General features: G+C 42.7%; 3 protein-coding genes across 3 annotated transcripts; 1 reads left to right on the top strand and 2 right to left on the bottom strand.

The window, feature by feature from the left end:
• Nucleotides 1–72,627: 72,627 nt before the first annotated feature.
• Nucleotides 72,628–113,979, bottom strand: dhx38 (DEAH (Asp-Glu-Ala-His) box polypeptide 38). Its single transcript, XM_079497344.1, is given in 28 exon segments — nt 72,628–73,802; nt 81,857–81,902; nt 81,905–81,977; nt 85,662–85,757; nt 86,220–86,345; nt 87,450–87,584; nt 87,927–88,082; nt 90,054–90,208; nt 92,086–92,294; nt 96,819–96,931; nt 97,411–97,518; nt 97,663–97,779; nt 99,009–99,119; nt 100,068–100,208; nt 101,124–101,309; nt 101,855–102,041; nt 104,681–104,818; nt 105,029–105,144; nt 105,691–105,798; nt 105,961–106,122; nt 106,541–106,696; nt 107,755–107,831; nt 108,046–108,164; nt 109,039–109,204; nt 109,322–109,498; nt 110,520–110,719; nt 110,836–111,206; nt 113,755–113,979. Coding segments are annotated over 27 exon segments (3,828 nt in total). The 5' UTR covers nt 111,204–111,206; nt 113,755–113,979; the 3' UTR covers nt 72,628–73,720.
• Nucleotides 113,980–116,662: 2,683 nt separating this feature from the next.
• On the top strand, nt 116,663–122,528 carry cyb5b (cytochrome b5 type B). The gene is made up of 5 exons (XM_079496745.1): nt 116,663–117,171; nt 118,939–119,067; nt 120,829–120,855; nt 121,073–121,098; nt 121,517–122,528. The coding sequence occupies exons 1-5, from the start codon at nt 116,959–116,961 to the stop codon at nt 121,611–121,613; spliced, it is 492 nt and encodes a 163-aa protein (XP_079352871.1). The 5' UTR covers nt 116,663–116,958; the 3' UTR covers nt 121,614–122,528.
• Nucleotides 122,529–126,525: 3,997 nt separating this feature from the next.
• On the bottom strand, nt 126,526–130,222 carry LOC306920251 (putative G-protein coupled receptor 21). Its single transcript, XM_079496944.1, has 2 exons — nt 129,224–130,222; nt 126,526–128,055 (listed from the first exon to the last, which is right to left on the bottom strand). The coding sequence occupies exons 1-2, from the start codon at nt 130,020–130,022 to the stop codon at nt 127,760–127,762; spliced, it is 1,095 nt and encodes a 364-aa protein (XP_079353070.1). The 5' UTR covers nt 130,023–130,222; the 3' UTR covers nt 126,526–127,759.
• Between the last annotated feature and the right edge of the window lie 13,957 nt (nt 130,223–144,179).

The raw sequence follows: 144,179 nt of genomic DNA, 5'->3' as shown, positions 1-144,179 counted from the left end.
ACGATGCGCTTTTTTCATCGCTAGAAAGGTCAAAACGCCACGATGCACTTTTTCACCTTTTGACCTTTGGCATTTTGACCTTTCACCTTTTGACCTTTGACCTTTCATCGCTAGAAAGGTCAAAACGCCACGATGCACTTTTTCACCTTTTAACCTTTGACATTTTGACCTTTCACCTTTTGACCTTTGACCTTTCATGTCTAGAAAGGTCAAAAGTTTTTTCATCATTTTTCGCTAGAAAGGTCAAAACGCCACGATGCGCTTTTTTCATCGCTAGAAAGGTCAAAACGCCACGATGCGCTTTTTTCACCTTTGACCTTTTGACCTTTCACCTTTTGACCTTTGACCTTTCATCGCTAGAAAGGTCAAAACTTTTTTCATCATTTTTCGCTAGAAAGGTCAAAACGCCACGATGCGCTTTTTTCATCATTTTCGCTAGAAAGGTCAAAACGCCACGATGCGCTTTTTTCATCGCTAGAAAGGTCAAAACGCCACGATGCGCTTTTTTCATCGCTAGAAAGGTCAAAACGCCACGATGCGCTTTTTTCATCGCTAGAAAGGTCAAAACGCCACGATGCGCTTTTTTCACCTTTTGACATTTGACCTTTTGACCTTTCACCTTTTGACCTTTGACCTTTCATTGCTAGAAAGGTCAAAACCTTTTTCATAATTTTTCGCTAGAAAGGTCAAAACGCCACGATGCGCTTTTTTCATCGCTAGAAAGGTCAAAACGCCACGATGCGCTTTTTCACCTTTTGACCTTTCACCTTTTGACCTTTCACCTTTTGACCTTTGACCTTTCATCGCTAGAAAGGTCAACACTTTTTTCATCATTTTTCGCTAGAAAGGTCAAAACGCCACGATGCGCTTTTTTCATCATTTTTCGCTAGAAAGGTCAAAACGCCACGATGCGCTTTTTTCATCGCTAGAAAGGTCAAAACGCCACGATGCACTTTTTCACCTTTTGACCGTTGACCTTTGACCTTTTGACCTTTGACCTTTCATCGCTAGAAAGGTCAAAACGCCACAATGCGCTTTTTCCACCTTTTGACCTTTGACATTTTGATCTTTCACCTTTTGACCTTTCACCTTTCATCGCTGGAAAGGTCAAAACGACACGATGCGCTTTTTTCATCGCTAGAAAGGTCAAAACGCCACGATGCGCTTTTTTCATCGCTAGAAAGGTCAAAACGCCACAATGCGCTTTTTTTATCGCTAGAAAGGTCAAAACGCCACGATGCGCTTTTTTCACCTTTTGACCTTTGACCTTTTGACCTTTCACCTTTTGACCTTTGACCTTTCATCGCTAGAAAGGTCAACTTTTTTCATCATTTTTCGCTAGAAAGGTCAAAACGCCACGATGCGCTTTTTTCATCGCTAGAAAGGTCAAAACGCCACGATGCACTTTTTCACCTTTTGACCTTTGGCATTTTGACCTTTCACCTTTTGACCTTTGACCTTTCATCGCTAGAAAGGTCAAAACGCCACGATGCACTTTTTCACCTTTTAACCTTTGACATTTTGACCTTTCACCTTTTGACCTTTGACCTTTCATGTCTAGAAAGGTCAAAAGTTTTTTCATCATTTTTCGCTAGAAAGGTCAAAACGCCACGATGCGCTTTTTTCATCGCTAGAAAGGTCAAAACGCCACGATGCGCTTTTTTCACCTTTGACCTTTTGACCTTTCACCTTTTGACCTTTGACCTTTCATCGCTAGAAAGGTCAAAACGCCACAATGCGCTTTTTCCACCTTTTGACCTTTGACATTTTGATCTTTCACCTTTTGACCTTTCACCTTTCATCGCTGGAAAGGTCAAAACGACACGATGCGCTTTTTTCATCATTTTCGCTAGAAAGGTCAAAACGCCACGATGCGCTTTTTTCATCGCTAGAAAGGTCAAAACGCCACGATGCGCTTTTTTCATCGCTAGAAAGGTCAAAACGCCACGATGCGCTTTTTTCACCTTTTGACCTTTCACCTTTTGACATTTGACCTTTCATTGCTAGAAAGGTCAACTTTTTTCATAATTTTTCGCTAGAAAGGTCAAAACGCCACGATGCGCTTTTTCCACCTTTTGACCTTTGACCTTTTGACCTTTCACATTTTGACCTTTGACCTTTCATCGCTAGAAAGGTCAAAAAAAAAATCATTTTTCGCTAGAAAGGTCAAAACGCCACGATGCACTTTTTTCATAATTTTTCGCTAGAAAGGTCAAAACGCCACGTTGCGCTTTTTCACCTTTTGACCTTTGACCTTTTGACCTTTTGACCTTTGACCTTTTGACATTTGACCTTTCATCGCTAGAAAGGTCAACTTTTTTCATAATTTTTCGCTAGAAAGGTCAAAACGCCAGGATGCGCTTTTTCCACCTTTTGACCTTTGACCTTTTGACCTTTCACATTTTGACCTTTGACCTTTCATCGCTAGAAAGGTCAAAAGAAAATTCATCATTTTTCGCTAGAAAGGTCAAAACGCCACGATGCGCTTTTTTCATCGCTAGAAAGGTCAAAACGCCACGATGCGCTTTTTCACCTTTTGACTTTTGACCTTTTGACCTTTCACCTCTTGACATTTGACCTTTCATCGCTAGAAAGGTCAACACTTTTTTCATCATTTTTCGCTAGAAAGGTCAAAACGCCACGATGCGCTTTTTTCATAATTTTTCGCTAGTAAGGTCAAAACGCCACGATGCGCTTTTTTCATCGCTAGAAAGGTCAAAACGCCACGATGCGCTTTTTCACCTTTTGACTTTTGACCTTTTGACCTTTCACCTTTTGACCTTTGACCTTTCATCGCTAGAAAGGTCAACACTTTTTTCATCATTTTTCGCTAGAAAGGTCAAAACGCCACGATGCGCTTTTTTCATCATTTTTCGCTAGTAAGGTCAAAACGCCACGATGCGCTTTTTTCATCGCTAGAAAGGTCAAAACGCCACGATGCACTTTTTCACCTTTTGACCTTTGACCTTTTGACCTTTGACCTTTTGACCTTTGACCTTTCATCGCTAGAAAGGTCAAAACGCCACAATGCGCTTTTTCCACCTTTTGAACTTTGACATTTTGACCTTTCACCTTTTGACCTTTCACCTTTCATCGCTAGAAAGGTCAAAACGCCACGATGCGCTTTTTTCATCGCTAGAAAGGTCAAAACGCCACGATGCGCTTTTTTCATCGCTAGAAAGGTCAAAACGCCACAATGCGCTTTTTTCACATTTTGACCTTTCACCTTTTGACCTTTGACCTTTCATCGCTGGAAAGGTCAAAACGCGCTTTTTTCATCGCTAGAAAGGTCAAAACGCCACGATGCGCTTTTTTCATCGCTAGAAAGGTCAAAACGCCACGATGCGCTTTTTTCACCTTTTGACCTTTCACCTTTTGACATTTGACCTTTCATTGCTAGAAAGGTCAACTTTTTTCATAATTTTTCGCTAGAAAGGTCAAAACGCCACGATGCGCTTTTTCCACCTTTTGACCTTTGACCTTTTGACCTTTCACATTTTGACCTTTGACCTTTCATCGCTAGAAAGGTCAAAAAAAATTCATCATTTTTCGTTAGAAAGGTCAAAACGCCACGATGCACTTTTTTCATAATTTTTCGCTAGAAAGGTCAAAACGCCACGTTGCGCTTTTTTCACCTTTTGACCTTTGACCTTTTGACCTTTCACCTTTTGACATTTGACCTTTCATCGCTAGAAAGGTCCAAAAAATTCATAATTTTTTGCTAGAAAGGTCAAAACGCCACGATGCGCTTTTTTCATCGCTAGAAAGGTCAAAACGCCACGATGCGCTTTTTTCATCGCTAGAAAGGTCAAAACGCCACAATGCGCTTTTTTCACATTTTGACCTTTTGACCTTTCACCTTTTGACCTTTGACCTTTCATCGCTGGAAAGGTCAAAACGCGCTTTTTTCATCGCTAGAAAGGTCAAAACGCCACGATGCGCTTTTTTCACCTTTTGACCTTTCACCTTTTGACATTTGACCTTTCATTGCTAGAAAGGTCAACTTTTTTCATAATTTTTCGCTAGAAAGGTCAAAACGCCACGATGCGCTTTTTCCACCTTTTGACCTTTGACCTTTTGACCTTTCACATTTTGACCTTTGACCTTTCATCGCTAGAAAGGTCAAAAAAAATTCATCATTTTTCGCTAGAAAGGTCAAAACGCCACGATGCACTTTTTTCACAATTTTTCGCCAGAAAGGTCAAAACGCCACGTTGCGCTTTTTTCACCTTTTGACCTTTGACCTTTTGACCTTTTGACCTTTGACCTTTTGACATTTGACCTTTCATCGCTAGAAAGGTCAACTTTTTTCATATTTTTTCGCTAGAAAGGTCAAAACGCCACGATGCGCTTTTTCCACCTTTTGACCTTTGACCTTTTGACCTTTCACATTTTGACCTTTGACCTTTCATCGCTAGAAAGGTAAAAAAAAAAATCATCATTTTTCGCTAGAAAGGTCAAAACGCCACGATGCACTTTTTTCATAATTTTTCGCTAGAAAGGTCAAAACGCCACGTTGCGCTTTTTTCACCTTTTGACCTTTGACCTTTTGACCTTTCACCTTTTGACCTTTGACCTTTCATCGCTAGAAAGGTCAAAAAAAATTCATCATTTTTCGCTAGAAAGGTCAAAACGCCACGATGTGCTTTTTCCACCTTTTGACCTTTGACCTTTTGACCTTTCACATTTTGACAATCCAAATTTGACGTCGGACTGTTGGTTGGAGAAGCCAACGTTAGCCGACCTAGCCAGGTGAGCCAACGCGCTGTGATCCACCTTCCTACGGATGGTTCTCCGAGGGTGACGGCGGGTGGAAGACGAGATGGAGTTGATAACAGTGGAGTCATCGATGTGGACACTTCGTCCGGCTCCGCGATGGATGAACCTCCGATGAGGAAGGCAGGCGATGTCCGGGAAGCGGTGCAGTACAGGCGGGGGATCAAGCCGGTGGAATCGAAACTGGAGGAGCTCCGCGCTCATATATTGGATCAAAGATGACGCTGGATATATCACTATGGACTTGATAGTCCACAGGAGCACAGAGCTCACAGCGAGTTTGTAGATGCACGGGCAGATGTACGTTCACCGAACAGCAGTAGCAGTGGCCAGGTAACTCAGGTAAGTAGAACGCCAACACGCTAAGCTTGAACAGTTTAGAACGCCATCCTCACAAACAGATCGTTTTGACAGTAAGCCTAGAGTAGAGACCACCAGTATCCCCTTCGCCACAGATATGTGATCTGCTGCAAGCTATGCATTAAAACTTTAAAAACAACCGGAGAGCAGCGGCAGCTAGTCGCGCCAGCGTTCACTCAACCGGAGTGAGTGCAGCTATGGCCTCCCCACAAAGCTTGTCACGATGCGCTTTTTTCATCGCTATAAAGGTCAAAACGCCACGATGCGCTTTTTTCACCTTTTGACCTTTGACCTTTTGACCTTTCACATTTTGACCTTTGACCTTTCATCGCTAGAAAGGTCAAAACATTTTTCATCATTTTTCGCTAGAAAGGTCAAAACGCCACGATGCACTTTTTTCATCATTTTTCGCTAGAAAGGTCAAAACGCCACGATGCGCTTTTTTCATCGCTAGAAAGGTCTACTTTTTTCATCATTTTCCGCTAGAAAGGTCAAAACGCCACGATGCGCTTTTTTCATCGCTAGAAAGGTCAAAACGCCACGATGCGCTTTTTTCATCGCTAGAAAGGTCAAAACGCCACGATGCGCTTTTTTCACATTTTGACCTTTTGACCTTTCACCTTTTGACCTTTGACCTGTCATCGCTGGAAAGGTCAAAACTTTTTTCATCATTTTTCGCTAGAAAAGTCAAAACGCCACAATGCGCTTTTTTCATCATTTTTCACTAGAAAGGTCAAAACGCCACGATGCGCTTTTTCACCTTATGACCTTTGACCTTTCACATTTTGACCTTTGACCTTTCATCGCTAGAAAGGTCAACTTTTTTCATAATTCTTCGCTAGAAAGGTCAAAACGCCACGATGTGCTTTTTCCACCTTTTGACCTTTGACCTTTTGACCTTTCAAATTTTGACCTTTGACCTTTCATCGCTAGAAAGGTAAAAAAAAAATCATAATTTTTCGCTAGAAAGGTCAAAACGCCACAATGCGCTTTTTTCACATTTTGACCTTTCACCTTTTGACCTTTCACCTTTTGACCTTTGACCTTTCATCGCTAGAAAGGTCAAAACTTTTTTCATCATTTTTCGCTAGAAAGGTCAAAACGCCACGATGCACTTTTTTCATAATTTTTCGCTAGAAAGGTCAAAACGCCACGTTGCGCTTTTTTCACCTTTTGACCTTTGACCTTTTGACCTTTCACCTTTTGACCTTTGACCTTTCATCGCTAGAAAGGTCAAAAAAAATTCATCATTTTTCGCTAGAAAGGTCAAAACGCCACGATGTGCTTTTTTCACATTTTGACCTTTCACCTTTTGACCTTTCACCTTTTGACCTTTGACCTTTCATCGCTAGAAAGGTCAAAACTTTTTTCATCATTTTTCGCTAGAAAGGTCAAAACGCCACGATGCGCTCTTTTCCATAATTTTTCACTAGAAAGGTCAAACGCCACGATGCGCTTTTTTCATCGCTAGAAAGGTCAAAACGCCACGATGCGCTTTTTTCACCTTTTGACCTTTGACCTTTTGACCTTTCACATTTTGACCTTTCATCGCTAAAAAGGTCAACTTTTTTCATCATTTTTCGCTAGAAAAAACGCCACGATGCGCTTTTTTCATCGCTAGAAAGGTCAAAACGCCACGATGCACTTTTTCACCTTTTGACCTTTGGCATTTTGACCTTTCACCTTTTGACCTTTGACCTTTCATCGCTAGAAAGGTCAAAACGCCACGATGCACTTTTTCACCTTTTAACCTTTGACATTTTGACCTTTCACCTTTTGACCTTTGACCTTTCATGTCTAGAAAGGTCAAAAGTTTTTTCATCATTTTTCGCTAGAAAGGTCAAAACGCCACGATGCGCTTTTTTCATCGCTAGAAAGGTCAAAACGCCACGATGCGCTTTTTTCACCTTTGACCTTTTGACCTTTCACCTTTTGACCTTTGACCTTTCATCGCTAGAAAGGTCAAAACTTTTTTCATCATTTTTCGCTAGAAAGGTCAAAACGCCACGATGCGCTTTTTTCATCATTTTCGCTAGAAAGGTCAAAACGCCACGATGCGCTTTTTTCATCGCTAGAAAGGTCAAAACGCCACGATGCGCTTTTTTCATCGCTAGAAAGGTCAAAACGCCACGATGCGCTTTTTTCATCGCTAGAAAGGTCAAAACGCCACGATGCGCTTTTTTCACCTTTTGACATTTGACCTTTTGACCTTTCACCTTTTGACCTTTGACCTTTCATTGCTAGAAAGGTCAAAACCTTTTTCATAATTTTTCGCTAGAAAGGTCAAAACGCCACGATGCGCTTTTTTCATCGCTAGAAAGGTCAAAACGCCACGATGCGCTTTTTCACCTTTTGACCTTTCACCTTTTGACCTTTCACCTTTTGACCTTTGACCTTTCATCGCTAGAAAGGTCAACACTTTTTTCATCATTTTTCGCTAGAAAGGTCAAAACGCCACGATGCGCTTTTTTCATCATTTTTCGCTAGAAAGGTCAAAACGCCACGATGCGCTTTTTTCATCGCTAGAAAGGTCAAAACGCCACGATGCACTTTTTCACCTTTTGACCGTTGACCTTTGACCTTTTGACCTTTGACCTTTCATCGCTAGAAAGGTCAAAACGCCACAATGCGCTTTTTCCACCTTTTGACCTTTGACATTTTGATCTTTCACCTTTTGACCTTTCACCTTTCATCGCTGGAAAGGTCAAAACGACACGATGCGCTTTTTTCATCGCTAGAAAGGTCAAAACGCCACGATGCGCTTTTTTCATCGCTAGAAAGGTCAAAACGCCACAATGCGCTTTTTTTATCGCTAGAAAGGTCAAAACGCCACGATGCGCTTTTTTCACCTTTTGACCTTTGACCTTTTGACCTTTCACCTTTTGACCTTTGACCTTTCATCGCTAGAAAGGTCAACTTTTTTCATCATTTTTCGCTAGAAAGGTCAAAACGCCACGATGCGCTTTTTTCATCGCTAGAAAGGTCAAAACGCCACGATGCACTTTTTCACCTTTTGACCTTTGGCATTTTGACCTTTCACCTTTTGACCTTTGACCTTTCATCGCTAGAAAGGTCAAAACGCCACGATGCACTTTTTCACCTTTTAACCTTTGACATTTTGACCTTTCACCTTTTGACCTTTGACCTTTCATGTCTAGAAAGGTCAAAAGTTTTTTCATCATTTTTCGCTAGAAAGGTCAAAACGCCACGATGCGCTTTTTTCATCGCTAGAAAGGTCAAAACGCCACGATGCGCTTTTTTCACCTTTGACCTTTTGACCTTTCACCTTTTGACCTTTGACCTTTCATCGCTAGAAAGGTCAAAACGCCACAATGCGCTTTTTCCACCTTTTGACCTTTGACATTTTGATCTTTCACCTTTTGACCTTTCACCTTTCATCGCTGGAAAGGTCAAAACGACACGATGCGCTTTTTTCATCATTTTCGCTAGAAAGGTCAAAACGCCACGATGCGCTTTTTTCATCGCTAGAAAGGTCAAAACGCCACGATGCGCTTTTTTCATCGCTAGAAAGGTCAAAACGCCACGATGCGCTTTTTTCACCTTTTGACCTTTCACCTTTTGACATTTGACCTTTCATTGCTAGAAAGGTCAACTTTTTTCATAATTTTTCGCTAGAAAGGTCAAAACGCCACGATGCGCTTTTTCCACCTTTTGACCTTTGACCTTTTGACCTTTCACATTTTGACCTTTGACCTTTCATCGCTAGAAAGGTCAAAAAAAAAATCATTTTTCGCTAGAAAGGTCAAAACGCCACGATGCACTTTTTTCATAATTTTTCGCTAGAAAGGTCAAAACGCCACGTTGCGCTTTTTCACCTTTTGACCTTTGACCTTTTGACCTTTTGACCTTTGACCTTTTGACATTTGACCTTTCATCGCTAGAAAGGTCAACTTTTTTCATAATTTTTCGCTAGAAAGGTCAAAACGCCAGGATGCGCTTTTTCCACCTTTTGACCTTTGACCTTTTGACCTTTCACATTTTGACCTTTGACCTTTCATCGCTAGAAAGGTCAAAAGAAAATTCATCATTTTTCGCTAGAAAGGTCAAAACGCCACGATGCGCTTTTTTCATCGCTAGAAAGGTCAAAACGCCACGATGCGCTTTTTCACCTTTTGACTTTTGACCTTTTGACCTTTCACCTCTTGACATTTGACCTTTCATCGCTAGAAAGGTCAACACTTTTTTCATCATTTTTCGCTAGAAAGGTCAAAACGCCACGATGCGCTTTTTTCATAATTTTTCGCTAGTAAGGTCAAAACGCCACGATGCGCTTTTTTCATCGCTAGAAAGGTCAAAACGCCACGATGCGCTTTTTCACCTTTTGACTTTTGACCTTTTGACCTTTCACCTTTTGACCTTTGACCTTTCATCGCTAGAAAGGTCAACACTTTTTTCATCATTTTTCGCTAGAAAGGTCAAAACGCCACGATGCGCTTTTTTCATCATTTTTCGCTAGTAAGGTCAAAACGCCACGATGCGCTTTTTTCATCGCTAGAAAGGTCAAAACGCCACGATGCACTTTTTCACCTTTTGACCTTTGACCTTTTGACCTTTGACCTTTTGACCTTTGACCTTTCATCGCTAGAAAGGTCAAAACGCCACAATGCGCTTTTTCCACCTTTTGAACTTTGACATTTTGACCTTTCACCTTTTGACCTTTCACCTTTCATCGCTAGAAAGGTCAAAACGCCACGATGCGCTTTTTTCATCGCTAGAAAGGTCAAAACGCCACGATGCGCTTTTTTCATCGCTAGAAAGGTCAAAACGCCACAATGCGCTTTTTTCACATTTTGACCTTTTGACCTTTCACCTTTTGACCTTTGACCTTTCATCGCTGGAAAGGTCAAAACGCGCTTTTTTCATCGCTAGAAAGGTCAAAACGCCACGATGCGCTTTTTTCATCGCTAGAAAGGTCAAAACGCCACGATGCGCTTTTTTCACCTTTTGACCTTTCACCTTTTGACATTTGACCTTTCATTGCTAGAAAGGTCAACTTTTTTCATAATTTTTCGCTAGAAAGGTCAAAACGCCACGATGCGCTTTTTCCACCTTTTGACCTTTGACCTTTTGACCTTTCACATTTTGACCTTTGACCTTTCATCGCTAGAAAGGTCAAAAAAAATTCATCATTTTTCGTTAGAAAGGTCAAAACGCCACGATGCACTTTTTTCATAATTTTTCGCTAGAAAGGTCAAAACGCCACGTTGCGCTTTTTTCACCTTTTGACCTTTGACCTTTTGACCTTTCACCTTTTGACATTTGATCTTTCATCGCTAGAAAGGTCCAAAAAATTCATAATTTTTTGCTAGAAAGGTCAAAACGCCACGATGCGCTTTTTTCATCGCTAGAAAGGTCAAAACGCCACGATGCGCTTTTTTCATCGCTAGAAAGGTCAAAACGCCACAATGCGCTTTTTTCACATTTTGACCTTTTGACCTTTCACCTTTTGACCTTTGACCTTTCATCGCTGGAAAGGTCAAAACGCGCTTTTTTCATCGCTAGAAAGGTCAAAACGCCACGATGCGCTTTTTTCACCTTTTGACCTTTCACCTTTTGACATTTGACCTTTCATTGCTAGAAAGGTCAACTTTTTTCATAATTTTTCGCTAGAAAGGTCAAAACGCCACGATGCGCTTTTTCCACCTTTTGACCTTTGACCTTTTGACCTTTCACATTTTGACCTTTGACCTTTCATCGCTAGAAAGGTCAAAAAAAATTCATCATTTTTCGCTAGAAAGGTCAAAACGCCACGATGCACTTTTTTCACAATTTTTCGCCAGAAAGGTCAAAACGCCACGTTGCGCTTTTTTCACCTTTTGACCTTTGACCTTTTGACCTTTTGACCTTTGACCTTTTGACATTTGACCTTTCATCGCTAGAAAGGTCAACTTTTTTCATATTTTTTCGCTAGAAAGGTCAAAACGCCACGATGCGCTTTTTCCACCTTTTGACCTTTGACCTTTTGACCTTTCACATTTTGACCTTTGACCTTTCATCGCTAGAAAGGTAAAAAAAAAAATCATCATTTTTCGCTAGAAAGGTCAAAACGCCACGATGCACTTTTTTCATAATTTTTCGCTAGAAAGGTCAAAACGCCACGTTGCGCTTTTTTCACCTTTTGACCTTTGACCTTTTGACCTTTCACCTTTTGACCTTTGACCTTTCATCGCTAGAAAGGTCAAAAAAAATTCATCATTTTTCGCTAGAAAGGTCAAAACGCCACGATGTGCTTTTTCCACCTTTTGACCTTTGACCTTTTGACCTTTCACATTTTGACAATCCAAATTTGACGTCGGACTGTTGGTTGGAGAAGCCAACGTTAGCCGACCTAGCCAGGTGAGCCAACGCGCTGTGATCCACCTTCCTACGGATGGTTCTCCGAGGGTGACGGCGGGTGGAAGACGAGATGGAGTTGATAACAGTGGAGTCATCGATGTGGACACTTCGTCCGGCTCCGCGATGGATGAACCTCCGATGAGGAAGGCAGGCGATGTCCGGGAAGCGGTGCAGTACAGGCGGGGGATCAAGCCGGTGGAATCGAAACTGGAGGAGCTCCGCGCTCATATATTGGATCAAAGATGACGCTGGATATATCACTATGGACTTGATAGTCCACAGGAGCACAGAGCTCACAGCGAGTTTGTAGATGCACGGGCAGATGTACGTTCACCGAACAGCAGTAGCAGTGGCCAGGTAACTCAGGTAAGTAGAACGCCAACACGCTAAGCTTGAACAGTTTAGAACGCCATCCTGACAAACAGATCGTTTTGACAGTAAGCCTAGAGTAGAGACCACCAGTATCCCCTTCGCCACAGATATGTGATCTGCTGCAAGCTATGCATTAAAACTTTAAAAACAACCGGAGAGCAGCGGCAGCTAGTCGCGCCAGCGTTCACTCAACCGGAGTGAGTGCAGCTATGGCCTCCCCACAAAGCTTGTCACGATGCGCTTTTTTCATCGCTATAAAGGTCAAAACGCCACGATGCGCTTTTTTCACCTTTTGACCTTTGACCTTTTGACCTTTCACATTTTGACCTTTGACCTTTCATCGCTAGAAAGGTCAAAACATTTTTCATCATTTTTCGCTAGAAAGGTCAAAACGCCACGATGCACTTTTTTCATCATTTTTCGCTAGAAAGGTCAAAACGCCACGATGCGCTTTTTTCATCGCTAGAAAGGTCTACTTTTTTCATCATTTTCCGCTAGAAAGGTCAAAACGCCACGATGCGCTTTTTTCATCGCTAGAAAGGTCAAAACGCCACGATGCGCTTTTTTCATCGCTAGAAAGGTCAAAACGCCACGATGCGCTTTTTTCACATTTTGACCTTTTGACCTTTCACCTTTTGACCTTTGACCTGTCATCGCTGGAAAGGTCAAAACTTTTTTCATCATTTTTCGCTAGAAAAGTCAAAACGCCACAATGCGCTTTTTTCATCATTTTTCACTAGAAAGGTCAAAACGCCACGATGCGCTTTTTCACCTTATGACCTTTGACCTTTCACATTTTGACCTTTGACCTTTCATCGCTAGAAAGGTCAACTTTTTTCATAATTCTTCGCTAGAAAGGTCAAAACGCCACGATGTGCTTTTTCCACCTTTTGACCTTTGACCTTTTGACCTTTCAAATTTTGACCTTTGACCTTTCATCGCTAGAAAGGTAAAAAAAAAATCATAATTTTTCGCTAGAAAGGTCAAAACGCCACAATGCGCTTTTTTCACATTTTGACCTTTCACCTTTTGACCTTTCACCTTTTGACCTTTGACCTTTCATCGCTAGAAAGGTCAAAACTTTTTTCATCATTTTTCGCTAGAAAGGTCAAAACGCCACGATGCACTTTTTTCATAATTTTTCGCTAGAAAGGTCAAAACGCCACGTTGCGCTTTTTTCACCTTTTGACCTTTGACCTTTTGACCTTTCACCTTTTGACCTTTGACCTTTCATCGCTAGAAAGGTCAAAAAAAATTCATCATTTTTCGCTAGAAAGGTCAAAACGCCACGATGTGCTTTTTCCACCTTTTGACCTTTGACCTTTTGACCTTTCACATTTTGACAATCCAAATTTGACGTCGGACTGTTGGTTGGAGAAGCCAACGTTAGCCGACCTAGCCAGGTGAGCCAACGCGCTGTGATCCACCTTCCTACGGATGGTTCTCCGAGGGTGACGGCGGGTGGAAGACGAGATGGAGTTGATAACAGTGGAGTCATCGATGTGGACACTTCGTCCGGCTCCGCGATGGATGAACCTCCGATGAGGAAGGCAGGCGATGTCCGGGAAGCGGTGCAGTACAGGCGGGGGATCAAGCCGGTGGAATCGAAACTGGAGGAGCTCCGCGCTCATATATTGGATCAAAGATGACGCTGGATATATCACTATGGACTTGATAGTCCACAGGAGCACAGAGCTCACAGCGAGTTTGTAGATGCACGGGCAGATGTACGTTCACCGAACAGCAGTAGCAGTGGCCAGGTAACTCAGGTAAGTAGAACGCCAACACGCTAAGCTTGAACAGTTTAGAACGCCATCCTGACAAACAGATCGTTTTGACAGTAAGCCTAGAGTAGAGACCACCAGTATCCCCTTCGCCACAGATATGTGATCTGCTGCAAGCTATGCATTAAAACTTTAAAAACAACCGGAGAGCAGCGGCAGCTAGTCGCGCCAGCGTTCACTCAACCGGAGTGAGTGCAGCTATGGCCTCCCCACAAAGCTTGTCACGATGCGCTTTTTTCATCGCTATAAAGGTCAAAACGCCACGATGCGCTTTTTTCACCTTTTGACCTTTGACCTTTTGACCTTTCACATTTTGACCTTTGACCTTTCATCGCTAGAAAGGTCAAAACATTTTTCATCATTTTTCGCTAGAAAGGTCAAAACGCCACGATGCACTTTTTTCATCATTTTTCGCTAGAAAGGTCAAAACGCCACGATGCGCTTTTTTCATCGCTAGAAAGGTCTACTTTTTTCATCATTTTCCGCTAGAAAGGTCAAAACGCCACGATGCGCTTTTTTCATCGCTAGAAAGGTCAAAACGCCACGATGCGCTTTTTTCATCGCTAGAAAGGTCAAAACGCCACGATGCGCTTTTTTCACATTTTGACCTTTGACCTTTTGACCTTTCACCTTTTGACCTTTGACCTGTCATCGCTGGAAAGGTCAAAACTTTTTTCATCATTTTTCGCTAGAAAAGTCAAAACGCCACAATGCGCTTTTTTCATCATTTTTCACTAGAAAGGTCAAAACGCCACGATGCGCTTTTTCACCTTATGACCTTTGACCTTTCACATTTTGACCTTTGACCTTTCATCGCTAGAAAGGTCAACTTTTTTCATAATTCTTCGCTAGAAAGGTCAAAACGCCACGATGTGCTTTTTCCACCTTTTGACCTTTGACCTTTTGACCTTTCAAATTTTGACCTTTGACCTTTCATCGCTAGAAAGGTAAAAAAAAAATCATCATTTTTCGCTAGAAAGGTCAAAACGCCACAATGCGCTTTTTTCACATTTTGACCTTTCACCTTTTGACCTTTGACCTTTTGACCTTTCACATTTTGACCTTTCATCGCTAAAAAGGTCAACTTTTTTCATCATTTTTCGCTAGAAAAAACGCCACGATGCGCTTTTTTCATCGCTAGAAAGGTCAAAACGCCACGATGCACTTTTTCACCTTTTGACCTTTGGCATTTTGACCTTTCACCTTTTGACCTTTGACCTTTCATCGCTAGAAAGGTCAAAACGCCACGATGCACTTTTTCACCTTTTAACCTTTGACATTTTGACCTTTCACCTTTTGACCTTTGACCTTTCATGTCTAGAAAGGTCAAAAGTTTTTTCATCATTTTTCGCTAGAAAGGTCAAAACGCCACGATGCGCTTTTTTCATCGCTAGAAAGGTCAAAACGCCACGATGCGCTTTTTTCACCTTTGACCTTTTGACCTTTCACCTTTTGACCTTTGACCTTTCATCGCTAGAAAGGTCAAAACTTTTTTCATCATTTTTCGCTAGAAAGGTCAAAACGCCACGATGCGCTTTTTTCATCATTTTCGCTAGAAAGGTCAAAACGCCACGATGCGCTTTTTTCATCGCTAGAAAGGTCAAAACGCCACGATGCGCTTTTTTCATCGCTAGAAAGGTCAAAACGCCACGATGCGCTTTTTTCATCGCTAGAAAGGTCAAAACGCCACGATGCGCTTTTTTCACCTTTTGACCTTTGACCTTTTGACCTTTCACCTTTTGACCTTTGACCTTTCATTGCTAGAAAGGTCAAAACCTTTTTCATAATTTTTCGCTAGAAAGGTCAAAACGCCACGATGCGCTTTTTTCATCGCTAGAAAGGTCAAAACGCCACGATGCGCTTTTTCACCTTTTGACCTTTGACCTTTTGACCTTTCACCTTTTGACCTTTGACCTTTCATCGCTAGAAAGGTCAACACTTTTTTCATCATTTTTCGCTAGAAAGGTCAAAACGCCACGATGCGCTTTTTTCATCATTTTTCGCTAGAAAGGTCAAAACGCCACGATGCGCTTTTTTCATCGCTAGAAAGGTCAAAACGCCACGATGCACTTTTTCACCTTTTGACCGTTGACCTTTGACCTTTTGACCTTTGACCTTTCATCGCTAGAAAGGTCAAAACGCCACAATGCGCTTTTTCCACCTTTTGACCTTTGACATTTTGATCTTTCACCTTTTGACCTTTCACCTTTCATCGCTGGAAAGGTCAAAACGACACGATGCGCTTTTTTCATCGCTAGAAAGGTCAAAACGCCACGATGCGCTTTTTTCATCGCTAGAAAGGTCAAAACGCCACAATGCGCTTTTTTTATCGCTAGAAAGGTCAAAACGCCACGATGCGCTTTTTTCACCTTTTGACCTTTGACCTTTTGACCTTTCACCTTTTGACCTTTGACCTTTCATCGCTAGAAAGGTCAACTTTTTTCATCATTTTTCGCTAGAAAGGTCAAAACGCCACGATGCGCTTTTTTCATCGCTAGAAAGGTCAAAACGCCACGATGCACTTTTTCACCTTTTGACCTTTGGCATTTTGACCTTTCACCTTTTGACCTTTGACCTTTCATCGCTAGAAAGGTCAAAACGCCACGATGCACTTTTTCACCTTTTAACCTTTGACATTTTGACCTTTCACCTTTTGACCTTTGACCTTTCATGTCTAGAAAGGTCAAAAGTTTTTTCATCATTTTTCGCTAGAAAGGTCAAAACGCCACGATGCGCTTTTTTCACATTTTGACCTTTTGACCTTTCACCTTTTGACCTTTGACCTTTCATCGCTGGAAAGGTCAAAACGCCACGATGCGCTTTTTTCATCGCTAGAAAGGTCAAAACGCCACAATGCGCTTTTTTCATCGCTAGAAAGGTCAAAACGCCACGATGCGCTTTTTTCACCTTTTGACCTTTCACCTTTTGACATTTGACCTTTCATTGCTAGAAAGGTCAACTTTTTTCATAATTTTTCGCTAGAAAGGTCAAAACGCCACGATGCGCTTTTTCCACCTTTTGACCTTTGACCTTTTGACCTTTCACATTTTGACCTTTGACCTTTCATCGCTAGAAAGGTCAAAAAAAAATTCATCATTTTTCGCTAGAAAGGTCAAAACGCCACGATGCACTTTTTTCATAATTTTTCGCTAGAAAGGTCAAAACGCCACGTTGCGCTTTTTTCACCTTTTGACCTTTGACCTTTTGACCTTTGACCTTTTGACATTTGACCTTTCATCGCTAGAAAGGTCAACTTTTTTCATAATTTTTCGCTAGAAAGGTCAAAACGCCACGATGCGCTTTTTCCACCTTTTGACCTTTGACCTTTTGACCTTTCACATTTTGACCTTTGACCTTTCATCGCTAGAAAGGTCAAAAGAAAATTCATCATTTTTCGCTAGAAAGGTCAAAACGCCACGATGCGCTTTTTTCATCGCTAGAAAGGTCAAAACGCCACGATGCGCTTTTTCACCTTTTGACTTTTGACCTTTCACCTCTTGACATTTGACCTTTCATCGCTAGAAAGGTCAACACTTTTTTCATCATTTTTCGCTAGAAAGGTCAAAACGCCACGATGCGCTTTTTTCATAATTTTTCGCTAGTAAGGTCAAAACGCCACGATGCGCTTTTTTCATCGCTAGAAAGGTCAAAACGCCACGATGCGCTTTTTCACCTTTTGACTTTTGACCTTTTGACCTTTCACCTTTTGACCTTTGACCTTTCATCGCTAGAAAGGTCAACACTTTTTTCATCATTTTTCGCTAGAAAGGTCAAAACGCCACGATGCGCTTTTTTCATCATTTTTCGCTAGTAAGGTCAAAACGCCACGATGCGCTTTTTTCATCGCTAGAAAGGTCAAAACGCCACGATGCACTTTTTCACCTTTTGACCTTTGACCTTTTGACCTTTGACCTTTTGACCTTTGACCTTTCATCGCTAGAAAGGTCAAAACGCCACAATGCGCTTTTTCCACCTTTTGAACTTTGACATTTTGACCTTTCACCTTTTGACCTTTCACCTTTCATCGCTAGAAAGGTCAAAACGCCACGATGCGCTTTTTTCATCGCTAGAAAGGTCAAAACGCCACGATGCGTTTTTTTCATCGCTAGAAAGGTCAAAACGCCACAATGCGCTTTTTTCACATTTTGACCTTTTGACCTTTCACCTTTTGACCTTTGACCTTTCATCGCTGGAAAGGTCAAAACGCGCTTTTTTCATCGCTAGAAAGGTCAAAACGCCACGATGCGCTTTTTTCATCGCTAGAAAGGTCAAAACGCCACGATGCGCTTTTTTCACCTTTTGACCTTTCACCTTTTGACATTTGACCTTTCATTGCTAGAAAGGTCAACTTTTTTCATAATTTTTCGCTAGAAAGGTCAAAACGCCACGATGCGCTTTTCCCACCTTTTGACCTTTGACCTTTTGACCTTTCACATTTTGACCTTTGACCTTTCATCGCTAGAAAGGTCAAAAAAAATTCATAATTTTTCGTTAGAAAGGTCAAAACGCCACGATGCACTTTTTTCATAATTTTTCGCTAGAAAGGTCAAAACGCCACGTTGCGCTTTTTTCACCTTTTGACCTTTGACCTTTTGACCTTTCACCTTTTGACATTTGACCTTTCATCGCTAGAAAGGTCAAAAAAAATTCATAATTTTTTGCTAGAAAGGTCAAAACGCCACGATGCGCTTTTTTCATCGCTAGAAAGGTCAAAACGCCACGATGCGCTTTTTTCATCGCTAGAAAGGTCAAAACGCCACAATGCGCTTTTTTCACATTTTGACCTTTTGACCTTTCACCTTTTGACCTTTGACCTTTCATCGCTGGAAAGGTCAAAACGCGCTTTTTTCATCGCTAGAAAGGTCAAAACGCCACGATGCGCTTTTTTCATCGCTAGAAAGGTCAAAACGCCACGATGCGCTTTTTTCACCTTTTGACCTTTCACCTTTTGACATTTGACCTTTCATTGCTAGAAAGGTCAACTTTTTTCATAATTTTTCGCTAGAAAGGTCAAAACGCCACGATGCGCTTTTTCCACCTTTTGACCTTTGACCTTTTGACCTTTCACATTTTGACCTTTGACCTTTCATCGCTAGAAAGGTCAAAAAAAAATTCATCATTTTTCGCTAGAAAGGTCAAAACGCCACGATGCACTTTTTTCACAATTTTTCGCCAGAAAGGTCAAAACGCCACGTTGCGCTTTTTTCACCTTTTGACCTTTGACCTTTTGACCTTTTGACCTTTGACCTTTTGACATTTGACCTTTCATCGCTAGAAAGGTCAACTTTTTTCATAATTTTTCGCTAGAAAGGTCAAAACGCCACGATGCGCTTTTTCCACCTTTTGACCTTTGACCTTTTGACCTTTCACATTTTGACCTTTGACCTTTCATCGCTAGAAAGGTAAAAAAAAAAAATCATCATTTTTCGCTAGAAAGGTCAAAACGCCACGATGCACTTTTTTCATAATTTTTCGCTAGAAAGGTCAAAACGCCACGTTGCGCTTTTTTCACCTTTTGACCTTTGACCTTTTGACCTTTCACCTTTTGACCTTTGACCTTTCATCGCTAGAAAGGTCAAAACAAATTCATCATTTTTCGCTAGAAAGGTCAAAACGCCACGATGTGCTTTTTCCACCTTTTGACCTTTGACCTTTTGACCTTTCACATTTTGACCTTTGACCTTTCATCGCTAGAAAGGTCAAAAGAAAATTCATAATTTTTCGCTAGAAAGGTCAAAACGCCACGATGCACTTTTTTCATCATTTTTCGCTAGAAAGGTCAAAACGCCACGTTGCGCTTTTTTCATCGCTAGAAAGGTCAAAACGCCACGATGCGCTTTTTTCATCGCTAGAAAGGTCAAAACGCCACGATGCGCTTTTGTCACATTTTGACCTTTGACCTTTTGACCTTTCACCTTTTGACCTTTGACCTTTCATCGCTGGAAAGGTCAAAACTTTTTTCATCATTTTTCGCTAGAAAGGTCAAAACGCCACGATGCGCTTTTTTCATCATTTTTCACTAGAAAGGTCAAACGCCACGATAATAATAATAATAATACATTTTATTTATAAGGCGCCTTTCAGGGCACTCAAGGTCGCCGTACAGGTTAAAAACAGTTGATACAAAACACAGTTAAAAGCAAAACAAAACTAGGGCACAGCTTGCAGCAGAGGTCAGCCATATGCCTGCCTAAACAGGTGGGTTTTGAGGAGAGTTTGGAATATGGTGATAGAGTCCATGTTTCTGATGTCAGGGGGGAGGGAGTTCCAGAGGTGGGGGGCAGAGCGGCTGAAGGCTCTTGACCCCATGGTGGAGAGACGGGCTGGGAGAACTTTCAGGGTGATTGAGGAGGCAGACCTAAGAGACCGGGTGGGGATGTTGACATGGACAAGGTCAGACAGGTATGGGGGGGCGAGATTATGGATGGCTTTGAATGTATGGAGAAGGATCTTGAAGTCGATGCGGTATTTGATGGGGAGCCAGTGGAGTTGGTGAAGTACAGGGGTGATGTGACTGATGACAGGGGTTCTGGTGACGATACGAGCAGCAGCGTTCTGGACCAGTTGGAGTTTATGGAGAAGTTTGTGGGGGAGACCAAAAAGAAGGGAATTACAGTAGTCCAAGCGGGAGGTGACAAGAGAGTGAACCAGGATTGCGGCACTGTGGGGAGTTAGAGAGGGGCGGAGGCGGTTGATGTTTCTGAGGTGGAAGTAGGCGGACCGGATGGTGGTGTTGATGTGGGTGTGGAATGATAGGGTACTGTCGAGGACGACACCCAGACTCTTAACCTGAGGGGAGGGGGAAACTGAGGAGTTGTCAATGGTGAGAGTGAAACTGGGTTGCTTGGTGAGTGTGGATTTGGAACCAATGAGGACTACCTCGGTTTTGTCACTGTTCAGTTTGAGGAAATTAGAGGTGAACCAGGACTTGATTTCCTGCAAACAGGTACAGAGGGAGGAGGGTGGGAAGCCGGAAGAGGGTTTGGAGGAGACGTAGAGCTGGGTGTCGTCCGCGTAACAGTGGAAAAGGATGTTGTAATTGCGGAAAATCTGTCCAAGGGGGAGGAGATGATAAATAGGATAGGGCCAAGAACGGAGCCCTGGGGAACACCGGAGGAGATGGGGGAGGGATGGGAAGTGAATGATTTGAGCTGAATGAACTGAGTACGGTCAGAGAGGTATGAGTGAAACCAGTCTAGGGGTGTGTCAGATATGCCAATGGATGCTAGTCGCTCGAGGAGGGTGGAGTGGGAGATGGTGTCAAAAGCCGCGCTCAGATCCAGGAGGATGAGGATGGATACTAGTCCAGAGTCAGCAGCTATCAGGAGGTCATTTGTGATTTTGAGGAGGGCTGTTTCTGTGCTGTGACGGGGGCGAAAACCGGACTGGAACTGTTCATAGAGGTTATTGTTGGTGAGGTGAGCTTGAATCTGTGAAGCAACAGATTTTTCCAGAATTTTTGCAAGAAATGGCAGGTTGGAGATGGGGCGAAGGTTGTTGAAGATGTTGGGGTCTAGACCAGGTTTCTTCAGTAATGGTGTGACTGCAGCAGTTTTGAGAGATGGAGGGACAGAACCAGAGGTGAGGGAGGAGTGAATGATGGCAGTTATCAGGGGCAGCAGAGAGGGGAGGGAGGCTATAACCAGGGAGGATGGCAGGGGGTCAAGTTGGCAGGTGGATGGCTTGGATGTCCGGATGAGTTTAGATATATCAGCGGCAGAGGGGAGTTCGAAGCAGGAGAGAGGTAGAGAGAGCGGGGGGGGGAACAAAAGGAGGCGGACAACTGGACGTGTGAGGGGTCAGTTGCTGATGAATGGTGGATATTTTTGTATTAAAAAATGACATCAGGGAGTTGCAGTGGTCAGTGGAGTAGAAGTGTGGGGGGAGGGAATCCGGGGGGCGGAGTGAGTTATTGACCACTGAAAACAGGGCCCTGGTGTTCCCAGCACCAGCAGTGATTTTATCTGTGAAATATTGAGATTTGGCTGAGGAGAGGGCATCTTTGTAGTGAAGGATGTGGGTATGGTACATCTGTTTGTGGACAGTGAGACCAGTTTTGTTGGAAAGCCGCTCCAGCTGGCGACCTTCTGCTTTTAGCTGACGTAGGTGGGGGGAGAACCAGGGGGCAGAGTGGGGGAATGAAACAGTCCGGGTTTTGAGGGGGGCAAGTGAATTCAGCAGAGTCTGGAGACCATCATTGTACGAGGAAACCAGCTGTTCTGGGGTGCATGGGAGGGTGATGGCGGGAAAACAGTCAATACCAGTGGTGAGGTCGGTTTGATGTTTCTGATATTGCGGAAGGACATAGTGCGTGACAGTTTGGATTTGGACAGTATCAGATTTAAATTAAATGAAATGAGCATGTGGTCAGAGATGGGGAGACAGACAGCAGAACAGGTGAGAGGAGTGACACCAGAACAACAGACAATGTCCAGAATATGACCTTTAGAGTGTGTAGGGAAATCAATGTGTTGTTGAAGACCAAAACTGTCCAGGCATGAAATGAAGTCCTTAGTGAGAGCATGATTTATATTGTCCATATGAATATTTGCATCACCTACCAAAATTATATTAGATGAGAGTGAACAAATGTGAGTGAGAAATGTGGTGAATTCATCAGTGAAATCCTTGTTTGGTTTGGGTGGGCGGTATATGTTGACTAAAACAGTTGGAGTGGGTCCATTGAGTTGTATAGCCACGGACTCGAACGAACGAGACACTGGCACGGTGACAGCTGAGACCTTCCAAGTCTCGCGGTGTAATATCGCGAGACCGCCTCCTCTGCCGGTGAGACGGGGTTGACAGGTGTAAACAAACCCAGGAGGAATAGACTCATTCAACTGAGAAAAGTCGTCAGGATGTTGCCACGTCTCCGTTAGACAAAGAATGTCGTACTTGCGGTCGAGGAGGAGGTCCTGCAGTAGTTGTCCCTTGCCAGTGAGGGAGCGGATGTTAAATAATCCAAATTTGACGTCGGACTGTTGGTTGGAGAAGCCAACGTTAGCCGACCTAGCCAGGTGAGCCAACGCGCTGTGATCCACCTTCCTACGGATGGTTCTCCGAGGGTGACGGCGGGTGGAAGACGAGATGGAGTTGATAACAGTGGAGTCATCGATGTGGACACTTCGTCCGGCTCCGCGATGGATGAACCTCCGATGAGGAAGGCAGGCGATGTCCGGGAAGCGGTGCAGTACAGGCGGGGGATCAAGCCGGTGGAATCGAAACTGGAGGAGCTCCGCGCTCATATATTGGATCAAAGATGACGCTGGATATATCACTATGGACTTGATAGTCCACAGGAGCACAGAGCTCACAGCGAGTTTGTAGATGCACGGGCAGATGTACGTTCACCGAACAGCAGTAGCAGTGGCCAGGTAACTCAGGTAAGTAGAACGCCAACACGCTAAGCTTGAACAGTTTAGAACGCCATCCTGACAAACAGATCGTTTTGACAGTAAGCCTAGAGTAGAGACCACCAGTATCCCCTTCGCCACAGATATGTGATCTGCTGCAAGCTATGCATTAAAACTTTAAAAACAACCGGAGAGCAGCGGCAGCTAGTCGCGCCAGCGTTCACTCAACCGGAGTGAGTGCAGCTATGGCCTCCCCACAAAGCTTGTCACGATGCGCTTTTTTCATCGCTATAAAGGTCAAAACGCCACGATGCGCTTTTTTCACCTTTTGACCTTTGACCTTTTGACCTTTCACATTTTGACCTTTGACCTTTCATCGCTAGAAAGGTCAAAACATTTTTCATCATTTTTCGCTAGAAAGGTCAAAACGCCACGATGCACTTTTTTCATCATTTTTCGCTAGAAAGGTCAAAACGCCACGATGCGCTTTTTTCATCGCTAGAAAGGTCTACTTTTTTCATCATTTTCCGCTAGAAAGGTCAAAACGCCACGATGCGCTTTTTTCATCGCTAGAAAGGTCAAAACGCCACGATGCGCTTTTTTCATCGCTAGAAAGGTCAAAACGCCACGATGCGCTTTTTTCACATTTTGACCTTTGACCTTTTGACCTTTCACCTTTTGACCTTTGACCTGTCATCGCTGGAAAGGTCAAAACTTTTTTCATCATTTTTCGCTAGAAAAGTCAAAACGCCACAATGCGCTTTTTTCATCATTTTTCACTAGAAAGGTCAAAACGCCACGATGCGCTTTTTCACCTTATGACCTTTGACCTTTCACATTTTGACCTTTGACCTTTCATCGCTAGAAAGGTCAACTTTTTTCATAATTCTTCGCTAGAAAGGTCAAAACGCCACGATGTGCTTTTTCCACCTTTTGACCTTTGACCTTTTGACCTTTCAAATTTTGACCTTTGACCTTTCATCGCTAGAAAGGTAAAAAAAAAATCATCATTTTTCGCTAGAAAGGTCAAAACGCCACAATGCGCTTTTTTCACATTTTGACCTTTCACCTTTTGACCTTTGACCTTTTGACCTTTCACATTTTGACCTTTCATCGCTAAAAAGGTCAACTTTTTTCATCATTTTTCGCTAGAAAAAACGCCACGATGCGCTTTTTTCATCGCTAGAAAGGTCAAAACGCCACGATGCACTTTTTCACCTTTTGACCTTTGGCATTTTGACCTTTCACCTTTTGACCTTTGACCTTTCATCGCTAGAAAGGTCAAAACGCCACGATGCACTTTTTCACCTTTTAACCTTTGACATTTTGACCTTTCACCTTTTGACCTTTGACCTTTCATGTCTAGAAAGGTCAAAAGTTTTTTCATCATTTTTCGCTAGAAAGGTCAAAACGCCACGATGCGCTTTTTTCATCGCTAGAAAGGTCAAAACGCCACGATGCGCTTTTTTCACCTTTGACCTTTTGACCTTTCACCTTTTGACCTTTGACCTTTCATCGCTAGAAAGGTCAAAACTTTTTTCATCATTTTTCGCTAGAAAGGTCAAAACGCCACGATGCGCTTTTTTCATCATTTTCGCTAGAAAGGTCAAAACGCCACGATGCGCTTTTTTCATCGCTAGAAAGGTCAAAACGCCACGATGCGCTTTTTTCATCGCTAGAAAGGTCAAAACGCCACGATGCGCTTTTTTCATCGCTAGAAAGGTCAAAACGCCACGATGCGCTTTTTTCACCTTTTGACCTTTGACCTTTTGACCTTTCACCTTTTGACCTTTGACCTTTCATTGCTAGAAAGGTCAAAACCTTTTTCATAATTTTTCGCTAGAAAGGTCAAAACGCCACGATGCGCTTTTTTCATCGCTAGAAAGGTCAAAACGCCACGATGCGCTTTTTCACCTTTTGACCTTTGACCTTTTGACCTTTCACCTTTTGACCTTTGACCTTTCATCGCTAGAAAGGTCAACACTTTTTTCATCATTTTTCGCTAGAAAGGTCAAAACGCCACGATGCGCTTTTTTCATCATTTTTCGCTAGAAAGGTCAAAACGCCACGATGCGCTTTTTTCATCGCTAGAAAGGTCAAAACGCCACGATGCACTTTTTCACCTTTTGACCGTTGACCTTTGACCTTTTGACCTTTGACCTTTCATCGCTAGAAAGGTCAAAACGCCACAATGCGCTTTTTCCACCTTTTGACCTTTGACATTTTGATCTTTCACCTTTTGACCTTTCACCTTTCATCGCTGGAAAGGTCAAAACGACACGATGCGCTTTTTTCATCGCTAGAAAGGTCAAAACGCCACGATGCGCTTTTTTCATCGCTAGAAAGGTCAAAACGCCACAATGCGCTTTTTTTATCGCTAGAAAGGTCAAAACGCCACGATGCGCTTTTTTCACCTTTTGACCTTTGACCTTTTGACCTTTCACCTTTTGACCTTTGACCTTTCATCGCTAGAAAGGTCAACTTTTTTCATCATTTTTCGCTAGAAAGGTCAAAACGCCACGATGCGCTTTTTTCATCGCTAGAAAGGTCAAAACGCCACGATGCACTTTTTCACCTTTTGACCTTTGGCATTTTGACCTTTCACCTTTTGACCTTTGACCTTTCATCGCTAGAAAGGTCAAAACGCCACGATGCACTTTTTCACCTTTTAACCTTTGACATTTTGACCTTTCACCTTTTGACCTTTGACCTTTCATGTCTAGAAAGGTCAAAAGTTTTTTCATCATTTTTCGCTAGAAAGGTCAAAACGCCACGATGCGCTTTTTTCACATTTTGACCTTTTGACCTTTCACCTTTTGACCTTTGACCTTTCATCGCTGGAAAGGTCAAAACGCCACGATGCGCTTTTTTCATCGCTAGAAAGGTCAAAACGCCACAATGCGCTTTTTTCATCGCTAGAAAGGTCAAAACGCCACGATGCGCTTTTTTCACCTTTTGACCTTTCACCTTTTGACATTTGACCTTTCATTGCTAGAAAGGTCAACTTTTTTCATAATTTTTCGCTAGAAAGGTCAAAACGCCACGATGCGCTTTTTCCACCTTTTGACCTTTGACCTTTTGACCTTTCACATTTTGACCTTTGACCTTTCATCGCTAGAAAGGTCAAAAAAAAATTCATCATTTTTCGCTAGAAAGGTCAAAACGCCACGATGCACTTTTTTCATAATTTTTCGCTAGAAAGGTCAAAACGCCACGTTGCGCTTTTTTCACCTTTTGACCTTTGACCTTTTGACCTTTGACCTTTTGACATTTGACCTTTCATCGCTAGAAAGGTCAACTTTTTTCATAATTTTTCGCTAGAAAGGTCAAAACGCCACGATGCGCTTTTTCCACCTTTTGACCTTTGACCTTTTGACCTTTCACATTTTGACCTTTGACCTTTCATCGCTAGAAAGGTCAAAAGAAAATTCATCATTTTTCGCTAGAAAGGTCAAAACGCCACGATGCGCTTTTTTCATCGCTAGAAAGGTCAAAACGCCACGATGCGCTTTTTCACCTTTTGACTTTTGACCTTTCACCTCTTGACATTTGACCTTTCATCGCTAGAAAGGTCAACACTTTTTTCATCATTTTTCGCTAGAAAGGTCAAAACGCCACGATGCGCTTTTTTCATAATTTTTCGCTAGTAAGGTCAAAACGCCACGATGCGCTTTTTTCATCGCTAGAAAGGTCAAAACGCCACGATGCGCTTTTTCACCTTTTGACTTTTGACCTTTTGACCTTTCACCTTTTGACCTTTGACCTTTCATCGCTAGAAAGGTCAACACTTTTTTCATCATTTTTCGCTAGAAAGGTCAAAACGCCACGATGCGCTTTTTTCATCATTTTTCGCTAGTAAGGTCAAAACGCCACGATGCGCTTTTTTCATCGCTAGAAAGGTCAAAACGCCACGATGCACTTTTTCACCTTTTGACCTTTGACCTTTTGACCTTTGACCTTTTGACCTTTGACCTTTCATCGCTAGAAAGGTCAAAACGCCACAATGCGCTTTTTCCACCTTTTGAACTTTGACATTTTGACCTTTCACCTTTTGACCTTTCACCTTTCATCGCTAGAAAGGTCAAAACGCCACGATGCGCTTTTTTCATCGCTAGAAAGGTCAAAACGCCACGATGCGTTTTTTTCATCGCTAGAAAGGTCAAAACGCCACAATGCGCTTTTTTCACATTTTGACCTTTTGACCTTTCACCTTTTGACCTTTGACCTTTCATCGCTGGAAAGGTCAAAACGCGCTTTTTTCATCGCTAGAAAGGTCAAAACGCCACGATGCGCTTTTTTCATCGCTAGAAAGGTCAAAACGCCACGATGCGCTTTTTTCACCTTTTGACCTTTCACCTTTTGACATTTGACCTTTCATTGCTAGAAAGGTCAACTTTTTTCATAATTTTTCGCTAGAAAGGTCAAAACGCCACGATGCGCTTTTCCCACCTTTTGACCTTTGACCTTTTGACCTTTCACATTTTGACCTTTGACCTTTCATCGCTAGAAAGGTCAAAAAAAATTCATAATTTTTCGTTAGAAAGGTCAAAACGCCACGATGCACTTTTTTCATAATTTTTCGCTAGAAAGGTCAAAACGCCACGTTGCGCTTTTTTCACCTTTTGACCTTTGACCTTTTGACCTTTCACCTTTTGACATTTGACCTTTCATCGCTAGAAAGGTCAAAAAAAATTCATAATTTTTTGCTAGAAAGGTCAAAACGCCACGATGCGCTTTTTTCATCGCTAGAAAGGTCAAAACGCCACGATGCGCTTTTTTCATCGCTAGAAAGGTCAAAACGCCACAATGCGCTTTTTTCACATTTTGACCTTTTGACCTTTCACCTTTTGACCTTTGACCTTTCATCGCTGGAAAGGTCAAAACGCGCTTTTTTCATCGCTAGAAAGGTCAAAACGCCACGATGCGCTTTTTTCATCGCTAGAAAGGTCAAAACGCCACGATGCGCTTTTTTCACCTTTTGACCTTTCACCTTTTGACATTTGACCTTTCATTGCTAGAAAGGTCAACTTTTTTCATAATTTTTCGCTAGAAAGGTCAAAACGCCACGATGCGCTTTTTCCACCTTTTGACCTTTGACCTTTTGACCTTTCACATTTTGACCTTTGACCTTTCATCGCTAGAAAGGTCAAAAAAAAATTCATCATTTTTCGCTAGAAAGGTCAAAACGCCACGATGCACTTTTTTCACAATTTTTCGCCAGAAAGGTCAAAACGCCACGTTGCGCTTTTTTCACCTTTTGACCTTTGACCTTTTGACCTTTTGACCTTTGACCTTTTGACATTTGACCTTTCATCGCTAGAAAGGTCAACTTTTTTCATAATTTTTCGCTAGAAAGGTCAAAACGCCACGATGCGCTTTTTCCACCTTTTGACCTTTGACCTTTTGACCTTTCACATTTTGACCTTTGACCTTTCATCGCTAGAAAGGTAAAAAAAAAAAATCATCATTTTTCGCTAGAAAGGTCAAAACGCCACGATGCACTTTTTTCATAATTTTTCGCTAGAAAGGTCAAAACGCCACGTTGCGCTTTTTTCACCTTTTGACCTTTGACCTTTTGACCTTTCACCTTTTGACCTTTGACCTTTCATCGCTAGAAAGGTCAAAACAAATTCATCATTTTTCGCTAGAAAGGTCAAAACGCCACGATGTGCTTTTTCCACCTTTTGACCTTTGACCTTTTGACCTTTCACATTTTGACCTTTGACCTTTCATCGCTAGAAAGGTCAAAAGAAAATTCATAATTTTTCGCTAGAAAGGTCAAAACGCCACGATGCACTTTTTTCATCATTTTTCGCTAGAAAGGTCAAAACGCCACGTTGCGCTTTTTTCATCGCTAGAAAGGTCAAAACGCCACGATGCGCTTTTTTCATCGCTAGAAAGGTCAAAACGCCACGATGCGCTTTTGTCACATTTTGACCTTTGACCTTTTGACCTTTCACCTTTTGACCTTTGACCTTTCATCGCTGGAAAGGTCAAAACTTTTTTCATCATTTTTCGCTAGAAAGGTCAAAACGCCACGATGCGCTTTTTTCATCATTTTTCACTAGAAAGGTCAAACGCCACGATAATAATAATAATAATACATTTTATTTATAAGGCGCCTTTCAGGGCACTCAAGGTCGCCGTACAGGTTAAAAACAGTTGATACAAAACACAGTTAAAAGCAAAACAAAACTAGGGCACAGCTTGCAGCAGAGGTCAGCCATATGCCTGCCTAAACAGGTGGGTTTTGAGGAGAGTTTGGAATATGGTGATAGAGTCCATGTTTCTGATGTCAGGGGGGAGGGAGTTCCAGAGGTGGGGGGCAGAGCGGCTGAAGGCTCTTGACCCCATGGTGGAGAGACGGGCTGGGAGAACTTTCAGGGTGATTGAGGAGGCAGACCTAAGAGACCGGGTGGGGATGTTGACATGGACAAGGTCAGACAGGTATGGGGGGGCGAGATTATGGATGGCTTTGAATGTATGGAGAAGGATCTTGAAGTCGATGCGGTATTTGATGGGGAGCCAGTGGAGTTGGTGAAGTACAGGGGTGATGTGACTGATGACAGGGGTTCTGGTGACGATACGAGCAGCAGCGTTCTGGACCAGTTGGAGTTTATGGAGAAGTTTGTGGGGGAGACCAAAAAGAAGGGAATTACAGTAGTCCAAGCGGGAGGTGACAAGAGAGTGAACCAGGATTGCGGCACTGTGGGGAGTTAGAGAGGGGCGGAGGCGGTTGATGTTTCTGAGGTGGAAGTAGGCGGACCGGATGGTGGTGTTGATGTGGGTGTGGAATGATAGGGTACTGTCGAGGACGACACCCAGACTCTTAACCTGAGGGGAGGGGGAAACTGAGGAGTTGTCAATGGTGAGAGTGAAACTGGGTTGCTTGGTGAGTGTGGATTTGGAACCAATGAGGACTACCTCGGTTTTGTCACTGTTCAGTTTGAGGAAATTAGAGGTGAACCAGGACTTGATTTCCTGCAAACAGGTACAGAGGGAGGAGGGTGGGAAGCCGGAAGAGGGTTTGGAGGAGACGTAGAGCTGGGTGTCGTCCGCGTAACAGTGGAAAAGGATGTTGTAATTGCGGAAAATCTGTCCAAGGGGGAGGAGATGATAAATAGGATAGGGCCAAGAACGGAGCCCTGGGGAACACCGGAGGAGATGGGGGAGGGATGGGAAGTGAATGATTTGAGCTGAATGAACTGAGTACGGTCAGAGAGGTATGAGTGAAACCAGTCTAGGGGTGTGTCAGATATGCCAATGGATGCTAGTCGCTCGAGGAGGGTGGAGTGGGAGATGGTGTCAAAAGCCGCGCTCAGATCCAGGAGGATGAGGATGGATACTAGTCCAGAGTCAGCAGCTATCAGGAGGTCATTTGTGATTTTGAGGAGGGCTGTTTCTGTGCTGTGACGGGGGCGAAAACCGGACTGGAACTGTTCATAGAGGTTATTGTTGGTGAGGTGAGCTTGAATCTGTGAAGCAACAGATTTTTCCAGAATTTTTGCAAGAAATGGCAGGTTGGAGATGGGGCGAAGGTTGTTGAAGATGTTGGGGTCTAGACCAGGTTTCTTCAGTAATGGTGTGACTGCAGCAGTTTTGAGAGATGGAGGGACAGAACCAGAGGTGAGGGAGGAGTGAATGATGGCAGTTATCAGGGGCAGCAGAGAGGGGAGGGAGGCTATAACCAGGGAGGATGGCAGGGGGTCAAGTTGGCAGGTGGATGGCTTGGATGTCCGGATGAGTTTAGATATATCAGCGGCAGAGGGGAGTTCGAAGCAGGAGAGAGGTAGAGAGAGCGGGGGGGGGAACAAAAGGAGGCGGACAACTGGACGTGTGAGGGGTCAGTTGCTGATGAATGGTGGATATTTTTGTATTAAAAAATGACATCAGGGAGTTGCAGTGGTCAGTGGAGTAGAAGTGTGGGGGGAGGGAATCCGGGGGGCGGAGTGAGTTATTGACCACTGAAAACAGGGCCCTGGTGTTCCCAGCACCAGCAGTGATTTTATCTGTGAAATATTGAGATTTGGCTGAGGAGAGGGCATCTTTGTAGTGAAGGATGTGGGTATGGTACATCTGTTTGTGGACAGTGAGACCAGTTTTGTTGGAAAGCCGCTCCAGCTGGCGACCTTCTGCTTTTAGCTGACGTAGGTGGGGGGAGAACCAGGGGGCAGAGTGGGGGAATGAAACAGTCCGGGTTTTGAGGGGGGCAAGTGAATTCAGCAGAGTCTGGAGACCATCATTGTACGAGGAAACCAGCTGTTCTGGGGTGCATGGGAGGGTGATGGCGGGAAAACAGTCAATACCAGTGGTGAGGTCGGTTTGATGTTTCTGATATTGCGGAAGGACATAGTGCGTGACAGTTTGGATTTGGACAGTATCAGATTTAAATTAAATGAAATGAGCATGTGGTCAGAGATGGGGAGACAGACAGCAGAACAGGTGAGAGGAGTGACACCAGAACAACAGACAATGTCCAGAATATGACCTTTAGAGTGTGTAGGGAAATCAATGTGTTGTTGAAGACCAAAACTGTCCAGGCATGAAATGAAGTCCTTAGTGAGAGCATGATTTATATTGTCCATATGAATATTTGCATCACCTACCAAAATTATATTAGATGAGAGTGAACAAATGTGAGTGAGAAATGTGGTGAATTCATCAGTGAAATCCTTGTTTGGTTTGGGTGGGCGGTATATGTTGACTAAAACAGTTGGAGTGGGTCCATTGAGTTGTATAGCCACGGACTCGAACGAACGAGACACTGGCACGGTGACAGCTGAGACCTTCCAAGTCTCGCGGTGTAATATCGCGAGACCGCCTCCTCTGCCGGTGAGACGGGGTTGACAGGTGTAAACAAACCCAGGAGGAATAGACTCATTCAACTGAGAAAAGTCGTCAGGATGTTGCCACGTCTCCGTTAGACAAAGAATGTCGTACTTGCGGTCGAGGAGGAGGTCCTGCAGTAGTTGTCCCTTGCCAGTGAGGGAGCGGATGTTAAATAATCCAAATTTGACGTCGGACTGTTGGTTGGAGAAGCCAACGTTAGCCGACCTAGCCAGGTGAGCCAACGCGCTGTGATCCACCTTCCTACGGATGGTTCTCCGAGGGTGACGGCGGGTGGAAGACGAGATGGAGTTGATAACAGTGGAGTCATCGATGTGGACACTTCGTCCGGCTCCGCGATGGATGAACCTCCGATGAGGAAGGCAGGCGATGTCCGGGAAGCGGTGCAGTACAGGCGGGGGATCAAGCCGGTGGAATCGAAACTGGAGGAGCTCCGCGCTCATATATTGGATCAAAGATGACGCTGGATATATCACTATGGACTTGATAGTCCACAGGAGCACAGAGCTCACAGCGAGTTTGTAGATGCACGGGCAGATGTACGTTCACCGAACAGCAGTAGCAGTGGCCAGGTAACTCAGGTAAGTAGAACGCCAACACGCTAAGCTTGAACAGTTTAGAACGCCATCCTGACAAACAGATCGTTTTGACAGTAAGCCTAGAGTAGAGACCACCAGTATCCCCTTCGCCACAGATATGTGATCTGCTGCAAGCTATGCATTAAAACTTTAAAAACAACCGGAGAGCAGCGGCAGCTAGTCGCGCCAGCGTTCACTCAACCGGAGTGAGTGCAGCTATGGCCTCCCCACAAAGCTTGTCACGATGCGCTTTTTTCATCGCTATAAAGGTCAAAACGCCACGATGCGCTTTTTTCACCTTTTGACCTTTGACCTTTTGACCTTTCACATTTTGACCTTTGACCTTTCATCGCTAGAAAGGTCAAAACATTTTTCATCATTTTTCGCTAGAAAGGTCAAAACGCCACGATGCACTTTTTTCATCATTTTTCGCTAGAAAGGTCAAAACGCCACGATGCGCTTTTTTCATCGCTAGAAAGGTCTACTTTTTTCATCATTTTCCGCTAGAAAGGTCAAAACGCCACGATGCGCTTTTTTCATCGCTAGAAAGGTCAAAACGCCACGATGCGCTTTTTTCATCGCTAGAAAGGTCAAAACGCCACGATGCGCTTTTTTCACATTTTGACCTTTGACCTTTTGACCTTTCACCTTTTGACCTTTGACCTGTCATCGCTGGAAAGGTCAAAACTTTTTTCATCATTTTTCGCTAGAAAAGTCAAAACGCCACAATGCGCTTTTTTCATCATTTTTCACTAGAAAGGTCAAAACGCCACGATGCGCTTTTTCACCTTATGACCTTTGACCTTTCACATTTTGACCTTTGACCTTTCATCGCTAGAAAGGTCAACTTTTTTCATAATTCTTCGCTAGAAAGGTCAAAACGCCACGATGTGCTTTTTCCACCTTTTGACCTTTGACCTTTTGACCTTTCAAATTTTGACCTTTGACCTTTCATCGCTAGAAAGGTAAAAAAAAATCATCATTTTTCGCTAGAAAGGTCAAAACGCCACAATGCGCTTTTTTCACATTTTGACCTTTCACCTTTTGACCTTTCACCTTTTGACCTTTGACCTTTCATCGCTAGAAAGGTCAACTTTTTTCATCATTTTTCGCTAGAAAGGTCAAAACGCCACGATGCGCTCTTTTCCATAATTTTTCACTAGAAAGGTCAAACGCCACGATGCGCTTTTTTCATCGCTAGAAAGGTCAAAACGCCACGATGCGCTTTTTTCACCTTTTGACCTTTGACCTTTTGACCTTTCACATTTTGACCTTTCATCGCTAAAAAGGTCAACTTTTTTCATCATTTTTCGCTAGAAAAAACGCCACGATGCGCTTTTTTCATCGCTAGAAAGGTCAAAATGCCACGATGCACTTTTTCACCTTTTGACCTTTGGCATTTTGACCTTTCACCTTTTGACCTTTGACCTTTCATCGCTAGAAAGGTCAAAACGCCACGATGCACTTTTTCACCTTTTAACCTTTGACATTTTGACCTTTCACCTTTTGACCTTTGACCTTTCATGTCTAGAAAGGTCAAAAGTTTTTTCATCATTTTTCGCTAGAAAGGTCAAAACGCCACGATGCGCTTTTTTCATCGCTAGAAAGGTCAAAACGCCACGATGCGCTTTTTTCACCTTTGACCTTTTGACCTTTCACCTTTTGACCTTTGACCTTTCATCGCTAGAAAGGTCAAAACTTTTTTCATCATTTTTCGCTAGAAAGGTCAAAACGCCACGATGCGCTTTTTTCATCATTTTCGCTAGAAAGGTCAAAACGCCACGATGCGCTTTTTTCATCGCTAGAAAGGTCAAAACGCCACGATGCGCTTTTTTCATCGCTAGAAAGGTCAAAACGCCACGATGCGCTTTTTTCATCGCTAGAAAGGTCAAAACGCCACGATGCGCTTTTTTCACCTTTTGACCTTTGACCTTTTGACCTTTCACCTTTTGACCTTTGACCTTTCATTGCTAGAAAGGTCAAAACCTTTTTCATAATTTTTCGCTAGAAAGGTCAAAACGCCACGATGCGCTTTTTTCATCGCTAGAAAGGTCAAAACGCCACGATGCGCTTTTTCACCTTTTGACCTTTGACCTTTTGACCTTTCACCTTTTGACCTTTGACCTTTCATCGCTAGAAAGGTCAACACTTTTTTCATCATTTTTCGCTAGAAAGGTCAAAACGCCACGATGCGCTTTTTTCATCATTTTTCGCTAGAAAGGTCAAAACGCCACGATGCGCTTTTTTCATCGCTAGAAAGGTCAAAACGCCACGATGCACTTTTTCACCTTTTGACCGTTGACCTTTGACCTTTTGACCTTTGACCTTTCATCGCTAGAAAGGTCAAAACGCCACAATGCGCTTTTTCCACCTTTTGACCTTTGACATTTTGATCTTTCACCTTTTGACCTTTCACCTTTCATCGCTGGAAAGGTCAAAACGACACGATGCGCTTTTTTCATCGCTAGAAAGGTCAAAACGCCACGATGCGCTTTTTTCATCGCTAGAAAGGTCAAAACGCCACAATGCGCTTTTTTTATCGCTAGAAAGGTCAAAACGCCACGATGCGCTTTTTTCACCTTTTGACCTTTGACCTTTTGACCTTTCACCTTTTGACCTTTGACCTTTCATCGCTAGAAAGGTCAACTTTTTTCATCATTTTTCGCTAGAAAGGTCAAAACGCCACGATGCGCTTTTTTCATCGCTAGAAAGGTCAAAACGCCACGATGCACTTTTTCACCTTTTGACCTTTGGCATTTTGACCTTTCACCTTTTGACCTTTGACCTTTCATCGTTTCTGAGGTGGAAGTAGGCGGACCGGATGGTGGTGTTGATGTGGGTGTGGAATGATAGGGTACTGTCGAGGACGACACCCAGACTCTTAACCTGAGGGGAGGGGGAAACTGAGGAGTTGTCAATGGTGAGAGTGAAACTGGGTTGCTTGGTGAGTGTGGATTTGGAACCAATGAGGACTACCTCGGTTTTGTCACTGTTCAGTTTGAGGAAATTAGAGGTGAACCAGGACTTGATTTCCTGCAAACAGGTACAGAGGGAGGAGGGTGGGAAGCCGGAAGAGGGTTTGGAGGAGACGTAGAGCTGGGTGTCGTCCGCGTAACAGTGGAAAAGGATGTTGTAATTGCGGAAAATCTGTCCAAGGGGGAGGAGATGATAAATAGGATAGGGCCAAGAACGGAGCCCTGGGGAACACCGGAGGAGATGGGGGAGGGATGGGAAGTGAATGATTTGAGCTGAATGAACTGAGTACGGTCAGAGAGGTATGAGTGAAACCAGTCTAGGGGTGTGTCAGATATGCCAATGGATGCTAGTCGCTCGAGGAGGGTGGAGTGGGAGATGGTGTCAAAAGCCGCGCTCAGATCCAGGAGGATGAGGATGGATACTAGTCCAGAGTCAGCAGCTATCAGGAGGTCATTTGTGATTTTGAGGAGGGCTGTTTCTGTGCTGTGACGGGGGCGAAAACCGGACTGGAACTGTTCATAGAGGTTATTGTTGGTGAGGTGAGCTTGAATCTGTGAAGCAACAGATTTTTCCAGAATTTTTGCAAGAAATGGCAGGTTGGAGATGGGGCGAAGGTTGTTGAAGATGTTGGGGTCTAGACCAGGTTTCTTCAGTAATGGTGTGACTGCAGCAGTTTTGAGAGATGGAGGGACAGAACCAGAGGTGAGGGAGGAGTGAATGATGGCAGTTATCAGGGGCAGCAGAGAGGGGAGGGAGGCTATAACCAGGGAGGATGGCAGGGGGTCAAGTTGGCAGGTGGATGGCTTGGATGTCCGGATGAGTTTAGATATATCAGCGGCAGAGGGGAGTTCGAAGCAGGAGAGAGGTAGAGAGAGCGGGGGGGGGAACAAAAGGAGGCGGACAACTGGACGTGTGAGGGGTCAGTTGCTGATGAATGGTGGATATTTTTGTATTAAAAAATGACATCAGGGAGTTGCAGTGGTCAGTGGAGTAGAAGTGTGGGGGGAGGGAATCCGGGGGGCGGAGTGAGTTATTGACCACTGAAAACAGGGCCCTGGTGTTCCCAGCACCAGCAGTGATTTTATCTGTGAAATATTGAGATTTGGCTGAGGAGAGGGCATCTTTGTAGTGAAGGATGTGGGTATGGTACATCTGTTTGTGGACAGTGAGACCAGTTTTGTTGGAAAGCCGCTCCAGCTGGCGACCTTCTGCTTTTAGCTGACGTAGGTGGGGGGAGAACCAGGGGGCAGAGTGGGGGAATGAAACAGTCCGGGTTTTGAGGGGGGCAAGTGAATTCAGCAGAGTCTGGAGACCATCATTGTACGAGGAAACCAGCTGTTCTGGGGTGCATGGGAGGGTGATGGCGGGAAAACAGTCAATACCAGTGGTGAGGTCGGTTTGATGTTTCTGATATTGCGGAAGGACATAGTGCGTGACAGTTTGGATTTGGACAGTATCAGATTTAAATTAAATGAAATGAGCATGTGGTCAGAGATGGGGAGACAGACAGCAGAACAGGTGAGAGGAGTGACACCAGAACAACAGACAATGTCCAGAATATGACCTTTAGAGTGTGTAGGGAAATCAATGTGTTGTTGAAGACCAAAACTGTCCAGGCATGAAATGAAGTCCTTAGTGAGAGCATGATTTATATTGTCCATATGAATATTTGCATCACCTACCAAAATTATATTAGATGAGAGTGAACAAATGTGAGTGAGAAATGTGGTGAATTCATCAGTGAAATCCTTGTTTGGTTTGGGTGGGCGGTATATGTTGACTAAAACAGTTGGAGTGGGTCCATTGAGTTGTATAGCCACGGACTCGAACGAACGAGACACTGGCACGGTGACAGCTGAGACCTTCCAAGTCTCGCGGTGTAATATCGCGAGACCGCCTCCTCTGCCGGTGAGACGGGGTTGACAGGTGTAAACAAACCCAGGAGGAATAGACTCATTCAACTGAGAAAAGTCGTCAGGATGTTGCCACGTCTCCGTTAGACAAAGAATGTCGTACTTGCGGTCGAGGAGGAGGTCCTGCAGTAGTTGTCCCTTGCCAGTGAGGGAGCGGATGTTAAATAATCCAAATTTGACGTCGGACTGTTGGTTGGAGAAGCCAACGTTAGCCGACCTAGCCAGGTGAGCCAACGCGCTGTGATCCACCTTCCTACGGATGGTTCTCCGAGGGTGGCGGCGGGTGGAAGACCAGATGGAGTTGATAACAGTGGAGTCATCGATGTGGACACTTCGTCCGGCTCCGCGATGGATGTACCTCCGATGAGGAAGGCAGGCGATGTCCGGGAAGCGGTGCAGTACAGGCGGGGGATCAAGCCGGTGGAATCGAAACTGGAGGAGCTCCGCGCTCATATATTGGATCAAAGATGACGCTGGATATATCACTATGGACATGATAGTCCACAGGAGCACAGAGCTCACAGCGAGTTTGTAGATCCACATGATGCACGGGCAGATGTACGTTCACCGAACAGCAGTAGCAGTGGCCAGGTAACTCAGGTGAGTAGAACGCCAACATGCTAAGCTTGAACAGTTTAGAACGCCATCCTGACAAACAGATCGTTTTGACAGTAAGCCTAGAGTAGAGACCACCAGTATCCCCTTTGCCACAGATATGTGATCTGCTGCAAGCTATGCAGAAAATCATTAAAACTTTAAAAACAACCGGAGAGCAGCGGCAGCTAGTCGCGCCAGCGTTCACTCAACCGGAGTGAGTGCAGCTATGGCCTCCCCACAAAGCTTGTCACGATGCGCTTTTTTCATCGCTATAAAGGTCAAAACGCCACGATGCGCTTTTTTCACCTTTTGACCTTTGACCTTTTGACCTTTCACATTTTGACCTTTGACCTTTCATCGCTAGAAAGGTCAAAACATTTTTCATCATTTTTCGCTAGAAAGGTCAAAACGCCACGATGCACTTTTTTCATCATTTTTCGCTAGAAAGGTCAAAACGCCACGATGCGCTTTTTTCATCGCTAGAAAGGTCAAAAATGTTTTCATCATTTTCCGCTAGAAAGGTCAAAACGCCACGATGCGCTTTTTTCATCGCTAAAAAGGTCAAAACGCCACGATGCGCTTTTTTCATCGCTAGAAAGGTCAAAACGCCACGATGCGCTTTTTTCACATTTTGACCTTTGACCTTTTGACCTTTGACCTTTCATCGCTAGAAAGGTCAAAACGCCACGATGCGCTTTTTTCATCATTTTTCACTAGAAAGGTCAAAACGCCACGATGCGCTTTTTTCACCTTTTGACCTTTGACCTTTTGACCTTTCACATTTTGACCTTTGACCTTTCATCGCTAGAAAGGTCAAACTTTTTTCATCATTTTTCGCTAGAAAGGTCAAAACGCCACGATGCACTTTTTTCATCATTTTTCGCTAGAAAGGTCAAAACGCCACGTTGCGCTTTTTCCACCTTTTGACCTTTTGACCTTTCACCTTTTGACCTTTCATCGCTAGAAAGGTCAAAAAAAATTCATCATTTTTCGCTAGAAAGGTCAAAACGCCACGATGCACTTTTTTCATAATTTTTCGCTAGAAAGGTCAAAACGCCACGATGCGCTTTTTTCATCGCTAGAAAGGTCAAAACGCCACGATGCGCTTTTTTCATCGCTAGAAAGGTCAAAACGCCACGATGCGCTTTTGTCACATTTTGACCTTTGACCTTTTGACCTTTCACCTTTTGACCTTTGACCTTTCATCGCTGGAAAGGTCAAAACTTTTTTCATCATTTTTCGCTAGAAAGGTCAAAACGCCACGATGCACTTTTTTCATCATTTTTCGCTAGAAAGGTCAAAACGCCACGATGCGCTTTTTTCATCGCTAGAAAGGTCAAAAAAGATTTCATCATTTTCCGCTAGAAAGGTCAAAACGCCACGATGCGCTTTTTTCATCGCTAGAAAGGTCAAAACGCCACGATGCGCTTTTTTCATCGCTAGAAAGGTCAAAACGCCACGATGCGCTTTTTTCACCTTTTGACCTTTGACCTTTTGACCTTTCACCTTTTGACCTTTCATCGCTAGAAAGGTCAACTTTTTTCATAATTTTTCGCTAGAAAGGTCAAAACGCCACGATGCGCTTTTTTCATCGCTAGAAAGGTCAAAACGCCACGATGCGCTTTTTTCACCTTTTGACCTTTGACCTTTTGACCTTTCACCTTTTGACCTTTGACCTTTCATCGCTAGAAAGGTCAAAACTTTTTTCATCATTTTTCGCTAGAAAGGTCAAAACGCCACGATGCGCTTTTTTCACCTTTTGACCTTTCACCTTTTGACCTTTGACCTTTCATCGCTAGAAAGGTCAACTTTTTTCTAAATTTTTCGCTAGAAATGTCAAAACGCCACGATGCGCTTTTTTCATCGCTAGAAAGGTCAAAACGCCACGATGCGCTTTTTTCACCTTTTGACCTTTGACCTTTTGACCTTTCACCTTTTGACCTTTGACCTTTCATCGCTAGAAAGGTCAAAACTTTTTTCATCATTTTTCGCTAGAAAGGTCAAAACGCCACGATGCGCTTTTTTCATCGCTAGAAAGGTCAAAACGTGACGATGCGCTTTTTTCACCTTTTGACCTTTCACCTTTTGACCTTTGACCTTTCATCGCTAGAAAGGTCAACTTTTTTCTAAATTTTTCGCTAGAAATGTCAAAACGCCACGATGCGCTTTTTTCATCATTTTTCGCTAGAAAGGTCAAAACGCCACGATGCGCTTTTTTCATCGCTAGAAAGGTCAAAACGCCACGATGCGCTTTTTTCATCGCTAGAAAGGTCAAAACGCCACGATGCGCTTTTTTCATCGCTAGAAAGGTCAAAACGACACGATGCGCTTTTTTCATCGCTAGAAAGGTCAAAACGCCACGATGCGCTTTTTTCATCGCTAGAAAGGTCAAAACGCCACAATGCGCTTTTTTCATCGCTAGAAAGGTCAAAACGCCACAATGCGCTTTTTTCACCCTTTGACCTTTTGACCTTTCACCTTTTGACCTTTGACCTTTCATCGCTAGAAAGGTCAAAACGCCACGATGCGCTTTTTTCATCGCTAGAAAGGTCAAAACGCCACGATGCGCTTTTTTCATCGCTAGAAAGGTCAAAACGCCACGATGCGCTTTTTTCATCGCTAGAAAGGCCAAAACGCGACGATGCGCTTTTTTCATCGCTAGAAAGGCCAAAACGCGACGATGCGTGTTTTTCATCGCTAGAAAGGCCAAAACGCGACGATGCGCGTTTTTCATCGCTAGAAAGGCCAAAACGCGACGATGCGCGTTTTTCATCGCTAGAAAGCCCAAAACGCGACGATGCGCGTTTTTCATCGCTAGAAAGCCCAAAACGCGACGATGCGCGTTTTTCATCGCTAGAAAGCCCAAAACGCGACAATGCACGTTTTTCATCGCTAGAAAGCACAAAACGCGACGATGCGCGTTTTTCATCGCAAGAAAGCACAAAACGCGACGATGTGCGTTTTTCATCGCTAGAAAGCACAAAACGCGATCTGCAGAATGTAAATCATTCTAGCAGACCACCAGCAAGTATAGCAAGGAAAACACTTGAACTCATCAATTTGATAAAACCAGCTCAACCAACAGCTAAAACTACCCTACTACTCGAAGTGATATCCAGACACTGGTGCCGCACAACAATCTTAGCCCTAGAAGACCACTACACGACACTCCTAAACACAACCAAACAAGAGTTAACAGAGAGCCTAACAGAGGACGAGGAGAAAAAAGCATTTACCATAGCAATCAGATGGGCTAGAAGAAATGTAGGGAAACAGATAATCACACAGCTAACCCCTCCTGCTGTTGTTTCTCTGCATGTCCCCAATTCCCTCTCTCCTCCCCCTATTCCCGTTATGCATGTTTCCACTCCCCCTCCTCCTGCCCCCCTTCTCCCTCTGTACCCTCCCCTAGTGTTTCCAGTACCCCTCTCTCCACCCATCCTCCCCCGACTAGACGGACTACCCTCCCCTTGTGTATCCACTGTCCCTCTCTCTCCCCCGGTACTGTCCTCCACCCTCTCTACACCAGTTGTACGTCTCCCTCTTCTCCGTCCAGCCCTTCTACCTACCCCCCTCCCCAACCTATATGTCACCCCTCCTACCCCCCAACCCCGTACAGGGACAGCAACACCGGGAGCAACACCAAAGAGACCAACAACAGTAGTACAGGTCCTCCCAAGAAGGGACCTATCGCAAGAAGACTTTCCAGACCTGGCCGCACCAATACAGAAGAGCCCACCACAGAGGAAAACACAAACCCGTGATGTATATTTTGATAGCTTATGCATCTCAACATATGTCATAATTGTACACATAACACTTGCAGGGTGCAGGTCTCATGCCTGAGTGGAAAGTTCATCCAGTATAGCAAGTCACTAAAGATGGCCCAGGGACACTTTAGGATAGTCAGCTATCTTAAATAACAGCTGTGAGTTCTTCCTGTCATATATAGTAGACGCAGTGACTTTTATCACTCAGGAATCCTTTTACAAAAGGACCCCTGCTGTGGTAACTTGCTGAGCCTGTGGTAACTTGTTGACTGAGAGGCTTAAGGGTCAACACACACACACACACACACACACACACACACACACACACACACACACACACACACACACACACACACACACAGGAACAAGTTGACACCCACATGTTAAGAATGTATAAGACATGCAGGGAATCAGTAAGTGTAGGAGAGTGAGTGAGATACAGCAGAGAGAGAGAGACAAGGGGGGACTAGGCATTCTGCCTGGGACGAAGGCCTCAATATGCTGTAACGATGGAACGATGATATCTGTAACCTGTCTGTAACTGATTGCTGACCAATAAATGGAAAGAAGGATTATGTGCCTGCTTGGATCTCCATATTCATTTCAACAGCAACTTAGTAAAATCTCCACAGAACCCTGAAGAAAAGATACATCACAATGGCGCCCGACGTTGGAGGATTGTTGGTGAGGAGTCTGGGGATTTTCTGCGCCACGCGAGACGGACCTGCGTATCTGTGGATTTTTTGTTGCTTTTGACGTGACTTTGGATGGAACCCGGGACTGAAGTTAGGATGATGGAATAGGTTTGTGATTCTTGTGTTAAGCGTACGTGTTAGGGCCATAGTGTACATCTGGACGCTGTGTTAGGCAGGTTATTGATTAGGTTAGTGGTTAGGTTCTTGGAGTCTGCTTCTGTTAGGGAGTTGACAGGGTTTAAAAGTTAGATGGTAGTGTAGCTTATATGGTATGATTGTGCGTGTATGTGCTTTATCTGCGTGTATGTGCCTGTGTGTTTCTCTTTCGGGGGACTCACACATACGCATGCTGGGGAGGCCTTTCTTTGTCTTTGCGACAGAGCGGGGGAGGATTTTATGCTTTAGGCTTGGGTGTTATTATTTGGGTTGGCCTATAGTATTATTTTTTCTTTTAGGTATTTCTGAAGCATGTGGAACATGTTTCTGAGGGGGGAGTAATATAGATATTAAATTGGGGATTTAATTCAGGTTAAATTGGCTTTCATTTGGGGTCCAAGCTAAATTTAGGAGGTAAATGAGAATACATTTCTCATTGTAAATAATCACATTTAGGATATTTAATTTATCCTTTGTAAAATTAGATAGGTTAATTTGGATTGTTATTTTAGTCAAAAAATATAGCCTGCAGGGGTAATTTGATTCTGGGACAAAACAGTTGCTTAGATGTGAATGAGGGAGCGATTGAGTGCATTTGAGGCCTGTGTGGAGTGCATGCAGGGGGGTCAATCTCTTCCCTCAGTCAGTGATTTGACTTGCTAGTCTAAAAAAAATATATATAGAGGCATTTCTACATTTCTTTGTCACTGTCAGTAGTTTTCTCATTTCTTTATTTTACACTTTCCTGTGTGAATGGTGAGAGAGAAAGTATTGCATGCTTTCCTTAGAGTGAGTTCATTGATCTACTCATTCTGTGGGGACAGTATGCAAATGAGTATGCATGTCTGTGACTGAGTGTGAGGTGACACAGCATGAGTGTGTCACAGTGTGACTGTGTGAAAGATTATTTACTATTTAGTAGATATGATGGACGCAGGAATAATCCCAGTGGACATAGTCCAAGAGAAATATTCAGTTTTATGCAAGGATATTTTGAAGATTTCAAAGAAATTTAACCAGCGTTGGCCAGACATTGACAGACCCTGGCCTCTGGAGGGTACTTTTGATGTAGAAGTCATTAACACCATAAGGGTTCTGGTGCATGGATACAGAGCAGATCAGAAAACGAAGGAGCGAAAACTCAAACGCAAGACTGAATTATCAGTATTAGCTATGTTTTGTACAGAAGGCCCCAATGTCAGTGAGTCAGTACTACCGGCCCAGAAGCAGCAGTGCATTGACATTGTGGACCACAGCAACGTGCTCTCAGCAAAGGCTGAGGTGAAAGTTCATGACAGCGGAGACATGAGGACATCTAAGCAACGGCCAGATGACAGCGACACTCAAAGCTCTGTTAAGAGGGAGCTGGAACGGGTACGTTGCCTGAAAGAGGACTTGACCAGTGAATTAAGGACACAAAGACAGTCTATGCGTGCCATAGAAACACGGTTGAGTGAAATTCTGATGAAAGAGGCACATTTGATCCTCGATTTGGGTGACCTGCAGGATGAGGCTGCCACAGGCTGCCACAGAGACAGTCTACATGGAGGTGATGACATCTACAGAAGGACAGCAAGCCCCAATCCGGCCATGAGCGGCAGCAACCTGTCACAGGAGGAAGTGAGGAAGGACGCTGTGGTGCTGAACTCTCTTGGCGATAGTCTCACCGTTCTTCATGGGCAGATTTCTGAGGCGGAGAAGAGTTTTCGGGAGAATATTGAGCGGGAGAATATTGATTCAGCCGCTACTACGTACCTGTCGGAGCGTTTGGCTGGATTGGCTGCTCAAGAAAAAGACTTGGTTCGATTGTACAATGACCATTCTGATGCGTTGAAAGAGCTGGAGAGCAAACACTGCCGTGACAGAGCTGCTGGACGCACAGAGAAACGTGTGTTACCGAGTCACGACAGGCAGAGTGGGAGTAAGAGGAAGTACGTCAACAAAAGTGATGAGGATTTTGAACAGGACAGCAGTGATTGTGAGAGCCATTCCCGCACTCGCACACGTTCGAGCCGGAGACGTGTGAAAGACTCCAGGGGGGCCTTGAACGAATGCCCATGCAGATCAAAGAGGCCCACACCTGACATTGATGAAAACTGCCCCATGATGCTCCCGGTGCTGGGGAAGGGCAGACATATGGAATACAAGCCATGGGCGTCCGTCGACATGACTGACATTGTACGTCAACTTCCCCCTTTGTGGGATGGTGCGCACCGCTGGATATTGAAGTTTGAGGACCTTTTGACGGGGACAGAGCTAACTGTGGGTGACTTAAAACAACTTCTGGCAAATCTGATTGACATAGACGGCCTAGATGACATTCTTGACCGTGCGGGACTTCGACTGTACGCAGGCACGACGGCTGGAGACGCAGACCTTTTCTTGAGTCGCAGAGGAGCACTATGGCGTGCGCTGAGAGACTTGTACCCCACTGTCGTGCATCCGGATACGATTACGATATCTCCGCTGGGGTCTCCGAACCGCCACGTAAATATGTCGCCCGCGTGTGCCAGGAATGGATGGATGCCACAGGAAAGGACCCTGAGCGTAATGAGTTGGAACGGTCTATTGTCCACTCAAAAATTGAACAAGGTCTTCCTGAGAAGGTCAGGGCCAATCTGCAGACAGAGGTTGGCCTGGTGAAAATACCCCTCGTACAATATGTGGAACACATTGTACACTGGGTTGGACTTGCTCGCAAGGAGGCAGATGAACAAGAACAGAATCACACTGAGATGGTTCGCCTGCTGACCAAGACCCAGTTGGAGGGCGCACAACAGATCATACAAGCGGCTGTCGTGACAGCTGGGGTTGAGCCCCAGTCGGCTCCTGACCCACCCAGTGCACCCAGGGTTGACAAGACTCAGCCCGAACAGTTTCGTCCACAGAATCCCAAGACGAGTGGATCACGTTATTACACAGGCTGTTATAGATGTGGCGATGTGACGCACTTGCAGCGTTGTTGCACGGCTGTTTTGCCGAAAAGTCCGCTGCCACAGCAGTGGGAACCTCCACAACCACTTCTGCCATGGAGAGTACGAGAGACACCTGGTTTCGTGGGGCCACAACAGAGGCCGCAGTGGGAGAGGCCGCAGTGGGAGAACCCGCCACAGCAGAGATGGCAACAATGGGGATGTCCGCCACCTATGCGACCCTATCAGTGTGCTGCACCATGGGGAGTACAGCCACAGACACGTCACAGCCCGGAAAGCTGGAGGATGAGAGGTGTTTGCCATAAATGTGGGATATATGGTCATTTTTCTGGACAGTGTGATCAGAAACCACATTGGGAAACTTTGAGGGAAGTCAAGTTGACCGGACCTCATGGATGAGAAGGACAGCTAAAGGAGAAGTGTCATGGCTCCGCCATGCTCTTCTTTTGACAGTTGACTTGACACGCCCCTCTCTATTGAAATGTGTGAGTGAGTCAAGGGGGGTCTTTCTCCTATTGCAATGGAAGGCAAATATTACTTCTACCCTGTTCGACTGTGTGAAGTGAGTGAGTTATGTTTGAAGGGTTGGAAATAATGCTACTGAAACAGTGGTAGTATTTTGAATCAACTCTGTGTGAGAGTGTGTACAGGTATGGAACCTTCTCATTGAAAAAGGAATAGCGATGGTAGACGTGTCTACTATTGATCTTTTTTATTTTGGTGGTGGATTTATGGTTTGGTACACCTCAAGGTGTCAGGAGAAACGTACAATATGTTTGCCAGGCCATATGAAGCTTGAGTTTGGGGTAGGCACCAGCCAGGGGTTTCAATGAGAAGGTCACACAAGCCTGAGAGTGTTTGTGGTGTGAATGAAATAACGAGAATTGATTGAGAATAATGTATGTGTGAGTGAATGAATGATTGAATGTACTTCATACTAGACTTACTTCAAAAAGGTTCTAGCTATGTCCGGTGAAATATTGCTAGTAGAAGCCATTCTAAGAGTGATGGTTAAATGAGCAAATACATACAGAGCTGAATACGAATACTGGAGAATCAATCTTTATATGCTCTGACGGAATGTGTGTTAGGGAGAGGGGGAGAGAGCTATTTCCTTCTCACCCTGAATAAATACCTTGTTTAGTTTCAGATAACAGGGAGAGGGCTTTAGGGACCTCCTGTGGACCTCCTGTCCTGGTCCTTATCTCCTATCACTGTCTGTTTTAAAAGACCCACTGTGAGCTGTCCTGCAGGCAGCTATTTATTGGGGGTGCTATTTAGAAAAACAGATGGGACAGTGTTTGAAGATTTTTGCTCTAAGGAGTGAAGAATGACTGATTGACCAGTGGCATGCAATGACATGAACACGATGTGAAGTCTGCTTTTGGAGTCTGATGTCAACAGTAGATCGCAATTAAGGACTACATTTGTAAGGGTGTATTATGGTGTGAATTTGAAGTATTGGTTTTAGTCAAAAGTGTCTGTTTGTGTGTGGGGTGATGAAGGCGGCGGCTGACAGCCTTACTACATAACGGTGATCACAGGAATTCGCAACCCTGTGTTCTGAGCACAAGACTAGCTGGTAGCATGACTGAGGGGGAGTTGACCCACATCTCTAGGAGTGGAAGTTTTAACCGGGGAATCGAGGACCACGGTTGAACCTTTTCAGGGTTAAAGCAAGCCAGCCCCTCAGCTCAAATCACCCTATCATCAATACGTTTGGTGACTTGACATCAGTGAATTTAGTTAGTTCAGCGACACTATTTATGGCTCTCATTTAATAGTCTCATTGTAATCTCTCAACACCATGGTTATTTACATTCCTTTGCCATGCCAAAACTAGGGAGATTAGCAAAGAGAATGAGATTAATGCCAGAGAAGTCATCTTAGTGACCAGTAGCTTGTAGTGTCATCAAATATCCTAAGAAATTATTGGGGATATTTGTGAAGAGACTTCTGTAGAGGGGGCCTGCATTTCTCCTTTTTAATAGGTGTGAAGGAGAGGGAGATCATGGATCATGGATTCCATCTACAGTCCTACACCAAAAGGATCACGGAGAGACCACCAGGTCTCCAGGATGTCAACGGTGACATCTGAACAGCGCCTACAGGAGGTCATCCCGAGGGCAGAGAGTCCAGGGGGGTGTGTCTGCAGGCAGCTGTGACAACACTACAACAGAACAGCGACAGAGGAGCTCCTAACTCAGCTTCTACCGTCGGAAATCAACAGCAGGTGACTTTCACATGCAGCTACTGCTGCGTTCGCTACAGGAGGTGTCGGATTGAACGCTATTCTGCGGCTACGGCCCACGGGCCCACGCCAACTGGTTCTCCTTCTGCTCTGGAGGGAGGAGCGTTCCAAGAGAGGAGCATTCAAAAGTTCATGTTACAATGGAGGAAAGGAGCGTTTCAATGCTTTTGCTGTCATGATTGACATGGCTAAGCAATAAGCTGTACACTAGAGCTTTGTGATTGCTCGAGGAGAATCTACTGTCCACTCGAGCCTGGTGATGCTCGAAGGGAGTTCTACTGTCGACTGCAGTTAAGCTGTACACGTGTGCTGGAGCATATGGTGACAACTGTCTGCTCTGTACCTACAGATCAGAGAGCTATATGCTAGCTCTGAGAATCAAGAAGGATGTTCCAAGCGTTTTTATTCTATAGGCGAAAAAATAATTGTGGGAACCGTTTCCTACTGCGCGTTGAACGTCTGAACAATTTGCGTCATGGAAAGAGGAAAAAATCGCGGTTCATCTGAATTGTGATTAATGTTGGAAAATATTGTATTCTGTGCTGACAGGTCAAAGTAGATATAACAAGGTACTGGAAATAGTACTGTTGAAGGATGTTTGTTTTTATGGTCTAACCATTTTGTCATGCTTTGAGTGTTAACTTTTCATTTACAGGTATTTGAATTTAATCAATATAGGAATTTGATTTAGTCTAAATAGGATTTCAGTTTAATTTCTGTTACAACAGAACAAGCCCCATGCTTGTTCGGTTCTAATTTGGTACAATATAGATAGTTAAAAAGATGCTCCTGTGTCCAGGGGGGTCTATCACGTTGAAAAGGTTTTGGTTGATTTGTTTAAAAATAATAGTTAATGGTAATAATATGAGTTCATTTTAGATAACTTCCTTAAGTATCACAGTTCAAATCCAATCCAAAAATGAGAATTATATTCTAGTTAGTAATACAAATGTTGTTTAATTGTTAGTTAAAATAGGCCTACATTAGGATAATAAGTTAACGTCAGAAAATGTGAGTGAGTTGGTATTGGAACCTGTATACACATGCACTAAATTGACTCATCTGCCTGGGGTGGCAGGGTTCTCAGGGGTCGCCTCTGTGTGCTTGTTTATATGGGTGGAACAGACCAAAGTACTGAACATTTCCAAATACTAAAACAGGATGAAGTAACCCGTAGGCTTTAGGTTATCGAGTAATATATTGCAGAAAATGTTGAACTGATGGAGTCAGTATAATGTTACTATGTTAATAGTCACATATTGATACAGATTGAAACTCACCATGAGTATTACATGTTAGCTCTTAGTTTGTGTGCAACTTTCCGAATCAGGAGTCAGATGGATGGTTTCTGCAGGACCATTCATCTGTCCATTAATATTCCATGAAAGTTGCTCACTAACTAAGAAGGGGGGGAGAAGGGAATATTATTTCTTATTAAGTCGATATTGGAATCCACTTCCAAACAAATATCGGTGTCTATACAGGTACAGGGATCAGCCTATCTAATGTTGGGGAACAAATTAAAAATAGTATAGTAATTAGCCTAGGAACAGTTCACTTGAATTTATTTTATCTGGGTGTGACAACAAACAGCTTCGGACTGATAGGGTCATTGTCTAACAGATTGATTTTGTTCATTTTGTTTTGAGTTTTGTGTCAACCTGACTGTGTTTTACCTTCTCATTATCCAGGGGGGAAGAGGGTAATTACCTACGAAGGGAGACCGTTTGGGGAATTTGAACGTTTTGGGATTTTTTTTGAGAAAAAAAAGAAAAAGTGAACATTTTTTTTGGAAAAATAATTTTGGTCATTTATAAAATATGAATTATGTCTGGGGAATATTTAATTCCCCAGAAGGGGGGTCTGATGTATATTTTGATAGCTTATGCATCTCAACATATGTCATAATTGTACACATAACACTTGCAGGGTGCAGGTCTCATGCCTGAGTGGAAAGTTCATCCAGTATAGCAAGTCACTAAAGATGGCCCAGGGACACTTTAGGATAGTCAGCTATCTTAAATAACAGCTGTGAGTTCTTCCTGTCATATATAGTAGACGCAGTGACTTTTATCACTCAGGAATCCTTTTACAAAAGGACCCCTGCTGTGGTAACTTGCTGAGCCTGTGGTAACTTGTTGACTGAGAGGCTTAAGGGTCACACACACACACACACACACACACACACACACACACACACACACACACACACACACACACACACACACACACACACACACACACACACAGGAACAAGTTGACACCCACATGTTAAGAATGTATAAGACATGCAGGGAATCAGTAAGTGTAGGAGAGTGAGTGAGATACAGCAGAGAGAGAGAGACAAGGGAAGACTAGGCATTCTGCCTGGGACGAAGGCCTCAATATGCTGTAACGATGGAACGATGATATCTGTAACCTGTCTGTAACTGATTGCTGACCAATAAATGGAAAGAAGGATTATGTGCCTGCTTGGATCTCCATATTCATTTCAACAGCAACTTAGTAAAATCTCCACAGAACCCTGAAGAAAAGATACATCACCCGTAAGCAAGACACACCCCAGGGGGCCAATCCAAATGGCACACCACAACCCCAGAGGGTTGACCGCAGCCGGACGGAACCAACAACACAGGAGAACACCACCCAAACCACACAGAACCAGACCCAGGGCACAAAAGTAGATAGAATAGACCCTAGTATGACCACTACAGACCCAGAAGAGAACCTGGGACAGGGAATAGATGAACCAGAGAAAGATGAACCAAGGATCCCAGGGGAAGTATACAGACACATCAATACGGAGGGAAAATAACACACTTTGGAGACTATACCCAAAGAAAAGCATCATCATCGTAGGGTATTCTAACCTGGACAACATCCCACCCTTCACACGAACGGATCTACAAGTGGATTGCTACTGCGTATGACGTGATGAAGATATGTACCAATGCCAGGGTATAACTGGCTCTCAATGGTGACGTAATAAAGATATGTTTCAGTGTCGGGTGGATTAAAGGAAATGCCTCTATGTATATATTAAGGCTGTCAAAGTTAACGCGTTAATCGTGCGTTAACTCAACGTCCTTTTAACGGCGTTAATTTAATTAACGCGCGATTAACGCACGGTGAAGTTTGACAGAACGGTTGAGAGACGCATGCATCTGAATGCAGGCAGGCAGATTCCAATAGCCCCGCTTCTCTCTCATCCCCCCCCCCCCCCCACTCTCTCTCTACCATTCCCACACTCAGTCCGGACTCCGGACCGTCAGTACTATAGGGCTGCGCACAGTTGAGCTGTGAGCAGAGGCTGAATGCCTCCGTTCGGCTCGTTATTAATTAATTTGCTTCACAATGTGTTAGATCAGAAGCTCTTTGAAGTGGGCATTGGGCAAAAGCAAAACTCTGGCAGTTTTGGTTGACAAACATAGTTAGTTAGTTGTGGAAGCTTGATGCTAATCATGCTACACAGACCATGCTAATGAGTGCTAAAGCTAATGTTGACTTGCAGGAGAGAGGGGCAGGGGCTCTCGTGTGTGTGTGTGTGTGTGTGTGTGTGTGTGTGTGTGTGTGTGTGTGTTGAGTTTATGATTTTGTTTCCCCCTTCCATGGCATTTGCAATAAAGCAAGCATTCTCCCATGTTGAGTATTTAAAACTTGAAAAGACCACCAGTGGTCCCTGAGGGGATTCCAGGTGGCCCACAGCTAAATGATGGAGGGTTGGTACTTGGTAACCAAATGAACCCTTATAGATCTTTAACTCTCAAGAGTTGAATAATTGTTAAACAAATGCATTACTTAAAGTTAATTTACAAGAAGTCTACACAATTAGAGAACTTAGAAAAAATGTTATTTTGATCAACATACAGCCTGTTATCTCTCATCAATACAGTTCTTTAGTTTGGGTCTGGAAGGCTAAATGTCATCAAATGGTGGTCCGTGGCTCAAATGCAGAATAAATAATGGACCTTGATATGAAAAATCTTAAAAACCACTGATTTAAGGTATATTTAGAACGGATAAAAAATATGCGATTAATTTGCGATTAATCGGCGATTAACTATGGGCAATCATGCGATTAATCGCGATTAAATATTTTAATCGACTGACAGGCCTAGTATATATGTATATGTAATGTGTAAGTTCATTAGCAGTATACTGTGGTTACTTGGGTCGTTTGATGCGTATGTCCCGTAGCTGCATATGACGTGATGAAGATATTTACCAATGCCAGGGTATAACTGGCCCTTGATGGTGACGTAATAATGATATGTTTCAGTGTCAGGTGGATTAAAGGTAATGTCCCTATGTATACATGTATGTAGTCCGAAACCATGAATTATAGCCTGCCGTTTTTTTTTTTATTTGTTTTTTTTTTTATACCTTTTTATTTCATTTTTTGGATGAAAGGCACAGGTACAGGCATACAAAGAGAGTGCACACAAAGTGTAATTCAAATTATTTGCCTACTGCAATCAGTGGCTTGCCCCTTGCCTCATTTTTAAAAATCCTACCCCCAAACCCCTGCACCAACCACCGTTGACAAAGAAAATAAAAATAAATAAAAGAGAAAATATAGTAATGATAACAATTAAATGCAACATAAACATATATCAAAACAAATTGTAAATAAATAACAATAAATTAATCCCTCCCAACCCACCCCGTCATAGGCCTGAAAAGAAAAAGATATGAGCAAATATTTCAACAAAGACCAAAAAAAAAGAAGGGATTATACAGATATAATTAGTTATATATGTCATGCTAGTTATACAGTAGAGGTCCTAGCTTGATAGAGAATATGGTTCCAGCTATCTATTGTTTGATAGCCTGCCGTTTTTTCATGTATTTAATTTTTTTTAAATCCTCCAAAATCATGAAAAACGACAGACAATAGTATGTCTTCCACAGATCCGTGCAGTTAGAGGTAAAAACACTTTTCGGCCAGTTATAGTGCCACCATGAGGCTGAGTTGAAAATGTTCATGTGGCATTTCTTCCTCGGCCTAGTGGGAATGTGCGTGCACAATTTCACAGAAATCACACAATGTGTTCATGATTTGCAGCATTTTGTTTGAAACTGAGCACTCCTGCGAACTTTGGAAGCCAATCTTAGCCAATCAGGATGGAGTCTGAGAAATCTGAAAGACCTGTTTCGTTGAATGGCTCTAGAGAGAATGTGTACCAATTTGCATGATGTTTGGACAAAATCTGTAGGTGTACTGTCCAAAAACTTGTTTTGCACAAAGCGGCCTCCTGGTGGCGCTATAACAGGCCGTTCTGGAAATTTCATCGTTGGCATCCAGGGAGTGTGTGTGCAAAATTTGGCATCGACCGGGTTAACGGTGCCGGAGATTAGCCGGTCACAGACGGACGGACGGACGGACACACGGACGGACAGACGGAGTGCAAAACATACTCTCTCCCCATGCCTTCGGCCTGGTGGAGACAATGACAGACTATAGTCTGTCTTCCGAAACCATGAACTATAGCATGTCGTTTTTTCATGATTTCCCTTTTTTCTTAATCCTCCAAAATCATGAAAAACGACAGACTATACTATACTAGTATGTCTTCCGAAACCATGAACTATAGCATGTAGTTTTTTCATGATTTTCAAAAATGTTTAAATCCTCCAAAAAACTATAGCATGTAGTTTTTTCATGATTTTCAAAAATGTTTAAATCCTCCAAAAAACGACAGACTATAGTCTGTCTTCCGAAACCATGAACTATAGCATGTTGTTTTTTCATGATTTCCCTTTTTTTTAAATCCTCCAAAATCATGAAAAACGACAGACTATAGACTATAGGTAGAACTACCACAGCACCTCAAAGGCCCTTAAAACTAGGCTCCAGACTTCCCAAAACAAACTGGTCAGGCTCCTACTTGGCCTCACCCCCCGAACCCACCTCACCCCTGCCCACTTTGACAGGCTAGAATGGCTTAGGGTCGACGACAGAGTACAGCATCTTGCAATGGGTCTGGTCCACAAGATTCGATACACCACCAAGATACCCATGTACCTGTCTAGATACTTCCTTAATGTTAACAAAGTCCACACCCACAACACCAGAGGGAGTCATTTTTTCATGATTTTTTTTTTTTTTAAATCCTCCAAAACGAAAAAGCGTGACGAAGCGTGACGACACACGAAGACCATTATGTGAATGAGTTACCCTATTGTTTTAAATGTGTGATGTGTCTAGTATATTGTGAAACATTTGGACATTCATGGAAGTGTTGGAATGATATGATATTGAGCCCATAATGTTCAGAAAGCCTGGAGTATTACTGTCAGCTTTAATTGTCAGAGATTTAGTGATTGAATGTCTCCATGTTTGCTTCTTGATGAACTTATTTTCAAAAACATGATGGGGTCTCCCTCAGTGCAATCCTGGCCCTGAAATAAAGCTTGAATTATTTCTGTTTTATATTGCTCAGTTCTGTGAAAAATGTCTGTCTTCCGAAAACATGAATTATAGTCTGTCTTCCGAAACAATGAACAGCAGCTATAGCCCATGGTCTCTGAGTGATTTTTGTCTTTTTTTAAAATCCTCAAAAATGATGAAAAATGGCATGCTGTAGTATGCCGTCTGAGGCCATGGGCTGAACTTGAACCCACGACCTGTGGGTCACATAGACAGCAGCTTATCACAGAGTGCCACCATGCTCTCTGAGAATCTCCTCAGCTTTCCATCTCTTTCCAGTTCTCTTCTGGATGTTATTCTCCAAAACATGCTGCAGAGTGAAAGTAGGAGGAACTCAGCTGGATTTGAACTCACAACCTCTGGCTCACATGGACTTCATCTTAACAAGGGTGCCACTGAGCTCTCAGTGAATTTCAGGTTGTAAGTTGTTCTTCTTGGTGTCACTTTTCAAATGGGGCCTTGGGATCATGTACAGAGCATTTGAATGGTGCTGTGCATCAAAGGTGTCTTTAGTGCTTTTAAGTGTTATCGTGGATGTTAATCAGATAATACAGAGGAGAAACCATGACAGGACACAGACAGCCTCCCCATTGGTGGATGTGATCCTGGCAGCCAGCCCAGGTGTGTTCTGGTCCTGTTGATTGAGCTGAGAAGGACCTATAAACCTTCAAGGTTTATAGGTCCTGCTCTGCTCAATCAACAGGACCAGAACACACACTCGTTACTTTTCTTCCAGTTTATTATACTCGTCGTCACGCTACTAGTCCTACATACTTACACCTAGAAACCCCATTCAAACCTATTTAGGTTCATCTTACGGTGGACATGTTTGCCTGAAAAGGAATCTTTGAAATGTTTCATAGTTTTAGCATGCCGTTTTTCATCATTTTTGAGGATTTAAAAAAAAGACGAAAACGAGGATTTGAAAAAAAGACGAAAATCACTCCGAGACCATGGGCTATAGCCCATCGTCTCGGAGTCATTTTCGTCTTTTTTTCAAATCCTCCTTTTTCATCATTTATGACCATGGGCTATAGACCATATCGAACGGCATACTATAGCATGGCGTTTTCCATCATTTTTGAGGATTTGAAAAAAAGACGAAATCACTCCGAGACGATGGGCTATAGAGACGCAGGGAGAGTGACGCAGGGAGAGTGACGCAGAGACAGTGACGCAGAGACAGTGACGCAGGGAGAGTGACGCAGGGAGAGTGACGCAGAGACAGTGACGCAGGGAGAGTGACGCAGAGACAGTGACGCAGGGAGAGTGACGCAGGGAGAGTGACGCAGAGAGAGTACAGTACAGTACAGTACAGTACAGTACAGTACAGTACAGTACAGTACAGTACAGTACAGTACAGTACAGTGGAATAGACTGTACTGAGGATTTGAAAAAAAGATGAAAATCACGAAAAAACGACATACTATAGCTCATGGTTTTGGACGGCATACTATAGCATGTCGTTTTTCGTGATTTTGGAGGATTTGAAAAAAAGAAGAAAATAACGAAACAGGCCTACTATAGTTCATGGTTTCAGACAGCATACTATAGTATGTCATTTTTTCATGATTTTGGGACACTATGTCAGAGCCAGGACTTGAACCTGTGGCCTCTTGATTCCCAGGCAGGCTCTGTACCCAGTGAGCCACTGTGCTTGCTGTGTATGAAAAGCGAAATAGATAATGATAGATGAGCCAGAGACTTGCTTCCATTGTGGTTCATAAGCATTCAAACGTCTAGAGATAAACAACAGCACAAGAAACAATAGACAAATCTCCTGTTATTTTATTTTATATTTTATTTTTGTATCAATGTTGTTACTCACATGGAACAGCAGACTGTGTTGTGGCAGGTAGCAAGTAGGTCAGTGACTTAGCACAGATCGTCTCGGAGTCATTTTCGTATTTCTTTCAAATCCTCGTTTTTCATCATTTATGACCATGGGCTATAGCCCATATCGGACGGCATACTATAGCATGCCGTTTTTCATCATTTTTGAGGATTTGAAAAAAAGACGAAAATGACTCCGAGACGATGGGCTATAGCCCATGGTCTCGGAGTGATTTTTGTCTTTTTTTCAAATCCTCAAAAATTATGAAAAATGGCATGCTATAGTATGCCGTCTGAGGCCATGGGCTGAACTTGAACCCACGACCTGTGGGTCACATAGACAGCAGCTTATCAAAGAGTGCCACCATGCTCTCTGAGAATCTCCTCAGCTTTCCATCTCTTTCCAGTTCTCTTCTGGATGTTATTCTCCAAAACATGCTGCAGAGTGAAAGTAGGAGGAACTCAGCTGGATTTGAACTCACAACCTCTGACTCACATGGACTTCATCTTAACAAGGGTGCCACTGAGCTCTCAGTGATTTTCAGGTTGTTAGTTGTTCTTCTTGGTGTCACTTTTCAAATGGGGCCTTGGGATCATGTACAGAGCATTTGAATGGTGCTGTGCATCAAAGGTGACTTTAGTGCTTTTAAGTGTTATCGTGGATGTTAATCAGATAATACAGTGGAGAAACCATGACAGGACACAGACAGCCTCCCCATTGGTGGATGTGATCCTGGCAGCCAGCCCAGGTGTGTTCTGGTCCTGTTGATTGAGCTGAGAAGGACCTATAAACCTTCAAGGTTTACAGTTCCTGCTCTTCTCAATCAACAGGACCAGAACACACACTCGTTACTTTTCTTCCAGTTTATTATACTCGTCGTCACGCTACAGTCCTACATACTTACACCTAGAAACCCCATTCAAACCTACTTAGGTTCATCTTACGGTGGACATGTTTGCCTGAAAAGGAATCTTTGAAATGTTTCATAGTTTTAGAAATATAGTGCTTTCAAATTTGAGAAATCTACAATGGGGCTCAATGGCAGATATTGGCACGTCAAAAAAGCACTTTCACCTAGAAACTGCATTCACACTGTTTCAAATTCAGCTTACTGTGGAGACACATGCTGGAACTTTTTACTTTGAAATGATTTGTAGTTTCTGAGTTATTTAACTTAAACGCCCAATGCATTCTCAATGGCAATAGCACAAACTTTGGCATGCTACTAGTCCTACATACTTACACCTAGAAACCCAGACCGGCCTGGACTGGACCGGCCGTTCGGGAGTTGTCCCGAATTTCCCAATGGCCAGCACGTCCCTGCGGTGGACATGTTTGCCTGAAAAGGAATCTTTGAAATGTTTCATAGTTTTAGCATGCCGTTTTTCATCATTTTTGAGGATTTGAAAAAAAGACGAAAACGAGGATTTGAAAAAAAGACGAAAATGACTCCGAGACGATGGGCTATAGCCCATGGTCTCGAACGGCATACTATAGCATGCCGTTTTCCATCATTTTTGAGGATTTGAAAAAAAGACGAAAATCACTCCGAGACCATGGGCTATAGCCCATCGTCTCGGAGTCATTTTCGTCTTTTTTTCAAATCCTCGTTTTTCATCATTTATGACCATGGGCTATAGCCCATATCGGACGGCATACTATAGCATGACGTTTTCCATCATTTTTGAGGATTTGAAAAAAAGACGAAAACCACTCCGAGACCATGGGCTATAGCCCATCATCTCGGAGTCATTTTCGTCTTTTTTTCAAATCCTCGTTTTTCATCATTTATGACCATGGGTTATAGCCCATATCGGACGGCATACTATAGCATGCCGTTTTTCATCATTTTTGAGGATTTGAAAAAAAGACGAAAATCACTCCGAGACGATGGGCTATAGCCCATGGTCTCGAACGGCATACTATAGCATGCCGTTTTGCATCATTTTTGAGGATTTGAAAAAAAGACGAAAATCACTCCGAGACCATGGGCTATAGCCCATCGTCTCGGAGTCATTTTCGTCTTTTTTTCAAATCCTCGTTTTTCATCATTTATGACCATGGGCTATAGCCCATATCGGACGGCATACTATAGCATGCCGTTTTCTATCATTTTTGAGGATTTGAAAAAAAAGACGAAAATCACTCCGAGACGATGGGCTATAGCCCATGGTCTCGGAGTGATTTTTTTCTTTTTTTCAAATCCTCAAAAATGATGAAAAATGGCATGCTATAGTATGCCGTCTGAGGCCATGGGCTGAACTTGAACCCACGACCTGTGGGTCACATAGACAGCAGCTTATCACAGAGTGCCACCATGCTCTCTGAGAATCTCCTCAGCTTTCCAGTTCTCTTCTGGATGTTATTCTCCAAAACATGCTGCAGAGTGAAAGTAGGAGGAACTCAGCTGGATTTGAACTCACAACCTCTGGCTCACATGGACTTCATCTTAACAAGGGTGCCACTGAGCTCTCAGTGAATTTCAGGTTGTAAGTTGTTCTTCTTGGTGTCACTTTTCAAATGGGGCCTTGGGATCATGTACAGAGCATTTGAATGGTGCTGTGCATCAAAGGTGTCTTTAGTGCTTTTAAGTGTTATCGTGGATGTTAATCAGATAATACAGAGGAGACCCCATGACAGGACACAGACAGCCTCCCCATTGGTGGATGTGATCCTGGCAGCCAGCCCAGGTGTGTTCTGGTCCTGTTGATTGAGCTGAGAAGGACCTATAAACCTTCAAGGTTTATAGGTCCTGCTCTGCTCAATCAACAGGACCAGAACACACACTCGTTACTTTTCTTCCAGTTTATTATACTCGTCGTCACGCTACTAGTCCTACATACTTACACCTAGAAACCCCATTCAAACCTACTTAGGTTCATCTTACGGTGGACATGTTTGCCTGAAAATGAATCTTTGAAATGTTTCATAGTTTTAGAAATAGAGAGCTTTCAAATTTGAGAAATCTACAATGGGGCTCAATGGCAGATATTGGCACGTCAAAAATGCACTTTCACCTAGAAACTGCATTCACACTGTTTCAAATTCAGCTTACTGTGGAGACACATGCTGGAACGTTTTACTTTGAAATGATTTGTAGTTTCTGAGTTATTTAACTTAAACGCCCAATGCATTCTCAATGGCAATAGCACAAACTTTGGCATGTTACTAGTCCTACATACTTACACCTAGAAACCCCATTCAAACCTATTTAGGTTCATCTTACATTGGACATGTTTGCCTGAAAAGGAATCTTTGAAATGTTTCATGGTTTTAGAAATATAGTGCTTTCAAATTTGAGAAATCTACAATGGGGCTCAATGGCAGATATTGGCACGTCAAAAATGCACTTTCATCTAGAAACTGCATTCACACTGTTTCAAATTCAGCTTACTGTGGAGACACATGCTGGAACGTTTTACTTTGAAATGATTTGTAGTTTCTGAGTTATTTAACTTAAACGCCCAATGCATTCTCAATGGCAATAGCACAAACTTTGGCATGTTACTAGTCCTACATACTTACACCTAGAAACCCCATTCAAACCTATTTAGGTTCATCTTACATTGGACATGTTTGCCTGAAAAGGAATCTTTGAAATGTTTCATAGTTTTAGAAATATAGTGTTTTCAAATTTGAGAAATCTACAATGGGGCTCAATGGCAGATATTGGCATGTCAAAAAAGCACTTTCACCTAGAAACTGCATTCACACTGTTTCAAATTCAGCTTACTGTGGAGACACATGCTGGAACTTTTTACTTTGAAATGATTTGTAGTTTCTGAGTTATTTAACTTAAACGCCCAATGCATTCTCAATGGCAATAGCACAAACTTTGGCATGCTACTAGTCCTACATACTTACACCTAGAAACCCAGACCGGCCTGGACTGGACCGGCCGTTCGGGAGTTGTCCCGAATTTCCCAATGGCCAGCACGTCCCTGCGGTGAACATGTTTGCCTGAAAAGGAATCTTTGAAATGTTTCATAGTTTTAGCATGCCGTTTTCCATCATTTTTGAGGATTTGAAAAAAAGACGAAAATCACTCCGAGACCATGGGCTATAGCCCATCGTCTCGGAGTCATTTTCGTCTTTTTTTCAAATCCTCGTTTTTCATCATTTATGACCATGGGCTATAGCCCATATCGGACGGCATACTATAGCATGCCGTTTTCCATCATTTTTGAGGATTTGAAAAAAAGACGAAAACCACTCCGAGACCATGGGCTATAGCCCATCATCTCGGAGTCATTTTCGTCTTTTTTTCAAATCCTCGTTTTTCATCATTTATGACCATGGGCTATAGCCCATATCGGACGGCATACTATAGCATGCCGTTTTTCATAATTTTTGAGGATTTGAAAAAAAGACGAAAATCACTCCGAGACGATGGGCTATAGCCCATGGTCTCGAACGGCATACTATAGCATGCCGTTTTGCATCATTTTTGAGGATTTGAAAAAAAGACGAAAATGACTCCGAGACGATGGGCTATAGCCCATGGTCTCGGAGTGATTTTTTTCTTTTTTTCAAATCCTCAAAAATGATGAAAAATGGCATGCTATAGTATGCCGTCTGAGGCCATGGGCTGAACTTGAACCCACGACCTGTGGGTCACATAGACAGCAGCTTATCACAGAGTGCCACCATGCTCTCTGAGAATCTCCTCAGCTTTCCATCTCTTTCCAGTTCTCTTCTGGATGTTATTCTCCAAAACATGCTGCAGAGTGAAAGTAGGAGGAACTCAGCTGGATTTGAACTCACAACCTCTGGCTCACATGGACTTCATCTTAACAAGGGTGCCACTGAGCTCTCAGTGAATTTCAGGTTGTAAGTTGTTCTTCTTGGTGTCACTTTTCAAATGGGGCCTTGGGATCATGTACAGAGCATTTGAATGGTGCTGTGCATCAAAGGTGTCTTTAGTGCTTTTAAGTGTTATCGTGGATGTTAATCAGATAATACAGAGGAGAAACCATGACAGGACACAGACAGCCTCCCCATTGGTGGATGTGATCCTGGCAGCCAGCCCAGGTGTGTTCTGGTCCTGTTGATTGAGCTGAGAAGCACCTATAAACCTTCAAGGTTTATAGATCCTGCTCTGCTCAATCAACAGGACCAGAACACACACTCGTTACTTTTCTTCCAGTTTATTATACTCGTCGTCACGCTACTAGTCCTACATATTTACACCTAGAAACCCCATTCAAACCTATTTAGGTTCATCTTACGGTGGACATGTTTGCCTGAAAAGGAATCTTTGAAATGTTTCATAGTTTTAGCATGCCGTTTTTCATCATTTTTGAGGATTTAAAAAAAAGACGAAAACGAGGATTTGAAAAAAAGATGAAAATCACTCCGAGACCATGGGCTATAGCCCATCGTCTCGGAGTCATTTTCGTCTTTTTTTCAAATCCTCCTTTTTCATCATTTATGACCATGGGCTATAGACCATATCGAACGGCATACTATAGCATGGCGTTTTCCATCATTTTTGAGGATTTGAAAAAAAGACGAAATCACTCCGAGACGATGGGCTATAGAGACGCAGGGAGAGTGACGCAGGGAGAGTGACGCAGAGACAGTGACGCAGAGACAGTGACGCAGGGAGAGTGACGCAGGGAGAGTGACGCAGAGACAGTGACGCAGGGAGAGTGACGCAGGGAGAGTGACGCAGAGACAGTGACGCAGGGAGAGTGACGCAGGGAGAGTGACGCAGAGAGAGTACAGTACAGTACAGTACAGTACAGTACAGTACAGTACAGTACAGTACAGTACAGTACAGTACAGTACAGTACAGTACAGTACAGTACAGTACAGTGGAATAGACTGTACTGAGGATTTGAAAAAAAGATGAAAATCACGAAAAAACGACATACTATAGCTCATGGTTTTGGACGGCATACTATAGCATGTCGTTTTTCGTGATTTTGGAGGATTTGAAAAAAAGAAGAAAATAACGAAACAGGCCTACTATAGTTCATGGTTTCAGACAGCATACTATAGTATGTCATTTTTTCATGATTTTGGGACACTATGTCAGAGCCAGGACTTGAACCTGTGGCCTCTTGATTCCCAGGCAGGCTCTGTACCCAGTGAGCCACTGTGCTTGCTGTGTATGAAAAGCGAAATAGATAATGATAGATGAGCCAGAGACTTGCTTCCATTGTGGTTCATAAGCATTCAAACGTCTAGAGATAAACAACAGCACAAGAAACAATAGACAAATCTCCTGTTATTTTATTTTATATTTTATTTTTGTATCAATGTTGTTACTCACATGGAACAGCAGACTGTGTTGTGGCAGGTAGCAAGTAGGTCAGTGACTTAGCACAGATCGTCTCGGAGTCATTTTCGTATTTCTTTCAAATCCTCGTTTTTCATCATTTATGACCATGGGCTATAGCCCATATCGGACGGCATACTATAGCATGCCGTTTTTCATCATTTTTGAGGATTTGAAAAAAAGACGAAAATGACTCCGAGACGATGGGCTATAGCCCATGGTCTCGGAGTGATTTTTGTCTTTTTTTCAAATCCTCAAAAATGATGAAAAATGGCATGCTATAGTATGCCGTCTGAGGCCATGGGCTGAACTTGAACCCAAGACCTGTGGGTCACATAGACAGCAGCTTATCACAGAGTGCCACCATGCTCTCTGAGATTCTCCTCAGCTTTCTATCTCTTTCCAGTTCTCTTCTGGATGTTATTCTCCAAAACATGCTGCATAGTGAAAGTAGGAGGAACTCAGCTGGATTTGAACTCACAACCTCTGGCTCACATGGACCTCATCTTAACAAGGGTGCCACTGAGCTCTCAGTGAATTTCAGGTTGTAAGTTGTTCTTCTTGGTGTCACTTTTCAAATGGGGCCTTGGGATCATGTACAGAGCATTTGAATGGTGCTGTGCATCAAAGGTGTCTTTAGTGCTTTTAAGTGTTATCGTGGATGTTAATCATATAATACAGAGGAGAAACCATGACAGGACACAGACAGCCTCCCCATTGGTGGATGTGATCCTGGCAGCCAGCCCAGGTGTATTCTGGTCCTGTTGATTGAGCTGAGAAGGACCTATAAACCTTCAAGGTTCATAGGTCCTGCTCTGCTCAATCAACAGGACCAGAACACACACTCGTTACTTTTCTTCCAGTTTATTATACTCGTCGTCACGCTACTAGTCCTACATACTTACACCTAGAAACCCCATTCAAACCTACTTAGGTTCATCTTACGGTGGACATGTTTGCCTGAAAAGGAATCTTTGAAATGTTTCATAGTTTTAGAAATAGAGTGCTTTCAAATTTGAGAAATCTACAATGGGGCTCAATGGCAGATATTGGCACGTCAAAAATGCACTTTCACCTAGAAACTGCATTCACACTGTTTCAAATTCAGCTTACTGTGGAGACACATGCTGGAACTTTTTACTTTGAAATGATTTGTAGTTTCTGAGTTATTTAACTTAAAGCCCAATGCATTCTCAATGGCAATAGCACAAACTTTGGCATGTTACTAGTCCTACATACTTACACCTAGAAACCCCATTCCAACCTATTTAGGTTCATCTTACGGTGGACATGTTTGCCTGAAAAGGAATCTTTGAAATGTTTCATAGTTTTAGCATGCCGTTTTTCATCATTTTTGAGGATTTGAAAAAAAGACGAAAACGAGGATTTGAAAAAAAACGAAAATCACTCCGAGACGATGGGCTATAGCCCATGGTCTCGAACAGCATACTATAGCATGCCGTTTTCCATCATTTTTGAGGAATTGAAAAAAAGACGAAAATCACTCCGAGACGATGGGCTATAGCCCATGGTCTCGAACGGCATACTATAGCATGCCGTTTTGCATCATTTTTGAGGATTTGAAAAAAAGACGAAAATGACTCCGAGACGATGGGCTATAGCCCTAGCCTGGCTAATAAGCCAGACTAATATCACACAACACTGTCGCGGTATATCAGTCTGGGCTGGCTCCACTTGGATTTCATTTCCCGGGGAACATTTTCTCTTTGACGCAATTGGTCAGAGCTACTGTCAGTCAAAAGTCTCAAGCATTGAACGTCACTGTACCAAAGCCCGCCTATATTGCATACCGTGTCCCGATTGGTCCGACCTGTTCTCTGCTGTAGGAAAGAGGCGTGCTACTGAGCCTCGCCAGACCGTAATCCGCTGGTAGGCAACTTTTTTTTGCCAACGGCTGATTCGGTCTGGTTTATTAACCAGGCTATATAGCCCATGGTCTCGGAGTGATTTTTGTCTTTTTTTCAAATCCTCAAAAATGATGAAAAATGGCATGCTATAGTATGCCGTCTGAGGCCATGGGCTGAACTTGAACCCACGACCTGTGGGTCACATAGACAGCAGCTTATCACAGAGTGCCACCATGCTCTCTGAGATTCTCCTCAGCTTTCTATCTCTTTCCAGTTCTCTTCTGGATGTTATTCTCCAAAACATGCTGCAGAGTGAAAGTAGGAGGAACTCAGCTGGATTTGAACTCACAACCTCTGGCTCACATGGACCTCATCTTAACAAGGGTGCCACTGAGCTCTCAATGAATTTCAGGTTGTAAGTTGTTCTTCTTGGTGTCACTTTTCAAATGGGGCCTTGGGATCATGTACAGAGCATTTGAATGGTGCTGTGCATCAAAGGTGTCTTTAGTGCTTTTAAGTGTTATCGTGGATGTTAATCAGATAATACAGAGGAGAAAAGGTTCATCTTACGGTGCACATGTTTGCCTGAAAAGGAATCTTTGAAATGTTTCATAGTTTTAGCATGCCGTTTTTCATCATTTTTGAGGATTTAAAAAAAGAAAGACACTCGTTACTTTTCTTCCAGTTTATTATACTCGTCACGCTACTAGTCCTACATACTTACACCTAGAAACCCCATTCAAACCTACTTAGGTTCATCTTACGGTGGACATGTTTGCCTGAAAAGGAATCTTTGAAATGTTTCATAGTTTTAGAAATAGAGTGCTTTCAAATTTGAGAAATCTACAATGGGGCTCAATGGCAGATATTGGCACGTCAAAAATGCACTTTCACCTAGAAACTGCATTCACACTGTTTCAAATTCAGCTTACTGTGGAGACACATGCTGGAACGTTTTACTTTGAAATGATTTGTAGTTTCTGAGTTATTTAACTTAAACGCCCAATGCATTCTCAATGGCAATAGCACAAACTTTGGCATGCTACTAGTCCTACATACTTACACCTAGAAACCCCATTCAAACCTACTTAGGTTCATCTTACGGTGGACATGTTTGCCTGAAAAGGAATCTTTGAAATGTTTCATAATTTTAGAAATATAGTGCTTTCAAATTTGAGAAATCTACAATGGGGCTCAATGGCAGATATTGGCACGTCAAAAAAGCACTTTCACCTAGAAACTGCATTCACACTGTTTCAAATTCAGCTTACTGTGGAGACACATGCTGGAACTTTTTACTTTGAAATGATTTGTAGTTTCTGAGTTATTTAACTTAAAGCCCAATGCATTCTCAATGGCAATTGCACAAACTTTGGCATGTTACTAGTCCTACATACTTACACCTAGAAACCCCATTCAAACCTATTTAGGTTCATCTTACGGTGGACATGTTTGCCTGAAAAGGAATCTTTGAAATGTTTCATAGTTTTAGCATGCCGTTTTTCATCATTTTTGAGGATTTGAAAAAAAGACAAAAACGAGGATTTGAAAAAAAACGAAAATCACTCCGAGACGATGGGCTATAGCCCATGGTCTCGAACAGCATATTATAGCATGCCGTTTTCCATCATTTTTGAGGAATTGAAAAAAAACGAAAATCACTCCGAGACGATGGGCTATAGCCCATGGTCTCGAACGGCATACTATAGCATGCCGTTTTGCATCATTTTTGAGGATTTGAAAAAAAGACGAAAATGACTCCGAGACGATGGGCTATAGCCCTAGCCTGGCTAATAAGCCAGACTAATATCACACAACACTGTCGCGGTATATCAGTCTGGGCTGGCTCCACTTGGATTTCATTTCCCGGGGAACATTTTCTCTTTGACGCAATTGGTCAGAGCTACTGTCAGTCAAAAGTCTCAAGCATTGAACGTCACTGTACCAAAGCCCGCCTATATTGCATACCGTGTCCCGATTGGTCCGACCTGTTCTCTGCTGTAGGAAAGAGGCGTGCTACTGAGCCTCGCCAGACCGTAATCCGCTGGTAGGCAACTTTTTTTTGCCAACGGCTGATTCGGTCTGGTTTATTAACCAGGCTACTATAGCCCATGGTCTCGGAGTGATTTTTGTCTTTTTTTCAAATCCTCAAAAATGATGAAAAATGGCATGCTATAGTATGCCGTCTGAGGCCATGGGCTGAACTTGAACCCACGACCTGTGGGTCACATAGACAGCAGCTTATCACAGAGTGCCACCATGCTCTCTGAGATTCTCCTCAGCTTTCTATCTCTTTCCAGTTCTCTTCTGGATGTTATTCTCCAAAACATGCTGCAGAGTGAAAGTAGGAGGAACTCAGCTGGATTTGAACTCACAACCTCTGGCTCACATGGACCTCATCTTAACAAGGGTGCCACTGAGCTCTCAATGAATTTCAGGTTGTAAGTTGTTCTTCTTGGTGTCACTTTTCAAATGGGGCCTTGGGATCATGTACAGAGCATTTGAATGGTGCTGTGCATCAAAGGTGTCTTTAGTGCTTTTAAGTGTTATCGTGGATGTTAATCAGATAATACAGAGGAGAAAAGGTTCATCTTACGGTGCACATGTTTGCCTGAAAAGGAATCTTTGAAATGTTTCATAGTTTTAGCATGCCGTTTTTCATCATTTTTGAGGATTTAAAAAAAGAAAGACACTCGTTACTTTTCTTCCAGTTTATTATACTCGTCACGCTACTAGTCCTACATACTTACACCTAGAAACCCCATTCAAACCTACTTAGGTTCATCTTACGGTGGACATGTTTGCCTGAAAAGGAATCTTTGAAATGTTTCATAGTTTTAGAAATAGAGTGCTTTCAAATTTGAGAAATCTACAATGGGGCTCAATGGCAGATATTGGCACGTCAAAAATGCACTTTCACCTAGAAACTGCATTCACACTGTTTCAAATTCAGCTTACTGTGGAGACACATGCTGGAACGTTTTACTTTGAAATGATTTGTAGTTTCTGAGTTATTTAACTTAAACGCCCAATGCATTCTCAATGGCAATAGCACAAACTTTGGCATGCTACTAGTCCTACATACTTACACCTAGAAACCCCATTCAAACCTACTTAGGTTCATCTTACGGTGGACATGTTTGCCTGAAAAGGAATCTTTGAAATGTTTCATAGTTTTAGAAATATAGTGCTTTCAAATTTGAGAAATCTACAATGGGCTCAATGGCAGATATTGGCACGTCAAAAAAGCACTTTCACCTAGAAACTGCATTAACTGTTTCAAATTCAGCTTACTGTGGCGACACATGCTGGAACTTTTTACTTTGAAATGATTTGTAGTTTCTGAGTTATTTAACTTAAACGCCCAATGCATTCTCAATGGCAATAGCACAAACTTTGGCATGCTACTAGTCCTACATACTTACACCTAGAATCCCCATTCAAACCTATTTAGGTTCATCTTACGGTGGACATGTTTGCCTGAAAATGAATCTTTGAAATGTTTCATAGTTTTAGAAATATAGTGCTTTAAATGTGAGAAATCTACAATGGGGCTCAATGGCAGATATTGGCACGTCAAAAAAGCACTTTCACCTAGAAACTGCATTCACACTGTTTCAAATTCAGCTTACTGTGGAGACACATGCTGGAACGTTTTACTTTGAAATGATTTGTAGTTTCTGAGTTATTTAACTTAAACGCCCAATGCAGTCTCAATGGCAATAGCACAAACACGTTTTATAATTCAGCTTACTGTCAGATACTTCCTTAATGTTAACAAAGTCCACACCCACAACACCAGAGGGAGTCATTTTTTCATGATTTTCATTTTTGTTAAATCCTCCAAAACGAAAAAGTGTGACGAAAAAGTGTGACGAAAAAGCGTGACGAAGTGTGACGAAAAAGCGTGACGACACACGAAGACCATTATGTGAATGAGTTACCCTATTGTTTTAAATGTGTGATGTGTCTAGTATATTGTGAAACATTTGGACATTCATGGAAGTGTTGGAATGATATGATATTGAGCCCATAATGTTCAGAAAGCCTGGAGTATTACTGTCAGCTTTAATTGTCAGAGATTTAGTGATTGAACGTCTCCATGTTTGCTTCTTGATGAACTTATTTTCAAAAACATGATGGGGTCTCCCTCAGTGCAATCCTGGCCCTCAAATAAAGCTTGAATTATTTCAGTTTTATATTGCTCAGTTCTGTGAAAAATGTCAGCAACACAAAAATGCTCCCATCTAATGTTGTGGGTGGTGGTTATTGACTCACCAAAGAGTACAACTTCTAAGACTGACTCACCATAAGTAACTTATATATGTACATATGTCAGCGTGAACCCACATTGCCAAGGCTTCGCTCTGAAGTACACTGTGGCGCACTGACCTGAATAGGTTTCTAAAATGCATGCTATCATATAGTATTTATTCCATTTTAAAAACCATAAGGCTACAGTTCACTGGTTTTAAGCAGTCTCTCTCCACAAGGCCAACCAGAATACACGTTGCAAGGACACTTGCTGCCACACCAAACACCCATGCACTGAATCAGTGTTGTTTTTGGCAGCAAATTTAGATTTTAGTTTTAGTCATAGTCTTTTGAATAGTTTTCATTTAGTTTTAGTCACATTTTAGTCACCTGGAATGTGTTAGTGTTAGTCTAGTTTTAGTCGACTAAATGCCATGAGATTTTAGTCGACTAAATCTACAGTTGATTTAGTCGACTAAAATGTATTTTGGTGGGCATTGATGCCGTCGTAAGGACTGTTTTTACACTTGCTGAAAATAGCCGATCTACAAGCTCACAACGCGTTGCAGCGCGACGCGTTGTGAGCTTTGTGATCGTTGTGGCCACAGCGACCACAGGCAAGTTACTCTATCAGAGGAAAGTGAAGGACAGTTAACTTCAAGCATTTAGTCATCTTTCCTTTGTAGACACAATTTGGGTTGAGAGCTGTGTGTGTGCATATAGGGGAGGGAGGAATTATTTTTCCGTGTGTGTGTGTGTGTCACTGTGTGTGTGTGTGTGTGTGTGCGTGTGCGTGTGCGTGTGCGTGTGCGTGCGCGTGCGTGTGCGTGTGCGTGTGCGTGTGTGTGTGTAGGGGGTGTTCGGGGGGTAACATTACATTCAAAATTCAATCAACTGAAGGCCATCCCCAGCAGGATGGGAGGGAGGAAGGGGCTTGTGGGTGATGAGGAGAACCTCAACTGAAGTTTCCACTGGGCCTGCTGCGCTCCTAATGCAGCCTTGGATGTAATTGGGTCCCAGAAGGATGTTCATTATCTGGGGTGAGCGAGGCAACAAAACAGAAAAGGGAGGGAACGAGGAAGAAAATGCCTCGTTCTTCGCTCTGTGCCTCCGTCCCAGCAACCATTATGGGACAGGAGTTAATTAAAAGAGCAGTTGATGCCACTGTTTTTCTCATCAATCTCACTCGTGCTCTTATTAAATTTGTAATGACAGTGGAGCTGGTCCACCACCAGACACTCGCATTGTGTGTGTGTGTGTGTGTGTGTGTGTGTGTGTGTGGTGGGGGGTGAGGGGGGAATTAATGGCAGAGACAGTATAAAATCTAACAGTGGTCATCACTGGTCAACAACTAATATAAAATAAAATCCTATCAATGACGGAGAGACATAGTTAATGTAAGCGCTGCCGCTGTATTCTCTTTTTTGGAGGGCATGCTCATCTGAGAGGCCTTTGCACCCTAATCCTATGTCTCCTGTCTCTGTCGCCTCAGAGGCCATTTTAATTCCGTCCATCATTACAGGGACCTTACCCTGGAAAGCTTTGGTAAAGGTGACTGCTGACGCCGTCATTCACAAGGACTATTTCAAAATGTCAGCCCATAGCTAAGATTTGTCTCATTATAGTTGGTGGAGTCCATTAGGTCTGTCCCTTAATCCCTTCTTCCGTCTGCCTGCCATCCTCAATCAAGATAGCTTGGTGAATCGAGGGGTTCAAGCCTTGAACTTCAAGGGCACTATACTCACAATCTCTATTAGTATGTGTCTTACATTGAGCCTGAGAATAACACTAACCAACAAGAAAGGGTTTTTTATAGATGGATTCTTCCTCCATGTACTAGTCAGACAGTTCCCTCTTGAACGAATCACTGTCAAACTGGCTTTTCCTTTTGTCTTTCCTTCCAAATGTTTGCTAGCTAGAAAGCGAGGCTTCAACATAAGACATAAGCGTGATGAAGCCAGCTAGCACTACCATTCTTCTTTAACCACAGTCAGTCTGTGACCTGAAGATTTACATACAGCTTCAATGCTCAAGATCCACCCACACACTTGTCTCTTATAACTAAAGTACATCAACAACTCACAGCTGTGAGAGGATTCAAATTACCTGCCGGTTCCTTCGTGGAACAGTGTTGCATCAACAATTTAAGCATTTTGTTTCAGTGTGTGTGTGTGTGTGTGTGTTGGGGGGGTTTGTTTATCTCATTATTTCCATGGGCCTCATGCAGCTCAGGACTGACAATCAAACCACATTGTGTACATTTCATTATGACCACTCGTTATAAATCCTACCACATACGTTACAGTTTATTGGCCTGTTTGGAAATGCTGTAGAATAACTTTTCACCAATTGGCCAATACGAAAGGTAGTAAAGGGATCTTTAGACCAACTAAATAATGTGTTCTAGTCAGCTGACAGGAGCATTTATAGAAGAATGAAGGGTGCTGCTTTGCTGCGCCATTTATCATAATTATGATTAGAATGTGTCACCTCAAGCTTATGCCTGATTAAATATTATTTGGCTGTGGCAGGTAATTTAATTGTAGGTGTACCGTGTGTGTGCAAGAACTAGCAAGCTGCCAGCAAACCACAATGCACTATTAATGAACTAGATACAATATACAGTACTTGTTTTTTTGCAGATCAGATGCGGGTCCAAATTGTTTAATTTGTCTCCGTAGGTTGTGTCCTTCAAAGGTTATGCTTGTTTCTATTGTTTTCATCTTGAGGTTTAGGGTCAGGATATGTGTAAGAAAGGTTATAATATAAATAAGGGGTTTATTTATGGGACTTTGTTTTGCCTGTTACCTGACATAGGTAAATACACCCTTCAAGGATTACGAAAATAACTTTTGTAAACTGAGAAATATAGATGTGATCCGAACATTTTTCAGCTATCTTTGTGCAGTAATAAAGTAAAAATGTGCTTGAATCTTCATAACCATTTTTCTGAATTCCCTGGGTCCTAATTGTATGGAAACAGGTGTTCATTTGTCCCTGTAGGTTGTTTGTCAACAGTTATGCTGTTTTGTCTTCATTTGCATATTTAGGTAGGGTATGTGTAAAAAAGGGTTAAAAATGAACCCCTTGGGACATTATTTTTTCCTGTTACCTGGCAGAATCTTAAAATAGACCCTTCAAGGATTAAGGTGTCGTTAAGAAATCCACCGTATGTGGGTGAACCCCCATTCCATCTACTATTCAGAAGCGGTTTCAGGAGGGTTCAGATGGGGTGTATATTTGCAAGACCATGTGATCATACCCAACCATTAGGGTATTTAGGGCGGCTGTGGCTCAGGAGGTAGAGCAGGTCGTCCAATGATCCCTGGGTCGGCGGTTTGAATCCCGGCTCCTCCTGTCCACATGGGGCGGCGGTGGCTCAGGGGTAGAGTGTCTGCATGGTAACCGCAAGGTTGCCAGTTCGAACCCGGGCTCCCCCAGAGTTAGTGTCGAAGTGTCCTTGAGCAAGACACTGAACCCCAAATTGCTCCGGATGTGCTGGTTGCTGCCTTGCATGGTTTCTGCCGCCATCGGTGTATGAATGTGTGTGTGAATGGGTGAATGTAATGCACAATCTATGTAAAGCGCCTTGGATAAAGGTGCTATATAAATGCACCATTTACCATTTACATGTCAAAGTGTCCTTGGGCAAGACACTGAACCCTACATTGCATCCAATGAGTCGGTCGGTGTGAGCTCGCCACCGTCGGTGTGTGAATGTGGGAAGTGAGGACGCTGGCGTCGACTGTTCACCGCTTCACCTCCCAATGTATGAATGAATGAACCTTCACCTCCCAATGTATGAATGAATGAACCATTGTAAAGCGCTTTGAGCAATGTATAATTGAATGAACCATTGAAAAGCGCTATGAAAATGTAATTAATTCATTCATTAGGACCTAATGAATGAATTGCATTTTCATTAGGGTATGGTCAGGAATGATTGGGTCTACATCTCAAATGGTATGACCTTAGGAACATGTGAATCCAGCATAAACATGAGGATTTACACACAAAAAAAAGATATTTATATATTTAACAGTTATGTTGGAATCTAAATCAGAATGTTTTCAATCACATATACTGTATGACCATGAAATGGAACCAAAATGGCCCAATTGGTTCCATTTTGAGGAGAATTGTCCATAAATTCAAGTAAAATACAAACTGTGCTTATCACATGTGAATGTGCCACAGACTTCGGGAGATACACAACATAGTTACAACAATCATTAAAAAAGAGATTAAAAAATAGTCCAATTTATTCATCAGTTTACATCAGAAGCTAATTAAAAAAAAAAGACTTTAGTTGCAAGTGACTGTCCAATAACTATTCAAAGCCATGTATGACAGGTACAGAAGACCGTTCTTCTCATAAACCCCCCAGTCTTTTACGTCACAGGCAGGCCAGGCCTCTTCATATCCAACCACACTGGTTTAAGATGGAGTGAGTTGACATTTCTGACACAAGGACCATGAAAATGAAACAGTTGTCATGACTTTATCTAGCAAAGTGATCCATATGCACGGTGCAAAGCTGTGGTATATTAAGGGTTAACTGTCTGGGAAAGCTCAATTACTAAAAGCTACGTGTCTCTATTTCATTATATATATAGGAGTCCCACAATAGAAATCTATTGTCTTTAGACAGTCATGCCAGTTTATAAACAGTTTGTCTGTGCTGATGGTACCGAGGCAGTTTAGTGCCCTAGCGTCCTATTCTAAGGGGAACATTAGCAGAAAATAGGCTATCTACAAGCTTCCAACACGTTGTGAAGCGATGCGAGCTCCAAGATTTGCTATTTTCGGCAAAGCAATTCGGTGTAGAGGGAAAATTGAGCAGGCCAAGTAAAGACAAGTCAACTTTGCCATTTAAGTGGTCAACCCAAAACACAAGAAGAAGTTGATCAGCCAAACACAATATGAAACACAATTCCCATAGTTGAAACAATACCCACAAAATAACTAATATCTGGAACAAACACAAAGCCTGCAGAATTACCATTAAAATACACGCCTGCCCCTCTACAACCAGTTTTTAGAGATTAAGTGCAATATTAATATATTACAGCATTGTTCTTTATTTCTTAAACTATCAAAAAACAAACAAAAACATGCAGCAATCTATCAGAGATACAGCTGTCAGCCTATGACGCTGTAGGATGCATTGTGATAAAGCTGAAGGAAGGATTATCTTGGAAGTCCTGTGCCTTATACAAGTTCTCCCTCTAGTGGTCGCTAGATGAATCACAGAAGGCATGATCATGTTGGCAGGGACGATTGAGCAGGTGAGTTGAGCCTGTGGTTGGTGGCCTGCAGCTGTAACAGGAGGTCTAGAGTCCAAAGCGGGCAGGGGTGTGCCTGGGAGTCATGGGGGCCTCCTCTTTTCTTCCTGGGGTGCAGATTTTCACTGCCCTGAATTAGAGAAGAAAAGTTGCATAAACATTTTGTTAATGTACGTTTCGAATCATTAGCCATGCCAAGATAAAATAGCAGTAGACATTATTTTGGTTTCACACACAGCATTGTGTGTTTTTCAAGATACAGTCACCCCCTTTCCGAATGACAGCAACTCGACTTTTAACCCATTCTGGACGGGAACCCCTTTTGGTGTTTTAACTAAGCATTATGTTAGAGGCGCGCTACGAGCTTGTAGGTCTGCTATTTTTTGAAAGATCGTGAAAATGCGGCACAAATCTTTTAATATATATTCTTTCAGGACACTTTTTTTTTATTTCGATGTCAGGCCTAAGTAAATCATACTGTAAGTGTTACATTCACTTAGACAGTGTACAAATTGATCAACTTTGTACATTATTATAGTTCAACTATAGACCGGTTTCTGTGATGCAAGTCATGGGTTGCAGCTGTCGGGACCAAAAGCCCCCAGAACAGCTGGCCAATGTTGAAGCCACCGACCCTAGTGGGAAAAGCTGGATCTGCAGGCGGGCGAAATACATGCACGAGCAAGAGAGAGAGAGCAGCGCTGGGTCTTTGCTTTGTGAATGTGTGGTGAGGTGACGTAGAGGCACCACCAGAGCAGCGCTGGGTCTTTGCTTTGTGAACGTGTCGGTGAGGTGACGTAGAGGCACCACCAGAGCACCGCTGGGTCTTTGCTTTGTGAACGTGTCGGTGAGGTGACGTAGAGGCACCACCAGAGCAGCGCTGGGTCTTTGCTTTGTGAACGTGTCGGTGAGGTGACGTAGAGGCACCACCAGAGCACCGCTGGGTCTTTGCTTTGTGAACGTGTGGTGAGGTGACGTAGAGGCACCACCAGAGCAGCGCTGGGTCTTTGCTTTGTGAACGTGTAGTGAGGTGACGTAGAGGCACCACCAGAGCACCGCTAGGTCTTTGCTTTGTGAACGTGTGGTGAGGTGACGTAGAGGTACCACCAGAGCAGCGCTGGGTCTTTGGTGGGTGACGTAGAGGTACCACCAGAGCACCGCTGGGTCTTTGGTGGGTGACGTAGAGGTACCACCAGAGCACCGCTGGGTCTTTGCTTTGTGAACGTGTGGTGAGGTGACGTAGAGGCACCACCAGAGCAGCGCTGGGTCTTTGCTTTGTGAACGTGTGGTGAGGTGACGTAGAGGCACCACCAGAGCAGCGCGAGGGCCTTTAGGGCTCCATTTTCGTCACCGCTAAACCCCTTATCCTTAAACTTCTTTGCCTTTTTTTACTATTTTGAAAAACATTTTTGAATAGTTCAACTAGCCAATCTACATTGACACGTTGTGAGCTTGTAGACTGGCCATTTTAACTATTCAAAAATGTTTTGCAAAATAGTAAAAAAAAAGGCAAAGAAGTTTAGGGATAAGGGGTTTAGTGGTGACGAAAATGGAGCCCTTAGTCTCTCTAGATCAGGAGTGCCCAAAAGGTAGATCACAAAGGCTGTGCACTGCAGGTAGATCACATGACACGCCCCTAAAGAATATTTAAATGAAATATATAAAAGACAATTATTGGCATCTGCCACTTGAATTAAAGGTGACTTGATTGATTGACATCAAAAGGCGCCTGTCAGCTCAAATCCACAATGCAACATTTTGTTTTCAGTGTTGCTGTTGCACAAACATCGGTAGCATTATAAATTAAATACAACAAAACCCAACCTGTTCCATTTCTCCCCCTCCTCTATTTCCCATTCCAAGTGCATTTGTCTTATATGTAATGCCAGCGCCGCTATTCTAAAGCACCCTCTGGTACATATTTAACCCATTCTGGGCAGGAACCCATTTTGGTGTTTCAAGGATTATGTTATACTTTAGCTATTGAAAAATAGCAGATCTACAAGCTCATAGCACGGCACCGAGTGCCGCGCTACGAGCTTGTAGGTCTGTTATTTTTGAAAAATCGGGAAAATGAAGCACACATCTTTGAATATATATTATTTCAGAGCGAATGTTTTTAACTCAAATATTTGCTTCCGTGGGGGGGTCCCTGGAACAACATATTTTCAGATGGGGGTCTGCGGCCAATTACAGATAATTCTGGGGGTCCTTGACATGAAATGTTTGAGAACGACTGACACATAGAAACATGGGTTTTTCAGAAAACTGTCAGGATTTAGAAGACATTTTGTAGAATCGTCCTCAGGTCTAATTGGGTAAAACTATTTTCCGGTGGTTAGATCTTGTTGAGCTGGTCATTTTGAAAGTAGCTCTCAAGTAAAAAAAGGGTGGGCACCCCTGATATAAAGGGTGGGCACCCCTGATATAAAGGGTGGGCACCCCTGATATAAAGGGTGGGCACCCCTGATATAAAGGGTGGGCACCCCTGATATAAAGGGTGGGCCCCCCTGATATAAAGGGTGGGCCCCCCTGATATAAAGGGTGGGCTCCCCTGATATAAAGGGTGGGCACCCCTGATATAAAGGGTGGGCCCCCCTGATATAAAGGGTGGGCCCCCCTGATATAAAGGGTGGGCACCCCTGATATAAAGGGTGCCCACCCCTGATATAAAGGGTGGGCACCCCTGATATAAAGGGTGGGGCACCCCTGATATAAAGGGTGATCACCCCTGATATAAAGGGTGGGGCACCCCTGATATAAAGGGTGCCCACCCCTGATATAAAGGGTGCCCACCCCTGATATAAAGGGTGGGCACCCCCGATATAAAGGGTGGGCACCCCTGATATAAAGGGTGGGCACCGCTGATATAAAGGGTGGGCACCGCTGATATAAAGGGTGGGCACCGCTGATATAAAGGGTGGGCACCGCTGATATAAAGGGTGGGCACCCCTGCTCTAGGAAAAAAATCACACCCGTGTGAACTGAGTGGTGTAAGGTCTTATATAGACTGATCAGCTGTGGTCTGACGTAATGTCTGACGTAATGAAATCACACCCGTGTGAACTGGGTGACCATAGCAACCGTGCTCATTTTTTGGTACGAACAGACAGACAGACACGTAAACTAACAAAGCCAGTTGTAGGAGTGGTTTACACCACTCAAAAACATAGATTATAACTCTATGGTTGCTGTCCGGCAGCTACTGGGTAACTCCATTTTTTAGGTTCCATAAATGGATGCTGTGTGTTGGTTATAAAAAATTGGAACCAATGAAAAGTATTAAAAAGTGCTTCGGACAAAACCACTCAACTCCATTGGACCCGCAAACTGTCTGCTAAAGCAGCTAACTCCACAACCTCTCCCCCTCTCAAACTGTCTGCTAAAGCAGCCAACTCCACAACCTCTCCCCCTCTCATGCAAGTAATTGACAATATATATGAAAAAATGAACATTTTTGGAGTTAGGTGGTTTCTCCCCAAGTTTACTAATTGTTTATACTTTTTTACATTTGTGGTTAGTAGAGGAAGCGTCCCCAAGTGTGATTTGGATTTGGGGTTCAATGGATGTTGTGTTAGGCCATTTTGTGTGTGTAAAAAATAAAAAGACCCCCTGTCATGCAATATGACAGGGGTCCAGGACACCTAGGGGGTCCTCAGAGTTACAACAGGGGTCCAGGACACCTAGGGGGTTCTCAGAGTTACAGAGGTCCGCCAAATCTTTGTATGATAGGATGTTTTGGGTTTTTATTTATTTTATTTTTACACTTAGCACGCCGTTCCCATAGATCCCGTAAATAAGCGTAAGTTATGTGATAAGGGTCTTTATATTATTTAATCCATGTTTTGATCGGATCGAGCCGATTGCCGTTAGCATGCTAGTTTCGAGTGTGACACTGAACGGCGCCATCTTAACTCATTTTGACCTGAGATCAGATTCTAAAAATGTCTTCTACATCCTGACAGTTTCCTGAAAAAGCTATGTTTCTATGTCAGTCGTTCTTCGATTTTTCAAAAATAGCAGACCTACAAGCTCGTAGCGCGCCACTCGGTGGCGCGCTATGAGCTTGTAGATCTGCTATTTTTCAATATCTAAAGCATAACATAATGCTAACAACAAAAGGGGTTCCCGCCCAGAATGGGTTTTAATTACCCACTTGAATCGTAGCATCCCTATTCTGGGAGTGATCATTAGCTAAAAATAGAAGATCTTTGAGGTTTTGTGGTGGTTTAGAGGTTTGGCGTAGAAGGAAAGAAGAACAGGCCAAGTATAGTGAAAGATCAAGTTAGTTTACTAAGTTGAGGATTTGAAAATACACATTAACCCATTTTGTGCGGGAACCCCTTTTGGTGTTAGCATTATGTCATGCTTTAGCTATTGAAAAATAGCAGACCTACAAGCTCGTAGCGCGCCACCGAGTGGCGCGCTATGAGCTTGTAGGTCTGCTATTTTTGAAAAATCGAAGAACGACTGACATAGAAACATAGCTTTTTCAGAAAACTGTCAGGATGTAGAAGACATTTTTAGAATCTGATCTCAGGTCAAAATGGGTTAACATGAATCCAACATACACTGATGATAGTGCTGTCAAACTAGTCTGAGAAGCTTTTTATGAAATATATGAAAAAAGTGGAACCTTAAACACAATTTAAACAATCAGCTAGGGCTGACAAACGTTGGAGACCCCTGGTATATGGGATATCAAAAAGTAATGTGACTTTCATTGTCACATGACCCCCAAGATCACGTGTAACTCATTTGAAGGAGATTGGTCCAAAAATAATTGGTCAAAAAAATAATATAATTATTTTATGTTTCTGCAACAAACAGTTCAACCCATAGGGGGCCCCACAAATGCAAAGGGTTTAAAGGGGGAAAACCACCCATTTTCAACATTTTACTATGTCATTAATATACCTTAGAGCTGTTGTGTGGAAATAATACAAAAAAGTCCCCCCATTCTGTGTTTCCTAGAACTGTAATTATGAAAAAAATCATTAACATGGTGAAACACATCTTGATGATGTCATCAAGATGTGTTTCACCATGTTAATGATTTTTTTCAGACCTCTAGTTCTAGCAAACACAGAATGGGGGAACTTTTTTTTATTATTTCCACACAACAGCTCTAAGGTACATTAATGACATAGTAAAATGTTGAAAATGAGTGGAATGCCCCTTTAAGTGAAATCGCCTTTGGCGCCTTTTATCGATTTGACATATTTATTGAGTATGTGCCACGATCACTCTGGGAGTATTGAGGCAAACCTTTTGCGGATATAAATAAAAGCCATGCAATGATAGGATCAATACCTACACTGTGGTTGCCTTTGAAGCAACCGTACCAATACTCGTAGTTTACAGCATAGCCCATTTTTGACTGATGTCGATTTAAAAAAAAGGCTTCTAAATCCTAATAGTTTTCTGAAAAACCCATCACCTTAACCCATGTCTAACCAATGACTAGTCTAAACTAAGTATGCACCCCACCCATGTTTCTATGTCAGTTGTGCTCAACCTTTTTCAGGTCAAGGACCCCCAGAATTATCTCTATTGGGCCACGGACCCCCATCTCAAAATATGTTGTTCCAGGGACCTCCTCAGAAGCAAAGAGTTAAAAATGTTCGCTCTGAAAGAATATATATTCCAAACTTGCGCCACATTTTCGCGATTTTTCAAAAATAGCAGACCTACAAGCTCGTAGCGCAGCACTCGGTGCCGCGCTATGAGCTTGTAGATCTGCTATTTTTCAATAGCTAAAGTATAGCATAATGCTTAAAACACCAACAGGTATTCAGAATGGAATAGTAAGTAATGCCAGAGACATGGTGTTGTCACTTGCTAGTGCGGTTTATAGTGAGGTAGACAGAGAATGGACATTTGGCTAGAGGGGGGGGGGGGGGTCTCTGTAGAGACTGGAGGTACGTTGCAGCCGGACGCCACTGACAGCACAATCTATCATCTTTAATTACAGCAGCGTGACACCCTGACACTGCCTAGTGTCCCCTCATCTCTCTCTCTATCCATCTCTACACACAAGCAACAATTACAGCCATCAGGCCATAACCCCTCTCTGTCATTGTGTCCTCTTCTGTCCCCTCCTGTCCCCCATCCCCATGTTGTCCTGTCCCCCAGGCATAGACAAGGACACCAGTAGTCTGGCATGGATATATATGGAGGGCTGGGTAAAGGAGATTAGTGGTTGGGAGTTGGGACTGGAGCACTGATTGTGGAGATCAGGATAAATGTCCTGTATACGTATACAGTGGTCTCTCTCTCTCATAGAGAAAACACAGGAATATTAATCCATTTTTGGGCGGGAACCCCTTTTGGTGTTTTAAGCATTATGTTATACTTTAGCTATTGAAAAATAGCAGATCTACAAGCTCATAGCGCGCCACCGAGTGGCGCGCTACGAGCTTGTAGGTCTGCTATTTTTGAAAAATCGTGAAAATGTGGCACAAATCTTTGAATATATATTTCAGAGCGAACATTTTTAACTAAAATATTTGCTTCTGGGGGGGTCCCTGGAAATACATATTTTGAGATTGGGGTCCGTGGCCCAATAGAGACAATTCTGGGGGTCCTTGACATGAAAAAGGTTGAGCACCACTGACATAGAAACATGTGTTTTTCAGAAAAAAATTAAGAATTAGAAGCCTTTTTTTATCGACCTTAGTCCAAAATGGGTTAAGTCCCATAACAATGACTGGGCCCACTTTGTATTTCAAAGTGCTGCTTCATGCTGCTGCCGCTGGGCTGAAGGAGGTGTGAGAGGCAGCAGGTGCAGTCCTGCATCCCGGCAGGGAGACAAAGGCAGCAGCGCAGAGAGCAGACCACCCTCATTATAACACTTTAAACTTCCTCTGCTTAACCCATTTAGGCCTGGCGTCGAAATTAAAAGAACGTCTTCTAAATCCTGACAGTTTTCTGAAATACCTACAGTATGTTTCTAGGCCTATATCACTCAATATATCATGTCTAGGACTCCAAAAATTATATGTAATTGGCCGCCGACCCCCCATCTCAAAATATGTTGTTCCAGGGGCACCCCCAGAAGCAAAGATTTGAGTTAAAAATCGGTCGCTCTGAAAGAATAATCCAAGGTTTGTGCCGCATTTTCAAAAATAACAGACCTACAAGCTCGTAGTATCAGCTTGTAGATCTGCTATTTTTCAATAGCTAAAGTGTAACATAATGCTTAAAACACCAGAAGGGGTTCCCGCCTAGAATGGGTTAATCTAATTCTTAATCCTACAGCTCTAATGTGATTATTTTCAACATATCTGTCACACAAGCTCCAATAGATAAACCGTCTGATTAATTAACAACAAAAGTGCCCCCCCCCCCCCCCCCCCCCACCCCTTCTTCTCTTTCTTTACAACCTTATTTCTTTCCTGTGAAGCTCGAGGATGGGTGTGAAATTAATTTTTTGGTCTAATTTGAAAATGAACGTTCTCCTCCGTTTCTCTGCTCTGCTGTGGCACAATTTAAATTGCTGCAGTAATGGGGGGTCAGCGAGGAGTCAATATTATTTCTTTTTGTCTCGTCTGGAGGGACCAGAGGTGAGAAAAGCTCATCATGAGGAGCGAGAGAGGTGCAGTAGAGGGAGAGAGAGAGGGGGGGGGGTGGGGGTGGGGAGAGAGGAGGGGGGGGGAACAAGGGGTTGGTTCTGACGGGGGGAGGCAGAAAGGCAGGTAAATTAACCCATTTTGGGCTGAGGTCGATAAAAAAAGGCTTCTAAATCCTAACATTTTTCTGAAAAACCTATGTTTCTATGTGAGTGGTGCTCAACCTTTTTCACAATTATCTCTATTGGGCCACGGACCCCCCCCCCCATCTCAAAATATGTAGTTCCAGGCAGGGACCCCCCAGAAGCAAATATTTTCGTTAAAAATGTTGGCTCTGAAATATATATTCAATGATTTGCGCCACATTTTAAACCATTTTTCAAAAATAGCAGACCTACAAGCTCGTAGCGCGCCACTCGGTGGCGCGCTATGAGCTTGTAGATCTGCTATTTTTCAATAGCTAAATTATAACATAATGTTTAAAACACCAAAAAGGGTTCCGGGCCCCAAAATGGGTTAAATGGTTTCTACTCTGACTGGATGGAGAACGAGGTGCACGGGGGAACCGTTGCAATATGAGGGCGTTGCATGGCGGCGGCCTCCTCTTCCTCACCTGACGCTGTTGGCGTTGCTCTTCTTCTCCTGCTCCTCACGACGCGACGCAGCTGCTCCTCGGCCATGGACATCTCCTCCTCCATGTTGGTGATCTCCTCCTTGGCCCGGCGACGGTTTTCCTGGAGAAACAACGAACAATACTTTTAGTTTTTTTTGATTTTCTGAACTAAAATAAGGATGGTGGCAGTGTTGTTTTCGTCGACTAAAACTAAGACGACTACCTTTTTCCACTGAAGAAAACTAAATGGAAACTAAATGAAAACTGTGCTATGATGACTAAAACTAAGACTAAATATACTGACAATTTCGTCAACAAATAAAAACTAGACTAAAAATGTTAGGAAGGGACTAGTGGACAAGAGATCCAGTATAAGTCATTTTACACTTGGTTGCATGCTGAAGCTAGCAAGCTCACAAGCTCACAACGCGTTGCGACGCGTTGTGAGCTTGTAGATCGGCTATTTTCAGCAAGTGTAAAAACACCTTACGACGGCATCAATGCCCACCAAAATACATTTTAGTCGACTAAATCAACTGTAGATTTAGTCGACTAAAATCTCATGACATTTAGTCAACTAAAACTAGACTAACACTAACACATTCCAGGTGACTAAAATGTGACTAAAACTAAATGAAAACTATTCAAAAGACTGACTAAAACTAAAATCAAAACTTGCTGCCAAAAACAACACTGGATGGTGGCGAGTCCAATCCAGCAGTGTGTCATCTGCTTCAAATAACTTTGACATTGTCAACCAACTTTATTCAAATGGTCAACCAGGTGTGGAGTAGAGTAGGGAGACCAACATGCGCGGTGTGGCTCTAGAAGCCTAGTCTCCAATGTCTTGTGCACAACAAGTACCAGCACGTATTTTTTGAGTGGTGCAACCACTCCAAGGAACAGCAATGTCTGTGTTAACCTACGTATGTGACTATGTATGTGACTATGTTACTATGAGTACCAGTAGGGGCAAAAGTGGCGCTGTTGTGCCAGAAACAGAGAGAGAGAGATAGTGCTGCACTGTTGCCTGCTAATGTGAGAGAGAGAGAGAGAGAGAGAGAGAGATAGAGAGAGGGGTAGGGGGAGAGGGGAGTTGCATCACTCAGTTCACATTTTGTGATTTTTATATTTAGCATATCCTTATAAAATCAAGTATGGCCTTGTATCATGAGTAGAGTGTGGCACTAAATGCAAATTTATACTTCACCGGATTTTTAGCGGCGTTTCTCCTTCGGTTTTCCGAAAAACGCGGCCGGTGTGCAACCACCTTAATATATTAGCGCCCCTCACTTCACACGGGTGTGATTTTTAGCTTGTAGATCTGCTCTATTTGGTAACCGACACGGTGTCATACTATGCAGTATTAAATGAGCTAAGCTGGCAGCATACTGAAAGTCACATTGTGAAAACAGTAGTAATGATGTTGTCCTACTGTACCTGTCTGCTCTAAAACAGTAGTAATGATGTTACTGTACCTGTCTGCTCTAAAACAGTAGTAATGATGTTACTGTACCTGTCTGCTCTAAAACAGTAGTAATGATGTTACTGTACCCGTCTGCTCTAAAACAGTAGTAATGATGTTGTCCTACTGTACCTGTCTGCTCTAAAACAGTAGTAATGATGTTGTCCTACTGTACCTGTCTGCTCTAAAACAGTAGTAATGATGTTGTCCTACTGTACCCGTCTGCTCTAAAACAGTAGTAATGATGTTGTCCTACTGTACCTGTCTGCTCTAAAACAGTAGTAATGATGTTACTGTACCTGTCTGCTCTAAAACAGTAGTAATGATGTTGTCCTACTGTACCTGTCTGCTCTAAAACAGTAGTAATGATGTTGTCCTACTGTACCTGTACTGTAACAGTAGTAATGATGTTGTCCTACTGTACCTGTCTGCTCTAAAACAGTAGTAATGATGTTGTCCTACTGTACCCGTCTGCTCTAAAACAGTAGTAATGATGTTGTCCTACTGTACCCGTCTGCTCTAAAACAGTAGTAATGATGTTGTCCTACTGTACCTGTCTGCTCTAAAACAGTAGTAATGATGTTGTCCTACTGTACCTGTCTGCTCTAAAACAGTAGTAATGATGTTGTCCTACTGTACCTGTCTGCTCTAAAACAGTAGTAATGATGTTGTCCTACTGTACCTGTCTGCTCTAAAACAGTAGTAATGATGTTGTCCTACTGTACCTGTCTGCTCTAAAACAGTAGTAATGATGTTGTCCTACTGTACCCGTCTGCTCTAAAACAGTAGTAATGATGTTGTCCTACTGTACCTGTCTGCTCTAAAACAGTAGTAATGATGTTGTCCTACTGTACCTGTCTGCTCTAAAACAGTAGTAATGATGTTGTCCTACTGTACCTGTCTGCTCTAAAACAGTAGTAATGATGTTGTCCTACTGTACCTGTCTGCTCTAAAACAGTAGTAATGATGTTGTCCTACTGTACCTGTCTGCTCTAAAACAGTAGTAATGATGTTGTCCTACTGTACCTGTCTGCTCTAAAACAGTAGTAATGATGTTGTCCTACTGTACCTGTCTGCTCTAAAACAGTAGTAATGATGTTGTCCTACTGTACCTGTCTGCTCTAAAACAGTAGTAATGATGTCCTGTCTGCTCTAAAACAGTAGTAATGATGTTGTCCTACTGTACCTGTCTGCTCTAAAACAGTAGTAATGATGTTACTGTACCTGTCTGCTCTAAAACAGTAGTAATGATGTTACTGTACCTGTCTGCTCTAAAACAGTAGTAATGATGTTACTGTACCCGTCTGCTCTAAAACAGTAGTAATGATGTTGTCCTACTGTACCTGTCTGCTCTAAAACAGTAGTAATGATGTTGTCCTACTGTACCCGTCTGCTCTAAAACAGTAGTAATGATGTTGTCCTACTGTACCTGTCTGCTCTAAAACAGTAGTAATGATGTTGTCCTACTGTACCTGTCTGCTCTAAAACAGTAGTAATGATGTTGTCCTACTGTACCTGTCTGCTCTAAAACAGTAGTAATGATGTTACTGTACCTGTCTGCTCTAAAACAGTAGTAATGATGTTACTGTACCTGTCTGCTCTAAAACAGTAGTAATGATGTTGTCCTACTGTACCTGTCTGCTCTAAAACAGTAGTAATGATGTTACTGTACCCGTCTGCTCTAAAACAGTAGTAATGATGTTACTGTACCTGTCTGCTCTAAAACAGTAGTAATGATGTTGTCCTACTGTACCTGTCTGCTCTAAAACAGTAGTAATGATGTTACTGTACCTGTCTGCTCTAAAACAGTAGTAATGATGTTACTGTACCTGTCTGCTCTAAAACAGTAGTAATGATGTTGTCCTACTGTACCCGTCTGCTCTAAAACAGTAGTAATGATGTTGTCCTACTGTACCTGTCTGCTCTAAAACAGTAGTAATGATGTTGTCCTACTGTACCTGTCTGCTCTAAAACAGTAGTAATGATGTTGTCCTACTGTACCCGTCTGCTCTAAAACAGTAGTAATGATGTTGTCCTACTGTACCCGTCTGCTCTAAAACAGTAGTAATGATGTTGTCCTACTGTACCTGTCTGCTCTAAAACAGTAGTAATGATGTTGTCCTACTGTACCTGTCTGCTCTAAAACAGTAGTAATGATGTTGTCCTACTGTACCTGTCTGCTCTAAAACAGTAGTAATGATGTTGTCCTACTGTACCTGTCTGCTCTAAAACAGTAGTAATGATGTTGTCCTACTGTACCTGTCTGCTCTAAAACAGTAGTAATGATGTTGTCCTACTGTACCTGTCTGCTCTAAAACAGTAGTAATGATGTTACTGTACCTGTCTGCTCTTCCCCGCGTGTTTAATGCTGTAGAACATGGGCCCCAGCTCTGCCAGCCACTCTCCGTCCACCGCTGTCACACACTGCATGTACTCCTACAAGAACAAACACTAATGAACAATGCAGTACACACCGAAACACTGCCATGGTCTCATAAGAACAGACACTGCCATGGTCTCATAAGAACAGACACTGCCATGGTCTCATAAGAACAGACACTGCCATGGTCTCATAAGAACAGACACTGCCGTGGTCTCATAAGAACAGACACTGCCATGGTCTCATAAGAACAGACACTGCCATGGTCTCATAAGAACAGACACTGCCATGGTCTCATAAGAACAGACACTGCCATGGTCTCATAAGAACAAACACTGCCATGGTCTCATAAGAACAGACACTGCCATGGTCTCATAAGAACAGACACTGCCGTGGTCTCATAAGAACACACACTGCCATGGTCTCATAAGAACAAACACTGCCATGGTCTCATAAGAACAGATACTGGTGAGAAGATATTTATCACATGCACATAGCGGAAGGCTTTCAGACGTTACCTTGGTGGTCATGACCAGCTCATGGTAGGTGATGTAGTCTGGCGTGTAGCCCATGCCAAACAGGGAGCTGGTGGGGTGGAGATGGCACGGCATGCCTGTTCTGACGTTCACATACTCACCGATGCCCTGGAAACACACACACACGTAAATAAACGATGTCAATGTGAGCATGGGTTTCCCCAGTACTAGGCCAACGTTTCTCTGCACCTTTCCTAGGCAGTTGCCTGAGGAGGGTCGAAAGACCGAAACGTTGCACTTTGACATTAACACTTAGACCGCTATCATTTATTGAAAAATTAGGATCTAATTCACGCCAGCATTTTTTTAATTTGAGCTCTTATTTTGAAAAGCCGCCATTTCCGGTCCACAACCGGTAGTCCTAAGTTAGGAGTTTTCACACAGCTGGATGGGCCTTGTTTACATGTGAATCCAGGCCGGAGCTCCAGAGAGCTCTAGATTGTCAGCTCTGTGCCGTCAAAGAAACGCTGTTTTGACCCAAAATGCCATCTGGGACAAGGAATAGGAGTTACAGGCGATTGAAAGAAATGGATAGAATGGATGCTTATGGCGACGATGATCTAAGATGGGCGATCCAGCGCTGCGCTAACAACACAGCTAGCTAACCGGCTAACGTGAGTAGCATTTTGGCTCGAGCAATCGAACGCGCTATAAAAGCTCAATTGCCGAAGGCCGTCGGCAATGGCATTAAGCGTCACTATCAAAATTAAGCTTCAATTGACTTTAATCGTCGGCAATGGCGCGGAGGGTGTTAAATAAAAAGCTCTTGAACCAGCAAGTGTCTCCCTCCTTCTAATAACAACCTAAAACATGAACCTTGGTTGAATAAAAACAAAGTTGTCCTTTAAGCTCTCTGTTATTCGCTATGTCAAGTTAAGTCACCTTTATTTATATAGCACTTTTAAAAACAACAGATGTTGACCCAAAGTGCTTTCCATTTAAAAAGGACGTAAAAAAAGACCTAATAAAAACAGAAAAACAAAAAAGAGAGTGGCTGCCCCACACAGAAGGTTGCGAATATTTTAATTGTCTCCTCCAGGCTGAAGGCCGGAAGGAGACTACGTTTTCTCCCCTGTCCGTCCGTCCGTCCGTCCGTAACTAATCTTTTTTAAACCCTGATTTCGATGATAGTTCTGCTGCATCTAGAAAATAAGTATGCAGACGTGAGGTTAGCCACAACATCACAGACATCAACCAATGCTGTTCAAGTACCTTGAGCTTGGCAGCCTGGTGGAAGTAAGCGGCACAGATGCACTTCCTGATGATGTCCCAGTCGGAGCCACAGGAGATCAGATTCATCCTCTGTTGCACCATAATGTCCTTCAGCTGGGAGCGAACCTCGCGCACCTGCACCAACACACCATATACAAGCAAGGATGTGTGTCAGCATGCATGCATTAGTCCCATCTGGACAAGAGGCTTCACCAATAAGGTGAGTGCCCGCCAAATTAACCCATTTTGGGCGGGATCCCCTTTTGGTGTTAGCATTATGTTATGCTTTAGCTATTGAAAAATAGCAGATCTACAAGCACTCTGTGCCGCGCTACGAGCTTGTAGGTCTGCTATTTTTGAAAAATCGAAGAACGACTGACATAGAAACATAGCTTTTTCAGAAAACTGTCATTTTCAAACAGACATTTTTAGAATCTGATCTCAGGTCAAAATGGTTTAAGGTAGGTTATACGAGACCTTGCGCATGGCCTTGGTGTGGATGAAGTGCTCATTGCACCAGACGCTGGAGTAGTTGTTGTTCTTCCACTGCATGTAGACGTTGAGGTAGGTGAGGTGGTCGCTCTCAGGGACCGCAAACTTCTCCCTGACCTGGTCGCTCTCCTCCTCACGACCCTGTGGGAGCAGATGGACTTCACTTTACACACGGTTTATTTTCATACCAACTGCCTGGTAATTAATGTAATATGTGTTTGTGTTTTTTCGTTCTCGCTGAACTGCATAATTCTTTCATGAGTCTAGTAACAAAAATTCAAGTGAAGTCACAAAATTTGAAACACTAAAGCACATAAAAAACATGCATAGAAACAGCAGCTCATCTTAAAGGGCCACTACGCCCCTTTTGCAACCAGATCTTATTTTAATGAGGTTTGTGAGACAAGAAATGTGGGTAATATGTGTTTTTAGATATTTTAGTATTTCAAAGTGTCATGGACACTGGGCTCACTTCCTCCTCGACCACATGTTGTCTCAGTAACACAGCCCTCTCCCTCTCCAGAAGGTGGGGTGAGTGCAGCAAAGCATTATGGTCATTGTAGTCTGGACCACATGTTGTCTCGGTAACACAGCCCTCTCCCTCTCCAGAAGGTGGGGTGAGTGCGGCAAAGCATTATGGTCATTGTAGTCTGGACCACATGTTGTCTCAGTAACACAGCCCTCTCCCTCTCCAGAAGGTGGGGTGAGTGCGGCAAAGCATTATGGTATAATTGCAGTAATCAAGCAGTGAGACCATGACGTTACTTTGAAATACTAAAATATCTAAAAACACATATTAACCCCCAGGAAAGTGTTTGTCTCCCAAACATCATTAAAATAAGATCTGGTTGCAAAAGGGGTGAAGTGGCCCTTTAAGTGTCAGTCCTGACACTGAATCTGATCCAGAGGGAAATGCCGTCATTCCTTAACCACTTGAACCCTGGCGTTCGTTTAAAGGTATATTCAGTGATTTCACTTAATTCAAATATCACTTCTTTTTTTGTTTTGTTGTGATAATCATCCCTACTATAGAGTGTGCTGACCATATAAGGAGTTCCTCCCTGTCCCCAGTGAGCCCCTGGGGTAAAAAAAACCCTAGTTTCAGTTTTGGTGGCAAAGCCTTCATCCAATCAGGATGAGAGGGGCCTTCCTCCAATCATGATCGAGTGGGGGCGGGCCTTCGTGCACATGCTGTTGGCCTGTTGCACTTCCCCCCCCACTGTAGAGCGTGTGCATGTGCACATTTTGTTACCAGGGCGGACCGGGTGGTTTACCAAATCACTGAATGCTCCTTTAATAGGAATGTACAGTAGGCAATCATTCAACGAAAACAGCCCATCTACATTGCACCGCAATGCAATGTGTTGTGAGCTTATAGATAAGCTATTTCCGGCTACAATATTTGGTATAGAAGGAGGGGACCAAGTATGGGACCTTGGGGGAACGCGGTCAACAAAGTTGTGTTTAACCCATTCTGGGCGGGAACCCCTTTTGGTGTTAGCATTATGTTATGCTTTAGCTATTGAAAAATAGCAGATCTACAAGCTCATAGCGCGCCACCGAGTGGCGCGCTACGAGCTTGTAGGTCTGCTATTTTTGAAAAAATGTTATAATGTGGCGCAAATCATTGAATATATATTTCAGAGCAAACATTTTTAACTAAAATATTTGCTTCTGGGGCGTCCCTGGAACTACATATTTTGAGGGGGTCCGTGGCCCAATAGAGATAATTCTGGGGGTCCTTGACATGAAAAAGGTTGAGCACCACTGACATAGAAACATGGGTTTTTCAGAAAAATGCCACCGAGTGGCGCGCTACGAGCTTGTAGGTCTGCTATTTTTGAAAATCACACCCGTGTGAACTGAGTGGTGCAACTCCCCTCTCCCCCTACCCCTCTCTCTCTCTCTCTCTCTCTCTCTCTCTCTCTCTCTCTCATTAGCAGGCAACAGTGCAGCACTATCTATCTCTCTCTTTTTCTGGCACAACAGCGCCACTTTTGCCCCTACTGGTACTCATAGTCACATAGGTTAACACAGAGTCACATAGGTTAAAATAATCGACCTCAGTCCAAAATGGGTTAAGACAGAAGACACTGTGTCAATGACCGGCACCTTGGGCCTGTAGAAGATGGCCGGCACCGACAGCATGGAGACGATGATGAGGATGTCGGCGCTGCAGCCCATGTCACACGACACGATCAGCATCTTGGACAGAGCCGGGTCCAGGGGGAACTCCACCATCAGGCGACCAGTCGGTGTCAGAGCACCTAAACGGGAACACAAGGTTACACACATACAATTTAGGCATTTAGCAGACGCTCTTAATCCAGAGCGATTTACATTAAGCAAGAACAAAAAAAGCATGGGAATACATCACATATATAAAAATGCATTTATCATGAAACATGCGTAAGCTAAGAACGTAACTAGAACATATCTATATAATGACACTATACATATAAACTATACATATATACTATACTATGCTGTACATATGTACTATGAAGTGCTATGACTACATACAATGCAATGAATGTGCTGTCTACATGACATGCTATAAGTCTGTTTCAAATGCTATCTAAGTATAAAAAGTGCTATCTAAGGGGGTAGGGTAAGTGCTATGGGCCATGATGGAGTCTGAAAAGGTGGGTTTTCAAACTACGGCGGAAGATTGGAACGGGAAGTGCATTCCACAGTTTTGGGGCCAGAAGGGAGAAGAGTTTGGGACGTGTGGAGCGTTGTCCCGGCGTTTTTAGTGAGGGTACTTCCAGCTTCCCTGCGTTGGCTGATCTGAGTGCGCGCAAGGGTTTGTAGGGTTCAATCATGCTTGCAAGACATACACACACACACACAAACAGAGAGAGAACGAACAAGTCTAAAAGAAATATGAAGGAAGAGCATCCTTGGGGCGAGTAGCTTCCTGACCACAGGGAGCTGCTGGCATGGAGGAGGAGATGGAATAAACGTTTGTCTGTCACTGTGACAGACAAGGGACAAACTGCTGACAGTGGAGGATACTTTGATTATCTAAACCGAGGGGGCGAACATGGCTGAAAAACTTCTGTTCTGATGTTAATGATTAGATGAAAGAGTGTAAGAGGCTTATGAAGTGTGGGTGTGTGGTGTGTGTGTGTGTGGGGGGGGGGGGGGGGGGTGTGGGGGGGTGTGTGTGTGGGGGGTGTGTGTGTGTGGGGGGTGAGAGCAGAGAGGCAGAGCAGGGCCAGGTAAGCTTTAATCAGACATAATCTGCTGTTAACACACCATACAGGGTACCGTCAAAAAGTCCCCCCCCCCTCCCATCCACCCCCCAAATCCCTAAATCCCAGCGAATCGGGCTAAGATGAGACAGGAGATGAGACCCCACCAGTCAAATCAAACACAGGATCAGGTACTAGGCAATTACTCCAGCGACTAAGCCCCCCAGCTCCATCCCTCTGTATCATCAGAGCAGGAAACCCCCCACAGAGGCTACCGCCTGCAGTATATGTGGCGTCAGCATCTCTATGCATCATCAAAAATAAAAAATAAAACTAATCAAAAACATGAGCGTGTCACATCTTAATCCTAAAAGATGCCAAGTTTATTCCTAGGTTTCCCTGTGTGTGTGTGTGTGTGTGTGTGTGTGTGTGTGCACTGTATGTGTGTGTACATATCATATATATTCTGTAAAATAAGGACCAGCACCTGGGCCGGTCCAGGCACTTAGGCTGGTAATCCAGCCTGACAGCGTGTGGCGGGTTCGAGTCCCGATCCCGACGACCTTTGCTGCGTATCTTCCCTACACCCCCCCCCCCCCCCCCCCCCCCCCCCCCCGTCTCTCCCCGTTCCCTGTCAACTTGCTGTGATCTATCAATAAAGTCGAAAAGCCCCAAAAAAGCCCCAAAAATGAAAATGTGCCTGAAATCTTTGAATATATATTGTTACAGAGCGAGTTTTTAACTCAAATCTTTGCTACTGGGAGGGTCCCTGGAACAACATATTTTCAGATGGGGGGGTGGGCGGCCAATGTCATATATATTTGGGGGTCCTTGACATGAATACGTTTGAGAACCACTGACATGGAAACATAGGGTTTTTCAGAAAACTGTCATGATTTAGGTGGGGTTAGGGTTACCTGTGTTGTCGAGGTTAGGGATAGGGTTACCTGTGTTGTCGAGCGCTCCCAGGATCCACAGCTGGTACATGGAGTTGAGCATGTTGTCTTCGGGCGGCGGGTCCATGAAGTGGAACTGCAGCAGGTCCTGGACGCCCAGAGACTTCAGCAGCAGCACCACGTTGGACAGGTTGGTCCGCTGGATCTCTGGGATGGTGGTGGTCAGCATCTCGTTCTTATAGGCACTCTGAGTGTACAGTCTGCAGGGAGGAGGAGGAGAGCGCCGCAAGAGAAGACAATAAACAGGAAGGGAGTTAAGGCTCATACATAGTCTGGATTTTCGGTGGTTAGGTGACCACCGAACTACAACATGATGTCACAAGCCACGGTGAAGAGCAAACCACCGCCACCGCTCCAGCCCTTTTTTTCAGCTCCGGTGGTCAGCTCACCACCGGAGCGGTGGTCACCTCACCACCGGAGCAGTGGTCACCTCACCACCGGAGCAGTGGTCACCTCACCACCGAAAATCCAGACTATGAATAGGCCTTTACTCTAAATCTCAATGACCTGCTGGAATTTTGTTCATTCATCATAAAGTAACAAACTGCACAGAGAGGGATGAGTTTACTTCATGCCACCCTGTTCGTTCTAGGTGCCACAAATGTGATTTATTACCATTATTACAAAGTGACAAAGCTATTGCAATGGAGAGGCACAGACAGGACACTTGCTTATCCTAGTAGTGTCTGTGAGCAGCCATTGTGATATGCTACCTAAGAGTGAAATGCCAAAGTTACCGTTAATCATTCAAGTTTTAACCTGGGTTAGCCCTCTCAGGTGTGCACTTAAATATTTAAGTGTGTGGTTGTATAAGGTTGAAGCTAGCTATGCTGTGTATTGGTTGTGTGTGTGTGTGTGTGTGTGTGTGTGTGTGTGTGTGGTCACAGCTAGGGAGGCCTTTGAGTGGGTAAATTATGCACACAAGTGGAATATGGCTTACTCTCTCCCCTCTATTTACCGCATATACCCATCAACCGCCAGTCAAAGCCCTCAGCTATACTCATTGTCAGGCTCACAAACCAATTCTTCACAGATCCACAGTTAGTTGTGTGTATGGGGGGGGTGGCGTGGGGGTGTATGGGGGGGGGTGGCGTGGGGGTGTATGGGGGTGGCGTGGGGGTGTATGGGGTGGCGTGGGGGTGTATGGGGTGGCGTGGGGCGGATTTCATGTCATGCTAGCTTTCATAAGCATCCCAGCTCATCAACGATGCAAAAGGTAGCACACATTTGTGTGCGAGTGTCACACACTGCATCTCTACTTAGCTAGCCAAATGTGGAAGACAGGGGGAGAAAGGTCTGGTGAATCCAGTGACAGGGCCTTTTGTGGTACATTTTCCACACTGTAAACAAAGTTAAACGGCATGAAATCCTCTGGGGATTAGAAAATCTGTCCCCCTCTCTTCCTCTGACAGTCTTGAAAGAATTGGACACGTCGCAGATCAGAGCCCTGCCAGGACACACCGTTTGAGAAGGAAGCTGATCTCCATCAGCCAGAGGATGAAAACACTCTGCTCAAAATGTCCTTATTTGGTTTTCTGCATTCGAGAGGATGCATAAAGACCTCCGCGAAATGCGAGGCTTAACCCATTTTGGGCGGGAACCCCTTTTGGTGTTCTAAGCATTATGTTATGCTTTAGCTATTGAAAAATAGCAGATCTACAAGCTCATAGCGCGGCACCGAGTGCCGCGCTATGAACTTGTAGGTCTGCTATTTTAGAAAAATCGTGAAAATGTCTTTAACTCAAATCTTTGCTTCTGGTGGGGGGGTCCCTGGAACAACATATTTTCAGATGGGGGTTGACGGCCAATTACATATAATTTTTGGTGTCCTTGACACGAAATATTGAGAACCACTGATACAGAAACATGAGGTTTTTCAGAAAAAAAATACATTTTAAATTTCGACGTCAGGCCTAAATGGCTTAACAGAGATTAGCGTGTTTCAGATGGTTTCATTCTTTATGTGGGCTGAAATAGTCATTAAATAAAAGGAGGAATAAGACGATTCAGTGGGTGGTTCCAGCCCTCAACAGGATGCTGCAAAGAAAATGGAATAGGACAAACTAGGGATGACTTCCTTTGTCAGAAGCACAACATATTCTATTCCACACCTTTTGCATTCCCTTCGCTATTTAACCCATTTAGGCCTGACGTCGAAATTTAAAAAATGTCTTTTTTAAAATGTCTTTTTTTCTGAAAACCCTCATGTTTCTGTATCAGTGGTGCTCAATATTTCATGTCAAGAACCCCAAAAGTTATATGTAATTGGCCGCCAACCCCCCCCCCATCTGAAAATATGGTGTTCCAGGGACCCCCCCAGAAGCAAAGATTTGAGTTAAAAACTGAAACTCTGAAAGAATATATATTCAAAGATTTGAGGCACATTTTCACGATTTTTCAAAAATAGCAGACCTACAAGTTCATAGCGCGGCACTCGGTGCCGCGCTATGAGCTTGTAGATCTGCTATTTTTCAATAGCTAAAGTATAACATAATGCTATAAACACCAAAAGGGATTCCCGCCCAAAATGGGTTAAAACACTGGTGATGACCTTCAAGGCAATGTCACACATCATGTCCTGAAGGTAACTTCGGGACTTGATGCATAGGCATTTTAAGAAAAGACTATAGCACTGTCTTATAAATCTGGAGGAACAACTGTAATTCTGTTCATTTCACAATACCAATATGTAATATTACTTAGGTGAATGGACTAACCATGTATTTATGATGTAAAGTATTTGATCTTATTTTGTGATATCTGTACATTTGTCTTTGCTTTTTGTATGTATATTATTCTGTGAGGATCCCAGGAAGAATAGCTCTTGCCAGGTGTAACAGCTAATGGTGATCCAAAATAAACTCAAACCACCCCTACCCAAGCAGGACTGAGGACGCCTGTCCCTAAAACAAGCAGGAAGCCTGTCCCTAAAACAAGCAGGACGCCTGTCCCTAAAACAAGCAGGAAGCCTGTCCCTAAAACAAGCAGGAAGCCTGTCCCTAAAACAAGCAGAAAGCCTGTCCCTAAAACAAGCAGAAAGCCTGTCCCCTGTCACCCTTGTAGTATGCAGTTGTAGTATGCAGACTACTATGCAGATATAATGTTGGTTACTTGTTCACATATTTGAACACGTGTGTATATTTAGATACTGTTTTGCTTGTCTACAAATGGATAAGTATGTCGTTTAGATAGCATGTTTAGACACATAGGGCGACTGTGGCTCAGGAGGTAGAGCAGGTCGTCTAATGATCCCTGGATCGGCGGTTCGAATCCCGGCTCCTCCTGTCCACGTGTCGAAGTGTCCTTGGGCAAGACACTGAACCCTACGCTGCCTCCAATGAGTTGGTCGGTGTGAGCTCGCCACCGTTGGTGTGTGAATGTGGGAAGTGAGGACGCTGGTGTCGACTGTTCGCTGCTTCACCTCCCAATGTATGAATGAATGAACCATTGTAAAGCGCTTTGAACACTTGGAAAAAGCGCCATAAAAATGCCATTCATTATTATTATACCCAGATATACTAGGCCATTTAGACCTATCGTAACATATATCTTTTTAACTTTCAATCAGGTCTAAACGGGCTAGCTACTGGAGCATTTAATTGATTTCTTTGCACTCCATTTACCTGACCATGTGGTTTGTTTACTAGGGTTAACCTGACCATATACGCTGTGGTTTGTTTACTAGGGTTAACCTGACCATATGCCCTGTGGTTTGTTTACTAGGGTTAACCTGACCATATCCCCTGTGGTTTGTTTACTAGGGTTAACCTGACCATATCCCCTGTGGTTTGTTTACTAGGGTTAACCTGACCATATCCCCTGTGGTTTGTTTACTAGGGTTAACCTGACCATATCCCCTGTGGTTTGTTTACTAGGGTTAACCTGACCATATCCCCTGTGGTTTGTTTACTAGGGTTAACCTGACCATATCCCCTGTGGTTTGTTTACTAGGGTTAACCTGACCATATCCCCTGTGGTTTGTTTACTAGGGTTAACCTGACCATATGCCCTGTGGTTTGTTTACTAGGGTTAACCTGACCATATGCCCTGTGGTTTGTTTACTAGGGTTAACCTGACCATATGCCCTGTGGTTTGTTTACTAGGGTTAACCTGACCATATCCCCTGTGGTTTGTTTACTAGGGTTAACCTGCCCATATGCCCTGTGGTTTGTTTACTAGGGTTAACCTGACCATATGCCCTGTGGTTTGTTTACTAGGGTTAACCTGACCATATCCCCTGTGGTTTGTTTACTAGGGTTAACCTGACCATATCCCCTGTGGTTTGTTTACTAGGGTTAACCTGACCATATCCCCTGTGGTTTGTTTACTAGGGTTAACCTGACCATATCCCCTGTGGTTTGTTTACTAGGGTTAACCTGACCATATCCCCTGTGGTTTGTTTACTAGGGTTAACCTGACCATAGACCCTGTGGTTTGTTTACTAGGGTTAACCTGACCATATACGCTGTGGTTTGTTTACTAGGGTTCATGGCATCATTTACTCTGATCTTGCACTTTGGAGGAGGAAAAAGGTGTGTCTGCAAAATGCCCAAATTGGATATTGAATATGTCAGACCTCAGAGTCAGAGATGAGTGCAAGTCAGAATCAAAAAGATTATTTTTCATGCCCCATAGAACAGTGATTTAACAGGGGAAAAGTATTAAGTGTGTGTGTGTGGTGTGTGTGTGCGTGCGCATGCATGCCTGGACTCCTGAAGTGTTACCTGTAACACTGCCCTGGGCCTGTGCGCCCTGCTCTGCCAGAGCGCTGGTTGGCGTTGGCCTGGCTGATGGGGTACACCTGCAGGGCGTCCATTCCTATGCGAGGGTTGAACACCTGGCCAAACAGACACCGACAAAAGTGAGTGAACAATAAAGAGGGAGTGTGTTAGCCTGGTCAAATTATTAACCCATTTTGGGTGGGAACCCCTTTTGGTGTTTTAAACATTATGTTATAATTTAGCTATTGAAAAATAGCAGATCTACAAGCTCATAGCGCGCCACCGAGTGGCGCGCTACGAGCTTGTAGATCTGCTATTTTTGAAAAATCGTTAAAATGTGGCGCAAATCATTGAATATATATTTCAGAGCGAATATTTTTAACTAAAATATTTGGAACTACATATTTTGAGATGGGGGTCCGTGGCCCAATAGAGATAATTCTGGGGGTCGTTGACATGAAAAAGGTTGAGCACCCACTGACATAGAAACAGGTTTTTTCAGAAAAATGTTAGGATTTAGTAGCCTTTTTTTAGCACAGTCCAAAATGGGTTAAAGAACAATTTAGAAACAAGAGAGCAGTTCAAAGTGGCTCACCTTGAGTTTACAGTATCCTGCATCCACGACAAACATGATTCCATCAACAGTCAACGACGTCTCGGCAATGTTGGTCGCTACAATGCATTTCCTCACTCCATCTGGTGCCTAACCATGTGTAGTAGAAGAAGAAGACATTAGAAACTAAGACGATTTCAATTAACTCCATTGCCTGGATATAGAAATGTAAACACAGAACATAAGAATGGAATATGCCTTCGAGGAACAACAAATCAGGATAAGGTGAGAGACCTTTTGGAAGATTTTTGCCTGTAGGTCAGAGGGCAGCTGGGAGTAGATGGGAAGTACAGCCAGAGCAGGAGCACTTTCCAGGTCCTCTAACCGCTCAATAATTTGATCTGAGGTCACCTGCGAGGGCACAGGTCAAAGGAACAGTGTTGAACAAGTTTACGGTTCACATAAAGTTCAATTTATTCTCTGAAGTATCATGGTGTTGGCGTGCCAAAAATAAATCTACAAGCTAGTGAGGCAACGTTTCAGCTTTTAGATCTGTCATGTTTGGCAACACCTTCATGCCAGAGCATAATAAAGTTGTAGTGGTTCTTCTGCCTCAGGGCTTTTCAATTGCAATCAGCATAATTATTTACATTTTTCTCATATTTTCTAATTTTTATAGACCCAAAACTGGTCAGTGCAATTCAGAATTGTGATGCACAGGGGCATTACATGTTTTGCCCCTGTGCATCACACGCTAATCGTACATTGGAGAGTTTTAGAAAGTTTCGCCATGGTTTCATGAAGTTGCTCCAGTTCTGTGGCTTTTGAGCTACATTTGTTGAGGTAAGATGAACCATACTTAAAAAAGAATATGTAAAATAAAAGTAAAAAGTATTTGTATTCTGGTCTTGGTATATACGTAATCATAGGTTACGTAACTTACGTTGACAACAAGAAAACAATAAACCTATATACAGGCCTTATCCTTTAACTCATACATTGGCAACTGGCGGCCCGGGGGCCACATGCGGCTCCCACCATCACTTAATGTGGCCCGCAGGTTAATACCAGAATACTGATATATTGTTTATTTCAACTAATTACTAGTATTAAAATGTTATTGTCTTTTTTATGTGTCCAATGTATTTGTATTAAGTTCATAAAGTTAACATAACTATAACAAAATGCATTTGAAATTAAATACAAATGTTACTTTTCAGGATTCCAATTAAAAAATAGCAAAAAAATATTCAGCATTTCAATTCAAATATAAATAGCTGATCTACAAGCTCAAAACGCGCCGCACTGCGGCGCGTTTTGAACTTGTAGATCGGCTATTTTTGCTATGACAGCAATATGCAATGTGGCCTTCTGGAGTGAGTGTGGAAATATAGTGGCCCTCTCCATCGTCAAAGTTGCCCATCCCTGCTTTAACTATTTAAGACCTATAAACTACGTATGACAATGTGTCATTGTACAACGCATTGCTATGCAGTATGCACCATGTTGTGAGCTTGTAGATCTGATATTTTTCTATGTTTGTGTGACACTGTAGTATGACGAAGTATAAGGTTTCTGCCTGACAGCAACGATATGAGTGTGGCAGAAGCAGCATGGTGGCCACCAGGGCGGCGCCTCACCTCGATGTCCTCCTGCCCAGGCATGAAGATGAGGATGTCTCCTGACATCCCACTGAGGTGGATCTGAAGAGCCTGCTTCACTGACGCCTCCACATAGTCTTCCTGAGGTGTCTGCACAGCACAGCACATCACATAGATAGGAAACCATCAAAATAAGCAACTACACGAAAAACACTTCAAAGACAGTGAGTTGTGTGAGCTTCAACACTGCAAAAGTGTTCATTTAAGTATTTTAAGTGACAATCAACATATCAGTTTTTAAAAGACTTTGAATATTGTTGAGGAAATAATCATCTGATAATATAATGTGACCTAGTGTCTTTTGCAGATATAGATGAGTGACTGATGGGGGGTTACTAGGGTTAGCTTAATGTAAATCGCTCTGGATTAAGAGCGTCTGCTAAATGCCTAAATTGTAAAATTGTAAATTGTTAGGAATTGTCGCTCTCCGTTGCCGATCACACAGGAGCTTAGGAGATACTAGGCCGGGTTTAATATTTTTCCCGGATTTGGCTCATTTTAATTCCCGGGAATTTGCCGACGTTTTCCCGGGCTCCCACGGGTTGTCGATCGACTCTAGAGTGGTGTGGCTATTGTTAGCTGCTACACACACATTCACAACAACATCCGGTACGTCCGGAAAAGGGGTCTGTGTTTATAAATCGAATGGGCGCTATAATGTAATGGATTAAATAACCCCGGGCAATTAAAGTGTTAAATACCGCCCGCGCCGCCAACATTTACGTTGGGTCCCGCTGGCTCCCGTTCCCGTTGCAGCCCTCGAGTGTGATCCATATAAATATCATCAAACATGTTTGAAAATGATGGGAGGGTTCAGATTGGATATTTGACCACTCACAGATCAGGGGGAAAAACGCACTGTGTGTGCAAACTCCTTTAGTGTAATTTCTAACAAGAAAGAAACTCTGGGACGACGGGTCCCGAAGCCATTTCCCGGGCGGGAAATTACGTGAGCTGTACCCGGGAATCCCAGATCCCGGGAACCTGGGATTAACCATGCTATGCCTATTCAAAACAATAATTTAACTAAAAAGATACCTTGCTGAACAAGATGTCCACTGGGAATGTTCTTCCTGGAATGTGGAATATGGGGACATTGCCAAAGAATGCTGCAAATTTATCCGAGTCCATGGTAGCGGAGGTGACTATGAGCTTCAAGTCAGAACGTCTGGACACAACCTGAAGGTCAAGGGTTAACAGAAAAGTGTAAAAATGAAAACAAAACGCAACAAGTCACAAGTCAGCAGTATGAACTACAGTAATAACAAGACGCCACTACCACAAAGACAAAAATGTGTCATAAGTTGCATCATTATTATTCACACGGCTGACATTTTGCTCTCAATTAATACAGGTGTGTAATACCCCCACGGTGTGACTTAACACATTTTTGGCGGGAACCCCTTTTGGTGTTTTAAACATTATGTTATAATTTAGCTATTGAAAAATAGCAGACCTACAAGTTCATAGCGCGCCACCGAGTGGCGCGCTATGAACTTGTAGGTCTGCTATTTTTTGAAAAATCGTGAAAATGGGCCTCAAATCTTTGAATATATATTATTACAGAGCGAACATTTTAACTAAACATCTTTGCTTCTGGGGAGGTCCCTGGAACAACATATTTTCAGATGGGGGGGCAGAGGCATATTACATATAATTTTTGGGGTGCTTGACATGAAATATTGAGCACCACTGATACAAAAACATAAGGTTTTTCAGGAAAATGTCAGGACTTTTTTAATTTTGACGTCAGGCCTAAATGGGTTAATACTCAGTGATGGGAAACCCCAGAGAATTAACCCATTGTGGACGGGAACCCCTTTTGGTGTTTTAAATAAGCATTATGTTATACTTTAGCTATTGAAAAATAGCAGATCTACAAGCTCGTAGCGCGCCACTGAGTGGCGCGCTACGAGCTTGTAGGTGTGCTATTTTTGAAAAATCGTGAAAATGTGGCACAAATCTTTGAATATAATTATATTCTTTCAGAAGACTTTTTATTTATTTCGACGTCAGGCCTAAATGGGTTAAATAAGAGCAAAATGGCTGGCGTGTGAATATGGTTAATTCAATGGGTGTTATTGTGGTCCTGACCTCACGTAGTAGGCCGAACAGCACGTCGGTGTTCAAGGAGCGCTCGTGAGCCTCGTCCATGATGACGGCGCTGTAGTGGTCCAGATCCGACTCCCTCAGAGACTCCCTGAGCAGGATACCATCCGTCATGTACTTGATCACGGTTTTCTCTGACGTGCAGTCCTCGAAACGGATGGCATAGCCCACCTGCAGCACATGTCAGAACCATCAACTAACTGGACCAACCTTTGTTTAACCACTAGATGGCAGTGTTGAGCAGCATATGATTCCATAACAGCAATAAGAAGATGCAAGCATTTTAGACTTTAGAGTATATATGAATAGAGATGACCCGGAGGAAACCCTGAGGAGAAATGGACATAGTGGCCGAATTTGTTATTGCAGCGCTGGCCCAAACACATGAACGCGCTGGTCCGTTGACTATCATTGTGCACGTTCACGATGACACGTGAACGCCGTTTCATACGTGAACGCACGTGAACGCGTGCAATGATAGTCAACGGCAGCGCGTTCATGTGTTTGGGGCAAATCCATCCCAGAATGCACTCTGTTCCTACCCGGAAGGAGGAGTGAAATCGCCTCATGCGCTTTAGAGCAACTTAATGCAAGTGGATGGGAGGAGAACTCGGGTGCCGTCTCTATCCATATATACTCTAAGATTTAGACGAGTAGATAAATGGATAAGCGGACAGATAGAGAAGCTTTCACCATAATGGCTGCTGCCGTCTTACCTCCTCTCCCAGGTTACTGCCCAACTCTTCACTGACTCTCTTTGCCACGCTCATGGCTGCCACCCTGCGGGGCTGGGTGCAGCCGATCATGCCGTAGCAGGTATAACCGTCCTCGTGGAGGTACTGGGTGAGCTGGGTGGTCTTCCCACTGCCCGTCTCCCCCACCACAATTACTATGCTATTGTCCCTGTGGGAGAAAACGAAAAAAGACACACATGTAAGATGTAACACGATATACCCTACAGTTTGTACACATGTATAGACTACCAGTAAGACGCCTTAACCCATTTAGGCCTGACGTAAAATAAATAAATAAGTCTTCTGAAAGAATATATATTCAAAGATTTGTGCCGCATTTTCACAATTTAAAAGAAATAGCAGACCTACAAGCTCGTAGCGCGCCACTCGGTGGCGCGCTATGAGCTTGTAGATCTGCTATTTTTCAATATCAGATAGTATAACATAATGCTTAGTTAAAACACCAAAAGGGGTTCCTGTCCAAAATGGGTTTTAAGGGTGGAGAAGCGACCGCAGGCCATGGGGAAACAACAGACTTGTACACACAGGACGTCCCTGGCAGTCAAATTGACAAAAGCTATCTTTATAATCTTAATACTTAGGCCCAAACAAACTATTTTATAAGAACAATATTGATGTAACTAAGAGATTCGACGAGTTAGCTATATTTTATATACACAGATTTAGAAGGAATAAGCAAAAGTCGTGATGCGACATTTCCTGGTTTAATGCGGGAAGTCGCTTAAAGCTCCGCTTTGACAGCTTCACGTGACAGCTTAGCGTTTCAGGCAAGCGTAACGGAAGTGCATTTAATACAGGCAAGCACTCTCTATGGTTGGCCCATAGAAAGCTATGAATCACTCTCTATGGTTGGCCCATAGAAAGCTATGAAGCACTCTCTATGGTTGGCCCATAGAAAGCTATGAAGCACCCTCTATGGTTGGCCCATAGAAAGCTATGAAGCACTCTCTATGGTTGGCCAATAGAAAGCTATGAAGCACTCTCTATGGTTGGCCCATAGAAAGCTATGAAGCACTCTCTATGGTTGGCCAATAGAAAGCTATGAAGCACCCTCTATGGTTGGCCCATAGAAAGCTATGAAGCACTCTCTATGGTTGGCCCATAGAAAGCTATGAAGCACTCTCTATGGTTGGCCCATAGAAAGCTATGAAGCACTCTCTATGGTTGGCCCATAGAAAGCTATGAAGCACTCTCTATGGTTGGCCCATAGAAAGCACTCTCTATGGTTGGCCCATAGAAAGCACTCTCTATGGTTGGCCCATAGAAAGCACTCTCTATGGTTGGCCCATAGAAAGCTATGCAAGCGCACTCTATGGTTGGCCCATAGAAAGCTATGCAAGCACTCTCTATGGTTGGCCCATAGAAAGCACTCTCTATGGTTGGCCCATAGAAAGCTATGAAGCACTCTCTATGGTTGGCCCATAGAAAGCACTCTCTATGGTTGGCCCATAGAAAGCACTCTCTATGGTTGGCCCATAGAAAGCACTCTCTGTGGTTGGCCCATAGAAAGCACTCTCTATGGTTGGCCCATAGAAAGCACTCTCTATGGTTGGCCCATAGAAAGCACTCTCTATGGTTGGCCCATAGAAAGCACTCTCTATGGTTGGCCCATAGAAAGCACTCTCTATGGTTGGCCCATAGAAAGCACTCTCTATGGTTGGCCCATAGAAAGCTATGAAGCACTCTCTATGGTTGGCCCATAGAAAGCTATGAAGCACTCTCTATGGTTGGCCCATAGAAAGCACTCTCTATGGTTGGCCCATAGAAAGCACTCTCTATGGTTGGCCCATAGAAAGCTATGAAGCACTCTCTATGGTTGGCCCATAGAAAGCTATGAAGCACTCTCTATGGTTGGCCCATAGAAAGCACTCTCTATGGTTGGCCCATAGAAAGCACTCTCTATGGTTGGCCCATAGAAAGCTATGAAGCACTCTCTATGGTTGGCCCATAGAAAGCACTCTCTATGGTTGGCCCATAGAAAGCTATGAAGCACTCTCTATGGTTGGCCCATAGAAAGCACTCTCTATGGTTGGCCCATAGAAAGCTATGAAGCACTCTCTATGGTTGGCCCATAGAAAGCTATGAAGCACTCTCTATGGTTGGCCCATAGAAAGCACTCTCTATGGTTGGCCCATAGAAAGCACTCTCTATGGTTGGCCCATAGAAAGCTATGAAGCACTCTCTATGGTTGGCCCATAGAAAGCACTCTCTATGGTTGGCCCATAGAAAGCACTCTCTATGGTTGGCCCATAGAAAGCTATGAAGCACTACAGGCAAAGCGAGTACAGGAAGTGTGACAGGCTTCCTGCACGGTTTTCATAGTAACTGCGACTTGCGGTCGCAATAATAGTATATAGTAGCACTATACTATGTGTCGCAATTAAGCCCATAAATGGAGATCCCTGATTTATGTCAGAACCTGTTCTGACATTCCATATGTTGATTCTTCCCCATCCATCTTTCCTATTTGATGTCTGTCCATATAAACTCTAGACGGACCTGCCCCAAAGTTACTTGTGCAGCCACGCCCGGCAGCCGGCGAAGATTAGAGTTCTCAACAGGCCCGAAAATTAAGTCCCGGCCCTACCTGGGCCCTCATCCAACCCTGTACACTCAAGACACTGCCCCCGCTGCCACCCTTAGATCTCCATATACGGAACTGACCTGTTCTGACATTCCATATGTTGACCTCATCAAACCCGGTACACTCAAGACACACTCCATATCTCGCCCTCAGGCGTCTTACTGGTACATAATAGTATTGTTAAGCAAGTATTTCATAAGTACCTTATGATGTTCAGAAGTTGTTGTCTGACAGCAAATATAGGCAAGTACTGTCTTTGCTCCAAGAGGGTTTTCGTTTTAGCAAAGTGACTGGTGGCCTCACTTTTATCTTTCATGTGGTCTGCAAATTTCTGCTCTGTTCTGTTTGACAAAAAGAAAATACATTGTAAAATATGGGAAAACCAGCACTACAGTTTTTAACCAATTAACCAAATTAAACCTGGCGTCTTTTATTTTGGACATGTCATTGTATCCACATTTCTTTCCAAAAATGTCAAGATTTAATCAAAGAAAAAAAAGGTAACATAGCTAGTTAAAACACAACAAAACATAGAATAGGATGTTCATTACCTGTAGTCTACTTTGCCATCCTCGCCCACTTTGGACCCAGGATCGTCATCTTTCTTCTTGATGCCCATAATGTCCCCCAACTTTGTACCTGCCAGTTCCCAGTGTTTGTGCTGTGCCTGAAAACATAGCCATAAGCAGTTATTTCCATACAAATACTTCACCAAATGAAGAAAACAAAGACGAGTACCGGCAGTTCCTTCTGTTGTTTTTTACTTCTATGATTATGAGTGTCAAATGAACACTCAAGGGCCTTTAATCTTGTTTTGTGTGTTTTATGAAATTATGGTTTCAATGTTATGTTAAATGTATGCATTTGTATGTATTTCATTCTCGTCTTCATTTTTGTTTAGATTTTTATGTTGCAAATGGAGATGCTCATGATCTCACAATAAAACACCATGTTATGCGTTAAAAAAAACATTAAGCGCAATAGACAGGTCTACTATTTAAAATGAATGTAATGTAAATCTGCTGTGATAATTGTAATGCAGTATTGTAAACTGTAATTACTGAATATCTAACATCAATTATGGATAGATAGTGAGACATTAGATAGAAGCCAATTAAATCATCTTTTCAGAGCCGCTCTTCATAATTCCTGAAATTGTATCTTCGGTGCAGCAAACTCTACTTTAAATAAAGACCACACTGTCCTACTGTACCTTCTTGCGTTCTTTCTGCTCACGATGTTTGCGAACCAGCTGGCTGCCCTTCCGAGAGATGATGGCCATGTCAGATGTGGGATCTTTCACAGGAATGACAGGTTCCGGCTGAAACAACAACACACACACCACTGTTGGATTGACATGAATTTGAAATGAACCAATATAACCGGTGCTTACGGCTGCAAGTTAACACACGTTAACACACGTTAGCAACATGTTAACACACATTAGCAACACATTAGCTTACAGTTAACTTAGTTAACTTACCTGCTTGGTGAAAACTATTCTTCCATCCAGGAAAGGAGGCACTAGGTTGTGGACCAACAAGTGAACCTTGGCAGCGTTGTCTTCCTCAAAGTCATCGTCCACCTCCAGCCTCTGCACCACCCCGCTGGTAAGCATACGATTTGTCTCCCAACGCTCATTATCCTGAAAGAAACACAGACACGCGTAGCTGGCTTTACTAAAAAGACCAATCAACTCTGCTCAGACATGGCCTGGGCCATGGCTCAGCGGTCCAGGCACCTTGGCTGGTAATCCAGTCTGGCAGTGTGCCGCGGGTTCGACTCCCGATCCCGACAGCCTTTACTGCATGTCATCCCCCCCATCTCTCTCCCCCCATTTCCTGTCAGCCTACTGTCTGTCCCTCCATAAAAAATATAAAATAAAGGCGAAAGCCACAAAAAAAAACATAAAAAAAAAAAACTCTGCTCAGACAAACACTTCTCCCTCAAACACTTAGAATAAATGTATGTGTGTATACCACAAACGTACAAATGAATCAATGAATCTGTAACAGGACAAATAAATGATCAAAACAAGCAGCCAGGGAGACGTGATGACGTACCTCATTGATTTGTCGTCTGTGCGCAGATATACGTTTCTGTGTCTGCTTCTGAAGGATCTGCTCTCTCTTCTTCACATATTCTTCAGAGGTGGAAGTCAGAGCGTTGTGGAACTCATCAGAGCCTTCATCCATCATGTACCAGTCTCTGTCAGCTTGCTGTAAACGATGGTGACAGAAAGATTACAGAAAGACAAGACAAAGTTCCCCATTAAAAAAAAATCACACCTGTGTGAACTGAGTGGTGTAAGGTCTGATCAGCTCTGATCTGACGTCATGTCTGACGTAATGAAATCACACCCGGGTGAACTGGGTGACCGTAGCAACCATGCTCATTTTTTGGTACGAACAGACAGACAGACAGACAGACACGTAAACTAACAAAGCCAGTCGTAGGAGTGGTTTACACCACTCAAAAAGGGTAATTCAGCTAGATAAACAGAGGCAAAAATGACATCACATCATAATATGTTTGAATTCACACATGACTATATTAACCCATTTAGGCCTGACGTCGAAATTTAAAAAATAATCTTTTTAAAATGTATTTTTTTCTGGAAAAACCTCATGTTTCTATATCAGTGGTGCTCAATATTTCATGTCAACGACCCCAAACATTATATGTAATATGCTGCCGACCCCCATCGGTGCCGCGCTATGAGCTTGTAGATCTGCTATTTTACAATAGCTACAAGTATAACATAATGCTTAAAACACCAAAAGGGGTTCCCGCCCAGAATGGGTTAAGGACCTAGCTGAGTTATTCAAATGTTTGACTGTCAAGAAAACATATGACTGACGAGTTTAATCCGAGAAAGTGATTCAGAGATTGACAGAGACACGCAGGAACGCGTTCATGCACGAAGGGGTGCCATTGTGGGGGATGAGTGTTGGAGCCAGTTAGGTGCTCACAACCGCATATACCTGTATTTTAAAATGCCAAGTTGACTGACATCTGTGGTGTGGATACAACCGGAGTGCTAGTGTAGGAACAATTCACAGAGGGGCAGATTGGCCAAAGTAATGATATGGAACGTACAGGGTCGGAACTGTTGTGGGCCTGAGGCATAAGCATGGACAGAGTCAAATCAGAGGATTTATAAATGAAGATGAAGATTAGGACCTAGTAGGGTTGTGTTCTACTGTAACTCTCACCACACACACACACAGTGACACACACACACACATTATGTCAAGCACTCAAGCAGGACAATTACCTTCTGATCTTCCTCCCACTGCTCCTTCTCTTCCTCATTATCAAACATAATTCCCTCCTCACCACCCTCCTTCCTGCCTGAGCCATAAAAGAGAATGAGAAAGATTCTGATTAAACATCCTGTTGCGTACTTTGGCTACATAATATGGTTTGAAATTGTATCTTTGAAAAACAATGAACAGGATAAAGACATAAGGAAGTAATCATACAGGATGCCAAATAAAAGTCCATATGACCAGAACATTGTAAATAAGCAAATGAAATTGGGAGCAGTGTGGATATTTATTCCTACCTTTCCCTTGTGATAGACGAGGCGTGGATCCTAAATGCTTCCTGTCATTGGCCCACTCGTTATACTTATAGGAGGGGGTGGGCAGAGGTGTATCGTCAGGGTAACGGCCTCTGACTGACCTGAGTACAGACCACAGAAACATTCATTATGTACAGTAGGCCATGAAGAAACCAACAATCAAATTATGTAGTTAACCCATTTAGGCCTGACTCGAAATTTTAAAAAAAAATCTTCTAAATTCTCCAGTTTTCTGAAATAAATATTTTCACAATTTTTCAAAAATAGCAGACCTACAAGCTCGTAGCGCGCCACTCGGTGGCGCGCTATGAGCTTGTAGATCTGCTATTTTTCAATAGCTAAATTATGACATAATGTTTAAAACACCAAAAGGGGTTCCCACCCAAAATGGGTTAAAGTCTAGATGCATGGTGACGGTGTACTGTTAGACCATGTCTGGAATATTTTCAAAAGCCTGTTAAATATCTGACAGATAACGATGCATCATCTCAGAAGATTATTGTATGTCCGGGATCTAAACTCGTTTTGTCTTGCAGTCTCGAAATATGAATATGCAGCCTCATATTTCCATTGTGTGTCCAAGACTTCTCCAGACGTCTTTATAATAACCCCCTGTGGTGCCCAAGACGTCTGGGGACGAATCTTTAGTGAAGATTTTTTTTTTGTGAAATCTGCTGGGCACTCTACGTCTCTATTCTGAAAGAAATCCATGGGCACGGCCCAAACTACAGTTTACCGAGGAGCCCCCCACCATCTAACAAGTTTGTCAGCAGTCTGACAAAATAGTTCAATTTGATTATTAGATTAATATATATATATATCTCAGAAAAGTGTACAAAGCAGTTGAATCAATAATTTTGAATTTGTAAAAGTACTGACCAAATGTATCTTTTCAGGAAATTATGTAGTTAATTTTGTTTACTCGCCCCTTCAAATGAATTGTAACCGAGACGACTCTAAAACTCAGTCACTTACCTCTCCCTCCTCTCGCTGTCCCGAACAGAACCGGGACTTCTGCGCTCTGAGCGATCAGCCTCTTTGTTTGAAGGTGCAGGGGACGGAGACTCCCACTGTGAATGCCGTGAACTGGAATAACCACTGTCATCCTCTTCCCAGTTGGAACGTGATGGTGTGAAGGAATCTGTAATAAGGGAACTCTTTTCAGTGGTCTCTCCAGGCCAGACATGACATATTTCGTGACAGAGGGGCTGTTGACTCCTTTCATTATGCATATTATCTAAGTGAATTTTGTCTATACCTCTTGGGCGCTGTTGTGGTGAAGATGGTTCATCTCTCTTACTCCCTCGGCTGAGGCGTTCAGACGTGGATCCATCTCTTGGTGATCCATCTCTTGGTGATCCATCTCTTGGTGAGCGCTCACTACGCTCTGAGCGGCTGCTGCTGCCTCCGTGGCTATGGCTGCGCTCTCGCTCATCTGCCAGACATAGAAGACGGACAGTTCTGTAAAAGTTGCTGCACCAAACACGCCACGTGTTTAAACAAATCTTGAATAAGATGATCCTATATAAAAAAAAAGGTCATGCCTTATCTTCCAAAGAATATGGGAACCTCCTAAAATCTGGTGAGCCGTGTTAAACATCACATTAGAAGAGTCATATCTACAGTACTGTGACCGTAACATTATTGTTGTTTTATTAAATGATTACACACCGAGAGTAGGCATGTGACATGTGGCCCGGCCGGTTTGAAATCTAACAGGGACTGCCTGTCGGCATTTAAGCCCATGTGGTACACACCCTGCCCACTCATTTATCGGGTCACCTGCAGGCAAGGTTTGGCGTAGGTGGTCAAATGGAGACATTATAGAGCGTCGCAGTCCCACCGCCTGTCATGACGACGCCAGGCCCAGGAAATGAATCCCAATGCATTTTTCCCATAGACATTTCAAAAAGTATTTATTTAAAGACGGTTACGCCGCAGACAAAGCCAACTCCAGTCGTGACAAATCATGACAATAAACACAATATTTTGGACCAAACAAACAATTACAAAGAAGAAAAACAACACAAAAAGTGTTGTAACCTGCCGTTTTTTTCTACTTTCTAATTCTGTTTGGCCCAAAACATTGTGTTTATTGTCATGATTTGTCACGACAAGAGTTGGCTTTGTCCGCAGCGTAACCGACTTTAAATAAATACTTTCTGAAAAGTCTATGAGGAAAATGAACGGAGAATCATTTCCTGGGCCCTGGTAGGGGGCGGGCCTGCGACGCTCTATATTAACCGGTTACTGTTAGGCCATGGCAGCTAATTAACTGTTAGCCGTTAAGGAAAAAACGGTTATCGGTTGGACACCCCTAGTTTGGCACTGATTGGTCTGGCAGCTTGCGAGATTAACTCAATACAGTCAGATACACACAGAGTTCATCTTTTAGGCAGATAGCCCCTTGCAGACCACCACCATAGAAATGTTATGACATATTCTGTTAAAATCACCTCTTTCACTCCTTCTCTCTTTGCCCTTATCTCTGCTCCTCTCTCTCTCTTTCTCCCGTTCCATGTTTTTGTCCTCTTTGGAGGAGGCATAAACTCCATGTTCACGTCTGTCTTTCTCTCTCTGTTGGTGTCTGCGACGAAACTCTTCACTGACTCCTCCAGGGTTGGACGGTGTTTCAGAACCAGTCACACGGTACTTCCTGTCAAGGGAAAATAAGATGTCTAATATGAGAAGAAGTTTATACCATACCATAAGAGTGTGTTACAAAATTGACAATATACTTGAATGTACATGAAATAAATATGACCTCCATACCTCTCCTTCTTAGTACTTTTGTCTTTGTCCTCCTCCTCCTTTTCCTCCTCATCACCACCACCACCACCATCTTCTTCTTCATCAGAGTCAGAATCACTCTTCCCTTCCTCCCAGTCCTTGAAGGATGTCACCTTTGATTTCTTACTGGCTCTGTCATTGATGTCTGCCTCTAACTGTTCCTTGTTCTCACGTTCCTTTCTCTTCTGGGCCGCCAGAAGATCCAAGCCCAGTAAAGAAGTGCGAGGAGTGGGTGCCCGAAAAACATGTGGTTCTGCATCAGCGTTGCTCTTCTTCTTTACAATCAACCCCCCGACCTGAGCAGTCGAATCACTACCTTCCAGCCTGTGCATTGATACATCATCATCCATGATCTGGTAAAGACAAGACATAAGGGGCACAGTTAATCCATGACATGTTAACTCAAGTTATTGCTTTAGGAAGTCATTTTTCCAGTGTGTTTGTCGAACTCGTTATGCTTGTCGAACTCGTAGCTGAGATGCACTAAAAGCTCTCAAGTATAAGTAGCTAGCTACATGAAATGAAATGATGCGTTGCGAGACTCAGAGTGTGGTCTAGCTAGCCCACTGTGTGGTCTAGCTAGCCCACTGGTTAGACTCAGAGTGTGGTCTAGCTAGCCCACTGTGTGGTCTAGCTAGCCCACTGGTTAGACTCAGAGTGTGGTCTAGCTAGCCCACTGGTTCCCAAACACTGGGTCGGGACCATTTGTGTGGGTCACAGACACATTGCAATGGGTCCCTTTATATTTTGTTTTTAATTTCAAAAACCTTTTCAAAAAACATTCCCAAAAAAGGAAAAGTTTACATGAATTAAAAACAAATGTTATGATTTGTCACGGGAGTAATTGTATGCATTAATAAATGAAAAATCTAAGAAATTCCATTAATTGGAAAACATGTTTAAGAAGTAGTGAAAATAGCCGGTCTAGAAACTCACAACATGCCACGAAGTGACGCGTTGTGAGCTTGTAGATCTGCTATTTTCACTATTTTGGGTCCCGGGGAAACATCACATTTTTATTTTGGGTCTTGAGCTAAACAGTTTGGGAACCACTGGTCTAGCTAACACAACTTGGGACATCTGAATCACTGCCCTCCACACACTGCCCTCCACACACTCCTATCTATCAGGGTGTATTCTCCTCTCTCTGACTGTCTGTGACCTGTGGTAGAGGACCAGATTTCTGATGTGGTCTGTCCATGTGACACGGCCACCTAGTGCCATTCCTAGCATTTTTGTGTAGACTCCGTTTCATTCTTGCCTCTCATACACTAGGATTAAAGCAATTGCAGCTGCTTACACTTTTATTCAAGCTTCACATAGAACGTAGCCCACTTTACATTCTGGCTCTGTCAGCTCAGCTGCACTGGTGGTGACTCACACTGAAATCTGTCCGTGTGGAAACGCATAACAATACTATTATTACAGACTCCACACGAATAGCTACATAAGTAATGTAGCTATGGAAATGTTATGATGACGAGTGATTGAATAAAACATATCTGGTCCGGTTAGGATTCGGAACTAAATTGACCCTTGGCGGCTTGGCCTATACCTAACCGGGGGTTGTTGCAAATAAGAAAGTCTGAGAACTGCAGATGTGAAAGCTACAAATTAGTAATGCACGATATCATCAGTATCATATCGGAAACTGCCATATCGGTATCGGATCGGTCTAAAAAGAATCCATGTTATTTTCACAGATATTGATGACACAATAATAATGTGACCGTCAATGGCTCTGTCCCTTTTGTTTTGTGTATTTCTAATGTTTGAAGGCAGCATAATCCATATAATATCGGAATCAGTATCGGCAGAAGATATGACCCTGCAAATAATCGGAGATCGGATATCGGATGTCATAATTTCAGAATCAACAGTCACCTACTACAAATGGATGGAGATGCAGAATTCTCTTTGATGTAGGTGCTAGCAAGATGCTATAATGCATATATGTCTGGCATCTAAGTTGCAATACCAACCCTTGATAGCCCATTCATTGAAACCATGCAAAAAGTCCTATCTGATTGTATAAAACAATGTTAAACTCACCAATATTGCAGCTGTACGGAAAGCTTGGGTTATCCTATTTTGTTTCATAAAAATCCATCATAGACATGGTATGAGCAACTTTCTATTTATTATTATTGTTTTCAAGTGTTCGAGTTTGGAAGCACTCGTTTTCAAAGAAGCAACAATACGTCCTGCTGACTCCTGCATTATGTACAATTTCGAAACGGGCGGTACGCATGCAGGACCATTCAGTGCTTTCCAACAAGCGCTCCTAACTCGAACACTTACAAAAATAATCAAATGCACGGAATGTATTGACAGAATGTAGGTCATGACATGTCTATTGTGGATGTTTATGAAACAGGCTTGACAGATAAAAAGAGGATAACCCCAGCTTTCCACACGTTGGTGAGTTTAACGTCGTTTGACACAACCGGGACTTTTCGGTTTCAATGAATGGGCTGTAAAAGGTAGCATTCGGGATCTTTGATGAACTGAACAAACTGCTCTCTGTTGTGCTGTTTTATGTTGATGTACTGTAAATGATGTAGTGGCACATCTATCTTTTGGCAGGTTAATATCCAGCTTTTTTTGTGTTTCTTAAACTAAGTGACGCTACATACATTAATTTAAAGTAGTAGCAACAATAGCAACTATACCCACAACCTACTGGGACATGTAGTTAAGCTAGCTTTAGCTGCTAAGCCTATTAGCGAAGCCATTGCCCAACACTATAGGTACAGAAATAGTTATGAGATACGGGTGACTGACAACAAAGGTTCGATTCATATTGACGGATATTTGGATTGGATACAACATTAGACATAAATAGATATACACATTGGTTAATGTTAGCATAGCTATAGCTAGCGGCAGTGCGCAACCTACAAGGCGGCTCAGGCGTGGGCCGTGGCGGCGGTCTGCTGTCCTGGCTTGGTCACATGTACTTTTAATCCCAGTGTCTACTAGTTATTTACAGTAAATTGGTCGTTTCGGTGATTTTTTGGTAGTCATTCACTACGGATTGGAAACTACTAACGGTTTAGTTGTCGTACAAAACGCGTATTTGTTTACAGACAAGAAGGCTGCCATTGCCGTCCCACAATTCCATACGTCACGTGACGTCATAGGCAAGAGCAAAAAACCTTTATTGAACCCTCTTTGGGTAACAAGGAAACTAGAGAGTCTGAGTGGGGCATGAATCATGATGTTAGAAATTAATCAATTTCCAAACCTTCGTCCAAGGAGATGAAGTATATATCCAAGTAGATTTGATAGATCTATCAGCACTGCAGTAACAGTAAGCAGGCATGGGTATGGAACACATAGCCTAAACATAGTATCCCTAAATGGATACAGAAAGATGGAAAGAAATCTGTCTTCCATCCTACAACAGGCCAGGGGGTCTATCAAACATTCAACAATGAAACGTTTACATTGGTTAAGGCATCTGTCATGCTTCAGTACTTTACAGATTAGGGCGACTGTGGCTCAGGAGGTAGAGCAGGTCGTCCACTGATCCATGGGTCGGCGATTCGAATCCCGGCTCCTCCTGTCTACATGTCGAAGTGTCCTTGGGCAAGACACTGAACCCCAAATTGCTCCTGATGTGCTGGTTGGTACCTTGCATGGCTTCCGCCGCAATCGGTGTATGAATGTGTGTGTGAATGGGTGAATGTAAAGCGCCTTGGATAAAGGCGCTATATAAATGCACCATTTACCATTCACAGATTCACAGCAGTGCATGCAGAGTCAAGCAGTTGTTTCCTTCTCCTGATCCGGCAGATCCATGTTCCACCTCCCATGATGACCCGCAATTGTCTCCAGATTTTCCACTTAATTCAATCAATCTTTATTTCAGACTACATGGTCCATAACAATACAGGGGACAATACAACATAAATTAAAAACAGCAACAAAAACATATACAAAAATTTAAAAAAACATACCTCTCTCTCCAGTGTTTCCAGAAACAGGAAGAGTACCTGATGCTGCTCTTCTTAGGCATGATCAAAGTCATTGTGATTTCATTGTTTGAGTAATTTAACCTCATCATAAAACTGTACATTAGATTCCTGAGAACAGCATCCAGAGTAGGAACACCACTGTTACTTTCTGGCCTTGACAGCCCATACATCCAAACAGAAAAGTCCTATTTGATTGCATTAAATTACTTTAAACAACATTACATTTTGTCACTCACTTGATTTGCCACTCGATCTGCCATTCACTTTATGCATGGGCATACCCTCTATAGCTTTTCTGACTTAATCTGGTCTAATAACCACATTATCATGGGAAACAACACCAACACTGAAATCATCACTTTTAACACAATTAAAACAGTCTTTGTAGTGTCCATAATTCTGCAATATTTGCACTCCCTGTGACCCCTTCATGGAGCCAGCCTTCCTCACCATTGTCACCAACTAGTTCAGTTAGTTGATGTTACCCTCCCTCCAGCAATTAAGAGGACACTGGCACAAGACTGGTAGATAAATACATGAAATACCTGGCCTGAGCCTCAGAAACTCTGCTTTATTAAAATTGGATAACATTTGTTCTATTTTGGTTTATATTTAGTGATTTGTACATTTGTTTTGTAATGTGGCATTGTTGTCCTGACATTGTCCTTTGTGTTGTAATTTTTTTTTTATTGTTCTATGTTTCATGAAATTAAACCAATCCTGTCCTACATACTGCAGTGATGATTTCAAAGGAAAACACCCTCAATTCCACTCGCTGATGAAGGCTGGATGCAGGTACAAGCAAGTAGCCAAATATTGGTGTGACATGATCTTGACCTTGCTAACAACAACAATTATAAAATAACAACAAGATAGTACTGGATGTAATAAAATGTAAAAAGATAAAATAAAGGCATTAATAGTAGGCCCACATGTAGGCTAAAGAAAGACAGCTATTAAGGGTAAAACTATGGTTAAAAACTATTTAGCAGAGGTTACAGCAATGAGACCCTTTTCCTATTTGCAAGGGAAGTGCTTTAAGTTGCCATCATGTTAGAATCATGCGTCACTGACCCTATCACTACGTCTACATACACACTGCTGCTGCTCCTTATCTGAAAAGATAAGAAATCAAACGTTGCCACTAGCCACAGACATGTGTACTGTACATGGACAGCAGTACTGGAGTTGAAAAACACCACCTCAAGTTGTAAATTGATATAAGTTGGTCATGGGTCATAACCTATAGAAACACTAGCACTGGCAGCAGGCTAGAATTATATCAGAGATATACTGTATAACTCTATAAAGGTTATAGCATAGTTATGTAAAGTAATTAGCCTATATATAACATATATGGTTTTATAACTGTTGTATAGAATAATATAACTGTAATATGAGCTAGCTCATAGCTAGCTCATATAAACCTAATTATACTCTATAACATGGAGAAATAACTTATATGATAGTTATGTTTAACTCTAGACCAGACAATAGTTATAAATAACTGTATGCTGCCACGGGGGTTTTCTAGGGTGATGGGAATACTTCCTGCAGAAGAACCACTATCAGATATAAAAGTTAAATATGTAAACAACCAAACATTGAAGTCAACGGTTATTCTATTGATTATATAATCAAGTCGTGGAAATGTTTCATTGGGTGGGGTCAGGTGCTCGTGCACCATATGGTATTGGTAACTGTTTTTTTTTTTGCAAATCCGTGGATGCGCAAATTAAGTGCAGCGCTGACTGCCTGCGGGTCATCTGGGTCTCGTGATCATCAAGTGGGCGATTGCGATTGGTCGGCATTCCACAACGCTCCGTCTCATTGGCCACGCGGAAGGCATGATGTGTTTCGACAGAGAAATGTCAGGGATGTCTTTTGGCTTTCGCAACCAGGTAGAGACAGAATCTCTGCGCCACTAGAATTTGCCGGCTAACTTACTTGTTCCTTCCTGTTGTCTGTGTTGTTACTACGCGCTAATGATGAGCTAGTTTTACCAATTGCAATTGCACAAGTTAAAACGTCTGTTTGGATATCGGGGTTTAGTCAGCTAAGTATATACACTATAGCGACCAACAAGCTAACGTTAGCCAGTTTGGTAGTGCAACTGTCTACAGAGATGGGTGAGGAAATACACGACAGCAGCAGCATCACCACAGAGGACATCTGTGCCACTGCCAGCACTGATGACGTTATTAAAGAAAACGGCGAGACAACAGAAAATGGTGTAAAGTATTACACTCTGGAAGAAATAAGAACACACAATACGAGCAAGGACACATGGCTCATAATCCACGACAAAGTGTATGACATCACGACTTTCCTTGAAGAGGTACGGTTCAGTAAAGTATTGATTGATTGAAATAAGTATTAACAGTTTGCAGAATTACAGTACATTTCAAGTACAAACTCAATACAAAGACTGTCAACTGTGAGTGGACGACCCAATTAAGCATTACACTGGTTTACAAGAGGGTCCACCTTATTCAATTCATCAAAAACATTTAGAGACGTACAAATAGACACTTCTATATAGTCAAAGAACAGAACAGGAATTCATCATAAAGGAGTGTGCGACATATAGTGCGACTTTCAATGTAACTTGACTTAAATAAGTGATCTCTACATTCTACTATAGCTCATTGTGGCTTGCCTTGCAGATCAGATTCAAGGCAAGCGACCCCCGTCCCCAAGCTATCTTTAGCTGCTGCTATCTCTAGCTGCTATAAAGGGTTATTAGCCCCTCTCGGCACCCTACGTTAACGTTTTCTGACATTTTGATGACTTTAGGTTGGGGTCCAAAGGAGCTCAACCCGGGGGGTCCGGAGACGGGCTAAAGGGTTATGTGAGGTTATACCTGTGCCTCAAACTGTTGTCATTACTTTGTTATACCATCATACTTAATTGTGATGATTGTGATGAATTGAACAAGGTGGACCCTCTTGTAAACAAGTGTAATGCTTTATTGGGTCGTCCACTCAGTTAACAGTCTTTGTATTGAGTTTGTGCTTGAAATGTACTGTAATTCTGCAAACTGTTAATAAATATTTAAATCAATCAATTACTTAATCACTGTTTAGGCTAGTTCTGTTTTTAATTGGTAAGTGTCCAAAATACTTATGTTATTTACTGTATTTGTAGAATTTGGTGGTTGTGGTATGTTTGATTTATGAGTTCCAAATACCATATGGTGGTAAATGGTGCATTTATATAGCGCCTTTATCCAAGGCGCTTTACATAGATTGTGCATCAATTCACCCATTCACACACACATTCATACACCGATGGCGGCGGAAACCATGCAAGGCACCAACCAGCACATCAGGAACAATTAGGGGTTCAGTGTCTTGCTCAAGGACACTTCGACACTAACTCTGGGGGAGCCCGTGTTCGAATAGGAAACCTTGCGGTTACCATCCGGCCACTCTACCCCTGAGCCACCGCCGCCCCTGTGCATCTATCTACCAGTCATACCTTCAGTGTATGGATAAATACATTTTGTTAAAAACAAATAGAGGGTATGCGTGTGACATCATCATCAAACCAGGAAGTTATGCAGGAACGCCTACTGAGTGGCAAAAAACTACTTTATGGCCTTGACAGCCCATACATCCACACAGAAAAGTCTTATCTGATTGCATTAAACAACATTAAACATTGTTAAACTCACTTTGCCACTCGATTTGCCACTCTATGTGCCATTCACTTTAAGCATGCGCATACTCTCTATTGGACCATTAAAGCTAAGTCGATCATGCTTAAATTTAAAGAGAATATAACTAAACCAAGGATTTGGAATAAAATCAATATTCTGTATTGTTACATCCCATTGTACAACTTAAGTAAAGAGCGAATGAGAGAAAAAAGGTCCACACACTGGATATATATATATATATATATATATATAAAGCTATATTAAAAAAAAGCTTCACTAGTGTTTTTTGCTTGTTTCAATCACAAGGATCTTCATCAGGAAGTATTCCTTATTCATTTCAAGTACTGTTTGTCACTTGGATGTGCGTGCCATCCGTACACTATCCTTTTGATAGCGAGTCATTTTAAGTTAGTAAATATGATCCTTTCTGCACTTGTCTTTCAGCATCCTGGAGGTGAAGAGGTTTTGCTGGAGCAGGCAGGCGCAGATGCCACAGAAAGTTTTGAAGATGTCGGTCACTCCACAGATGCTAGAGAGATGCTGGAGCAATACTACCTTGGGGATGTTCATATGGTACTTTCAAATATCACTTCATCTGTAGCCCTGAAAAAACAATTGCTAAAGATTTGATCCAGTTCAGACATTCAGGTGTCATCACACTCACAGCCCACAGTAAGCAAGAAAAACAGAACAGGTAACACATCTCAAAGCAAAGTAAAGCAAAGTTCTTTGTTTACCCAGGGTGAATGGACTAAGCTCGAGATGCTTGTTTACAGCCAGACCCTGCTCATAGAACATTTCATGGTAGGGGTTCAATGCCTTGCTCAAGGGCACTTCAGTGGTGGTAATTTGAACGTGCCGGTCCGGGGATTCGAACTGGCGACCTTCCGATAACAAGACCGCTCCGCAAACCGTTCGGCCACCGCTGCCCTCATCTATGGTTCATGGGGCGGCCATAGCTGAGAGGTCGAGAGGTCGTCAGAGTGGTAATCAGTTTGCACCCCTGGCCTGCCCAGTCTTTGTTAAGAGCAAGACTGAAGGCCCTGACACACTGAAAGCATCATTGACATGCTTGAAGTTGGGCGTGTCCACATAGAAGCTCATATAGCCTCTAATATATTTGGCTGCACAGCAACTAATTTAAACTGCATCTTATCGACCCAAATTAAATGATGGATGTACCAAACTATGAACGCACAAACGCTGGAAGTGTGAGGAGTTAAATTGTTAGCATTACTAGTTACTTGAGTGAGAATGTGGTGATTGATGTTGCTTATGTGTCTACTGACTGTCAGTACTTGGTAGCCTATTAGTATTAATATGTGAGCATTTTTGTAAGTGGCACTTAGCAGCGTACTGAATTGTGATGTATGTTCTGTCATTGTTTGCATGTATCGGACTGAGCGAGTGAGGGGCATGTGCATTCGTTTTGGGCCTGGGAAGGGCTCTTCTGTTCAGTTCTTTCTCCATTCCGCATGCACTCCGGCCACCATAAAGCAATCTTGGACTTGAATCGCATTATATTTTGGTGGTCTGTGCCAAGTGTCAACTCTTTAAAATGAGAAGCATGCTGTGATGTTAGATATAGTTTTAATTTATTGTTAAAGAGAAATGGATGTCCGGCCAAGGTTAGGGCCCTGCAGCAAAGAGAAAGCTATAGTTGAGTTTACACCAAGTTTTTCTCAGGATTAAGCTACTAGTAAGATTTCAATTTGTACTTGAGTATGTAGTTTAAGTTTTGACCACAAGATCCTCCTGTTGAAGGGTGGTTAAAACCCATTCTGGGCAGGAACCCCTTTTGGTGTTTTAACTAAGCATTATGTTATACTTTAGATATTGAAAAATAGCAGATCTACAAGCTCATAGCGCGGCACCGAGTGGCACGCTACGAGCTTGTAGGTCTGATATTTTTGAAAAATCGTAAAAAATGCGGCACAAATCTTTGAATATATATTCTTTCAGAGCGAACGTTTTTTTTATTTCGACGTCAGGCCTAAATGGGTTAAGGGCTAAAGTACCGGTAGCTGATAATGTAGACAAGACAAACTCCAGAGCCACAGTCCAAAATCTACCTGCATTTTCCTGGTGGATGGTTTTCTATTCAGGTTTGTGTTATTGGGATGCTTGAGGTTTGGACAAAATGAGAAAATAACTTTTTTCCTACAGGATCTCATTAGGCCTTCTGCCGTGATTTTATCAATTTTTCGAGACAGCTAAACCATACTACTAATCATACTGCTTTTTGCACAAAATGAGAACTTGTTGTTTGTTTGCATTTGCATGTGATTTGCTCTCTGAGATAACAAAGATGGTAATTATTATTTGTCCCCATAGGATGACAGAAAGAAGGACAAGCCAACGGTAAGCTTCATTTTATGTTCATGCTCTACTTATACACTTGAAGACAGTGAATTTATTATAATTGTATAAAGCTTTGTAACATTTCTTGACAGTGATTTGAAATTGTGTCTCGTCCATTGTGTGAAATGACATTAATCAAAGCCGTTTGTTTTGTCAGATCGCCTCACCAGTTCAAAATCATACTTAAACTATTTTCGTTTAATCTTTTTGCCCACAGGATATCACAATTTCAGGAGAGTCCAGGTAAGGCACCATAATAATAATCCCAAATGCACATCTTTATGAATGCCATTCTAGACGGGAACCCCATTTGGTGTTTATAGCATTATGTTATACTTTAGCTATTTTTTTTTAATCGTAAAAATGCGGCACAAATCTTTGAATATATATATTCTTTCAGAGCGAACGTTTTTAACTCAAATCTTTGCTTCTGGGGAGGTCCCTGGAACAACATATTTTCAGACGGGGGTCGGCGGCCAAATACATACATTTTTGGGGTCCTTGACATGAAATATTGAGAACCACTGATATAGAAACATGAGGTTTAGAAGACTATTTAGAAGACATTTGTAGAATCGACGTCAGGTCCAAATGGGTTAATATCAGTCATGTTCGTTAGGTGTTCCTGGCTCAAAGAGGCTTTCTTCTTCTTCTCTTCCAGTAACTCCTGGACTACATGGGTGATACCTGCTATTGCTGCAGTCGCTGTAGGTCTCATGTATCGCTACTATGCGTTAGACCACAGCAAGTCTCCTTGAGTCCAGGGATTCTATTCTCATCTCATTCTTTCCATCTGGAGGCCTTGATATGTTTGACCAAAACCTCCTCACTGAACGCACACAACTAAGGAGTGTCTGCATCCTTTGCACCAAGGAGGGGAAGAGAGACTCTTAACCCCTTCTTCTACTACGCAGAGCTCAGCTAATGGACAGTTGAGCAGAGACTTTTCTATATCGATCTGCCTACACAGATTATTTGTATTGCTTTCTCACTATGCCTTTTGTCATGGTTGTTCAATGGTGTCTTCAACTTGTTTATTCAACTGTGCTTGTTATGTCTAGGTTTATTCAACATTTTCATGCAACTTTCCAAGTTTTTATTTTTGATGGTAGTGTACCAATTGCCATACACCAATTCAATGTGAGCAAAAGTTAAATATTGAAGGAAATACAAGTATATTGGTAGTAGATTCAGCAGCGGTATTGAAAATGCTGTTACAAGCTACTGAGTTATAACATGTAATGTATGTTTTGAAAGTTTTAGTTGTTTTTTCGTCTTCACTCTACAAAATAACTTAACATCCAATAAGAATTATCAGTTCCTACAATGCACATCACAAGTTTACAGGTGTAAAAGAGTGGGTAAGATTATTTGTTTTATGCTGTTTTGGTATCATCACCGTATACGTATGCATCACTCTGTAAGCAGTCTATGTATGTTCTTTTGACAATGACAAATGATGTGTAGGAAAGGTATGTTCTCGCCCCCCTCCATTTTTCTACAGTTCTATATTCAGGAATCAAGTGATTAATTGTGCATGTTTACCAGAACAGAGATAATAGTAAAAGTAATATATAAGCAAGCAAGCAGTTATTTTCTTGACTACATTTTAAACAAACAACTTTGTCTATCTCATACTATGCATTGCCATTAAAATAATTGATACTACATGACATTTCACAAGTCTGATACCTTGTTACTTTACTTTATTTGTTTATTTAGACAGGACAATGCATATTAATGGACATTACATAAATGTAATGTACATCGGATTTAGCAAAATTGCGAATTCTCATCCGCAGTCCCCACACAAAATGTTACAAATTTGTGTCATTGTTACACAGGCAGCATGAGTCATCTTTCTGTTTTGCACAGAGCCATTGATGACGCAGTAGGATTTGTGTTCCTTTGGCATTCTTCTATTCAAGAGAGAAAACGACTATAGAGGGTATGCGCATGCAGTGATTTGGAAAAAAACCCGGTCCACCCGGTAACAAGATGTGCACATGCACACGCTCTACAGTGGGGGAAGTACAACACCAACAGCACGTGCACCAATGCCAGCCACACTCGATCATGATTGGAGGAAGGCACCTCTCATCCTGATTGGATGAAAGCTTTGCCACCCAAAGCCCAAACCGAAACTAGGGTTTTTTGACCCCAGGGGCTCACTGGGGACAGGGAGGAACTCCTTATATGGTCAGCACACTTTATAGTAGGGAGGATTATCCAAAAAATAAGAAAAAATAAGTGATAGTTGAATTAAGTGAAATCACTGAATGTACCTTTAAAGTGAATGGTACATCGAGTGGCAAAGTGAGTTTAACATTGTTTAATGCAATCATATGACTTCTCTGTTTGGATGCATGGGCTGTCAAGGCCAGAAAGTAGTTTTTAGCCACTCAGTAGGCATTCCTGCATAACTTCCGGGTTTGATGATGTCACGCGCATACCCTCTATTGCAGGATAATTACCAACATAAATTTAAATTCATTACGTTGCCCTCTGTAGACTGTAGTTTTATAACCAGTCAGGCTCAAAATGAGATGTCAAAAATTGGTAGGTTGTTTGTTCAGACCATCCTTCATAATCAGTTCTGTCACATACAATTTGAACATATTGTTACAAAACAAGATAGTGGAAAAATCACAGCTAAAGATCAGTTAATTGGAAATCCAAGGATGGCAGGGAGATATATCTTGTATAAAAGTTCAGTCCAGATTTCAAGCTGTATGTATGTTTTTGTTGCCAATTTCAATATAATTCAAATGTATAACAATGATGCTACATAAATTATGATTGCAGAATGTAATTCTGATTTAATATTTGCATTATTCAATATCACAAGTATGCAAACACTCCTGGAATAAGGAGTAAATCGGTTTTGGACTTCATTCCTGTCACCTGATCAGTTTACTAACATGAACACAAGATGGCACTATCTTCAAGGAAATTGTAGTATTATGCACATGGCTTATCTGATGTATGTGATTTGAGGGCTTCATACATTGTGAGAAAGAAATATGCAACATCAAACATGCTGATAAACTAAACAATATACCGTAGGCTATATGTGCTGATGCAAAATAACTAGTTGCAATTTAAATTTGGTTCAAGCTCTTACTATTCCAGGACTGGTTGAACTGTCTTCTTATCTCTACATATTCTGTCACTGGTAGCATATAGACTATGAGGAAGGCAAGCATTGGACAAAAATGGATTATACGAACTAAATTTAAAAAGTAATTAGACAACACATCTCTCTCCTAGGTTCATTGTTTAGTTTTTCAGTCTATCTGATGTACATGCTGGGAGATGCAGCATGCAGAGAATAGAACAAATTAGCTCAATGTTTGTCCTGATGTAAACCATTAGTACTTTTTCTCTGTATCCATTAAAGTGTTAAGTTAAGCAATCTTTATGGCAATACATTGAAGATATAAAGCCTTCATACTGTGTAAGCACGAAGCCCTACTCTACTGTATGACAGCCATCAGTCCCCATGACTCAGTTGTCTGTCACTTATAAGTGCAATCCTCCTCAGGAAGATGGGGCTGCTAGTGTCAGTCTAGTGCCCTCAAGGTCTCTGTAAGACCTCCACCATCTGGAACAACATTAATGGGATGACACGTGACCTTCCATATGTAGCCACATGCCCACTGACACAATAAAACAAACACATTGATGTAATCTATGAATACATTAGGCATGTAAAATAAATCACACCCGTGTGAACTGAGTGGTGCAAGGTCTTATATAGTCTGATCAGCTATGTCAGTGACGTCACACACTAACCATAGCAACCATGCTCACCTGTGCACGGACACATACACAAACATACAGACAAAGCTGGTTGTTGGAGTGGTTTGCACCACTCAAAAACAGATAAAGGTGATCTACAGTATAAGCTCACACCGCATCACAATGACGTGTTGAGTTGTGCAAAAATAGCTCAAGCCAAGAGAATTGCACCAATGGGGCTTATTCTGACTGGAGAGACCCGTGTTAGGGTGTTGCCTGTCATTCCCCGGCTCTCTGCCATCTACATTAAATAAAGCAAAAGGAGAGGTGTGGTGAACAGTTAATTCAATATAAATTAGCTAACACTTTTATTTTAAGAGATCTAGCTGTCTTCTAATGTTCTTAACCACAAAAGAGCCCTGGGGGACTCAACAAATTGGAGCTATGAATTCATGATGAATCACTTATGTATCCTATACACGTTGTTGACCAGGGTCCCCCAGGGGTATGTTATATACTTGGCCCCCTTATCTTTCTCTCTTTTGTTTTACCTCTCTACACCTTTGCTGAAAATAAATCTACAAGATCACAATGCGTTGCAAGGTGACTATAGCATCCCAGAATAGGGACTTTGGAAGAAATCACTGGTGAAACTGTACAAACACTTCAAGGGAAAAGGCCCGCTCTACTCAGACAGTTTCATATAGTTTCAGGCGTGTGCTGGGTGCAGATTCAAAATGAACATATAGAAAATGAATAAAATCCGCACATCCAGTCGAGTAAGAGTCTTTGTTTAATGATCAAAGTGCTCCGCAGCAGCAGTCATACCAGACTTTGATCACTGTACAAACACTGCAATGAATGGGGCGGCGGTGACTCAGGGGTAGAGTGGCTGGATGGTAACCGCAAGGTTGCCAGTTCGAACCCAGGCTCCCCCAGAGTTAGTGTCGAAGCAAGTCACTGAACCCCTAATTGCTCCCGATGTGCTGATTGGTACCTTGCATGGTTTCCACCGCCATCGGTGTATGAATGTGTGTGTGAATGGGTGAATGTAATGCACAATCTATGTAAAGCGCCTTGGATAAAGGCGCTATGTAAATGCACCATTTACCATTTTACATCTTTATTTTTTTTGTCAAAATAAGTGATTATACTGCAAAACCCCACTGCGCACTGCGGTGGACTCTGGGTGGAGTTATGACATTTTTTGACTGTCCTGTACCACGAGCTTGTTCTAGGATACTGTATATCAGATTACGGTAAGAAAACGTCTAGTCCGGAATTCTCCTTTATGGTCTACAAGCTCGTCTATAAGCTCAACACAACACATTTTAGTTTAGACAGTTTTTGGTTTAGACTAGTCATTGGATAGACCAGTCATTAGTCCTACAACTACAACCTATCTCAAACCCTCACCCTAAACCTAACCTCCCACAGGGCAGCACACCTAAACCTAACCTTAACCCATGTCTAACCAATGACTAGTCTAAACTAAGTATGCACCCCATTGAGGTTCAACAAAAAGAGAAAAAAACGAAACATACTAGAGCAGGCAGGCAGCAGCTCATGCAGTGATGTGCTGTCAGGGAACAGCTTCATTAAGTCCTGGGGCTTATTAGCATGCTGTGTTGCTCTTTAACACACATTTTGACACACGAGGCTGGCAGCCCAGCCTGTGCCTGAGGTTTATCAGATTAAAAGGGCAGAGAGCGTTTGCATGATATTTCTCTGTACAGTATAGCAAGGTTTCTCACTTCTACGGTTTATGCAGTTGAACATACTATAGCCAGCAGACATGCACGTTAGTGGACATATAACAAGTAATGTCTGAGTATTAACACTAAGCTATGCCTTTCCATGTTTTCGATACCAAATACATTTATACAAAAATCCTATACTGTACAATGTAGTTATTATCTACACAGTACATCTGAGATTTTAGGCACAATTCTTTATTTAACATGTGTTTCAGAAACAAATACATTATCAAACATTTTTTAAATACAATAAAGTCAATAGAATAAAGTATAATTTATGTACAAGTCAATCATTTAGAAAAGCCACACAATAGTTCACATTCGAGTAAAAATGTTGCGTCGTCATGTTTTTGGCACCGTTTTACAATTACAGTCCAACTTACAGTATGGTCTTAAACCAAACAGAAGCTTGAAGGTTAAAACTAGTTCAATAAAACTTTTTCTGTTCAAATAAGGGCAGAGCTATGGAAAACATCTGGTTGTGTCAATAGCCTCCATCACATGCCAGTAAACAACAAGTCTGCTCACTTTTTGGGGCAGCGCCAGACAGACGCCCTGACATATACAACACAGATTGAGGAAGATAACAGTCCCCAACATCTCAAAATAAAGGACCTCTGGCTAAAAAGGTAACCATGATGTTACAAACATACAGTAGGCAAAAATTATCTTTCTCAGACAGACACAAATGAGGTGACCTTTCTGCTCTGTAGTGGCTTAATGACATTTTTCCTTGCATACATTGAAATGCTTTGACTCAAAGGTTAACCTCACCCAGCTGTTATATGCCAAGGTTGTCGAATTGAACAGTTTAAATCAAGCAGTTGGTATATGACCGTAGTCTTTTAAGTGCTTGTAACACCAGTAATGTTAATGCAACTCACAATTTTAAATTGTTTTACAAGTCAAATCATACGAGTTCACATGATTTGACTAATTGTTTGATGTGGAATATGTTTATGTATACAACAAAAGATCAATCTGCTAAATTTGACACCATATAAGTAGTTCTATAAAAGGAAAGGGAGACATTGTGCTGCATAAGCTACCGTAATTTAGATGGAATAACTAAAAGAAAAAGAAAAAATAAACTAAACTAAACTAAAATGTGTTTAAAGAGGCTTCTTTGACAGTGCATGGAGACCTAAGTAAAAAAGAAAATAAGGCATAATATCAGAAAAAAATAACTTACACATTCTCTATGTATTCTACTCAGTAGAACACTATTGTACTGGCTGAGAAGTGTTATTTTAAAAGAAAAGTGAACAAAAACAATTGAAACAATTCAAATAATAAGGAAGAATGAATCGTGGAGGTTATTGTTTTGTGATCATAGCCTGATAGCACTGTGGCATTTCCATACCCGTCCTATCATCAGCTGCTCTATAGCATGCTTGTGGTGTTCCTCAGAAGTGGCTGTGGTCAGCCAGGGTCATAAGGGTACAAGTAGACGACACGCTGGTAGAGCGTGGACCGGGAAAGATGTTTGTTACAAACTGTGCCTGTGGTTCGGTGGAGCACCCAATGCTACTGGCCAGTCCGGGGCAAAGGAACAGACACCACTTCTGCAGGGTGAAGTGCAACTTTGTGCGGAAGTTGTGGTTAGTCCAGAAGTAGAAGATGCAGTTGAGAAAACCATTGGAGGCTGGCAGCCAGACCACCACGAACTCCACCCACTCTGGTACTCTGCTACCTGTAATGGCTGTCAGGCAGACATCATAATTAATGGACAATGTATGCTTTGCCGTATGACCAATTGGCCGTGTCAGTTACCAGAAATTATATTGTGTGTGTGTGTGTGTGTGTGTGTGTGTGTGTGTGTGTGTGACTGTGTGTGTGTGTGCGCGCAGAAACAGCTTTTTTGTAGTGATCTGCACATGATAGTCATCTTCAATGTTAAATGCCATAACAAAATATGTCAATTAAGTGACAAGCTTTACCTTTCACTGGTTGGCCCACTGAACTGCAAAGCTCTTTGTAAATGTCTTTCAATTTAAAAGGATTAGCTGTGACTTTATACAAGCTTATAGCCGCTATTTGCAACTCTAGATTTTTTTATAATGGGATTAAGCTAGAGTTGCAATACCCTCCATTGACTCCCCACTCATCATTTTGCGTTTGCGATCTGCTTGTCTTAAACGACGTTAAACTCACCAACATTGCAGCTGTAGTCCAAGCTTGAATTATTCTCTTTCAATCTGCCGAGCTTGTTTTTCATAAAAATCCCCCGTAGACATGTTATGAGCTACTTTCTGTCAAGAAATTCTGTGCAAGTGATTCTTTTTCTAAGTGCTGGAGTGTGGAAGCGCTCGTCGTAAGTCACTGAACGTCCCTGCATGCATCTGTTTTGCATTTGCACATAATGCAGGAGGCAGCAGCACGACCCCTTAATACAAACGAGCGCTTCCAAACTCCAACATTTCTTCTTCTTGACAGAAAGTAGCTCATAACATGTCTACGGGGGATTTCTATGAAAAACAAGCTCGGCAGATTGAAAGAGAATAATTCAAGCTTGGACTACAGCTGCAATGTTGGTGAGTTTAACGTCGTTTAAGACAAGCAGATCGCAAACGCAAAATGATGAGTGGGGAGTCAATGGAGGGTATTGCAACTCTAGATTCATCCCATTATAAAACAATCTAGAGTTGCAAATTGCGGCTAACAAGCTTATACATTTTTTTTCTTTCATCATGGAATAAACAAGATTTTTGGAGTGCATACTCCAAATGTCCAAGTAATATCTTGCTTTTGGGTCATCAAAAATGTTTAGGGTTTAGGGTAGGTATTTTTGCTAACATACAGACAATGTCAAAGTAGGCTATACTACAAGCCCAAATGGATTTAGAGTTTATAGTTTGAATCCAGCTTACCATTGTAGATCATAGCTGCTATGCAGGGTGTCCAACAGGTGTAATAAACTGTCATCACAGGAACAACCACCCTGACTGCAACGTCAGGCCTGCTGCTACGACTGTATTTGCGCAATTTCAGTCTCTGCTTCCTGGCAGCACACCACAGTCCAATGTTGGCATATGTCATGATGACGGAGCACGGGAAGAATATAAAACACACCAAAGTCAGGGAGTATGGGACGTTTGTGGAATAAATTGGATTGCAAACCAACGACGCTGCGGAAAAGTGCACATCGATGATCATGCCATCTGGAAACGAGATTGGCAGCAGTAGTAATGGAGGAAAGCACCAAGCAAATGCGATCAGGAGCAGTGTCCTCCTTCGTGTCATCAGCGTCGAGTATTTCAGGGGATAAAACACTGCCATGTACCTTTCGAAGCTCGTTGACGCCAGTGTGTACATGCAAGTCGAATAGACGGTGGCGTTGCAAAAGGCCACAACATGACACATCAGATCTGGACCTTGACTGTAGTCCTTGAACAAACTCACCCACAGGTTCATGGGCATTACAACCAGTCCAAACGCGGAGTCTGCACCGGTGAGAGACAGGAGCAAGTATCGTGTGTTTCGTTTCCATCCAGACACAGAAGACGCAATAACTATAAGAACTGCAATATTTCCCAAAGTGATCAAAACGCCCAATACTGATATGATGCATACTTTGATGTGCCGGTGGTGACTGAAATCGAGTTTCGGTGTGTGCGTGCTTGAATGGTTTAAGTCCTCTGACGTTGAAACATTTAAAGTTGGATACATTTTACCGTTGGAATTTAGTCGGTTACATTGTTTGTGAGACAGGCAGCCATGGTTGAAAGGCAAAATAAATAACAAAGACCGTGGATGATGAAGTATACTATAGGATCATATACACCATACCGTACACACTGGCTATTTGGCTAAGTAACCAGTGCCTCGTCAATCAGTCACACACCTGCGAGATGCACTTTCATCATTGATCACGTGAGCCTGAAGGAAAACTCATTGCCGATAGAAGTCTGCTTTCAGTCTTATTATAATTATGACAACTGGCGGAAATGCATCGCTTTACATCTGCTATTACTGCTAAGCTTAGATATTTTCATAAAATGTGATATATATATATATATATATATATATATATATATATATATTATTTCGGGTCTCTCGAACATCATACCCCTCACTCAGGCGACCCAGCCGGGGTTGATCAAGTCCCGACTTAAGTCCCAGTAGCTAGCTACCCTCCATCAAAACCAGGGCCACAAACCGTTGGAACTACTCCAGAACTACTCTTAATCTGGCTGTAATTAGCAACCTACGGCTGGAATAAGCAACATATGGCTGGAATAAGCAACCTATGGCTGGAATAAGCAACCTTATTGTATGATATTTATGTGATGTGATTTTGTATATGATTTTCTATGAATCTTTTATGATTCTTTTATGATTCTTTTATGATTTTCATATTTTTTTCATTTTTTTTATAATTTTAAGTTATTTTACTTGTTTATAAAGCTTTAAATGGTCTCTCGCTCCCACCTATCTCCAGGACTGCTTGCCCAGGCTTGGCCAATCTCATCTCTTTACCTCGTGGCTCAATGATTGAGGCAGAGGCTATGTACATTCATAAATGTAAACTAGGCTATAATCGGATAAACAGTGAAATGTTTTATTTATTTTTATTTGACTATTTACATTATTTTCTTAGGTCACAATTTTTTCAAATTATATTTCAAAAAAAATGCAACATTTTAAGTTATTTTACTTGTTTATAAAACTTTAAATGGTCTTTCGCTCCCACCTATCTCCAGGACTGCTTGCCCAGGTATATCCCAAACCGCCTTCATTTTTTTTTGTGTAATATATATATATATATATATATATATATATATATATAAAAATATATATATAAAAAAATATATATATATTTTATATATATATATATATATATATAAAATATATATATTTTTTTTTTGGCTTGGCCAATCTCATCTCTTTACCTCGTGGCTCAATGATTGAGGCAGAGGCCATGTACATTCATAAATGTAAACTAGGCTATAATCGGATAAATGTTTTATTTATTTTTATTTGACTATTTACTATTATTTTCTACTTTTCAGAATAGCTGGCATCTGGGTGCACTTTGACTTCAGCTATAAGGCTTATCTTTGATGATTTATAGCAGTATATGAGATATAGGGCTGAGTGCATATCCTTTTACAAAGAGACAGAATCAGGTGAGAGCGAACACACCTCGTTGGCTGAGGAAGAATCAGTGTGTTAGGGTCGGGATGGAGGACACTGGCAGAGGGAGAAAATAACCCAAGAGGAGTATGTCTGCCTTTCTGGAGCACTTGTATTGAACATCACGAGAAGGATCTGCTCATTAAGATGGTGACAAGCACACTATATCAAAGCCAAATCTCTGTCAGTTGTCCTCTGGGGGATCTGCCACTGAGCAGCAATGCTCTGTCTTGTAAATGCATGTATGCACTGCATGCACACCTTACAGTATGTTTTCTCTAGGCTATATGAAGTACAAAATGTAGTGGGAAAAAATATCCCTTGGGTCTCTAGAAGGAAGCTGCCAGCCCAAGTTAAACAATTAATATTCAAATATTAGTAGTGGATTATTCAGAGTCTGAGATTGAGCTGGAATAAATATTGTGTTTTGCTTGGATGATGTATGCTTTCTTCACTGATCCTTTCACAAACATGACATAAATGAATTGTCATTTGTTTGTTATGATTAACTGGAATGGTGTGCACAGGAAAATTTTATATTCATTCAGACTGGGCAAATTGACGAAACCTCCCACCAGTATAACTATGATTACTCATAGCAATCACAAATAGTCAGGAAAGTTAGTTTGTGCATTTCAACAAGTAGATACATTCCATATTTATGACTGTACAATATGTCTGCAACTGGAGTTGGACATGGACTGCAAAATCCCAGGTGTCAATATAAAAATCACACCCGTGTGAAGTGAGGGGCGCTAATATATTAAAGTCTAACTCATGTTGATTAGGTGATGTACTGTGATGGTGATGTAAAACAAACGGTGCAAACACAAACATTAAATGCCATTAACAATAAAGAGACAATATGACGTAAATGGCACATTATGATGTACATTTTCCCTTCATTGTCATTACAAAACAAACATTGAACTAAAGACAAACATTAAACCTGTGTATAGGAGGGGCTAGCGCCCCTCAAAAATCACACCGGTGTGAAGTGAGGGGCGCTCTTATCATCATACATCATCTCATTCTGGCCAATCACAATTTGCGTCCTCTCTTTTGTCTTCAATGTTTGTGTTTGCACAAACACTCAAAAATGGGCATTAAATGTCAATGGCATTCAATGTTTGTGTTCACACAAACCCTCAAAGCTGCCCCTCAAAAATGGACCCTGTCTTAGAGGCAATTCAGTCAGACAACTCACGAATAGATTTACCAACATTTATTGTAGAATGAGAATACAAGTGTGCATATGATATTAATCTTGGCGTTCGGCTCTGCTGCATTTTCTCCCTGCTCGGCACGATTAAACACCATCCTAAAACATTAAGAGCAGGGAGATAGATATACAATAAAACCCCCATGGGGGACATAAATAACAGAGCCCACCGGTGGTGCTGGGGTGGTGGAGGGAGCAAACATCACATAACAAGCAGGAATCATATGCAGAGGAAGGCAGGAAGAGCATGCAGTCTAGTGAGCTTAAGTAGCCCGCCCAATTGGTCAGCTGACTGCCACATCAGCGAATGACGTGTGAGACTTGCACACACTTAGAAGGTGCTGCCAGACGGTCGAAAGAGCTGCGCACGTTCTCGGCTGCGCGTAGCTTAAAGCTTGAGTTTTTAGACAGCTGGTGGATGGAAATTAAGCTCCACCTCCGCCGAATACTTGCGCGACGGCCAGATTCCCGGAAACGCTCTCCTCCGCTCAAGTCTTCAGCGGAGGTGGAGCTTCTTTTCCATCCACCAGCTGTCTAAAAACTCGGAATTTAAGCTGCGCGCAGCTTAAGAAGTGCGCAGCTTAAGAATGTTTTGCGCTATGGTGTGGAGACGGTGATACACCCACATAGTAATGCAGCATGTTAACCCCTTGAGTATAGTATGCGCCTTTGAGCATGGCATGAACTCCCTCGAGTATGTCTGTCTGACTGAACTAACTCTGCAAGCTACGCATCATTTAAATTTGACGTCTGGTGGGGTCAGAAGTGACCAGAAGTGAATAGGTAAGAAAAACTTGAAATAAATGATGAGAATGAAAGAACATAGTTGGATGTTGTGAAGCAGCATATTGGGCAACACTTATAATGCATACATGCTTGTGCAAATTGTATCAGTTCATAAACCTCAATGTTTGGAAGAAAGAAAGGAGCTGTTTTGATGGATGATAGAGTTCTGCTGTTACCCAGAGGAAATCAAGTGTCTAAATCAAGTGCTTACCTGGGTGGACAGGTCTCGTTTCTTTGACCTGGTGCTTTGCACATCTGGCGAAGGGCAACACACTTAACCACTTATGCCCTATATTATTTCTGTTACAAATCGAAAATGTTTGGCAATTTTTTTTTATTTTTTTTTACAATAATGCCGAAAATATTGACGCAGGGTTCAAGCCTGGAGGTGGCAGTAACCTTGTTTCTGTTCCCATTCAACTGACTAGTGTGATCCGGAGTTATTCCAGTCTAGGGAGGCTATTGCTCTGGAATTTTAGGGAGTGGTACTGGTTATATATATCCAGTTGGCAAACGTTTGTTTTTGTTTCCCCACAAGAATACCAAAGTTATTTCCGCTCTAGACTGCTCCAGAAAACTGCACAACGAGTTGATCCCAGTCTAAGTTCGCACTGGAGCAGAAATAGAAGCAAGTTGATGGACCATGTTGAATATTGACTTCTAAAACAAATTTGGATTGGTTGCTTCAAGATACTGTAGATTCAAGATATTGAATGCTGTCAGATTAATAATATTCGGGAGGCATACTTTGGTTAGACATAGCATCGGTTAGACATAACATTGTTCCGACTGAATAAAGGTTGGTGAGGGGTGCGTTAAGACGACCGGATAAAGGTTGGTGAGGGGTGCGTTAAGGGTTGGGAGAGGGTTAAGGTTAGGTTTAGGTGTGCTGCCCCATGGCCCATGGGAGGTTAGGGTTAGGGTGAGGGTTTGAGATATCGGACCAATGGTATGTCTAACCAAAAGCATGCACCCGATTAATTCACCCTTCTCTTATGACATACTCCCATTGTTAAGGACGCATCCTCAACATCCAGGTCCTCAAACTCTCTCTCTCCACCTCAGACTGCTCATCCAATACCACAGACTGTGATCAATCTTATTGACCAGCTTCCAGCTCATTCCATGTTTCTGGTTCAGATGGGCTTCCTCCACTTCTCTGACCTTGCTTGGAGCTCCTCCTTCTCCTTCATGTAATTTTCAGGTACAGGACCAGCTTCCTCTTGTTGTTGCATTTCTCTCAGCTGGTGTCACTGCATCAAACTCCATCGAGTAGTGTAGCACGCTGTATGCCTTTATCATCTCCTGCCTTGCTCAGATCAACTCCTCCTACCATGTACACCAGTAATACGCCTTAAAGGCGATAAAGCGACCGCTAGGGCTGAGAGTGAGACACTCACTCCATTAAACTCTCGGTCGATTTGACATATGGCTCAAGTGCGTGCCGTCCAAACTGTGGGAGGAGTAGCGTTTTGCAAAAAAAGGTTACTCTAGAAAGTCGAAAAAGCAACCATCTAAGAGCAGCAGGAGGATCCCACTAGCAGCAGCTGTCCGTTTATCATTATCACAACCACAAACGTCGAACACATATCCAATGAAGTACTCACGTAATGCTGCATTACATGTTACATTACATTCCATGTTTAATTCCAACGTGTGTAACCTACATTGTTTAAGTGACAGATCATGCATGGTTTTCATAATGTAAATAGCCTATGGTCGCTAACGTGGCGACTAGCACTTTGACAGCTCATCCACCGAAGCTTGTTTACTACTGAAAAGGACTTCCTGTGCAGAAACATCCTCATCAAAATAATTAAGAGCCACTTGTAATGATTAGTCAACACTAGTTTTAGTTCTAAGTGTACTTATACAGGACGTTAACATCTCATTTGAGTTCCTTTTGAGTGCCTGTCAGCAAAGACAAAAGCGATGCGACATTTCGTGGTTTCAGAGCAGCAGGAGGATCCCACTAGCAGCAGCTGTCCGTTTATCAATAGCACAATTAACCACAACAGCGTTCCACTGTTGTAGCTGACCCTTTGTGGAGCTGACACTTTGTGAAGTGGGCGGTGGCAGTGTGTAGTGGCAAAACACGTGTCGCCCGTGTGTGTGTGTGTGTGTGTGTGTGTGTGTGTGTGTGTGTGTGTGTGTGTGTGTGTGTGTGTGCCCCTGTGTGTGTGTGTGTGTGTGTGTGTGTGTGTGTGTGTGTGTGTGTGTGTGCGCGCAGCAGCAGCATTACATGAAGAGCGTGACGGATGCAAGCATTACATGCTTCCTGCATGTTTATATATGCTTCCTGCACGTTTATATAGTAACTGCGACCTAGCGGTCGCAATTAACTTGTCCACTACCAGTACCGTACCGCAGGACTGCAAATGTCTTATGTACTGTAGTCAAGGGGGCAGGCAGACTTTCCAACGTTGAAGCTCTGGGTCCTAGTGGTAGGAGGAGGGACTACAGGCGGACCCGTGGATTCATGACCGGGAAACCCCGTGCAGCTGGGCTTTAACGTTGAGCGCTCAGTTGCCCTACGTCACTCAGGACCTCAAAGTTGAGGTCCTGGGAGGGACTTCCGGCAGTCTTCCGGGTGCTTCAAAACGCCACTGAGCAACTTCCACTGACATGAATAGCTGGGGGGGCGGAGCTTCGCGCCAGTTCAGTCTCTATTATATATATACTCTATGACTGTAGTGTAGAACACTCACTGTCAGTGATGTCGTAAAAATAATCATCATTGCAACATTTTTAGGGCAGTCTCCTCATGTACTCAGAGTCTAGGACGTGTGTACGTGCGTGCGTGTGCACAGCTTATCTCAGAGATCGCTGGACCAATCAGCACCTAACTTTTCGTGCACACGTAAAGCTAACTAGATTCTAACTAACTAGATTGCAATAGTATATAGTATATTGATGATTAATTTGCACATGAACTTTGAACTCTGTTCCATCTATTTAATCTTGTGATTGTGTGGTCCCCCTTATTTTATCTAGCCTACTTATCATTTTATTTTTAATGGTGCATTATAGTGTTCTTATTAATGGATTGAGATGACTTGACTGGACTGGACAGTTTTATGCCATGAAGTTGCCCCATCAGTGTTTCTTTCTTTCTCTTGTATGTCTCATACAGTGACAATAAAGATCTTATCTTATCTTCTCCACAATTTTGTCTTCAAAACACACTTTTTGCTACAACAGATTTTGTCCAAAAGCCCAACAAATCACCACACATTATCTCTGGAGTTATGTGATGAACATGTATCATTCAGATTTATCATATTCCGTTTGGATTACCTATAATTGTTGTCAAATGTTTGAGAGAGGGGCCTATAAAAATATATATGAACACATTGTCCAAACTCACAATGTATGCAAGGCTTCTAAACAACGCACTACAAATGTTAAAAAATATTGCAGAAGATTTGGTACAAATCTTCTCAGGAATGAGTTTCAAAGAGGGGTTTGATTATTCATGGGATAGACGAGACCCATTTCCTACAAAAAAAGAAAAGAAACGTAACATCCACTCAAATCCAAATTGAAGTCGCATGTTGAGGGGCCTTATAGAGTGCGCCTCTGATGGCACTGTCACATCTGCCCATAAGGTGCCCCACAGATGTGAAAAGTTGCACCATAATGACCATATGTCATATAAGCGCTATGTCCCCCGCAGCGTCCTCGAGTCTTGACGGCTGCAACCCAGTCTAGTCGAGATATGCGCCCCTTTCTAGTTGTTGATGTGGTGTGCGCACAGCTGCCAATGAGCTCAGTCTCTCACACATTGAGAGTGAGACTCACACAAATTACAGTCTGCACACACTCACGCCACAACTCCTATTTCTCTAATATATATAATTATATAGCATTTTCTGAATTTGGAATGGTGCTATATGCTCATACGATCAAATCTCAATCCACAGTTGGTGGTATAGCCCCAGGGTAATTGAGTTTGACAAGGCTGGATGAATTAGCAAAAGTCCACAGATGGCTGCACTCTCCAATATAATAAGTCACAATGTATAAATGCTGTGTGGCTTTTAATTCTTGAAATGGGACAGTGTTAATTGAAATGGGACAGTGTTAATTGGAAAACTTTAAAAAACTATATGGCACTGAGCTATTTTGTCTATGCCACGTACCATCTCTTTCACAACATCCAACATACAGCCATCCCTGTGGGGCTCAATTGTAATAATAATAATAAACTTTATTTATATAGCACCTTTTTTGACAGTGTCACAAAGTGCTTAACAATATACAAACAACAGTGTTACATAACAATCAATAACAATCAAACAGCAATAAAATGACATTATCAAGGGAATTAAAAGCAAACATTGGTTATCGGTTTAAAAAGGCTTTCCTATAAAAGCGGGTCTTTAATTTAGTTTTAAAAATAGCCAAGGAGCTAATAGACCTCAGGTCAGATGGCAGGCTGTTCCAGAGCCTGGGAGCCCTGCTTGAAAAGGCCCTATCCCCCTTTGTCACCATTTTAGTTCTAGGCACCTCTAGTAGGGCTAAGGTAGAGGACCTTAATTGGCGGACAGGCTGGTGGGGTTTAATAAGATCCGCTAGGTATTGCGGTGCCAGGCCATTCTGAGCTTTAAAAGTCAGTATTAAAATCTTAAAATCAATTCTAAAATGTACAGGGAGCCAGTGTAGTGAGGCCAGTACCGGAGTGATATGTTCAGATTTCCTTGTTCCAGTGAGGAGTCTTGCTGCTTGCTGCTGCGTTCTGTATTAACTGTATAGCGGTGTATGGATCCTTTGCTGAGTGATGAATAGAGGGCGTTACAGTAGTCCAAACGGGATGAAATGAGTGCATTGACAACTTTATGAAGGTTAGGGGTGGAAAGGACTGGTCGGATTCTGTAGATGTTGCGTAAATGGAAAATATATATATATATATATATATCCTTTTCTTCCTGTACGTGCTCCTACTTTATCAACATTCTCCATAATAAGTCCTCTTTCGCGGTGTCAGATGAAAGCAATTATAGGCTACTTCATTCTACCTAAATCATACTTTGGCCTCCAAACTTCACAAAATGGATTCACAACAAAATAAACAATACAAACAAAGCCATTGCCAAGTCAAGGATTTGTGAAAAAATGGCATGTACTGTAAGAGATGTGCTGTACAATTATCAACAGAAATATATATATATACAGATATATCTATTCATCATCTGCCAATGTGTAGGATGCAATCCACACATTATATTCATACAATTCATGCATTTCCTTTGCTCTGTGAGGATTTCTGCCTTGAATGAGTTGCGTGTGTGTGTGTGTGTGTGCGTGCGTGCGTGCGTGCGTGCGTGTGTGTGCGTGCATGTGTGTGCATGCGTGTGCTTAAACCTGCATGGTGATTTTTATTTGATCCCAGTTGAGTGTGAGTGAGATAGAGAGAATCAAGCACTTTTGCTAGGATGTTTGTGTGGGTGAGCTCTTGCACTGATGTGGAGGAATGTGGCCGCTGATCATTGTGTTTATGTGTGTGGGAAGGATCACTGTCTGTTTCTACAAGTGAGGGGCAACACATGATGTTTAGGATAGATACTATACTGGCCTGTGGGAGGTTGATGAAGCCAGGTTCTATTAAAACGGACTCTTTAGATAGATACTATCCTGGCCTGCGGGAGGTTGATGAAGCCAGGTTCTATTAAAACTGACTCTTTTTGTCTGAAAGAGAACAGGTGGGACTATACTGCCTGACATCAGTTAACATGGTGCTTCCAGCATGTGGCTGTAGCTGGGGTGAAAGCCCAAGACAAATTTCCCTTGTGGACAATAAAGTTTACCTTGACCTTGCATGGACAAAACCAACCCGACAGGTTGGAGGGAGTCTGAATTATCTCTGAGAGACGTATTCTCTTTAACATGGTCAAAGACTAACTTCACTTTCCATGCTATGTACAGTGATGAGTGACAATCCAGAACCCCCAAACTGAAATGTTGATTGATTGATTGATTGATTGAAAAATGTATTAACAGTTTGCAGAATTACAGTACATTTCAAGCACAAACTCAATACAAAGGCTGTTAACTGTGAGTGGACGACCCAATTAAGCATTACACTTGTTTCCAATAGGGTCCACCATGTTCAAATCATCAAAAACATTTAGAGACGTACAAATAGACACTTCTATATAGACAAAGGACAGAACAGGAATTCATCATGTAGATGTAGATTAATTTTCTTCAGATATTACTTCATGATTCCAGGTCAATGAGTGATATTCAAATAATCTTCCTGCCAACTGTATAGTCTGGCATGAGGGTCTGACCAGACTACAGCAAATCAGATTTGTCTGGTTTACAGGCATCCAAATATAGGCCCCATTGTTGCCAAATGTATATCAGAAACCCAGCTTGAGATATTGTTTCTGAGAATCATTTTTTTGTTTTTTGTAAGTCTGACTAAAAGTCTGACTAAAATGGGAATAGTCTTTGGTGAAAAAGAAGTCTTCGTTTGCAAATGTTTCAGTTTCATGAAATTTAATAAACCAGAAATACCTAAACGTATACTCCTATGTTACAGCACAAATATGGTAATGAATTAGGGAGATGTGAAATACACTCTTGTACTGTAGTTGTGGTGTGTGTGTGTGTGCATGTGCAATATAGTCTAGTGCTGCACAATCTAAAAACAAATGATATTTTTTTGCTGTTGACCCTGCACGTAATCATTTTTTTCCCTTCATCTCCCTTGCATCAAAATTCCAATACTGAAGCTAAAATGTCATACTTACATAAGCAATGTTTACCTTTCATTCAGAAAATGGGAAACAGCACGATACAGTACAGTATATCGATCGCCTGTCTACCCACATGCACCGTTTTTCAGTATAGCATTAACCCATGCTGGACGGGAACCCCTTTTGGTGTTTTAACTAAGCATTATGTTATACTTTAGCTATTGAAAAAAAAGCAGATCTACAAGCTCGTAGCGCGCCACTCGGTGGCGCTCTACGAGCTTGTAGGTCTGCTATTTTTGAAAAATCGTGAAAATGCGACACAAATCTTTGCATATATATTCTTTCAGAAGACTTTTTTTATTTCGACGTCAGGCCTAAATGGGTTTTAACCACTTAGTTGACCGGTGTCCCCCAGCACTCTATATACTTGGTCTGCCCTTTCATTCCCTCCACACCAAAATAGCCACTGTAGAGAGGCTATTTTAGGTTTGCGTGGATAAATCTTCTTGCGTATTGTGCCCACCTGCCTACTACTGGAAAGCAGGTTAAATAAGAAGAGAGAGCCAACCCTATCCTCCACCTCATCCACTTGTAGTTAGACAAGTACAGGAGGAAGATTTGTAATGGGAAAACAAAGAAACGGCAATTATGCTCTGTTATCCAGCTTGAAAACAGCATTATATCTCAGTGGAAATTGGAAAGGTGACAATTATTAGCAGCTAATTCACGCCTTTGCAAGTTTCCTTCATTAAAATTGCATAGCCTGTCATTAAGATGTGCAAGCACTGCAGGAGAACCCCACTCAGATAAACACGATGCTTTTCAATACCACAGAAATAATTCTGAAGCATGCATAATATACGATAAGAAATAAGAAACGATGCATCAATTCCAAAATGCAAAGTGCCTCACTTTTTATCATAAGGGGAAAACAGCATGTTTTAAATAGCCAATTTGACTTACATTTTAGTCAACAACTGCAAATCGCAAAACAAGTCTTATTATATATAGAACAAAGTCTTATTCTATTACACAGAATACATTTCTAAAATCCTAACATATCATCTGCTGGCTTTGACTATCAGAAGCTAGGCATTTTGGGGCCAGTACATGATACATATACTGAATGCTAGTATACACCTACAAACCCTCCCGCGCACTCAGATCAGCCAACGCAGGGAAGCTGGAGGTACCTTCACTAAAAACGCCGGGACAACGCTCCACACGTCCCAAACTCTTCTCCCTTCTGGCTCCAAAACTATGGAATGCACTTCCCATCACAGTCAGAACTGCAGCCTCACTCCCAATCTTCCGCCGTAGTAGAGCTACCCCTCTACTCTTCAACCATCTCTGCTCTTGGTTCTTTTACTTCCTCCCTATCTTCTATACATACTGCCCTGTTAGTACACGCGTGAATGAACCTTGATCCGTAGCTCACACCGGCTGACCAACGACCACTTTAGCCTGGTGCCCAAGCCAAAGACCGGACATCCAGACACATCTAACGAAGGAGGCAGCCTCCCAGGGTTTTGTATCAATCTTCTTATTATTATTATTATTATTTGTAGTATTATTATTATTATTATTACGTGTTTATTCTTATTTCTTATTTTTTATTTTGTGTACTATGTGTTTTCCCACCATCCCTATCCTGCCCTTTTCATGTCGCCCTAGACACTACTTCCCCCGCCACAGAAATCCCTCAAATCTCATATACCCAGCTCGCTCACCCAGTCACCACATTATGGTGGAGGGAGGCCTTTGGAACTGCCACGCAGCTACCAAAGAGGAAATGCCTGAATTTATCTCAGCCCACGCCACCCTCAAGTCTCTGCATTTCCTTGCTCTAACCGAAACCTGGATCACCCCTGATAACACTGCTACCCCCGCCGCCCTCTCTGTTTCACACAAATTCACACACACCCCTCGCTCAACAGGAAGGGGGGGTGGTACAGGGATACTCATGTCCCCGAAATGGAATTTCCGTGTCTTAAATCTCTCTCACCTTTCTCTCACCACATATGAATTTCATGCTATCTCAATATCACAACCAGTCCCCCTCACCCTCATTGTGCTCTATCGCCCCCCAGGAACCCTTGGGAACTTCCTGGAAGAACTAGACTCTCTGATCAGCTCGTTTCCGGAGGATGGCACCCCCCTGATTCTACTGGGTGACTTTAACCTACCTACGGCAGAGAAGTATCTTCCCGTTACGTCCCTCCTATCCTCGTTTGACCTCTCCCTTTCTCCCTCCCCTCCCACTCACAAGGCTGGTAATGTTTTGGACCTCGTGTTCTGCAGAGCCTGCTCCCCCTCCATGCTCTCTGTTACTCCCTTAATTAGGTCTGATCACCACTTCATAACCTTCTCCCTCTCTCTCTCTACTCTCCCACCTAAACCTACTCACCCTCCGACCGTCACCACCCGACGCAATCTCAAGTCCCTAAACCCCTCCTCCCTCTCATCCTCTATTCTCTCCTCTCTACCCTCCCTGGAGTCCTTCCTCTCTCTCTCACCCGACTCCGCAACCACATCCTTCATCTCCTCTATCTCATCTGCATTTGACCAACACTGCCCTCTCTCGACCAGGCCAGCTCGCTCATCCCCACCGGCCCCCTGGTTATCTGAAACCCTCAGATCTGAACGAACACCTCTCAGGGCAGCTGAAAGGAAGTGGCACAAGACAAAGCTACCAGATGATCTCTCCCACTTTCACTCACTCCTCTCTGCCTTCTCCCTCTCACTAACCACTGCTAAAACCTCCTTCTACCACACCAAAATCCAATCCTGCACTTCTAACCCAAGGAAACTCTTCTCCACCTTCTCCTCCCTCCTTAAACCCCCTCCCCCCACTCAACCCTCATCCCTCACCGCGGAGGCCTTTGCCACCTACTTCGAAAAGAAGGTTGATGATATCAGTAGCTCCTTTACCCCCCTCCCCCATAAAGAAGCACTCGACTCAACCAATGCTAACCATAACATACCATGCATGTCCTCCTTCTCTCCTCTATCCCCAGACGAGGTCCTGAAACTAGTCACATCCACTAGACCTACCACCTGTCCTCTCGACCCCGCCCCGTCTCCAATCTTCCAGACCATCGCACCTGACCTGCTCCCCTTCATCACCTCCATTATCAACACCTCATTAACCTCAGGCTGTGTCCCATCTGCCTTCAAGTCAGCCAGGGTATCACCACTCCTCAAAAAACCAACTCTTGACCCCTCAGATGTCAAGAACTACAGACCGGTATCACTCCTTTCCTTTCTTTCCAAAACCCTTGAACGTGTCGTCTCTAACCAGCTTTCTCTCCATCTCTCACAGAACAACCTGCTGGATCCCAACCAGTCAGGATTCAAGAAGGCACACTCCACGGAAACTGCACTCCTCGCAGTCACAGAAGCACTACATGCTGCCCAGGCTGCTTCCCACTCTGCAGTCCTGATTCTCCTAGACCTATCGGCGGCATTCATTTTTTTCATTTCATTTATTTATTTATTTCGAACATATTAAAACATAAAATAACAGGCAATGGAAATAGGAAGAACTAGATTTAAAATAATAATAAAACAAAAAATAAAACAAGGTATATCTAATATCCTTATAGTTTTGTTCGAAAAAGGGATAGGAAGAAGTTTAGTTAAAAACTTATCGGGTCCTACCCCTTCTTTGTGTATCAAAAAAAATAACATAAAATAAATAGTCAAGCATATACTGTATACAAGACAGTCAAGGGTCAAGGTTGACCCTTGAGGACATACATTTATACACTCACAAAATCATATGTGTACACACTGTACCCAGCTATTCTATCCTATATATATGTTTATTATATCTTTTTTAAACATTTTTTTAAACTTATTCCATGTTTCACATCGTTTCAATTCATCCCTGCATTTGTTCCACAGGATAACCCCTTTCACTGAAACACAGTGGTATTTAGCATTGGTCCTCACTAACGGCTGATTAAACAACATACA

Source organism: Electrona antarctica, assembly GCF_951216825.1.
Source record: "Electrona antarctica genome assembly, chromosome: 3".
Classification (NCBI taxonomy): domain Eukaryota; kingdom Metazoa; phylum Chordata; class Actinopteri; order Myctophiformes; family Myctophidae; genus Electrona; species Electrona antarctica.
This window is presented reverse-complemented; position numbering and strand designations above follow the sequence as displayed.

Bases quoted from the DNA above. Each gene is read 5' to 3' on its own strand.
- cyb5b (XM_079496745.1), top strand. From the start codon at position 116,959: ATGGGTGAGGAAATACACGACAGCAGCAGCATCACCACAGAGGACATC. The intron at 119,068-120,828 runs GTACTTTCAAAT...TTGTCCCCATAG, and splicing joins ACCTTGGGGATGTTCATATG to GATGACAGAAAGAAGGACAA. The intron at 121,099-121,516 runs GTAAGGCACCAT...CTTCTCTTCCAG, and splicing joins ACAATTTCAGGAGAGTCCAG to TAACTCCTGGACTACATGGG.
- LOC306920251 (XM_079496944.1), bottom strand. From the start codon at position 130,022: ATGTATCCAACTTTAAATGTTTCAACGTCAGAGGACTTAAACCATTCA. The intron at 128,056-129,223 runs GTAAGCTGGATT...TCTGCCTGACAG, and splicing joins AGCAGCTATGATCTACAATG to CCATTACAGGTAGCAGAGTA.